We start from the raw sequence: 144179 nt of genomic DNA on the forward strand, positions 1-144179 counted from the left end.
AGTTGATCGAGTATTGATATCATTCTCGAATGATATGAGATCAGTTGATGGAGCATTTATATCATTCTTGAATGATCTCGGTCGAATGTTTTGGAGGAAGGAGGGAACGACGAGAATTGAGGCACGCCCAAATTCAGGACTTGGACCATTGGAATCTCCATCACTCCTTTTTCCTCTCGGCACGAGGACTCTTAATGGCACAAGGATTAGCGTAAAGGATCGTGAGAAGGCAGTTGACTAGCTTGGCCGATGGCATTGATGCTTTGCTTGATCATCAAGCAGGACGAGACGTAAATCTACGCCCGAAAGGGAGAAATCATGTTTTTTTTTATTAATCCAACCGTAATACAAGCAGGAACGCGACCGTCTTGATGTCTGGGATGCATACAATGAAGTAATTTACGTTAGAGTGTTATTAGGTAGGCCCACACAAATTTCTCTTTATTTTCATTAAACTGGCTCATAGAATCTAGGACTGCGGTTGACCAGTCAATTCCTCTCTGGTTCTTAATCTGACTTAGTTTATTCATCTTTCTTTATTTATTAATTACACTACTTTTACGGGGTTGTTTTCTCATATTCATAAATATACACGTTTTACATGGTTATTTTCTTATATTGATAAATACACCATTTTTAAAGTGTAATTTTCTCATATTAAATTTTTAGAAATATTAGACTCGTAATTACACTACTTTTACGGGGTTGTTTTCTCATATTCATAAATATACACGTTTTACATTGTTATTTTCTTATATTGATAAATATACCATTTCTAAAGTGTCATTTTTTAATATTAAATTATTAACAATATTATGGGGTTGGTTTCTCAGATTCATAAATATACACTTTTTACAGGGTTATTTTCTTATATTGATAAATATACCACTTTTATGTTGTCCTTTTCCCGTATTAAATTATTAGCATTATTATGGGTTGTTTTTTTAAATTCATTAAAATAGACGTTTTACAGGGTTACTTTCTTATATTGATAAATCTACCCCTTTTATAGGGTTGTTTTCTCACATTTTCTTATATTGACAAATATACCACAATTACGGGGTTATTTTCTCAGATTCATAAAGATTTATAAATTACGGGGTTGTTATCTCATATTAAAAATTTACCCCTTCTATGAGGCTATTTTTTTACACCCGCAATTACACTACTTTTACGGGGTTATTTCTCAGATTCTTATATATACACGTTTTGCGGGTTATTTTCTTTTATTGATAAATATACCATTTTTACGGGGTTGTTTTCTCATATTAAATTATTAGCACTATTATGGGGTTGTATTCTCAAATTGATAAGTATACAAGTTTTACGGAGTTATTTTCTTATATTAACAAATATACCCCTTTTACGGGGTTGTTTTCTCATACTAAGAAAAATACCAAAATTACGGGGTTATTTACTAGATTCATAAATATCACCGTATTATGGGGTTGTTCTCTAATATTTATAAATATACCCCTCTTACGGGGTTGTTTTTTCATATTAAAAAATTTACCCCTTCTACGAGGCTGTTTTCTTACACTCGCAATTACATTACTTTTACATAGTTGTTTTCTCATATTCATAAATCTACATGTTTTACAGGGTTATTTTCTCAAATTCATAAATTTACACGTTTTACGGAGTTATTTTCTTATATTGATAATTATACCCCTTTTACGGGGTCATTTTCTCATATTAAATTATTAGCACCATTATGGGGTTATTTTCTCAAATTCAAAAATATATACGTTTTAGAGGGTTATTTTCTTATATTGATAAATATACTCCTTTTTATAGGGTTGTTTTATCATTATTATAAAATTAATACATCTAAGGGATTGTTTTCTCATACTCACAAATATACCAAAATTATGTGGTTATTTACTCAGATTCATAAATATCACTGTATTACGGGATTGTTCTCTAATATTTATAAATATACCCCTCATACAGGGTTGTTTTCTCATATTAAAAAATATACCCCTCCTTCGAGGCTATTTTCTTGGACTCGCAATTACACTACTTTTACGGGGTTATTTTCTTAGATTCATAAATATACACGTTTTACATGGTTAACTTTTTATATTGATAAATATACCACCTTTAAAGTGTCGTTTTCTCATATTAAATTATTAGCAATATTATGGGGTTGGTTTCTCAAATTCATAAATATACACATTTTACGGAGTTATTTTCTTATATTGACAAATCTACCCCTTTTACGGGATTGTTTTCTCATATTATAAAATTAATCCATTTAAAGGGTTGTTTTCTCAAACTCACAAATATACCACAATTATGTGGTTATTTTCTCAAATTCATATATATCACCATATTACGGGGTTGTCTTTTAATATTTATAAATATACCCCTCTTATGTGGTTATTTTCTCATATTAAAACATTTACCCCTTGTACGAGGCTGTTTCCTTATCCTCGCAATTACACTACTTTTACGGAGTTGTTTTCTTATATTCATAAATATACATATTTTATGGGGTTATTTTCTCATATTCATAAATTTACACGTTTTACGGGGTTATTTTCTTATATTGATAAATATACCACTTTTACGGGATCATTTTCTCATATTAAATTATTAGCACTATTATAGGGCTGTGTTCTCAAATTCAAAAATATACATGTTTTAGTCAGTTATTTTCTTATATTGATAAATATCCACTTTTACGGGGTCGTTTTCTCATATTAAATTATTTAAACTATTATGGGGTTGTTTTCTCAAATTCAAAAAATATACATGTCGTCTCATCCCGAGTTAACAAGCAATGATGTAGAAAATGATATATATATGAATAGTAATTAAAGTAAATAATTAACATCTTAAATCATTTAATCAGAATTGCTTATGTAAAACTTTAGCATGACACACATGTAGCAGATATATGACTTTAACTCATAGTTCTGACGATCTCCTTGCTCTGCTCTTAAGCTTCGGGTGGAGCGGACTGAAACCATAGATTATCTATTCACGAAAATAATTTGATCAATAAAAATAAAAAATTTAATAAATAATCCTATGCTTAGACTCCTAGAATTGACTATCTAAGAATTTCGACTCGAAAATTCTACCGAAAATTTGGCAAAATCTCCCCTAAATACGGACATCTAACCCCCGTATAATGGGTCCAGGACTTGCCAGAAAACACTTCAAATATTTCAACAATTTATTTAATGGGAATTGGGATACCAAGACTTTATTATTTTTCCCTACTCCGCTACACATCACAAATCACGATTATTGGCAGACGGTCCGATAATTTATTATTTCGAAAAATAAACCTCATATAATTTTTCTAATGCTCAACACAATAATTTAATCACATAATTTTTATCAATGAACTCTTGGCTAGAGAATTACCGAGACGCTTGATCACACGGTTGACTCGCCTGCAACCGCTGGAGTCCGATCGACGATCCGAGCGCACCTACGAACTCGAGACAATGGCTGATGATAATTCCAGCTTCTGATCCTCTGATCCGACCCCTGATCATCTAGAGAAATTTACGGACAATCTTGGCCATCGATTTTCAAACGGAGTCCGATTGCCGCGAAACTAGTGTCATTGGAAAGCTTGGGCAGAGGGGAGTCTAAATATGTCCTCTGATCGGCCATCCCTCGCTGGAACTCGCTGGAAAATGCCCAAAATCCAGGCTGCCCCTACTAAATTTTCTTTGCCGGATCACGCTTTTTCGGCAATCACATGGGGAGATTATGGGCAAGGATGAAAGCTCACTGGTTGCTGGTCATTTTGAGACCGGAACCACCCAAAATGGTTGCCGGAGTCGACCTAAACGACGACGAGAAACTGCTGGCCTTTTTCGCCTATTTATCACACCACGCCGAGTTGCTGCCTTCCTCGAGCTCGGCCTACTTCGCTCGGCCGTGTCCCAGACGGACGCAACCACCGTCAGCCATGAAAGTCGACCCGAGCTCCCCCTCTTCCATCTTCTTCTTCTTCTTCCTTCTTTTCTTCTTTTCTTTTCTTTCTTTCCTTATTGACATTTAGTCCTTCAACTTTTTCTTCTTCACCATTTAGTCCATCATCTTTTTTAATTACTAACAACTTCGGCATATAAAATTTTTGTTTAATCCCCCAACTTTTATTTAGCTTTTCAATTAAACCCCTAACTACTTAATTTGGGCCAAATTAAAATTATTAAAAATAGAGATTTACTTATTTACCCTTGCTTTTATATTTAAAATTACTAAAATACCCTTACCGACACATTTAATTACAAAAATACCAATCATATAAATTTTCATTAAGACCCCATATTAATAAAATTATATTTTTAATCTTTATTCCAAAATTAATTGTCAATTTAATCCTAACACTTACTTAACTTAATTAATCAATTTGCTAACTATTTTTCAATTAAAATCAACACCATTTGCTAATTAAAATTTTATTATTCCCAAAGAAATTCTTTCTATAAAAATATTATTTACTAATTTTTTCATAACTTTCTAATATAGAATTTAATTCATATACTCATATGGGGAGAAAATTAAGTGACCAAAAATATAATTTATTTTCCAAGGAATTTACTTAATTGATTTCTTGAAAATCAAACTAATTAGATATAGAAAAATACTCTCTTATTTTTATCTAGCATTGAAATTCTAGTTTAAATCATCCCAATTAAATTAATTAAAATAAAATAATATTAAATAAAAAGCGTCATTTATTATTATTAATATTATTATTATTAAGAGAAAATTTTGGGTATTACACAAATATACTAAAATTACGGGGTTATTTTCTCAGATCCATAAATATCATCATATTACGGGGTTGTTTTCTAATATTTATAAATATACCCCTCTTACGGGGTTGATCTCTCAAATTAAAAAATTTACCCCTTCTACGGGGTTGTTTTCTAATATTTATAAATGTACCCTGCTTATGGGGTTATTTTCTCATATTAAAAAATTTACCAATTCTACGGGGTTATTTTCTTAGACTGGCAATTGCACAACTTTTACGGGGTTGTTTTCTCAAATTCATAAATACACACATTTTATGAGGTTATTTTTTTATATTGATAAATATAGCACTTTTACGGGGTCCTTTTCTCATATTAAATTATTAGCACTACTACGGGGTTGTTTTCTCATATTCATAAATATACATGTTTTACGGGGTTATTTTCTCAAATTTATAAATATATATATTTTACAGAGTTATTTTCTTATATTGACAAATATACCCCTTTTACGGGGTTGATTTCTCATATTACAAAATTAATTCATTTAAGGGGTTGTTTTATCATACTCACAAATATACTAAAATTACAGGTTATTTTCTCAGATTCATAAATATCACCGTATTACGAGCTTGTTCTATAATATTTATAAATATACCCCTCTTACAAGATTGTTTTCTCAAATTAAAAAATTTACTCCTTCTACGATGCTGTTTTTTTAGACTCGCAATTGCACTACTTTTATGGGATTGTCTTTCCATATTCATAAATATACACGTTTTATGAGGTTATTTTCTTATATTGATAAATATACCACTTTTACGGAGTTGTTTTCTCATATTAAATTATTAGCATTATTATGGGGTTGTTTCCTGAAATTGATAAATATACACGTTTTACAGAGTTATTTTCTTATATTGATAAATATACCCCTTTTACGAGATTATTTTCTCATATTATAAAATTAATGCATCTAAGGGGTTGTTTTCTCATACTCACAAATATACCACAATTATGGAGTTATTTTCTCAGATTCATAAATATCACCATATTACGGGGTTGTTTTCTAATATTTATAAATATACCCCTCTTACGGGGTTGTTTTCTCATATTAAAAAATTTACCCCTTCTACGAGGTTGTTTTCTCAAACTCAAAATTATATTTGTTTTACGGGGTTGTCTTCTCAGATTCATAAATATACACGTTTTACGAGGTTATTTTCTTATATTGATAAATATACCACTTTTACGGGGTTGTTTTCTCATATTAAATTATTAGCACTATTACGGGGTTGTTTTCTCAAAATGATAAATATACACGTTTTACGGAATTATTTTCTTATATTTACAAATATACCCCTTTTACGGGGTTGTTTTCTCATATTATAAAATTAATCCATTTAAGGGGTTATTTTCTCATACTCACAAATATACCAAAATTACGTGGTTACATTCTCAGATTCATAAATATCATCGTATTACGAGATTTTTCTCTAATATTTATAAATATACCTTACTTACGAGGTTGTCTTCTCATATTAAAAATTTTACCCTTTTTATGAGGCTGTTTTCTTAAACTTGTAATTACATTATTTTTACGCGGTTGTTTTACTAGATTCATAAATATATATATTTTACGAGGTTATTTTCTTATATTAATAAATATACCACTTTTACGGGGTTATTTTCTTATATTAAATTATGAGCAATGTTATGTGGCTGTTTTCTTAAATCAATAAATATACACGTTTTACGGGGTTATTTTCTTATATGACAAATATACCCCTTTTACAGGGTTGTTTTCTAATATTTTAAAATTAATCCATTTAAGATATTGTTTTCTCACACTCACAAATATACCAAAATTACGGGGTTATTTTCTCCGGTTGATAAATATCCCCGTATTACGGGGTTATTTTCTAATATTTGTAGATATACCCCTTCTATAAGAGTGCTTTTTTAGACTTGCAATTACACTACTTTTACGGGGTTATTTTCTCAGATTCATAAATATACATGTTTTACGTGGTTATTTTCTTATATTGATAAATATACTACTTTTACGGTGTCGTTTTCTCATATTAAATTATTAGCAGTATAATGGGGTTATTTTCTCAAATTCATAAATATACAAGTTTTACGAGGTTATTTACTTATATTGACAAATATACCCCTTTTACGGGGTTGTTTTCTTATATAAAATAAACCCGTTTAAGGGATTGTAATCTCATACTCACAAATAAACCAAAATTACAGGGTTATTTTCTAATATTTATAAATATACCCCTCTTACGGGGTTGTTTTCTCATATTAAAAATTTTATCCCTTCTACGGGGCTGTTTTCTTAGATTGGCAATTACACTACTTTTACGGGATTGTTTTCTCAGATTCATAAATACACACATTTTACAAGATTATTTTCTTATATTGATAAAAATACCATTTTTACGGGGTCGTTTTCTCATATTAAATTATTAGCACTACTACGGGGTTGTTTTCTTAGATTCATAAATACACACGTTTTATGAGGTTATTTTCTTATATTGATAAATGTACCAGTTTTACAGGGTCGTTTTCTCATATTAAATTATTAGCACTACTATGGGGTTGTTTTCTTAGATTCATAAATATACATGTTTTACGTGATTAATTTCTCAAATTTATAAATATATATATTTTACGGGGTTATTTTCTTATATTGATAAATATACTCCTTTTACGGGGTTGATTTCTCGCATTATGATATTAACCTATTTAAGAGGCTGTTTTCTCAAACTCACAAATATACCAAAATTACGTGAGTTATTTACTCAGATTCATTAATATCATTGTATTACGTTGTTTTTCTCTAATATTTATAAATATACCCCTCTTACGGGATTGTTTTCTCATATTAAAGAATTTACCTCTTTTACGAGGCTATTTTTTTAGACTCGCAATTGTACTACTTTTACGGGGTTGTCTTCCCATATTCATAGATATACACGTTTTATGGGATTATTTTCTTATATTGACAAATATACTCCTTTTACGGGGTTATTTTCTTATATTGACAAATATAACCTTTTTTACGGGGTTGTTTTCTCATATTATATAATTAACCAATTTAAGGGGTTGTTTTCTCATACTCACAAATTTACCACAGTTACGGGGTTATTGTCTCAGATTCATAAATATATACCCGTATTATGGGTTTGTTATCTCATATACGAGGCGCTTTCCTTAAACTGGCAATTACACTACTTTTACGGGGTTGTTTTTTTGAATTCATTAATATACACCTTTTACGGAGTTATTTTATTAATATTGATAAATATACCGGTTTTACCGGGCCGTTTTCTCATATTAAATTATTAGCACTATTATGAGGTTACTTTCTCAAATTCATAAATATACACGTTTTACAGAGTTATTTTCTTATATTGACAAATATACCCCCTTTACGAGGTTGTTTTCTCATATTATAAAATTAACCCATTTAAGGAGTTATTTTCTCATACTCACAAATATACCAAAATTATGGAGTTATTTTCTCCAATTGATAAATATCCTCTTATTACAATGTTGTTTCTAATATTTATAAATATAGCCCTCTTACGGGGTTGTTTTCACATATTAAAAAATTTACCACTTTTACAATGTTGTTTTCTTAGATTCGTAATTACACTATCTTTACAGCGTTGTTTTCTTAGATTTATAAATATACACGTTTTATGGGATTATTTTCTTATATTGATAAATATACTACTTTTATGGGATCGATTTTCTCATATTAAATTATTAGCACTATTATGGGGTTGTTTTCTCAAATTGATAAATATGCATGTTTTACGGAGTTATTTTCTTATGTTGACAAATATACTCTTTTACGGGGTTGTTTTCTCATATTATAAAATTAACCCATATAAGGGGTTGTTTTCCTATACTCACAAATATACCAAAATTATGGGGTTATTTTCTGAGATTCATAAAAATCACCGTAATACAGGGTTGTTCTCTAATATTTATAAATTTAGCCCTCTTACGTGGTTGTTTTCTCATATTAAAAATTTATTCCTTCTACGATGCTATTTTCTTAGACTAGCAATTACACTACTTTTACGGGTTATTTTCTCATATTCATTAATATACACCTTCTACGGAGTTATTTTATTAATATTGATAAATATACCGGTTTTACTGGGTCATTTTCTCATATTAAATTATTAGCACTATTATGGGGTTATTTTTTAAAATTCATAAATATACATGTTTTATGGGATTATTTTCTTATATTGACAAATATACTCCCTTTACGGGGTTGTTTCCTCATATTATAAAATTAACCCATTTAAGGAGTTATTTTCTCATACTCGCAAATATACCAAAATTATGGAGTTATTTTCTCCGATTGATAAGTATCCTCTTATTACGAGGTTGTTTTCTAATATTTATAAATATAGCACTCTTATGGGGTTGTTTTCTCATATTAAAAAATTTATCCCTTTTACGAGGCTGTTTTCTTAGAGCCGCAATTACACTAATTTTACAGGGTATTTTTCTCAGATTCATAAATATATACATTTTACGCGGTTGTTTTCTTATATTGATAAATATACCACTTTTACGGGGTCGTTTTCTCATATTAAATTATTAACACTATTATGGGGTTGTTTTCTCAAATTGATAAATATACATGTTTTACGAAGTTATTTTCTTATATTGACAAATATACCCATTTTATGGGGTTGTTTTCTCGTATTATAAAATAACCCATTTAAGGGGTTGTTTTCTCATACTCACAAATATACAAAAATTACAGGGTTAATTTCTCCTATCGATAAATATCCCTGCATTACGGGGTTGTTTTCTAAAATTTATAAATATACCCCTCTTACGGGATTGTTTTCTCATATTATAAAATTTACCCCTTCTACGAGGTTGTTTCCTTAGACTCGCAATTACACTACTTTTACAATGTTGTTTTCTCATATTTATAAATATACACGTTTTACGGGATTATTTTCTTATATTGATAAATATACCACTTTTATGGGGTTGTTTTCACATATTAAATTATTAGCACTATTATGGGATTGTTTTCTCAAATTGATAAATATATAAGTTTTACGGAGTTATTTTCTTATGTTGACAAATATACCCTTTTACGGAGTTATTTTCTCATATTATAAAATTAACCCATTTAAGGGGTTGTTTTCTTATACTAACAAATATAGTAAAATTATGGGGTTATTTTCTGAGATTCATAAGAATCACCATAGTACGGTGTTGTTCTCTAATATTTATAAATATAGCCCTCTTACGGAGTTGTTTTCTCATATTAAAAAATTTACCCCTTCTACGAGGTTGTTTTCTTAGACTCGCAATTAGACTACTTTTACAGGATTGTTTACTCAGATTCATAAATATATACGTTTTATGAGGTTATTTTCTTAAATTATTTGCACTATTATGGGGTTGTTCTCTTAAATTGATAAATATACACGTTTTATAGAGTTATTTTCTTATGTTGACAAATATACCCCTTTTACGGGGTTGTTTTCTCATATTATAAAATTAACCCTTTAAGGGGTTGTTTTCTCATACCCACAAATATACCAAAATTATGGGGTTATTTTCTCAGATTCATAAACATCACTGTATTACGGGGTTGTTCTCTAATATTTATAAATATACCCCTTGTACGGAGTTTTTTTTCTTATATTAAAAAATTTATCCCTTCTACGAGGCTGTTTTCTTAGACTCGCAATTACACAACTTTTACGGGGTTGTTTTCTCAGATTCATAAATATACACGCGGGGTTATTTTTTTAATTTATAAATATACCACTTCTATGAGGTCGTTTTCTCATATTAAGTTATTAGCACTATTATGGGGTTGTTTTCTCATACTCACAAAGATACCAAAATTACGAGGTTATTTTCTCATATTCATAGATATCACCATACTACGGGGTTGTTCTCTAATATTTATAAATATAGCCCTCTTACGTGGTTGTTTTCTCATATTAAAAAATTTACCCGTTCTCCGAAGCTATTTTCTTAGACTCGTGATTACACTATTTTTATGGAATTGTTTTCTTAGATTCATAAATATACACGTTTTATGGGGTTATTTTCTTATGTTGATAAATATACCACTTTTACGGTATCGTTTTCTCATATTAAATTATTAGTACTATTATGGGGTTATTTTCTCAAATTCATAAATATGCGTGTTTTACGGGGTTATTTTGTTATATTGACAAATATACTCCTTTTACGGGGATGTTTTCTCATATTATAAAATTAACCCATTTAAGGGGTTGTTTTCTCATACTCACAAATCTACCACAAATACGGTGTTATTTTCTCAGATTTATAAATATCAACGTATTATGGGGTTGTTTTCTAATATTTATAAATATACCCTGTTTTCTTAGACTGGCAATTACACTACTTTTATGGGGTTGTGTTTCTAGGTTCATAAATGTACACATTTTACGAAGTTATAATATTGATAAATATACCACTTTTATAGAGTCGTTTTCTCATATTAAATAATTAGCAATATTATTGGGTTGTTTTCTCAAATTCATAAATATATACATTTTACGGGTTATTTTCTTATATTGACAAATATAACCATTTTACTTGGTTGTTTTCTCATATTATAAAATTAACCAATTTAAGGGGTTGTTTTCTCAAAATCACAAATATACCAAAATTACGGGGTTATTTTCTCAGATTCATAAATATACTCGTATTATAGGTTTGTTATCTCATATTACAAAGTTTACCCTTCTACGAGGTTGTTTTCTTAGACTAGTGATTACACTATTTTTACGGGGTTGTTTTCTCATATTCATAAATATACACCTTTTACGGGGTTGTTTTCTTATATTGATAAATATACCACTTTTATGGGGTCGTTTTCTCATATTAAATTATTAGCACTATTGGGGTTGTTTTCTCAAATTCATAAATATACCACTTTTACGGGGTTGTTTTCTCATATAATAAAATTAATCAATTTAAGGGGTTGTTTTCTCATACTCACAAGTATACCATAATTACGGGGTTATTTTATCATATTCAAAAATATCACCGTATTACGATGTTGCTTTCTAATATTTATAAATGTACCCCTCTTACGGGGTTGTTTTCTCATATTAACAATCTTACCTCTTCTACGAGGTTATTTTCTTAGACTCGCAATTACACTACTTTTACGGGGTTTTTTTCTCAGATTGATAAATATACATGTGTTATGGGGTTATTTTCTTATATTGATAAATATATCACTTTATATTAAATTATTAGCACTATTATGGGATTGTTTTCTCAAATTCATAAATACACACATCTTACGAGGTTACTTTGTTATATTGATGAATATACCCTTGTTACGGGGTTGTTTCCTCATATTATAAAATTAACCCATTTAAAGGGTTGTTTTCTCATACTCACAAATATATCAAAATTACGGAGTTTTTTTTCTCAGATTCATAAATGTCCCCAAATTACGGGATTGTTCTCTAATATTTATAAATATACCCCTTTTACAGGGTTGTTTTCTCATATTAAAAATTTTACCCCTTCTACTAGGCTATTTTCTTAGACTCGCAATTACACTAATTTTACGGGGTTGTTTTCTTAGATTTATAAATATACATGTTTTATGGGGTTATTTTCTTATATTGATAAATATACCACTTTTATGGGGTCATTTTCTCATATTAAAATTATTAGCACTGTTATGGGATTATTTTCTCAAATTGATAAATATACACATTTTACGCGGTTATTTTCTTATATTGACAAATCTACCCCTTTTACGGGGTTGTTTTCTAATATTATAAAATTAACCCATTTAAGGAATTATTTTCTCATACTCACAAATATACCACAATTATGGTTTTATTTTCTGAGATTCATAAATATCCTCGTATTACGGGGTTATTACATGTGTCACACTCCGTCTCATATAGCCTAATGTGGACACTTTAAACTAACTAATAACAATAATACTTAGTCTAAATATTTTATAAATATCATTGTATCTGTAAAAATAATTTAAATTAATCTCTTATAGAATTTTAGAGTTGTTCATCCATTACATTTAGAAAATAGGAACTTTTAAAGTAATATGTTTTATGAATAGTGAAATATGTATGAATACTGAAATACGTATGAATAGTGAAATATGTATAAAAGCAACCAGATGATTTAGAAATTGTCATCATTAAATTAATATAAAACACATTTCCATACAGTTTTATTATATATAAATTAGCCACCATTATTTGACTTATAAACAAATTCTTTTACAAACTTACACAAATAAAACTAAGAAATAAAACACAAGGCTTCTCTGACAAGGATGTTGGCCAACCTTATTCTGATACTTTATACACACTATCTTAGCTCAATCCACCTACTATCAAGTTTTGTTATCTGAAAAGATTTTTAAAACAGAGTAAAATGAGTACAAAAAATACTTAGTGGATAGATGTGACAAGCATAAAATAATTTAACTAAATTAAATATAATAAACATCTCAAATTAAGATACTAGAGTATTTCTAATCGAATTATTATTCACTTTAAACATCAAATCCATTCTCACTTTCAACATGTTCAAAACTTAATTAATTAAAACACGTGTCTTTGTAAACATCAATACATCCTTTCATTTGTATTAACCATCCCTATAACAAGCATCATAACTCGGCTATAACATACATGCCATCACCTCTAGGCACACTTGATGGCTAACCCTTCAACTACATTAGCACGGAACGACCTTTCTCCCTTAACTATCCTTCAATCAAGTGCCCCGTTGTTATTGCGTAATAACAACCAACACAATCTCAAATGTGCATATATCACCTCAGCACGTTCATACATCTCATATAGGGTGGTAATACACAAACTAAATATCATTTTCAATAAATAATCAGTCAAAACAATGTTAACACATTTGTAGTTCAATAAGAATTCAAATAAAACCATCTCTGCCATAATCCAAGAAATGGAACCAAGTTGATCAAGAACTCAAATAAATCAACAAGTATAAAAGAATATCTCAAATCAGATTATCAAATAAAACACATAGTAATAAGTCATTTATCTTGTAAACTTGAAACCTTGAAAGCTTGAAATTTAAATATGAAATTTAAGTATCAACAAGGCTGAATGGAAACCATTCTAATACATCATTTAGGTCTATAAAAAAATATTAAAAATATCATTTTATCAATGTTATAAAATGATTTAAAAATCTTGAACATCTACTCACTAAAACAGTCTATAAATACACATAATCAATTCACCGAATTGATTAGTTTGCACCTCCACTTCCGTTGCCTTTTCCAGCACCTAAAGCATGAAATTTATTTATAAATTATCAATATAATAATTTCATATATTGATATAATCATGCAGCCCTCAAACTATATACAAATATGCAAATTAACTTAACTCTATAAGAGCTGTTTTCAGGCCTATATTAAAAAACATTTCTCTAACCTGTAGAGCAGGAATTGTAACCTTAATTTTTAACCAGACATAGATATTTGTGTCTAGTACCTTCAATAAAAATTTCACTTCAATTTCTTGACTATTAAGGGGTTAAGGATAGCTCAACATAACCAGCTTCAATAATTCTGACAGACAGAGCAATTAAAATTAGGGCCTCGATTGATCATGTTACAGATAGAATTAGCTCCAATTCTAAACTAAAAGTTATAGAAAATTCCCACAAGTTTCTTCACAAACAAACCAAACTTAATTTAGATTTTCCTATCTTAAGATATATGAAAATTATCTCGACTACATTTACTCATGAACTTTGTAAACCTGGTTCACATAATTAGAAGAGCTGCTTCCAGAGCTGACTTTGAAAAATTTCTGGGACTTATACAAAAGGCATATTGAGCTAAAATTTTAATCAGAACTATATTTATGTGTCTAGTACATGAATTAAGAATTTTACTTCCATTGGATGACCACAAGGAAATTTATAGGGGTCGAATTACAATCAGCTCAACTACTCTAACATATTAAGCAATAAAATATTTCGTCTAATTAAACTAATATAGAAGCTGAATCATATCAATCTAAACGAGGAACAGTTTTAGACAACTCTTCAAACTTTCTAGATCATCAAATAATACTCAATTTAGAGCTTTCTAGCTCAAGATATGATCAAAATAATAAGACTGAAAAACCATAATCATCAAACCCGAATTCTGAAATTTGAAAACCCTAATATAAATCAACCAAAACATTTTACTTACCAAATTAATCACCAAAGGCTTCTAAGATGAAATTAAAACTTGAAAAATGTTTTTGATCACCAATTTCACTTGCAAATCAAGCCTAAACTTAAAGGATTAAGCAGCCCCATTCAAGCTCTTTTTTTTTTCTTCTTCCTTTCTCTTCTCTTCTCTTTTCGTTTCTTTCCATACTTTTACCAAAGGTATGGTTTTATTTCTCAACACCTTGGTTTCCCTAGCAAAAATGGTAATTGGTTCTTCTTCATAATATAAATTATCCTTTAATTCTATTGGTTGGTTTTAAGTGTCCACCTCGGGCTATGTGAGACGGGGTGTGACAGTAATGGTATCAGAAAAGGACTTCTCTAGTAGATGTGTGGTTCGAGGATGAACCAGGCGGAAGCTGGTGGGCATGTGACAGCATGACCTAGAGAATCGGTCCGACGAGAGTGGGAAGTGAAGGTCAGGGTAAAAATAGGATGCTTGGACAATGAGCGGCTTCTGGCAGGCTTCCGGGATGGCAGCACTTTGAGGTACGGAGGTACATGAATGAATCGAATTGCAAATTGAAATGGGGCGGGGAATGGTTGATAACATATATGTAAAGAGTTAGAACTAATTATATGAGGCGCTTTTCGGTTGTTTGGCTGTGGAGTTATAGGAACTCCAAAGTGTTTAGTGCTTGGTTTAGAGAAATTCCAGGATGGGGGACCTCTTGGGAAGTTCTTGAACCCGCCAAAGGGACAAAACTGTGAGGCCAGTGGGGGCCAAAGCAGACAATATCTCATGTGATCTGGTTCCAGATCATTACATGTTTTCTTATATTCATAAATATACACGTTTTACGTGATTATTTTCTTATATTAATAAATATACTACTTTTATGGGATCGTTTTCTCATATTAAATTGTTAGTACTTTTACGGGGTTATTTTCTCATATTATAAAATTAATCCATTTAAGGGGTTGATTTCTCATACTCACAAGTATACCAAAATTACAGGGTTATTTTCTCAGATTCATAAATATCACCACATTACTGGGGTTGTTTTCTAATATTTATAAATATACTCCTCTTACGGGTTTATTTTCTCATATTAAAAAATTTACCCCTTCTACAAGGATGTCTTTTTAGATTCGCAATTACTCTACTTTTACGGGTTTGTTTCTTTAGATTCATAAATATACATGTATTACAGGGATATTTTCTTATATTGATAAATATACCACTTTTACGGGGTCGTTTTCTCATATTAAAATGCTAGCACTATTATGGGGTTGTTTTCTCAAACTGATAAATATACACATTTCACAGAGTTATTTTCCTATATTAACAAATATGCCCCTTTTACGGGGTTATTTTCTCATATTATAAAATTAACCCATTTAAGGGGTTGTTTTCTCATACTCACAAATATACCAAAATTACGAGGTTACTTTCTCAGATTCATAAATATCACTGTATTACAGGGTTGGTTTCTAATATTCATAAATATATCCCTCTTACGGGATTGTTTATTCATATTAAAAAATTAACCCTTCTACGAGGCTATTTTCTTAGACTCGCAATTATATTATTTTTACGGGGTTGTTTTCTCAGATTCATAAATATACACGTTTTACGGGATTATTTTCTTATATTGATAAATATACCACTTTAACGGGGTCATTTTCTCACATTAAATTATTAGCATTATTATGGGATTATTTTCTCAAATTGATAAATATACACGTTTTACAGGGCTATTTTCTTATATTGATAAACACACCCCTTTTACGGGGTTGTTTTCTCATATTATAAAATTAATCAATTTAAGGGGTTGTTTTCTCATACTCACAAATATACCAAAATTACAGGGTTATTTTCTCAGATTCATAAATATCACCTTATTACGGGGTTGTTCTCTAATATTTATAAGTATACCCCTCTTATGTGGTTGTATTCTCAAATTAAAAAATTTGGCCCTTCTACTAGGCGGCTTTCTTAGACTCACAATTACACTACTTTTACGGGGTTGTTTTCTCAAATCCATAAATATACATGTTTTACGGGGTTATTTTCTTATATTGATAAGTATACCACTTTTACGGGGTCATTTTCTCATATTAAATTATTAGCATTATTATGAGGTTGTTTTCTCAAATTCACAAATATACACATTTTACAGAGTTATTTTCTTATATTGATAAATGTACTCGTTTTACGAGGTTGTTTTCTTATATTATAAAATTAACCCATTTAAGGGGTTGTTTTTTCATACTCACAAATATACCAAAATTACGGGGTTATTTTCTCATATTCACAAATATCACCCTATTGTAGGGTTGTTCTCTAATATTTATAAATATACCCCTCTTACAGGATTGTTTTCTCATATTAAAAAATTTATCCCTTCTACGAGGCTGTTTTCTTAAACTCGCAATTACACTACTTTTACGGGATTGTTTTCTCAGATTCATAAATATATACGTTTTACGGGATTATTTTCTTATATTGATAAATATACCACTTTTACGATGTCGTTTCCTCATAAAAAATTATTAGTGGGGTTATTTTTTTCAAATTCATAAATAGACACGTTTTATGGGGTTATTTTCTTATATTGACAAATCTACTCCTTTTACGGGGTTGTTTTCTCATATTATAAAATTAACCCATTTATGTGGTTGTTGTCTCATACTCACAAATATACCACAATTACGGGCTTGTTGTGTAATATTTATAAATTTACCCCTTCTACGAGGTTGTTTTCTTAGACTTGCAATTACACTACTTTTACGGGGTTGTTTTCTCATATTCATAAATATACTTATTTTATGCGGTTATTCAAAATTACAGGGTTATTTTATCCGAGTGATAAATATTCCCGCATTACGGAGTTATTTTCTTCTATTTATAAATATACCTCTTTTACGGGGTTGTTTTCTCATACTAACAAATATACCAAAATTACGGGGTTATTTTCTCATATTCGTAAATATCACCGAATTACGGGGTTGTTCTCTAATTTTTATAAATATACCCCTCTTACAGGGTTGTTTTCTCACATTAAAAAATTTACCCCTTCTAGGAGACTGTTTTTTTTGACTCGCAATTACACTAGTTTTACAGGGTTGTTTTCTTAAATTCATAAATATACACGTTTTACGGAATTATTTTCTTATATTGATAAATATACCCCTTTACGGGGTTGTTTACTCATATTATCAAAATGAACCAATTTAAGGGGTTATTTTCTCATACTCACAAATATACTAAAATTACAGGGTTATTCTCTCAAATTCACAAATATCACCGTTCACCGTATTACGGGGTTGTTCTCTAATATTTATAAATATACCCCTCTTACGGGATTATTTTTCTCATATTAAAAAATTGACCTCTTCTACGAAGTTATTTTCTTAGACTCGCAATTACACTACTTTTGCGGACTTATTTTCTCAGATTGATAAATATACATGTTTTACGGGGTGATTTTCTTATATTGATAAACATACCATTTTTACGGGGTCGTTTTCTCGTATTAAATTATTAGCATTATTATGAAGTTATTTTCTCAAATTGATAAATATACAGGATTTACGGAATTATTTTCTTATATTGACAAATATGCTCCTTTTACGGGGTTGTTTTCTCATATTATAAAATTAATCCATTTAAGTTATTGGTTTCTCATACTCACAAATGTACTAAAATTATGAGTTATTTACTCAGATTCATAAATATCACCGTATTATGGGATTGTTCTCTAATATTTATAAATATATCCCTCTTGCGAGGTTGTTTTCTCATATTAAAAAATTTACCCCTTCTACGAGACTGTTTTCTTAGACTCGCAATTACACTAATTTTACGGGGTTGTTTTCTGAGATTCATAAATATACACTTTTTACAGGGTTATTTTCTTGTAAATATACCACTTTTACGGATTCGTTTTCCCATATTAAATTATTAGCACTATTATGGGGTTATTTTTTCTAATTGGTAAATATACATGTTTTACGAAGTTATTTTCTTATATTGATAAAAATACCCCTTTTACGGGGTTATTTTCTCATATTATCAAATGAACACATTTAAGGGATTGTTTTCTCATACTCACAAATATACTAAAATTACGGGGTTATTTTCTCAAATTGATAAATATCCCCGTATTACGGTGTTGTTTTCTAATTTTTATAAATATACCCCTCTTGCGGACATATTAAAAAATTTACCCCTTCTACGAAGCCGTTTTTCTAGACTCGCAATTATACTACTTTTACGTGGTTATTTTCACATATACATAAATATACACGTTTTACGGGATTATTTTCTTATATTGATAAATATACTACTTTTACGGGGTTATTTCTCATATTATAAAATTAATCCATTTAAGGGGTTGTTTTCTCATACTCACAAATATACCGCAATTACGGGGTTATTTTCTTAGATTCATAAATATCACCGTATTATGGGGTTGTTTGCTAATATTTATAAATATGCCCCTCTCATGGGGTTGTTATCTCATATTAAAAAATTTACTCCTTCTACGAGGATGTTTTACTGGCAATTACACTACTGTTATGGAGTTATTTTTTCATATTCATAAATATACACCATTTACGGAGTTAATACTGATAAATATACCATTTTTATGAGGTCGTTTTCTCATATTAAATTATTAGCATTATTATTGGGTTATTTTCTCAAATTCATCAATATAAACGTTTTACGGGATTATTTTCTTATAATGATAAATATACTCCTTTTACGGGATTGTTTTCTCATATTATAAAATTAACCATTTAAGGGAATGTTTTCTCATACTCACAAATATACCAAAATTACGGGGTTATTTTGTCTGATTGATAAATATCCCTGTATTATGGGGTTATTTTCTAATATTTATAAATATGCCCCTCTTACGAGTTTGTTTTCTCAAATTATAAACTTTACCCCTTCTACGAAGTTATTTTCTTAGACTGGCAATTACACTACTTTTACGAGGTTGTTTTCTCAGATTTTTAAATATACATCCTTTACGGGATTATTTTGTCATATTCATAAATATACACGTTTTACGAGGTTATTTATTTATATTGATAAATATACCACTTTTACGGAGTTTTTTTTCATATTAAATTATTAGCACTATTATGGGGTTGTTTTCTCAAATTGATAAATATACACGTTTTACGGAGTTATTTTTTGATAATGACAAATATACCCCTTTACGGGGTTGTTTACTCATATTATCAAATGAACCCGTTTAAGGGGTTATTTTCTCATACTCACAAATATACTAAAATTACGGGGTTATTTTCTCAGATTCACAAATATCACCATATTACAGGGTTGTTCTCTAATATTTATAAATATACCCCTGTTACGGGTTGTTTTCTCATATTAAAAAATTTACCTCTTCTTCGAATTCGTTCTCGCAATTACACTACTTTTACGGCGTTATTTTCTCAGATTCATAAATATATACGTTTTACGGGGTTATTTTCTTATATTGATAAATATACCACTTTTACAGGGTCGTTTTCTCATATTAAATTATTAGTACTATTATGGGGTTGTTTTCTCAAATTGATAAATATACACGTTTTACGGGGTTATTGACAAATAAACTCCTTTTATAGAGTTATTTTCTCATATTATAAAATTAACCCATTTGAGGGGTTGTTTTCTCATACTCAGAAATATGCCGCAATTACGAGGTTATCTTCTCCGATTGATAAGTATCCCCTTAATATGATGTTGTTTTCTAATATTTAGATATAGACGTCCCTTACCGCGTTATTTTCTCATATTAAAAAATTTACCCCTTCTACGAGGCTCTTTTCTTAGACTCACAATTGCACTATTTTTACGGGGTTTTTTTCTCACATTCATAATTATACATGTTTTATGGAGTTATTTTCTTATATTGAAAATATACTCCTTTTATGGGGTTGTTTTCTGATATTATAAAATTAATCCATTTAAGGGATTGTTTTCTCATACTCACAAATATACTGCAGTTAGGAGGTTATTTTCTCATATTCATAAATATTATCGTATTATGGGGTTGTTTTCTAATATTTGTAAATATACCACTCTAACGAGATTGTTATCTCATATTAAAAAATTTACCCCTTTTATGAGGCTGTTTTCTTAGACTGGCAATTAAACTATTTTTACGGGTTGTTTTCTCAAATTCATAAATATACACCTTTTACGGAGTTATTTTCTTAATATTGATAAATATACCACTTTTACAGTGTCGCGTTCTCATATTAAATTATTAGTACTATTATGGAATTATTTTTTTAAATTTATAAATATACACGTTTTACGGGATTATTTTCTTATATTGATAAATATACCCCTTTTACGGGGTTGTTTTCTCATATTATAAAATTAAGCCATTTAAGAGGTTGTTTTCTCATACTCACAAATATACCAAAATTACAGGGTTATTTTCTCCGATTGATAAATATTCTCGTACTACGGGGTTGTTTTCTAATACTTATAAATATACTCCTCTTACGGGGTTGGTTTTTCATATTAAAAAATTTACCCCTTTTACGGAGCTGTTTTCTTAGACTGACAATTACACTACTTTTATGGTTTTGTTTTCTTAGATTTATAAATATACAGATTTTACGGAGCTATTCTCTTATATTGATAAATATACCACTTTTACGGGGTCATTTTCTCATATTAAATTATTAACACTATTATGGGGTTGTTTTCATAAATTGATAAATATATACCTTTTACAGAGTTATTTTCTTATATTGAGAAATATACCCTTTTTACGGGGGTTTTTTTATATTATAAAATTAACCCATTTAAGGGGTTATTTTCTCATATTCACAAGTATACCAAAATTATGGGGTTATTTTCTCTGATTGATAAATATCTCCATATTGCAGGGTTGTTTTCTAAAATTTATAAATATACCCCTCTTACTAGGTTGTTTTCTCATATTAAAAAATTCACCTCTTCTACAAGGCTGTTTTTTTAGACTCGCAATTACACTATTTTTACGGGGTTGTTTTCTCGGATTCATAAATATACACGTTGTACAAGGTTATTTTCTTATATTGATAAATATACCACTTTTACGGGGGCGTTTTCTTATATTAAATTATTAGCACTATTATGGGGTTGGTTTCATAAATTGATAAATATACACGTTTTTTACTGAGCTATTTTTTTATATTGAGAAACGTACCCTTTTTACGGAGTTCTTTTCTTATATTATAAAATTAACCCATTGAAGGGGTTATTTTCTCATATTCACAAGTATACTAAAATTACGGGGTTATTTTCTCCGATTGATAAATATCTTCGTATTGCAGGGTTGTCTTCTAAAATTTATAAGTATACCCCTCTTACTAGGTTGTTTTCTCATATTAAAAAATTTACCCCTTCTACGAGGCTGTTTGTTTAGACTCGCAATTACACTACTATTTCGGGGTTGTTTTATCATATTCATAAATATAACGTTTTACGGTGTCATTTTCTCATATTAAATTATTGGCACTCTTATGGGGTTGTTTTCTCAAATTGATAAATATACACGTTTTATGGAGCTATTTTCTTATATTGACAAATATATCGCTTTTACGGGGATGTTTTCTCATATTATAAAATTAACCAATTTAAGGGGTTGTTTCCTCATACTCACAGATATACCACAATTACAGGGACATTTTCTGAGTTTTATAAATATATCCGAATTACGGGATTGCTTTCTAATATTTATAAATATATCTCTCTTACGAGGTTATTTTTTTATATTAAAAAATTTACCCCTTCTACGAGGCAGTTCTCTTAGACTATCACTTACACTACTTTTACGAGGTTATTTTTTCAGATTCATAAATATACACATTTTACAGAGTTATTTTCTTGTATTGATAAATATACCACTTTTATGTGGTCATTTTCTAATATTAAATTATTAGCACTATTATGTTTTGTTTTTTCAAATTTATATATATTCACGTTTTACGGGGTTGTTTTCTTATATTGACAAATATACCCCTTTAACGGGGTTATTTTCTCATATTATAAAATAAACCCATTTAAGGGGTTGTTTTCTCATACTCACAAATATACCAAAATTACGGGGTTATTTTCTCAAATTCATAAATGTCACTATATTTCGGGGTTGTTCTCTAATATTTATAAATATACCCATCTTACAGGGTTGTTTTCTTATATTAAAAAGTTTATCCCTTCTACAATACTGTTTTTTTAGACTTGCAAGTACACTACTTTTACGGAGTTGTTTTCTCATATTCATAAATATATATGCTTTACGGAATTATTTTCTTATATTGATAAATAGACCACTTTTACGAGGTCGTTTCCTCATATTAAATTATTAGCACTATTATGGGGTTGTTTCATAAATTGATAAATATACACATTTTATGGAGTTATTTTTTTATATTGACAAATATACCCCTTTTACAGGGTTGTTTTCTCATATTATAAAATTAACCCATATAAGGGGTTGTTTTCTCATACTCACAAATATACCAAAATTACAGGGTTAATTTCTCAGATTCATAAATATCACCGTATTACGGGGTGGTTATCTAATATTTATAAATATACTCCTCTTATGTGGTTATTTTCTTATATTAAAAATTTTACCTCATCTATGAGGCTGTTTTTTTAGACTCGCAATAATACAACTTTTATGGGGTTGTTTTCTCATATTCATAAATATACACGTTTTACGGGATTATTTTCTTCCATTGATAAATACACCAATTTTATAGGGTCGTTTTCTCATATTAAATTATTAGCACTATTATAGGGTTGTTTTCATAAATTGATAAATATACACGTTTTTTACTGAGCTATTTTCTTATATTGAAAAATGTACCCTTTTCACGGGGTCTTTTTTCTCATATTATAAAATTAACCCATTTAAGGATTTTTTTTTCATACTCTCAAATATACCAAATGCGGGGTAATTTTCTCCGATTGATAAATATTCTCATATTACGGGGTTGTTTTCTAATATTTATAGATATACCCTTTTTACGGGGTTATTTTTTCATATTATAAAATTAACCAATTTAAGGGGTTGTTTTCTCATACGTATAAATATACCACAATTACGGGGTTATTTTCTCAGATTCATAAATATTCCCATATTACGGGGTTGTTATCTCATATGAAAAAATTTACTCCTTCTATGAGGCTGCTCTCTTAGAGTGGCAATTACACTCCTTTTATAGGGTTCTTTTTAAATATTCATAAATATACACCTTTTACGGAGTTATTTTATTAATATTGATAAATATAACACTTTTACGAGGTCGTTTCTCATATTAAATTATTAGCACTATTATGAAATTATTTTCTCATATTAATAAATATACACGTTTTTCGGGGCTATTTTCTTATATTGACAAATATATCCCTTTAACAGAATTATTTTCTCATATTATTAAATTAACCTATTTAAAGGGTTGTTTTTTCATACTCACAAATATACAAAAATTACGGGGTTATTTTCTCATATTAAAAAATTTACTCCTTCTACGGGGCTATTTTCTTAGACTGACAATTACACTACTTTTATGGATTTGTTTTCTCATATTCATAAATATACACATTTTACGGGGTTGTTTTCTCATATTAAATTATTAGCACTCTTATAAGGTTATTTTCATAAATTGATAAATATACACGTTTTACGGAGTTATTATCTAATATTGAAAAATATACCATTTTTACGGGGTTGTTTTCTCTTATTTTAAAATTAACACTTGAAGGGGTTGTTTTCTCATACTTACAAATATACCAAAATTGCGGGGTTATTTTCTCCGATTGATAAATATCCCCGTATTGCGGATTTATTTTCTAATATTTATAAATATACCCCTTTTACTGGGTTATTTTCTCATATTAAAAAATTTACCCCTTCTACGAGGCTGTTTATTTAGACTCGCAATTACACTATTTTTACGGGGTTGTTTTCTCAAATTTATAAATATACACATTTTACGGGGTCATTTTCACATATTAAATTATTAGCACTCTTATGGGATTGTTTTCTCAAATTGATAAATATACACGTTTCATAGAGTTATTTTCTTATATTGACAAATATACCCCTTTTACGGGTTTGTTTTCTCATATTATAAAATTAATCAATTTAAGGATTTATTTTTTCATATTATAAAATTAACCAATTTCAGGGGTCATTCTTTTATACACACAAATATACCACAATTACGGGATTATTTTCTCAGATTCATAAATATTCTCGTATTATGGGGTTGTTATCTCATATTAAAAAATTTATCCCTTCTACGAGGCTGTTCTCTTAGACTGGCAAATACACTACTTTTACATGGTTATTTTTTCATACTCATAAATATACATCTTTTATGGAGTTATTTTCTTAATATTGATAAATATACCAATTTTACGGAATCGTTTTCTCATATTAAATAATTAGCACTATTATGGGGTTATTTTCTAAAATTCATAAATATACACGTTTTACGGGGCTATTTTCTTATATTGACAAATATATTCCTATTACGAAGTTGTTTTCTCATATTAGTAAATTAACTTATTTAACGGGTTATTTTTCATACTCACAAGTATACCAAAATTACGGGGTTATTTTCTCCAATTGATAAATATCCCCGCACTACAGGGTTGTTTTCTAATATTTATAAATATACTCCTCTTATGAGGTTGTTTCCTCATATTAAAAAATTTACCCCTTCTTCGGGACTGTTTTCTTAGACTCGCAATTACACTAGTTTTACGGGGTTGTTTTCTCATATTCATAAATATATACATTTTACGGGGTTATTTTTTTATATTGATAAATATACCACCTTTACGGGGTTGTTTTTTCATATTAAATTATTAGCACTATTATGGGGCTGTTTTCTCAAATTGATAAATATACACGTTTTATGGAGTTATTTTCTTATATTGACAAATATACCCTATTTACGAGGTTGTTTTCTTATATTTTCAAATTAACCTCTTCTACGAGGTTGATTTCTTAGACTCGCAATTACATACTTTTGCGGGCTTGTTTTCACATATTCATAAATATACACGTTTTACATGGTTATTTTCTTATATTGATCAATATACCACTTTCATGGTGTCGTTTTCTCATATTAAATTATTAGCAATATTATGGGATTGTGTTCTCAAATTGATAAATATACACGTTTTACGGGAATATTTTCTTATATTGACAAATCTACCCCTTTTACAGGGTTATTTTCTCATATTATAAAATTAACCAATTTAAAGGGTTGTTTTCTCATACTCACAAATATACCACAATTACAGGGTTATTTTCTCAAATTCATAATATCATCGTGTTACGGGGTTGTTTTCTCATATTATAAAATTAACCCATATAAGGGGTTGTTTTCTCATACTCACAAATATACCAAAATTACGAGGTTATTTTCTCCGATTGATAGATATCCCCGTATTACGGGGTTGTTTTCTCATATTAAAAGATTTACCCCTTTGTGGGGCTATTTTGTCCTATTAAAAGATTTACCCCTTCTGCGAGGCTGTTTTCTCAGACTCGCAATTACACAACTATTACGAGGTTGTCTTCTTAGATTCATAAATATACACATTTTACGAGATTATTTTCTTATATTTATAAATATACCACTTTTACGGGGTCATTTTCTCATATTAAATTATTAGCACTATTATGGGGTTGTTTTCTCATATTCATAAATAAATATATTTTACGGGGTTATTTCCTTGTATTGATAAATATACTACTTTTACGGGGTTATTTTTTTATACTGACAAATATACCCCTTTTGCAGGGTTGTTTTCTTATATGATAAAATTAACCCATTTAAGGGGTTGTTTTCTCGTACTCACAAATATACCAAAATTTCGGAGTCATTTTCTCTTATTGATAAATATCCCCGTATTACGGGGTTGTTTTCTAATATTTATAAATATACCCCTCTTACGAGTTGTTTTCTCATATTAAAAATTTTATCCCTTCTACGAGGCTGTTTTCTCAGACTTGCAATTACACTACTTTTACGGGGTCGTTTCCTCATATTCATTAATATACATGTTTTACAGGGCTGTTTTTTTATATTGATAAATATTTTTTACGGGGTTATTTTCTTATATTGACAAATAAACCCCTTTTATGGGGTTATTTTCTCATATTATAAAATTAACCAATTTAAGGGGTTGTTCTCTCAAAATTACGTGGTTAATTTTTTCGATTGATAAATATCCCCGTATTACGGGGTTGTTTCGCAATTAGACTACTTTTACGGGATTGTCTTCTCATATTCATAAATATACATGTTTTACGGGGTTATTTTCTTATATTTATAAATATACCACTTTTATGTGGTCATTTTCTCATATTAAATTATTAGCACTATTATGGGGTTGTTTTCTCATATTCATGAATATACACATTTTATGGGGTTATTTTCTTATAATGATAAATATACCACTTTTACGGGGTTATTTTCTTATACTGACAAATATACTCCTTTTTACGGGGTTGTTTCTTCATATTATAAAATTAACCTATTCAAGGGGTTGTTTTCTCATACTCACAAATATGCCACAATTACGGGGTTATCTTCTCAAATTCATAAATATCACTGTATTTCGGGATTATTTTCTCATATTATAAAATTAACCCATTTAAGGTGTTATTTTCTCATACTCATAAGTATACCAAAATTATGGAGTTATTTTCTCAAATTCATAAATATCACCGTATTACGGGGTTGTTCTCTAATATTTATAAATATACCCCTTTTACGTGGTTGTTTTCTCATATTAAAAAATTTACTCCTTTTACGAGGCTATTTTGTTAGACTCGTAATTACACTAGTTTTACGGGATGATTTCTCAGATTCATAAATATATACGTTTTACGATGTTATTTTCTTATATTGATAAATATACCACTTTTACAGAATCTTTTTTTCATATTAAATTATTAGCAATATTATGGGATTATTTTCTCAAATTCATAAATATACAAGATTTACATATTTATTTTCTTATATTGACAAATATACCCCTTTCACGGTGTTGTTTTCTCATATTACAAAATTAACCCATTTATGGGGTTGTTTCTCATACTCACAAATATGCCAAAATTACCGGGTTATTTTCTCCAATTGATAAATATCCCTGTATCACGAGGTTGTTTTCTAATATTTATAAATATAGCGCTCTTACTAGGTTGTTCTTTCATATTATAAAATGTACCCCTTCTACGAGGCTATTTTATTAGACTGGTAATTATGCTACTTTTATGGGGTTATTTTCTCAAATTCATAAATATACACGTTTTACGAGATTATTTTTTTATATTGATAAATATACCACTTTATGGTATCGTTTTCTCATATTAAATTATTAGCAATATTATGGGGTTGTTTTCTCGAATTCATAAATATACACGTTTTACGGAGTTATTTTCTTATATTGACAAATATACTCCTTTGACGTTGTTGTCTTCTCATATTATAAAATTAACCCATTTAAGGGGTTGTTTTCCCATATTCACAAGTATACCAAAATTATGGGGTTATTTTCTCAAATTCATAAATATCACCGTATTACGGGGTTATTCTTTAATATTTATAAATATACACCTTTTACATGGTTGTTTTCTCATATTAAAAAGTTTACCTCTTTTACGAGGCTATTTTGTTAGACTCGCAGTTACACTAGTTTTACGGGGATGATTTCTCAGATTCATAAATATACACGTTTTACGGTGTTATTTTCTTATATTGATAAATATACCACTTTTACGAGATCGTTTTCTCATATTAAATTATTAGCAATATTATGGGATTATTTTCTCAAATTCATAAATATACAAGATTTACAGAGTTACTTTCTTATATCGACAAATATACCCTTTTCACGGGGTTGTTTTCTCATATTACAAAATTAACCCATTTATGGGGTTGTTTCTCATACTCACAAATATGCCAAAATTACCGGATTATTTTCTCCGATTGATAAATATCCCTGTATCACGAGGTTGTTTTCTAATATTTATAAATATAGCGGTCTTACTGGGTTATTTTTTCATATTATAAAATGTACCCCTTCTACGAGGCTGTTTTATTAGACTGGCAATTACACTACTTTTATGGGGTTATTTTTTCAAATTCATAAATATACAAATTTTACGAGGTTATTTTCTTATATTGATAAACATACCACTTTTACGGTATCGTTTTCTCATATTAAATTATTAGCAATATTATGGGATTGTTTTCTCAAACTCATAAATATACACGTTTTACGGAGTTATTTTCTTATATTGACAAATATACTCCTTTTACGTTGTTGTTTTCTCATATTATAAAATTAACCCATTTAAGAGGTTATTTTCTCATACTCACACGTATACCAAAATTATGGGGTTATTTTCTCAAATTCATATATATCACCGTATTTCGTGGTTGTTCTCTAATATTTATAAATATACCCCTTTTACGCAGTTGTTCTCTCATATTAAAAAATTTACCCCTTTTACAAGGCTATTTTGTTAGACTCGCAGTTACACTAGTTTTACGGGGATGATTTCTCAGATTCATAAATATACACGTTTTACGGTGTTATTTTCTTATATTGATAAATATACCACTTTTACGAGATCGTTTTCTCATATTAAATTATTAGCAATATTATGGGATTATTTTCTCAAATTCATAAATATACAAGATTTATAGAGTTACTTTCTTATTTCGTCAAATATACCCTTTTCACGGGGTTGTTTTCTCATATTACAAAATTAACCCATTTATGGGGTTGTTTCTCATACTCACAAATATGCCAAAATTACCGGATTATTTTCTCCGATTGATAAATATCCCTGTATCACGAGGTTGTTTTTTAATATTTATAAATATAGCGGTCTTACTGGGTTATTTTTTCATATTATAAAATGTACCCCTTCTACGAGGCTGTTTTATTAGACTGGCAATTACACTACTTTTATGGGGTTATTTTTTCAAATTCATAAATATACAAATTTTACGAGGTTATTTTCTTATATTGATAAACATACCACTTTTACGGTATCGTTTTCTCATATTAAATTATTAGCAATATTATGGGGTTGTTTTCTCAAACTCATAAATATACACGTTTTATGGAGTTATTTTCTTATATTGACAAATATACTCCTTTTACGTTGTTGTTTTCTCATATTATAAAATTAACCCATTTAAGAGGTTATTTTCTCATACTCACAAGTATACCAAAATTATGGGGTTATTTTCTCAAATTCATAAATATCACCGTATTTCGTGGTTGTTCTCTAATATTTATAAATATACCCCTTTTACGCAGTTGTTCTCTCATATTACAAAATTTACCCCTTTTACAAGGCTATTTTGTTAGACTCGCAGTTACACTAGTTTTACGGGGATGATTTCTCAGATTCATAAATATACATGTTTTACGGTGTTATTTTCTTATATTGATAAATATACCACTTTTACGGGATCGTTTTCTCATATTAAATTATTAGCAATATTATGGGATTATTTACTCAAATTCATAAATATACAAGATTTACAGAGTTACTTTCTTATATTGACAAATATACCCCTTTCACGGGGTTGTTTTCTCATATTACAAAATTAACCCATTTATGGGATTGTTTCTCACACTCACAAATATGCCAAAATTACCGGATTATTTTCTTTGATTGATAAATATCCCTGTATCACGAGGTTGTTCTATAATATTTATAAATATAGCGCTCTTACTGGGTTATTTTTTCATATTATAAAATGTACCCCTTCTACGAGGCTGTTTTATTATACTGGCAATTACACTACTTTTACGGTGTTATTTTCTCAAATTTATAAATATACACGTTTTACGAGGTTATTTTCTTATATTGATAAATATACCACTTTTACGGTATCATTTTCTCATATTAAATTATTAGCAATATTATGGGGTTGTTTTCTCAAATTCATAAATATACACATTTTATGGTGTTATTTTCTTATATTGACAAATATACTCCTTTTACGTTGTTGTTTTCTCATATTATAAAATTAACCCATTTAAGGGGTTGTTTTCTCATACGCACAAATATACCACTATTATGAGATTATTTTACCTTATTTATAAATATCCTCATATTACGGGGTTTGTTTTCTTATATTAAAAAATTCACCTCTTTTACGAGGTTGTTTTCTTAGACTGGTAATTACACTACTTTTACGAGGTTGTTTTCTAGGTTCATAAATATACCATTTTTACGGGGTCATTTTCTCATATTAATTTATTAGCACTATTCTAGGCTTATTTTCTCAAACTCATAAATATACACATTTTGCGGAGTTATTTTCTTATATGGAAAAATATACAACTTTTATGGGATTGTTTTCTCATATTATAAACGTAATCCATATAAGGGGTAGTTTTCTCATACTCACAAATATACCAAAATTACGGGGTTATTTTCTCCGATTGATAAATATCCCTGTATTATGACGTTGTTTTCTAATATTTATAAATATACCTCTCTTACAGGGTTGTTTCACATATTAGAAAATTTATCCCTTCTACGGGGCGATTTTCTTAGACTAGCAATTATACTACTTTTACAGGGTTGTTTTCTCATATTTATAAATATACACCTTTTACGGAGTTATTTTCTTAATACTGATAAATGTACCACTTTTACAAGGTCGGTTTTTTATATTAAATTATTACCACTATTATGGGGTTATTTTCTCAAATTCATAATTTTACAAAATGATTTTTTTATGTTGACAAATATACCCCTTTTACGGGGTTGTTTTCTCATATTATAAAATTAACCCATTTAAGGTGTTGTTTTCTCATACTCACAAATACACCAAAATTACGGGGTTGTTTTGTCCGATTGATAAATATCCATGTATTACGGGGTTATTTTCTAATGTTTATAAATATACCCCTCTTACGTGGTTGTTTTTACATATTACAAATTTTACCCCTTATATGAGGTTGTTTTCTCATATTTGCAATTACACTACTTTTACGGGGTTTTCTCATATTATAAAATTAATCAATTTAAGGGGTTAATTTTATAAGCTGAGAAAATAACCGCCTAAAACATGTATATTTATGAATTTGAGAAAATAACTCCATAATAGTGCAAATGATTTAATATAAGAAAACGACCTCATAAAAGTGGTATATTTATCAATATTAAGAAAATAATTTCGTAAAAGGTGTATATTAACTCCATAAAAGGTGTATATTTATGAATCTAAAAAAATAATCCCGTAAAAATAGTGCAATTGCCAGTCTAAGAAAACAGCCTCGTAGAAGGGATAAATGATTTAATATGAGAAATAAGCCCATAATATGGGGATATTTATGAATCTGAGAAAATAACCCCGTAATTGTGGTATATATGTGAGTATGAGAAAACAACCCCTTAAATGGGTTAATTTTATAAAATGATAAAACAGCCCCATCAAATAAGTATATTTGTCAATATAAGAAAATAACCCCATAAAACGTGTATATTTATGAATTTGAGAAAATAATCCCATAATAGTGCTAACAATTTAATATGAGAAAATGCCCCTTAAAAGTGGTATATTTATCAACATAAGAAAATATCCCTATAAAACGTGTATATTTATGAATCTAAGAAAATAACCCTGTAAAAGAAGTGCAATTGCCAATCTAAGAAAACAGCCTCGTAGAAGGGGTAAATGTTTTAATATGAGTAACAACCCCGTAATACGGGACATTTATGAATCTTGGATAATAACTTTGTAATTGTGGTATATTTGTGAGTATGAGAAAACAACCCGTGAAATGGGTTATTTTTATAATATGAGAAAATAACCCGTAAAATGGGTTAATTTTATAAAAATGAGAAAACAACCTCATAAAATGGGTATATTTGTCAATATAAGAAAATAACCGTGTAAAATATGTATATTTGTGAATTTGAGAAAATAATCCCATAATATTGCTAACAATTTAATATGAGAAAATGACCTCGTAAAAGTGGTATATTTATCAATATAAGAAAATAATTCTGTAAAACGTGTATATTTATGATTCTGAGAAAACAACCTTGTAAAAGTAGTGCAATTGCCAGTCTAAGAAAACAGCCTCGTAGAAGAGGTAAATGTTTCAATATGAGAAACAACCCCGTATTACGGGGATATTTATGAATCTGAGAAATTATCCCGTAATTATGGTATATTTATGAATATGGGAAAACAACCCCTGAAATGGGTTAATTTTATAATATGAGAAAACAACCCATGTAAAAAAAGAGGGTATATTTGTGTATATTTATGAATTTGAGAAAATAATCCCAAAGTAGTACTGACAATTAAATATGAGAAAATGACCCTGTAAAAGTGGTATATTTATCAATATAAGGAAATAACCCCGTAAAACGTGTATATTTATGAATTTGAGAAAATAACCCAATAATAGTGCTAATAATTTAATATGGGAAAACGATCCCGTAAAAGTGATATATTTAGCAATATAAGAAAATAACCTTGTAGAACTTGTATATTTATAAATCTGAGAAAACAATCCCGTAAAGGTAGTGAAATTGAGAGTCTAAGAAAACAGTCTCGTAGAAGGGGTAATTTTTTTAATATGAGAAAACAACCCCATAAGAGGGGTATATTTATAAATATTAGAAAACATCACCGTAATACATTAATATTTATGAATCTCAGAAAATAACTTTCTAATTGTGGTATATTTGTGAGTATAAGAAAACAACCTCTTAAATGGGTTAATTTTATAATATGAGAAAACAACCCCGCAAAAAGGATATATTTGTCAATATAAGAAAATAGCCCCGTAAAATGTGTCTATTTATGAATTTGAAAAAAGAACCCCGTAATAGTGATAATAATTTAATATGAGAAAATGACCCCGTAAAAGTAGTATATTTAAGAAAATAACGCCGTAAAACATGTATATTTTTGAATCTGAGAAATAACCCTGTAAAAGTAGTGCAATTGCTAATCTAAGAAAACAGCCTCGTAGAAGGGGTGCAAATTTTAATATGAGAAACAACCCCGTAATACGGGGATATTTATAAATATGAGAAAATAACCCCGTAATTGTGGTATATTTGTGAGTATGAGAAAATAACCAAGGAAATGGGTTAATTTTATAATATGAGAAAACAACCCCGTAAAAGGGGTATATTTGTCAATTTAAGAAAATAACCCCCTAAAACGTCTATATTTATAAATTTGAGAAAATAACTCCATAATAGTGTAAATAATTTAATATGAGAAAACGACCCCGTAAAAATGGTATATTTATCAAAATAAGAAAATAACCCCGTAAATCGTGTATATTTATAAATCCGAAAAAATAACCCTGTAAAAGTAATGCAATTGCAGTCTAAGAAAATAGCCTCATAGAAGAGGTAAGAAATTAAATATGAGAAACAACCCCGTAATACGGGGATATTTATGAATATGAGAAAATAACCCTGTAATTATGGTATATTTGTGAATATGAGAAAACAATCCAGTAAAAGGGGTATATTTGTCAATTTAAGAAAATAACCACCTAAAATGTGTATGTTTATGAATTTGAGAAAGTAACACCATAATAGTGCAAATAATTTAATATGAGAAAACGACCCCGTAAAAATGATATATTTACTAGTATTAAGAAAATAACTCCGTAAAAGTTGTATATTTATGAATCTGAAAAAACAACCCCGTAAAAGTAGTGCAATTGCCAGTATAAGAAAACAGCCTAGTTGAAGGGGTAAGTATTTTAGTATGAGAAACAACCCCATAATGTGGAGATATTTATGAATCTGAGAAAATAACCTCATAATTGTGGTATATTTGTGAGTATGAGAAAACAACCCCTAAAATGGGTTAATTTTATAATATAAAAGGGGTATATTTGTCAATATAAGAAAATAATCCCGTAAAACGTGTATATTTATGAATTTGAAAAAATAATCCCATAATAGTGCTAACAATTTAATATGAGAAAACGACCCCGTAAAACTGGTATATCTACAAATATTAAGAAAATAACTCCGTAGAAAGTGTATATTTATGAATTTGAAACAACAACCCTGTAAAAGTAGTGTAATTGCCAGTCTAAGAGAACAGTCTCGTAGAAGGATAAAAATTTTAATATGAGAAACAAACCCATAATACGGGGATATTTATGAAAATAAGAAAATAACTCCGTAATTGTGGCATATTCGGGAGTATGAGAAAACAACCCCTAAAATGGGTTAATTTTACAATATGAGAAAATAACCCCGTAAAAGACGTATTTGTAACACCCGGAATTTTTATATATTTAATAATGAGTTTTTATTTAAGTTAATTTTAGCTTTATTTTTATTCGGTTTAATTGGAATGATTTAAATACAAATTTTGAATGTTCATGTTAGATAAATAAATGAGTTATTTTCCATATCCAATTAGTTTGATTTTTAAGAAATTATTCAAGTAAATTATTTGAGAAATGATTATATTTTAGTTATTCAAAATTTTTTTTTTTTCCAAATTCATATTTATATAAGTAAAATTATATTTTGGAATAAGGATTGAAAGTATAATGTTATTTTTATGGGGTTTTAATGGAAATTTGTGAGCTTGGTATTTTTGTAAATAAATATGTCGGTAGGGGTATTTTTGTAATTGTGTATTTTCAATAATTCGGATTTGGCCCAAATTAAATAGTTAGGGGCTTAATTGAAAGGCTAAAAAGAAGTTTGGGGGTCAAATTGGAATTCTGCGGGATGAAATTGTAAGTAACTAAGAAAGTTGAGGGACCAAATTGCAATAAGGAAAAGTTCAAGGGTCAAATGTCGATATTGAAGGGAATGGAATCGGGGAGAGAGAAGGTAGAGAGAGAGAGAGAGAGAGAGAGTGCGGTACGGAAAGAGAGAGAGGACGCAGCGCTGCGCATAGCTCCGGGCGGAGCGGCGTCAAGTGGGCCAGTGACTCCGCCAGAGCGTGGGCGGCGGAATCGCGCGGTGTGGCGGCTTCGATTGGCGGGCCGGCCTTCCGCCGATCTTGGTGGCGATCGGCCTCCCTTTGGAGAGAGCTTCCTTTTGGGCGGCAATGGCCGGTTTTGGTGGCCGGAGGAGAGAGTTCCGTGAAGTGGAGGCAACAGGGTTTTTAGGTTTTTCCGAGCTCCCGTGGAGGATGGACGATCGGAGGGCGATCCCGACTCTCCTCGGCTCAAGCTTCGCGATGGCACTGGTTTCTTGGCGATCGGGCTTCGTTTACAAATCGACTACCGTGGTCGTCCCCAAATCTCTCCTGGACGATCGAGTGTCGGATCGGAAAATCAAGGCGGGGATCGTCATCGGTAGCGTCGTTGTGAGTCCGATGGTGGATCGCCGACGGACTCCGGCCGGAGGCGAGTCGACCAAGCGACCGGCGTCTCGGTAATTTTCTTTGGCCCGTTAATTTTAGAAATTCTTGGTTTAATTGTGTCTATTGGATTATATTGAGTATTTGATGATTTTTGTGAGTCAAAAATAATTGTCTGTCAGTTTGCCTGCCTTGTATTTTGTACGTGTGGTATGAGTCGGAAATAGTGAAGTTTGGGGACCCGACTCTATTGTTTGAATTGTTAAGTATTTGAAGTATTCTTCCCGCGTGGTCTTGGACTGTTTTTACGGGGGTAATGTTCGTGTTGTAGGGGAGGTTCACTGATTTTCGGTGAGAATTCTCCAGTCGAGATTCTTAGACAGTTAGTCCTAGGAGTCTAGACCTAGGATTAATGATCGATTGTCTCAGGGTATTGATAAATTGTTTTCCGTGATTAGATGATCTGTCTGTTCGGCTCGCTCCAACCGAGGCACCGGAGCAGAGCTAGGAGGTCGCCCAATCCCTGAGTTAAAGTCATTTAATCATTGCACTATTGCTAAGTCCGATTTTAATATGCTATTTTGGAAGTTTATGTTTAACATGGTTACTAATATCTCAACGTAATTAATTTTACCGGATTATTAATTATTGAAGATAATATGAGTATTATTATAGTAATGTTATAATAATTCCAAATATCATCGATTTTCCACCGAACATACCGATGTTTTACTCTTAATTGTTAATCATTAATTTGATATGGTTGAATGACTTCATTATACAATGATATTTATTAAATGGATGATTGTGTCTTGGGAAACGTGGCTTGTAGAACATGCCGCCCGATAGGTTACATCAGATCGTAATGATCATGGACATGTAATAAGATTTTCATGGGTTTGCCCACGGTCGAGCATGGCTCTCGGGCTGATTTGTGTAAATTCACGGAGGTAAGGTCCCTGGTCGAGCATTGCTCTCCTAGGCCGGCTTATGTGGATACTTAAGTGACCAGATCGGAGGTAAGGTCCCCGGTCGAGCATTGCTCTCGGCCAGTCTTATTGGATTAAGAGAGCCGAATGGCTACTAGATTTCTTATTTGGATATTTAAGTGACCAGACCGAGGTAAGGTCCTGGTTGAGCATTGCTCTTGGGCCAAATCTTATTGGATTAAGAGAGCCGAATGGCTACTAGATTTTGGGGTTTAGGGTTCTACCGAGCCACTCGTCCCGTGAAAAGTAAATATATATTTTTATTTATTTATTTATTATGGTATTTGATTATAATGTGATTTGTATTTACGTGCATGGTTGATATTTTGATTCGAATGATTAATATTTTATGTGAAGGAAATAGTAGGGTATGATTATAGTATGGTTTGATATACTGATTTGAATAATCTATGTTTTCTGAGAAGAAGCAATAGTCCCTAGATTATTTGATTTTAACTCACTCTAGACTGGCGATCTCCATTTATGTTTTTCGGATTCGTGATCGTTAGTTCTCCCGCGACCCTTATTCAAGAATCCGACTCCTTCATCATCGGGTGATGTATTTGATTTGGTATGTAAATTGGTAAATCTTAGATTCTCCGCAGTAGTAATAGTAAATGTATCAGTTGTAAATTTTCTGAGCTTCGGGTCTCGCCTAGTTTTTCTGGTAGACCGAAGTAATTTTGTAAAGTGTAACTATTAAGATAAATTGTGGCTTTAATAATATTAATTTGAGATGAGATTTGTTTAAATCAGTGAGTGTCAGGCTTACTACGGGTTTCGGTGGCCTTAAGCCTACCCATTCCCTAGTGCCGGTCACGGGCCCACGGGTGGGGTCGTGACATTATTTTTGTCAATTTAAGAAAATAACGACCTAAAACGTGTATATTTATAAATTTGAGAAAATAACTCCATAATAGTGCAAATAATTTAATATGTGAAAACGACCCCGTAAAAGTGGTATATTTATCAATATAAGAAAATAACCCCGTAAAACATGTGTATTTATGAATCTGAAAAAATAATCCTATAAAAGTACTGCAATTGTCAGTCTAAGAAAATAGCGCCTCGTAGAAGGGGTAAAGATTTTAATATGAGAAACAACTTTGAAATATGGGGATATTTATTAATATGAGAAAATAACCTCATAATTGTGGTATATTTGTAAGTACGAGAAAACAACTCCTGAAATAGGTTAATTTTATAATATGAGAAAACAACCCCGTAAAAGGGGTATATTTGTCAATTTTAAAAAATGACCCACTAAAACGTGTATATTTATGAATTTGAGAAAATAACTCCATAATAGTGCAAATAATTTAATATGAGAAAACGACCCCGTAAAAGTTGTATATTTATCAATATTAAGAAAATAACTCTGTAAAAGTTGTATATTTATAAATCTGAAAAAACAACCCAGTAAAAGTAGTGCAATTGTCAGTCTTAGAAAAAAACCTCGTAGAAGGGGTAAATATTTTAATATGAGAAACAACCCCATAATATGAGGATATTTATGAATCTGAGAAAATAACCCCGTAATTGTGGTATATTTGTGAGTATGAGAAAATAATCCCTGAAATGGTTTAATTTTATAATATGAGAAAACAACCTCGTAAAATGGGTATATTTGTCATGATAAGAATATAACCCCGTAAAACGTATATATTTATGAATTTAAAAAAATAACCCATAATAATGCTAATAATGTAATATGAAAAAAACAACCACGTAAAGTGGTATATTTATAAATATTAAGAAAATAACTCCGTGAAAGGTGTATATTTATGAATCTGAAAAAACAACCCCGTAAAAATGGTGCAATTGCCAGTCTAAGAAAACAGCCTCGTAGAAAGGTTAAATTTTTTAATATGAGATAGCAACCCCGTAATACGGGGATATTTATGAATCTGAGAAAATAACCCCGTAATTGTGGTATAGTTGTGAGTATGAGAGAACAACCCTTGAAATGAGTTAATTTTATAATATAAGAAAATAACCCCGTAAAATGGGTGTATTTGTCAATATAAGAAAATAACCCCATAAAACATGTATATTTATGAATTTAAAAAAGTAATCCCATACTAGTGCTAACAATTTAATATGAGAAAACGACCCCTTATAAGTGGTATATTTATCAATATAAGAAAATAACCCCGTAAAACATGTGAGAAAACGACCGTAATTGTGGTATATTTGTAATTGTGGTATATTTGTAATTGTGGTATATTTGTAAGTATGAGAAAACAACCTCTTAAATGGATTAATTTTATATAATGATAAAACAACCCCGTAAAATAGGTATATTTGTCAATGTAAGAAAATAACCTCGTAAAATGTATATATTTATGAATTGGAGAAAATAATCCCATAATAGTGCTAACAATTTAATATGAGAAAACGACCCCGTAAAACTGGTATATTTATCAATATTAAGAAAATAACCCCATAAAATATGTATATTTATAAATATGAGAAAACAACCCCGTAAAAGTAGTGCAATTGCCAGTCTAAGAAAACAGCCTCGTAGAAAGGGTAAATTTTTTAATATGATATAGCAACCCCGTAATATGGGGATATTTATGAATCTGAGAAAATAATCTCGTAATTGTGGTATATTTATGAGTATGAGAAAACAACCCCTGAAAGGGGTTAATTTTATAATATGAGAAAACAACCCCGTAAAAGGGGTATATTTGTCAATATAAGAAACTAAACCCGTAAAACGTATATATTTATGAATTTGAGAAAATAACCCTATAATAGTGCTAATAATGTAATATGAAAAAAAACCCTGCAAAGTGCTATATTTATCAATATTAAGAAAATAACTCCATAAAATGTGTATATTTATGAATCTCAAAAAATAACCCCGTAAAAGTAGTGCAATTGCTAGTCTAAGAAAACAGCCTCATAGAAAGGATAAATTTTTTAATATGACATAGCAACCCCGTAATACGGGGATATTTATGAATATGAGAAAATAATCACGTAATTGTGCGTAACGAGGCAGCGGCTTTCGAAGGCTGTTCCGGCCGATCTTGGTGGCGATCGGCTCCCCTCGAAGAGAGATTTCTTTTGGCAGCAACGGCGACGCCTGTGGTGGCCGGAGATGGAAGATCCGTTAGAGAGAGAAAGTAGGGGGCAGCCGCATTTTTTGGGCATTTCCGGCGAGCTCCGGCGAGCTATGGACGATCAGAGGACGTATCCCGACTCTCCTCAGCTCAAGCTTCGAAATGGCACCGGTTTCGTGGCGATCGGACTTTGTTTGCAAATCGACGACCGAGATCGTCCGAAAATTTTCTCTAGATGATCGGGAGTCAGATTGGAAAATCAGAAGCAGGGATCATCATCAGTGCGTCGTTGTGAGTCCGATGATGTGTTCGGATCGTCGATCGGACTCTAGCGGCTGGAGGCGAGTCGACCGAGCGATCGAGCGTCTCAGTAATTTTCTCTGGCCTAAAATTTTGGAAATTCTTGGTTTAATTTTGTGTCTATTGGATTATATTGATTATTTGATGGTATTGTGAGTCAAAAATAATTGTCTGTCAGTTTGCCTACCTCGTGTTTTGTGCTGTGTAGCGGAGTCGGGAAAATAGTGAAGTTTAGGGACCCAACTCTCGTTGTTTAAATTGTCGGATATTTGAAGTGTTTTTCTGGCAGGTCGTGGACCTTACAGGGGGTAATGTCCGTGTTGTAGGGGAGGTTCTGCTAGATTTTTGGTAGAATTCTCCGTAGTCGAGATTCTTAGACAGTCAGTCCTAGGAGTCTAGACCTAGGATTAATGATCGATTGTTTCAGCGTTTTGATAAATTATTTTCCGTGACTAGATTGTCCATTTGTTCGGCTCGCTCCAACCGAGGCACCGGAGCAGAGCTAGGAGGTCGCCCAATTCTGTGAGTTAAAGTCACTTAATCGTTGCACTATTGCTAAGTTTGAATTTAAAATGCTATTTTGAAAGTTTATGCTTAATATGGTTATTAGTATCGCAACATAAATAATTTTACTGGATTATTAATTATTGAAGATAATATAAGTATTATTATAGTAATGTTATGATAATACCAAATATTATCAGTTTTCCACATGAGTTGCATGATGTCTTACTCTAAATTGTTAATCGTTATATATGGTGATTGCGATTTGGGAAATGTGGCTCGTAGAACATGCCGCCTGATGGGTTACATCAGGACCGCGTGCGCACCGGTAATGATCATGGACGGGTAATAAGATTTTTTTGAGTTCGCCCTGGTCGAGCATGGCTCTCTGGGCTGATTTGAGTAAATTGCGGTAATAAGATTATTATGAGTTTTGCCCTGGTCGAGCATGGCTCTCTGGGCTGATTTGAGTGAGATGCCGGAGTAAAGGACCCTGGTCGAGCTTTGCTCTCTAGGCGCCGGCTTATTTGAATATTAAGTGACCGGACTAGAGTAAAGGACCCTGGTCGAGCTTCGCTCTCTGGGCGCCAGTCCTATTGGAATGAGATGCCGGAGTAAAGGTCCCTGGTCGAGCATTTGCTCTCTAGGCGCCGGCATACTTGGATACTTAAGTGACCAGACTGGAGGTAAGGTCCCAGGTCGAGCATTGCTCTCTAGGCGCCAGTCTTATTGGATTAAGAGAGCCAAAATGGCTACTAGAATTTGGGGTTAGGGTTCTATTGAGCCACTAGTCCAGTAAAAATAAAAGTATATTTTTATTTATTCATTTATTTATTTATTATGGTATGATTATAATATGGGTTGTATTTACATACATGGTTGATATATTGATTCGAATGATTAATATTTTCTGTGAAGAAAGTAATAGGGTATGATTATAATATGGTTGTATTTACGTGCATGGTTGATATATTGATTCGAATGATTAATATTTTCTGTGAAGAAAGCAATAGTCTCTAGATTATTTGATTTTAACTCACTCTCGAGACTGACAGTCTCATTTTTACTGTTTTTTTTTTTCAGATTCGTGACTGTTAGTCCTCTCGCGACTCTTATTCAGTAACCCGACTCCTTCATCATCGGGTGGTGTATTCGATTTGGTATGTTAATTTGTAAAATCTTAGATTCTCCGCAGTAGTAATAGTAGATGTATCAGTTGTAAATTTTCTGAGTTTCGGGTCTCGCCAAATTCTTCTGGCAAACCGAATTAGTTATGTAAAATTTAATTGTTGAGATATTTGTGGCATTGTTACTAGTAAAATTTGAGATGAGATTTGTTTAAGTCAGTGAATGTTAGGCTTACTACGGGTTTTGGTGGCCTTACGCCTACCCATTCCTTAGTGCCGATCACGGGCCCACATACGGGGTCGTGACAAATTGAAATTCAAAAATATTTAGCAAATTGATTAATTAAATTAATTGTGTGTTAGGATTAAATTGAAAATTTATTTTGGAATAAGGATTTAAAATATAATTATATTAATATGGGGTTTTAATGAAAATTTATATGTTTGGCATTTTTGTAATTAAATATGTCGGTAATGGTATTTTGGTAATTTCACTTTTAAAAGTAAGGGTAATTAAGAAATTCTCTATTTTCAATAATTCTAATTTGGCCCAAATTAAATAGTTAGGGGCTTAATTGAAAAACTAAAGAAAAGTATAAGGGTTAATCAAAAATTTTACAGGGTGAAATTGTTAGTAATTAAAAAGTTAAAGGGCTAAATGGTAACAACGAAAGGTTTAAGGACCAAAAGTCGATGTGGAGAGGAAAAGGAAAGAAAAGAAAGAGCGGGGTCGGCGGTGTGGCCAGCCAGCGGTGTGGCTAGCGATCGCATTGTCGCTCATGAGCTCGTGGGTGTCGGTGGCAGTTAGGAACGACGACGACAGGTGCAAGGGCGAGAAAGGCAGCCGTAGCTTTCCTTGCTGCCATGCGTGGCGTTCCCAGCATTGGTAGTCGCTGTTCTTGGTGGCAAATGACTCCCCTCGACCTGAGCTTCATTTTGGCGGTGGTAGTGTCGCAAATGGTGGCCGGAGTTGGAAGTTCGCGGTGGAGAGAGAAAATGAGGGACAGCAAAAGTTTTTGGCTTTTTCGCCGAGTTCCAGCGAAGGATGGCCGATCAGAGGACATATCTGGACTCTCCTCAGCTCAAGCTTTCCAATGGCACCAATTTCATGGCGATTGGACTCCGTTTGAAAATTGACGGCCGAGATCGTCCGCAAATTTCTTCGGATGATTGGGGGTCGAATCGGAAGATCAGAAGCTGGATCATCATCGGCGCGTTGTCTCGAGTCCGTAGGCACGTTCGGATCATCGATCGGACTCCGGTGGCTGGAGGCGAGTCGATCGAGCGATCAAGCGTTTGGGTAATTCTCTAGCCCGTTGATTTTAGAATTCATTGATAAAAATTATGTGTTTAATTGTTATATTGAATATTAGAAAAGTTATGTGAGGTTTATTAGTTAAAATAAATAGTTTGTCGGACTGTTTGCCAATAATCATATTTTGTGTTGTGTGGCGAAGTCAGGAAAAAAATAATATAGTGTGGTGTGGTCCTGGACCCGTAAGACGGGGGATAGACGTCCGTATTTAGGGGAGGTTCTTGCTATTCAAATTACATTGATTTCAAGAAGTTAATTAAGGAAATTCCTTGGAAAATAAATTATATTTTTTATCACTTAATTTTCTCCCCATATGAATATATGAATTAAACTCTATATGTGGAAGTTATAAAAGAATTGGAAAATAATATTTTTATAAAAGAATTTATTGGTGGATAGCAAATTTTAGTTAGTTAATGGTGTTGATTTTAATTGGAAAATAGTTAGTAAATTGATTAATTAAGTTAATGAAGTGTTAGGATTAAATTGACAATTAATTTTGGAATAAGGATTAAAAATATAATTGTTTTAATTTGGGATTTTAAATGAAAATTTGTATGGTTGGTATCTTTGTAATTAAATATGTCGGTAAGGGCATTTTGGTAATTTTACTTTGAAAAGCAAGGGTATATAAGTAATTTTATATTTTTAATAATTGTAATTTGGCCCAAATTAAATAGTTAGGGGCTTAATTGAAAAGCTAAAGAAAAGTTGGAGGGTTCAACAAAAATTTTACAAGGCGAAATTGTTAGAAATTAAAAAAGATGAGGGACTGAATGGTGAAGAAGAAAACTTTAGGGACCAGATGTTGATAAGAGAAAGGAAAAGAAAGAAAGAAAGAAGAAAGAAAAGAAAAGAGAAGGGGATCGCGGAAGAGAAGAAGGAAGAAGGGGCGTCGGCGATAGAGGCTCGTTCGTGGTGCGGCGGCTGTGGCTAGGGGTGCATCTGTCGTCGCCGAGCTCAATGGTGCCAGTGGCTACAGCTGGAGGCGACGGTAGGCGTGGAAGCGAGAAAGGCAACCGTAGCTTCCCTTGCCGCCATGCGTGGCATTTCTAGCATCGGTAGCCACTATTTTTGGTGGCAAACGACTCCTCTCGACCTGAGCTTCATTTCGGCTGTAGTAGTGACACAAATGGTGGCCGGAGTTGGAAGTTTGCGGTGGAGAGAGAAAGTAAGGGCAGCCAGGATTTTGGACATTTTCCGGTGAGGGATGCCGATCATAGGACATATCCGGACTCCCTTCAGCTCAAGCTTTCCAATGGCATCGGTTTCGCTGCGATCGGACTCCGTTTATAAATCGACGGCTGAGATCATCCGTAAATTTCTCTGGATGATCGGGGGTCGGATCGAAAGATCGAAAGCTAGAATCGTCATTAGTGCATTGTTTTGAGTCCGTAGGTGCACTCGGATCGTCAATTGGACTCCGACGGCTGGAGGTGAGTCGACCGAGTGATCAAGCGTCTCGGTAATTCTCTAGCCCATAGATTTTAGAGTTTGTTGAGAAAATTATGTGATTCATTATTGTGTTGAGCATTAGAAAAATATTGTGAAGATTGTTAGTTAAAATAATAAATTATCAGACTGTCTGCCAATAATCGTGATTTGTGATATGTGGCGGAGTCGGAAAAAATAATAAAGTCTTGATGACCTGACCCCGTTAAATAAATTATTGGAATTTGAAGTATTTTCTGACAGGTCCTGGACCCGTTATACGAGGGGTAGATGTCCGTGTTTAGGGAGGTCTAGGGTCCCATTAAATAAATTCTTAGACAGTTAATTCGAGGAGTCTAGGCCTAGGGTTATTTATCAAATGTTTTACTTTTCTGATTGAATTGTTTCCATGATTAGATAATCCGTCAGTTCGACTCGCTCCACCCGAGGCATCAAAGCAGAGCTAGGAGATCGTCAAAACTGTGAGTTAAAGTCATATATCTGTTTACATGTGTCATGCTAAGATTTTACGTAATAGTTCTGATTAAATGATTTAATATTTTAATATTTTAATTATTTATTTAATTACTATTCATATATGTATCGTTTTATGCATCAATGCTATTGTGAATGCATGTTGACTCGGGATGAGACGGCAGTAGAACATGCCACCTGATGGGTTGCATCAGGACCGCGTGCGCACCAGTATGAATCTGAGACAGATAGTAAAAAGTAAATTTAAAAAGGTAAATTTAGGACTTGCCCTAGTTGAGTTTAACTCTCTGAGCTGAGTAGAGTGAGTTTGCTGGAGTAAAGGTCCCTAGTCGAGCATTGCTCTCTAGCCGCCGGCTTATTTGGAAATTTAAGTGACCAAACTGGATTTAAGGACCCTAGTCGAGCTTCGCTCTCTGGGCGCCAGTTTTGTTGGAACGGGAGAGTCGAAAGGCTAAGACTGATTAGTAATGGAGATTAGGGTAAGACTGATTAGTAATGGAGCAGTGGCTTATTCAGTGCTATATCACAATTCATTCATTCTCGGGCATAGCTGTTCATAGTATGTAAAATTTATTTTATAAGAAGCATGGCATGACACGTATTTTTGCATGACTTAATATTTTATTTTATTTTAAATTAAATGAATGTGTTATTGACGTGTTTGTATTTTTTTTTAGATATATGATTTTAACTCACTTTCGAGACTAACAGTCTCAATTTAACTGTTTTTCAAGTGTTGTTAATTTTTATGCAGTTCTTTTCATCTAGCAGCTCGATTCCTATATCTTCAGGTCAATGTAACTGATATTTTATTAGTATGTTGACTTTTCAAATTCTACAATCTCCGTAGTAAAAATTTTAAATTTATAATTTTATAATTTTATGTAAATTCAGGTCTTACCAAATTATGCTGGCAGACCGAATTTAATTTATAGTATCTGATTACTAAAGTTTAATTGTGGAAAAGTGCCAATGGATAGAGTCCGGATTGCATTTGTTTGAGCTAGAGAATGGTCAGGCATACAACGGGATTTGGTGGCCTTACGCCTACCCATTCCCTAATGCCGGTCACGGGCCCACAGATTAGGTCGTGACATGTATATTTATGAATCTGAGAAAACAACCCCGTAAAAGTAGTATAATTGCGAGTCTAACAAAACAGCCTCGTACAAAGGGTAAATTTTTAATATGAGAAAACAACCCCGTAAGAGGGGTATATTTATAAATATTAGAAAATAACCCCGTAATATGGAGATATTTATGAATCTCAGAAAATAACCCCGTAATTATGATATATTTGTGAGTATGAGAAAAAAACTCCTTAAATGGATTAATTTTATAATATGAGAAAACACCCACCTAAAAGGAGTATATTTGTCAATATAAAAAAACCCTGTAAAACGTGTATATTTTTTAATATGAGAAAACAATCCCATAAAAGTGCTAATAATTTAGTATGAGAAAACGACTCCGTAAAAGTGGTACATTTATCAATATAAGAAAGAAACCCCATAAAACGTGTATATTTATGAATTTGAGAAAACAACTCCGTAAAAGTAGTGTAATTACGTGTGCAAGAAAACAGCCTCGTAGAAGGGGTAAATTTTCTAATATAAGAAAACAACCCCATAAGAGGGGTATATTTATAAATATTAGAGAACAACCCCGTAATACGGTGATAATTATGAATCTCAGAAAAATAATCCCATAATTTTGGTATATTATTGAGTATGAGAAAACGACACCGTAAGAGGGGTATATTTATAAATATTAGAAAACAACCCCGTAAGACGGTGATATTTATGAATCTCAAAAAATAACCCTGTAATTTTGGTATATTTGTGAGTATGAGAAAATAACCACTTAAATGGGTTAATTTTATAACATGAGAAAACAACCCAGTAAAAAGAGTCTATTTGTCAATATAAGAAAATAACTCCATAAAACGTGTATATTTATCAATTTGAGAGAATAACTCCATAATAATAGTAATAATTTAATATGAGAAAACGACTCCGTAAAAGTGGTATATTTGTCAACATAAAAAAAAATACCGTAAAACGTGTATATTTATGAATATGGGAAGACAACCCCGTAAAAGTAGTGCAATTGCGAGTCTAAAGAAAAACCTCGTAGAAGGGGTAAATTTTTTAATATGAGAAAACAATCCCATAAGAGGGTATAAATATTAGAAAACAACCCCATAAAACGATGATATTTATGAATTTAAGAGAATAACCCCGTAATTGTGGTATATTTATTAGTATGAGAAAAGAACCCTTAAATAGATTAATTTTATAATATGAGAAAACACCACCGTAAAAGGAGTATATTTGTCAATATAAGAAAATAACCCCGTAAAATGTGTATATTTTTGAATTTGAGAAAACAACCCCATAATAGTGCTAATAATTTAATATGAGAAAATGACTCCGTAAAAGTGGTATATTTATTAACATAAGAAAATATCCTCGTAAGACGTGTATATTTATGAATATGAGAAAATGACTCCGTAAATGTAGTGTATTTGCGTGTGTAAGAACACTGTCTCGTATAAGGGGTAAATTTTTTGATATGAGAAAACAACCACATAAGAGGGGTATATTTATAAATATTAGAGAATAATTCCGTAATACGGTGATATTTATGAATCTGAGAAAATAATCCCGTAATTTTGGTATATTTGTGAGTATGAGAAAACAGCCCCTTAAATGGGTTAATTTTATAATATGAGAAAACAACCCCGTAAGAGGGGTCTATTTGTCAATATAAGAAAATAACTAATATACCATAATTACAGAGTTATTTTCTTAATATTGATAAATATACCACTTTTACGTGATCATTTTCTCATATTAAATTATTAGCAATATTATGGGGTTGTATTCTCAAACTTTTCAATATACACGTTTTACGGAGTTATTTTCTCATATTGAAAAATATATCCCTTTTACGGGATTATTTTCTCATATTATAAAATTAACCAATTTAAGGGCTTGTTTTCTCATACTAAGTAATATACCATAATTACGGGGTTATTTTCTGAGATTCATAAATATTCCCGTATTATGGGGTTGTTATCTCATATTAAAAAATTTACCCCTTTTACTATGCTGTTTTCTTACACTTGCAATTACACTACTTTTACGGGGTTGTTTTTTCATATTCATAAATATACACCTTTTATGGAGTTATTTTCTTAATATTGATTAATATACCACTTTTCTCATATTAAATTATTAGCACTATTATGGGGTTGTTTTCTCAAACTTATAAATATACACGTTTCACAGGATTATTTTCTTATATTGACAAATACACCCCTTTTACGGGGTTGTTTTCTCATAATATAAAATTAACACATTTAAAGGGCTGTTTTCTCATACTCACAAATATACTAAAATTACAAGGTTATTTTGTCTGATTGATAAATATCCCCGTATTACAGGGTTATTTTCTAATATTTACAAATATACCCATCTTAAATGGTTGTTTTCTCATATTAAAAAGTTTATCCATTCTACGAGGCTTTTTTTTAGATTTGCAATTACACTACTTTTATGGGTTATTTTCTTAGACTCATAAATATCACTATATTACGACGTTATTGTCTAATATTTATAAATATACCCCTCTTATGGGATTATTTTCTCATATTAAAAGATTTACCCCTTCTACGACGCTGTTTTCTTAGACTGGCAATTACACTACTTTTACGGAGTTATTTTCTCAGATTCATAAATATACAAATTTTACCGGATTATTTTCTTATATTAATAAATATACCACTTTTACGGGGTTGTTTTCTCATATTAAATTATTAGCACTATTATGGGGTTGTTTTCTTAAATTCATAGATATATACGTTTTACGAGGTTATTTTCTCCGATTGATAAATATCCCTGTATTACGGGGTTTTTTCTAATATTTAAAAATATATCCCTCTTACGGGGTTGTTTTCTCATATTAAAAAATTTACCCCTTATACGCGGCTGTTTTCTTAGACTCGCAATTACACTACTTTTACGGGGTTGTTCTCTCAAATTCATAAATATTAACATTTTTTTACGGGGTTATTTTCTTATATTGATAAATATACCAATTTTACGAGGTTATTTTCTCATATTAAATTATTAACAGTATTATGGGGTTGTTTTCTCAAATTCATAAATATACACGTTTTATGGGATTATTTTCTTATATTGAAAAATATAACCCTTTTACGAGATTGTTTTCTCATATTAAAAAATTTACCCCTTCTACGAGGCTGTTTTCTTAGACTCGCAATTACACTACTTTTATGGGGTTGTTTTCTCAGATTCATAAATGTACATATTTTACGGAGTTATTTTCTTATATTAATAACTATACTACTTTTATGGTGTCGTTTTCTCATATTAAATTATTAGCAATATTATGGGGTTGTTTTCTCAAATTCATAAATATACATATTTTAGGGGATATTTTCTTATATTGACAAATCTAAATTTTTACGGGGTTGTTTTCTCATATTATAAAATTAACCCATTTAAGGGGTTGTTTTCTAAATATTAGAAAACAACCCTGTAATACGAGGATATTTTATCAGTCGTAGAAATTAACCCTTTAATTTTGGTATATTTGTGAGTATGAGAAAACAATCCCTTAAATGCATTAAGTTTATAATATGAGAAAACAACCACCTAAAAGGGGTAGATTTGTGCATATAAGAAAATAACCGTGTAAAACGTGTATATTTATGAATTTGAGAAAACAACCCCATAATATTGCTAATGATTTAATATGAGAAAACAACACCATAAATGTGGTATATTTATCAATATAATAATATAAGAAAATAACCCTATAAAAGATGTATATTTATAAATATGAGAAAACAACCCTGTAAAAGTAGTGTAATTGCTTGTGTAAGAAAACAGCCTCGTAGAAGGGGTAAATTTTTTAATATGAGAAAACAACCCCATAAGAGGGGTATATTTATAAATATTAGAGAACAACCCCATAATACGGTGATATTTATGAATCTCAGAAAAATAATCCCATAACTGTGGTATATTTGTGAGTATGAGAACAACCCCGTAATACGGTGATATTTATGAATCTGAAAAAATAACCATGTAATTGTGGTATATTTATGAGTATGAGGATAACCCCGTAATACGGTGATATTTATGAACTGAGAACATAACCACGTAATTATGGTATATTTATGAGTATGAGAAAACAACCCCTTAAATAAATTAATTTTATAATATGAGTAAACAACCCCGTAAAAAGAATATATTTGTCAATATAAGAAAATAACTCCGTAAAAAGTGTGTATTTATGAATCTGAGAAAATAACACTTAAAAGTAGTATAGTTGCATGTGTAAGAAAACAACCTCGTAGAAGGGATAAATTCTTTAATATGAGAAAACAACCCTGTAAGAGGGGTATATTTATAAATATTATAGAACAACCCGGTAATACGATGATATTTGTGAATCTCTAAAAATAACCCCGTAATTTTAGTATATTTGTGAGTATGAGAAAACAACCCCGTAAAAGGGGTCTATTTGTCAATATAAGAAAATAACTCTGTAAAACATGTATATTTATCAATTTGAGAAAACAACCCCATAATAGCGCTAATAATTTAATATGAGAAAACGACTTCGTAAAGTGGTATATTTGTCAATATAAGAAATAACCCCGTAAAACATGTATATTTATGAATATAGGACGACAATCCCGTAAAAGTAGTGCGACTGCGAGTCTAAAAAAATAGCCACGTAGAAGGGGTAAATTTTTTAATATGAGAAAACAACCCCGTAAGAGAGGTATATTTACAAATATCATAAAAAAACCTCGTAATACTGTGATATTTGTGAATCTAAGAAAATAACCCCGTAATTATGGTATATTTATGAGTATGAGAAAACAATCCCTTAAATGGATTAATTTTATAATATGAGAAAACACCCCTGTAAAAGGAGTATATTTGTCCATATAAGAAGATAACCTCGTAAAATGTGTATATTTTTAAATTTGAGAAAACAACCCATAATAGTGCTAATAATTTAAATATAAGAAAATGACTCCGTAAGAGTGGTATATTTATCAATATAAGAAAATAACCCCGTAAAACGTGTATATTTATGAATCTCAGAAAACAACCCCGTAAAAGTAGTGTAATTGCGTGTGTAAGAAAATAGCCTCGTAGAAAGGGTAAATTTTTTAATATGAGAAAACAGCCCCGTAAGAGCGGTATATTTATAAATATTAGAGAACAATCTCGTAATACGATGAAATTTATGAATATCAGTAAATAACCCCGTAATTTTGGTATATTTGTGAGTATAAGAAAACAATCCCTTATATGGGTTAATTTTATAATATGAGAAAATAACCCCATAAAAGGGGTCTATTTGACAATATAAGAAAATAACTCTGTAAAATGTGTATATTTATCAATTTGAGAAAACAACACCAGAATAGTGCTAATAATTTAATATGAGAAAACGACTCTGTAAATATGGTATATTTGTCAATATAAGAAAAGAACTCCATAAAACATGTATATTTATGAATATGGGAAAACAACCCCATAAAAGCAGTGCAATTGTGAGTCTAAAAGAACAGCCTCGTAGAAGAGGTAAATTTTTTAATATGAGAAACAACCCCGTAAGATGGGTATATTTAAAAATATTAGATAACAACCCTGTAATATGGGGATATATATCAATCGGAGAAAATAACCCTTTAATTTTGGTATATTTGTGAGTATGAGAAAACAACCCCTTAAATGGGTTAATTTTATAATATTAGAAAACAACCCCATAAAAGGGGTATATTTGTCAATATAATAAAATAACCCGTAGAACGTAATGAATTTCAGAAAGTAACACCTTAATAGTGCTAATAATTTAATAAGAGAAAACGACCTCGAAAAGTAATATATTTATCAATATTAAGAAAATGACTCCGTAAAAGATGTATATTTATGAATATGAGAAAAAAAAACCCCGTAAAAGTAGTGTAATTGCTATTCTAAGAAAACAGCTTCGTAGAAGGGGTAAATTTTCTAATATAAAATAACAACCCCCTAATACGGGAATATTTATGAAGATAACCCCGTAATTGTAGTATATTTATAAGTGTGAGAATAACCCCGTAATATAGGAATATTTATGAATTTGAGAAAATAACCCCGTAATTGTGATATATTTGTGAGTATGAGAAAATAACCCCTTAAATAGGTTAATTTTATAATATGAGAAAACAACCCCATAAACGGGGTAGATTTGTTAATATAAGAAAATAACCCCGTAAAACGTGTATAGTTATGAATTTGAGAAAACAACCCCATAATATTGCTAATAATTTAATATGAGAAAATGACACCGTAAAAGTGGTATATTTATCAATATAAGAAAATAACCCCGTAAAAAGTGTATATTTATGAATTTGAGAAAACAACCCCGTAAAAGTAGTGTAATTGTATGTGTAAGAAAACAGCCTCGTAGAAGGTGTAAATATTCTAATATAAGAAAACAACCCCGTAAGAGGGGTATATTTATAAATATTAGAGAATAACCTCGTAATATGGTAATATTTATGAGTCTCAGAAAAATAACCCCATAATTTTGGTATATTAGTGAGTATGAGAAAACAACCCCTTAAATGGGTTAATTTTATAATATGAGATAACAATCCCGTAAAAGGGGTAGATTTGTCAATATAAGAAAATAACTCTGTAAAATATGTATATTTATGAATCTGAGAAAACATCCCCGTAGTGGTGATAATAATTTAATATGAGAAAATGACCCCATAAAAGTGGCATATTTTATCAATATAATAAAATACCCCGTAAAACATGTGTATTTATGAATCTGAGAGAAAAACTCAGTAAAAGTAGTGTAATTGCCATTCTAAGAAAATAGCCCCGTAGAAGGGGTAAATTTCTTTATATGAGAAATCAACCCCGTAAGAGGGGTATATTTATGAATATTAGAAAATAACCCCGTAATACGTGGATATTTATCAATATGAGAAAACAACCCCTTAAATGAATTAATTTTATAATATGAGAAAACAACCCCGTAAAATAAGTATATTTATTAACATAAGAAAAGAACCTCATAAAACATGTATATTTATGAATATAAGAAAACAATCCTGTAAAAATAGTGTAATTGCGAGTATAAAAAAAATCCTCGTAGAAGGGGTAAATTTTTTAATATGAGAAAACAATACCATAAGATATTTATAAATATTAGAGAACAACCTTGTAATAAGGTGATATTAATGAATCCGAGAAAATAACCCTGTAATATTAGTATATTTGTGAATATGAGAAAACAACCCCTTCAGATGATTAATTTTATAATATGAGAAAACAACCCCGTAAAAGGGGTTATTTGTCAATATAAGAAAACAACTTCGTAAAACATGTATATTTATCAAATTGAGAAAACAACTTCGTAAAACATGTATATTTATCAATTTGAGAAAACAACCTCATACTAGTGCTAATAATTTAATATGAGAGAACGACTCCGTGAAAGTGGTATATTTATCAATATAAGAAAATAACACCGTAAAACGTGTGTATTAATGAATCTGAGAAAACAACCCCATAAAAGTAGTGTAATTGCGAGTCTAAAAAAAAGCCTCGTAGAAGGGATAAACTTTTTTAATATAAGAAAATAAAACCGTAAGAGGGGTATATTTATAAATATTAGAAACTACACCGTAATACGGTGATATTTATGAATCTCAGAAATTAACCACGTAATTGTGGTATATTTGTCAGTATGAGAAAACAACTCGTTAAACAGGTTAATTTTATAATATGAGAAAACAACCTCGTAAAAGGAGTTTTTTTTTCAATATAAGAAAATAATCCCGTAAAACGTATATATTTATGAATCTGAGAAAACAACCCCGTAAAAGTAGTGTAATCGCCAGTCTAATAAAACAGCCCCGTAGAGGAGGTAAATTTTTTAATATGAGAAAATCACACCGTAAGAGGGGTATATTTATAGATATTAGAAAACAACCTCGTAGAAGGGGTAAACTTTTTTAATATGAGATAACAATCCTGTAATACAAGAATATTTATGAATCTTAGATAATAATCCCGTAATTTTAGTATATTTGTGAGTATGAGAAAACAACCCCTTAAATGTGTTAACTTTATAATATGAGAAAACAACCCCGTAAAAGTGGTATATTTATCAATATAATAAAATAACCCCGTAGAAGGTGTATAGTTTTAGAATTTGAGAAAACAACCCCGTAAGAGCATTGTAATTGCTAGTCTAAAAAAAGAGCCTCGTAGAAGGGGTGAATCTTTTAATATGAGAAAACAACCGCGTAAGAGAGGCATATTTATAAATATTAGAGAACAACCCCGTAATACGGTGATATTTATGAATCTAAGAAAATAATCCCATAATTTTGGTATATTTATGAGTATGAGAAAATGACCCCTTAAATGTGTTAATTTTATAATATGAGAAATCAACCCTGTAAAAGGGGTATATTTATCAATATAAGAAAATAACCGCGTAAAACGTGTATATTTATGAATTTGAGAAAATAATCCCGTAAAAGTGTTAATAATTTAATATGAGGAAAACGAGCCCGTAAAAGTAGTATATTGTTGAATATTAAGAAAATAACTCCGTAAAAGGCGTATATTTATGAATATGAGAAAACAACCCCGTAAAAGTAGTGTAATCGCCAGTCTAAGAAAACAACCACATAGAAAGGATAAATTTTTTAATATAAGATAACAACCTCGTAACATGAGAATATTTATGAATATGAGAAAATACCGTAATTATGGTATATTTGTGAGTATGAGAAAACAACCCCTTAAATGGGTTAATTTTATAATATGAAAATACAATGTCCTAAAAGGGGTAGATTTGTCAATATGAGAAAATAACCCTGTAAAACGTGTATATTTATGAATATGAAAAACAACCACATAATATTACTAATAATTTGATATGAGAGAACGACACCGTAAAATTGGTATATTTATCAATATAAGAAAATAACCCCGTAAAAAATGTATATTTATGAATCTGAGAAAACAACCCCGTAAAAGTAGTGTAATTGCGTGTGTAAGAAAATAGCCTCGTAGAATGGGTAAATTTTTTAATATGAGAAAACAACCTCGTAAGAGGGGTATATTTATAAATATTAGAGAATAACCCTGTAATATGGTGATATTTATGAATCTCAAGAAAATAACCCCGTAATTTTGGTATATTTGTGAGTATGAGAAAACAACCCCTTAAATGGGTTAATTTTATAATATGATAAAACAACCCCGTAGTAATGCTAATAATTTAATATGAGAAAAGGACCCCATAAAACTGGTATATTGATCAATAAGAAAATAATCCCGTAAAACGTGTATATTTTTGAATATGAGAAAACAACCCTGTAAAAGTAGTGTAATTTCCAGTCTAAGAAAATAGCCTCGTATAAAGGGTAAATTATTTAATATAAGATAACAACCCCATAGTACGGAAATATTTATGAATCTTAGAAAATACCCTGTAATTATAATATATTTGTGAGTATGAGAAAACAACCCCTTAAATGGATTAATTTTATAATATGAGAAAACAATCACCTAAAAGGGGTAGATTTGTCAATATAAGAAAATAACCTCGTAAAATGTGTATTTTTATAAATTTGAGAAAACAACCCCATAATATTGCTAATAATTTAATATGAGGAAACGATACCGTAAATATAGTATATTTATCAATATATAAAAATAACCCTATAAAAGGTGTATATTTATGAATCTAAGAAAACAACCCCATAAAAGTAGTGTAATTGCCATTCTAAGAAAACAGCCTCGTAGAAGCTGTAAATTTTTTAATTTGAGAAAACAACCCCGTAAGAGAAGTATATTTATAAATATTAGAGCACAATCCCGTGATACGGTGATATTTATGAATTTGAGAAAATAACTCCATAATTTTAATATATTTGTGAGTGTAAGAAAACAACCTCTTAAATAGGTTAATTTTATAATATGAGAAATCAACCCCGTAAAAGGGGTATATTTGTGTCAATTAAATGAAAATAACCCCGTAAAACGTGTATATTTATGAATTGGAGAAAATAACCCGGTAAAACATGTATATCTATAAATTTGAAAAACAACCCTGCAGTAGTGCTAATAATTTAATATGAGAAAAGGACCCCGTAAAAGTGGTAGATTTATCAATATAAGAAAATAACAACGTAAAACGTGTGTATTTATGAATCTATGAAAACAACCCCGTAAAAATAGTATAATTGCCAGTCTAAGAAAACAACCCTGTAGAAGGGGAAAGTCTTTTAATATGAAAAAACAACCCCGTAAGAGGGGTATCTTTATAAATATTAGAAAACAACCACGTAGAAGGGGTGAATTGTTTAATATGAAAAAAATAACCCCTGTAATAAAAGAATGTTTATGAATCTGAGAAAATAATCCCGTTATTTTGGTATATTTGTGAGTATGAGAAAACAACCCCTTAAATGGGTTAACTTTATAATATGAAAAACAACCCCGTAAAAGTGGTATATTTATCAATATAATAAAATAACCCCGTAGATGGTGTATATTTATGAATTTGAGAAAACAACCCCGTAAAAGCAATGTAATTCCAAGTCTAAAAAAAGAGCCTCGTAGAAGAGGTAAATTTTTTAATATGAGAAAACAACCGCGTAAGAGGGTATATTTATAAATATTAGAGAACAATCCCGTAATACGGTGATATTTATGAATTTGAGAAAATAACCCCGTAATTTTGGTATATTTGTGAGTATGAGAAAACAACTCCGTAAAAGGGGTATATTTGTTCGTATAAGAAAATAACTCTGTAAAACATGTATATTTATGAATTGGAGAAAATAAGCCTGTGAAAACATATATTTTTATGAATCTGAGAAAAGAGCCCCGTAAAAGTGATAGATTTGTCAATATAAGAAAATAACCCCGTAAATCGTGTATATTTATGAATTGGAGAAAATAACTCCGTAAAACATATATATTTATAAATATGAGAAAACAACCCCGTAGTAGTGCTAATAATTTAACATGAGAAAAGGACCCCGTAAAAGTGGTGGATTTTTCAATATAAGAAATTAACTTCGTAAAACATATGTATTTATGAATTTGAGAAAACAACCCCGTAAAAGTAGTGTAATTGCCAGTCTAAGAAAACAACCCTGTAGAAGGGGTAAATATTTTAATATGAGAAAATAACCCGTAAGAGGGGTATATTTAATAAATATTAGAAAATAACATAGTAATATGGTTATATTTATCAATCGTAGAAAATAACCTTTCAATTTTAGTATATTTGTGAGTATGAGAAAACAACCCCTTAAGTGGGTTAATTTTATAATATGAGAAAACAATCCCGTAAAAGGGGTATATTTGTCAGTATAAGAGAATAACCCCGTAAAACATGTATATTTATGAATTTGAGAAAATAACCTTGTAAAACATGTATATTTATGAATTTGAGAAAACAACGCCATAGTAGTGCTAATAATTTAATTTGAGAGAACAACCCCGTAAAAGTAGTAGATTTATCAAATATAAGAAAATAACCCCGTAAAGCGTGTATATTTACAAAAACTGAGAAAAAAACCCCGTAAAAATACTATAATTGCCAGTCTAAGGAAACAGTCCCGTAGAAGGGATAAATTTTTTAATATGAGAAAACAACCCCGTAAGAAGGGTATATTTATGAATATTAGAAAACAACCCCGTAATATGGGGATATTTATCAATCGGGTAAAATAACCCAGTAATTTTAGTATATTTGAGAGTATGAGAAAACAATCCCTGAAATGGTCTAATTTTATAATATGAGAAAATAACCCCGTAAAAGGGGTATAGTTGTCAATATAAGAAAAAACTCCATAAAACGTGTATATTTATCTATTTGAGAAAGCAACCCCATAATAGTGCTAATAATTTAATATGAGTAAACGACGCCATGAAAGTGGTATATTTATCAATATTAAGAAAATAACTCCGTAAAAGGTGTATATTTATGAATATGAGAAAACAGCTCCGTAAAAGTAGTGTAATTGCATGTGTAAGAAAAAAATCTCGTAGAAGGGGTAAATTTTTTAATATGAGAAAACAACCCCATAAGAGGGGTATATTTATAAATATTAGAGAAAAACCCTGTAATACGGTGATATTTATGAATCTCAGAAAAATAACCCCGTAATTTTGGTATATTTATGAGTATGAGAAAACAACCTCTTAAATGGGTTAATTTTATAATATGAGAAAACAATCCCAAAAAAGGGGTATATTGGTCCATATGAGAAAATAACTCCGTAAAATGTGTATATTTATGAATTTGTGAAAATAAGCCCGTAAAACATGTATATTTATGAATCTGAGAAAACAACCCCGTAGTAGTGCTAATAATTTAATATGAGACAACGACCCTGTAAAAGTGGTATGTTTATCAATATAAGAAAATAACCCCGTAAAACGTGTGTTTTTATGAATCTGAGAAAATAACTCCGTAAAAGTAGTGTAATTGCCAATCTAAGAAAATAGCCTTGTAGAAGTGGTAAATTTTTTAATATAAGATAACAACCCCGTAATACGGGAATATTTATGAATCTGAGAAAATAACCCCGTAATTGTGGTATATTTGTGAGTTTGAGAAAACAACTCCTTAAATGGAGTTAATTTTAGAATATGAGAAAACAATCCCATAAAAGGGGTATATTTGTCAATATGAGAAAATAACTTTCACGACCCCATCTGTGGGCCCGTGACCGGCACTAGGGAATGGGTAGGCGTAAGGCCACCGAATCCCGTAGTAAACCTGGCACTCACTAACTCAATTAAATCTCATATCATATGACTGATACAGTTATCTTAACAGTCAAATTTTACATAACTAATTCGGTCTGCTAGAAGAATTTGGCGAGACCCGAAACTACAGAAAATTACCACTGATACCCCTACTATTACTACTGCGGAGAATCTAAGATTTTTACAATTTGACATACCAAATCAAAATATACCACCCGATGATGAAGAAGTTGGGTTACTGTGTAAGAGTCGCGGGAAGACTAGTAGTCACGAATCTGAAAAACAGTAAATGGAGACTGTGAGTCTCGAGAGTGAGCTAAAATCATATATCTAAAACAGTTTCAAACATCTCAAAATCACATTTATTTAATTTTAAAATAAATAATAAGTCCTGCAAAAATTAAATGTGTCATGTCAAAACATATGTGTCATGCCATGCTTAAACAAAAATTATTCCACACGCAACAGGACGGAGTACTTCAAGTAGAACCCTAATCCCAACTTAACAAACCCGTAAAAGGGGTATATTTGTCAATATAAGAAAAAACTCCGTAAAACATGTATATTTATGAATTTCAGAAAATAACCCCGTAAAACATGTATATTTATGAATCTCAGAAAATAACCCCGTAAAAATAGTGTAATTGCGAGTCTAAGAAAACAGCCTCGCAGAAAGGGTTATTTTTTAATATGAGAAAACAACCACGTAAGAGGGATATATTAATAAATATTAGAAAACAACCTTGTAATACGGGGATATTTATCAATCCGAGAAAATAACCACATAATTTTGGTATATTTGTGAGTATGAGAAAACAACCCCTTAAATGTGTTAATTCTGTAATATGAGAAAATAATCCCATAAAAGGGATATATTTGTTAATATAAAAAAATAACCCTGTAAAACATGTATATTTATCAATTTTAGAAAACAATCTCATAATAGTATTAATAATTTAATATGAGAAAACAATCCCGTAAAAGTGGTATATTTATCAATATAAGAAAATAACCCCGTAAAACGTGTATGTTTATGAATATGAGAAAACAACCCCGTAAAAGTAGTGTAATTGCGAGTGTAAGAAAACAGCCTAGTAGAAGGGGTAAATTTTTTAATATGAGAAAACAACACCATAAGAGGGATATATTTAAAAATATTAGAAAATAACCCCTTAATATGGGGGTTGTTTATCAATCGGAGAAAATAACCCTGTAATTTTTGTATATTTGTGAGTATGAGAAAATAACTCCGTTAAAGGGGTATATTTGTCAATATAAGAAAATAGCTCCGTAAAACATGTATATTTATCAATTTGAGATAACAACCCCATAATAGTGCTAATAATTTAATATGAGAAACGACACTGTAAATGTGGTATACTTATCAGAATTAAGAAAATAACTCCGTAAAAGGTGTATATTTATGAATATAGGAAAACAACCCCGTAAAATGTATATATTTATGAATCTGAGAAAACAACCCCGTAAAAATAAAGTAATTGCGAGTCTAAAAAAAAGCCTCGTAGAAGTGGTAAATTTTTTAATATGACAAAACAAGCCTGTAAGAGGGGTATATTTATAAATATTAGAAAATATCCCCGTAATACGGGGATATTTACAGCCTCGGAGAAAATAACCCTTGTTTTGGTATATTTGCGAGTACGAGAAGACAATCCCTTAAATGGGTTAATTTTATAATATTAGAAAAAAACCTCATAAAAATGGTATATTTATTAATATAAGAAAATAACTCCATAAAACGTGTATATTTATAAATTTGAGAAAATAACCCCATAATAGTGCCAATAATTTAATATGAGAAAATGACCCCGTAAAAGTGATATACTTATCAATATTAAGAAAATAACTCAGTAAAAAGTGTACATTTATGAATATGAAAAAACAACACCGTAAAAGTAGTGCAATTGCGAGTCTAAGAAAACTGCCTCATAGAAGGGGTAAATTTTTTAATACAAGATAACAAATCCCATAAAATGGGAATATTTATGAATCTGAGAAAATAATCCCGTAATTATGGTATATTTGTGAGTATGAGAAAACAACCCCTTAAATGGGTTAATTTTATAATATGAGAAAACAACCCCCTAAAAGGGGTATATTTTTCAATATAAGAAAATAAGCCCGTAAAACATGCATATTTATGAATTTGAGAAAACAACCCCATAATAGTGCTGATAATTTAATATGGGAAAACGACCATATAAAAGTGGTATATTTATCAATATAAGAAAATAACCCCGTAAAAGGTGTATATTTATGAATCTCAGAAAACAACCCCGTAAAAGTAGTGTAATTGCCAGTCTAAGAAAACAGCCTCGTAGAATGGGTAAATTTTCTAATATAAGAAAACAACATCGTAAGAGGGGTATATTTATAAACATTAGAGAACAATCCCGTAATACGGTGATATTTATGAATCTGATAAAATAACTCCGTAATTTTAGTATATTTGTGAGTGTGAGAAAACAACCACTTGAAAGATGTATATTTGTCAATTTGAGAAAGCAACCCCATAATATTACTAATAATTTAACACGAGAAAATGACGCCGTAAAACTAGTATATTTATCTGTATAAGAAAATAATTCCGTAAAAAGTGTATAATTATGAATTTGAGAAAACAACCCCGTAAAAGTAGTGTAATTGCGTGTTTAAGAAAACAGCATCGTTGAAGGGGTAAATTTTTTAATATGTGAAAAAACATCGTAAGAGGGGTATATTTATAAATATCAGAGAACATCCCCGTCATACGGTGATATTTATGAATCTGAGAAAATAACTCCATAATTTTAGTATATTTGTGAGTGTGAGAAAACAACCCCTTAAATGGGTTAATTTTATAATATGAGAAGACAACCCCGTAAAAGGGGTATATTTATCAATATAAGAAAATAACCCCGTAAAAAGTGTATATTTACGAATTTGAGAAAATAACCCCGTAAAACATGTATATTTATGAATCTGAGAAAACAACCCTGTAATTATGCTAATAATTTAATATGAGAAAATGACCTCGTAAAAGTGGTAGATTTATCAATATAAGAAAATAACCCCGTAAAACATGTTTATTTATGAATCTGAGAGAACAACCCCGTAAAAGTAGTGTAATTGCCAGTCTAAGAAAACAGTCCCGTAGAAGGGATAAATTTTTTAATATGAGAAAACAACCTCGTAAGAGGGATATATTTATAAATATTAGAAAACAAACCGTAATACGGGGATATTTATCAATCGGAGAAAATAACCCTTTAAATAGGTTAATTTTATAATATTAGAAAAAAATCCCTTAAATGGGTTAATTTTATAATATTAGAAAACAACCCCGTAAAAGGGATGTATTTATCAATATAAGAAAATAACCCCATAAAACGTGTACATTTATGAATAGGAGAAAACAACCCCATTAAAGTAGTGTAATGGCGTGTCTAAGAAAAGAACCTCGTAGAAGGGGTAAATTTTTTTAATATGAGAAAAATACTCCATAAGAGAGGTACATTTATAAATATTAGAGAACAACCCCGTAATACGGTGATATTTTATGAATCTCCAAAATAGAACCCCGTAATTTTACTATATTTGTGAGTATGAGAAAAAAACCCCTTAATTGGGTTAATTTTATAATATGAGAAAACAACCCCATAAAAGGGGTATATTATCAATATAAGAAAATAACTCCGTAAAACGTGTATATTTATGAATTTGAGAAAATAACCCGTAAAAGATGTATATTTATAAATTTGAGAAAACAACCCCGTAGTAGTGCTAATAATTTAATATGAGAGAACGACCCCATAAAAGTGGTATATTTATCAATATAAGAAAATAAGCCCGTAAGAAAATATATATTTAGGAATCTGAGAAAACTTCGTAAAAGTAGTGTAATTGCTTGTGTAAGAAAACAACCTCGTAGAAGAGGTAAATTTTTTAATTTGAGAAAACAACCCCGTAAGAGAGCTATATTTATGAATATTAGTAAACAACCACGTAATATGGAGATATTTATCAATCGGAGAATATAATCCTGTAATTTTGGTAGATTTGTGAGTATGAGGAAACAACCCCTTAAATGGGTTAATTTTATAATATGAGAAAACAACCTCGTAAAAGGGGTCGATTTGTCAATATAAGAAAAAAACTTCATAGAACGTGTATATTTATCAATTTGAGAAAACAACCCTATAATAATGCTAATAATTTAATATGAGAAAACGACCCCGTAAAAGCGGTATATTTATCAATATTAGAAAATAACCCTATAAAACGTGTGTATTTATGAATCTGAGAAAACAACCCCGTAAAATTTGTGTAATTGTCAGTCTAAGAAAATAGCCCCGCAGAAGGGTAAATTTATTAATATGAGAAAATAAACCCGTAACAGGGGTATATTTATAAATATTTGAAAACAACCAAGTAATTCGGTGATATTTATGAATCTGAGAATATAACAATATAATTGTGGTATATTTGTGAGTATGAGAAAACAACCCCTTAAATGGATTAATTTTATAATATGAGAAAACAACCCCGTTAAAGTGGTATATTTATCAATATTAAAAAAATAACTCCGTAAAAGGTGTACATTTATAAATATGAGAAAACAACCTCGTAAAATAGTGTAATTGCCAGTCTAAGAAAATAACCTCGTAGAAGAGGTAAAATTTTTAATATAAGATAACAACCCTGCAATACGGGAATATTTATGAATCTGAGAAAATAACCTAGTAATTGTGGTATATTTGTGAGTATGAGAAAACAACCCCTTAAATGGGTTAATTTTATAATATGCGAAAACAACCACCTAAAAGGGGTAGATTTGTCAATATAAGAAAATAACTCCGTAAAACCTGTATATTTATTAATTTGAGAAAACAACCCTATAATATTGCTAGTATTTTAATATGAGAAAATGACACCATAAATATTGTATATTTATCAATATAAGAAAATAACCTCGTAAAACGCAAGTATTTATGAATCTGAGAAAATAACCCGTAAAAGTAATGTAATTGCTCGTCTAAGAAAACAGCCGCGCAGAAGGGGTAAATTTATAAATATTAGAAAACAACCCCGTAATACAGTGATGTTTATGAATCTGAGAAAATAACCACGTAATTGTGGTATATTTATAAGTATGAGAAAACAACCCCTTAAATGGATTAATTTTATAATATGAGAAAACAACCCCGTAAAAAGAGTATATTTATAAACATAAAGAAATAACCCCGTAAAATGTATATATATATACGAATATGAGAAAACAATCCTGTAAAAATGGTGTAATTGCGAGTCTAAAAACCAGCCTCGTAGAAGGGGTAAATTTTTTAATATGAGAAAACAATCCCTAATAGGGGTATATTTATAAATATTAGAGAACAACCCGTAATACGGTGATATTTATGAATCTGAGAAAATAACTCCGTAATTTTAGTATATTTATGAGAATAAGAAAACAACCCCTTAAATGGGTTAATTTTATAATATAGAATGAGAAAACAACCCCGTAAAAGGGGTATATTTGTCAATATAAGAAAAAATCCCGTAACACGTGTGTATTTATGAATTTCAGAAAATAACCCCGTAAAACATGTATATTTATGAATATGAGAAAATAATCCCGTAATAGTGCTAATAATTTAATATGAGAAAACGACCTTGTAAAAGTGGTAGATTTATCAATATAAGAAAATAACCTCGTAAAACATCTGTATTTATGAATCTAAGAAAATAACCCCATAAAAGTAGTGCAATTGCCAGTCTAAGAAAACAGCTCTGCAGAAGGGGTAAATTTATTAATATGAGAAAACAAACTTGTAAGAGGGGTACATTTATAAATATTAGAAAACATACGGTGATATTTATGAACTGAGCAAATAACCCCGTAATTCTGGTATATTTGTGTGTATGAGAAAACAACCTCTTAACTGGGTTAATTTTATAATATGAGAAAACAACTGCCTAAAAGGGGTAGATTTATCAATATAAGAAAATAATCCTGTAAAACGTGTATTTTTATGAATTTGAGAGAACAACCCCATAATATTGCTAATAATTTAATATGAGAAAACGACCCCGTAAAAGTGTATCTTTATCAATATTAAGAAAATAACTTTGTAAATGGTTTTATGAATATGAGAAAACAACCCCGTAAAAGTAGTGTAATTGCCAGTCTAAGAAAACAGCCTCGTAGTTGGGATAAATTTTTTAATATAACAACCCCGTAATATGGGAATATTTATGAATCTGAGAAAATAACCCTGTAATTCTGGTATATTTGTGAGTATGAGAAAACAACCTCTTAAATGGGTTAATTTTAAAATATGAGAAAATAACCGCCTAAAAGAGGTGATTTGTCAGTATAAGAAAATAATCCCGTAAAACGTGTATTTTTATGAATTTGAGAAAACAACCCCATAATATTGCTAATAATTTAATATGAGAAAAAGACCATGCCAAAGTGATATATTTATCAATATAAGAAAATAACCCCGTAAAACGTCTATTTTTATAAATTTAAGAAAACAACCCATAATAATGCTAATAATTTAATATCAGAAAATGACACTGTAAAAGTGGTATATTTATCAATATAAGAAAATAATCCCGTAAAACGTGTATATTTATGAATCTGAGAAAACAACCCGTAAAAGTAGAGTAATTGCAAGTCTAAGAAAACAGCTTCGAAGAAGGGTTAAATTTTTTAATATGAGAAAACAACCACGTAAGAGGGGTATATTTGTAAATATTAGAAAACAACTTCGTAATACGGGGATATTTATCAATCTAAGTAAATAACCCCGTATTTTGGTATATTTATGAGAATGAGAAAACAACCGCTTAAATTGGTTAATTTTATAATGTGTGAAATCAACCCCGTAAAAGGGGTATGTTTTTCAATTTAAGAAAATAATCCCGTAAAATGTGTAAATTTATGAATTTGAAAAAATAACCCTATAACATATGTATATTTATGAATCTGAGAAAACAACACCGTAAAACTAGTGTAATTGCGAGTCTAAGAAAATAAAATTGTAAAATGGGTAAATTTTCTAATATGAGAAAAAACAACTTGTAGAACCTCAGAGTAATTTTTTGGTTGAGCAAACCAAAGAGAATAATGACTTTGGGTTGTACTTCAAAATTTCCTTGCCAAGCTACATGAAAGAGATTTTCGGAAGTCCACGTATGAGGGGTATATTTATAAATATTAGAAAACAACTTCGTAATACGGGGACATTTATTAATCCGAGAAAATAACCACGTAATTGTGGTATATTTGTGAGTATTAAAAAACAACCTCTTAAATGGATTAAATTTATAATATGAGATAACCACCCCGAAAAAGGAGTATATTTGTCAATATAAGAAAATAATCCCGTAAAACGTGTTTATTTAGAAATTTAAGAAAACAACCGCATAATAGTGCTAATAATTTAATATGAGAAAACGACCCGTAAAAGTGGTATATTTATCAATATAAGAAAATAATCCCGTAAAACATGTATATTTATGAATATGAGAAAACAATCCGTAAAAGTAGAATAATTGCAAGTCTAAGAAAACAGCCACGAAGAAGGGGTAAATTTTTTAATATGAGAAAATAGCCACGTAAGAGGGGTATATTTGTAAATATTAGAAAACAACCTCGTAATACGGGTATATTTATCAATCTAAGTAAATAACCTCGTATTTTGGTATATTTGTGAGAATGAGAAGACAACCCCTTAAATTGGTTAATTTTATAATATGAGAAATCAACCCCGTAAAAGGGGTATGTTTTTCAATTTAAGAAAATAATCCCGTAAAACGTGTAAATTTATGAATTTGAGAAAATAACCCCGTAACATATGTATATTTATGAATCTGAGAAAACAACACCGTGAAACTAGTGTAATTGCGAGTCTAAGAAAACAAACTTGTAAAAGGGGTAAATTTTCTAATATGAGAAAAAACAACCACGTGTGAGGGGTATAGTTATAAATATTAGAAAACAACCTCGTAATATGGGGACATTTATTAATCTGAGAAAATAACCACGTAATTGTGGTATATTTGTGAGTATTAGAAAATAACCCCTTAAATGGATTAAATTTATAATATGAGATAACCACCCCGAAAAAGGAGTATATTTGTCAATATAAGAAAATAATCCCGTAAAACGTGTTTCTTTTTGAATTTGAGAAAACAACCCTATAATAGTGCTAATAATTTAATATGAGAAAACGACCCTATAAAAGTGGTATATTTATCAATATAAGAAAATAACCCCATAAAACGTGTATATTTATGAATTTGAGAAAACAACCCCGTAAAAGTAGTATAATTGCGAGTCTAGAAAACAGCCTCGAAAAAGTGGTAAATTTTTTAATATGAGAAAACAACAACGTAAGAGGGGTATATTTGTAAATATTAGAAAATAACCTCGTAATACGGGGATATTTATCAATCCAAGTAATTAACCCCGTATTTTGGTATATTTGTGAGTATGAGAAAATAACCCCTTAAATAGGTTAATTTTATAATATGAAAAATTAACCCCGTAAAAGGGGTATATTAGTCAATTTAAGATAATAATCCCGTAAAACGTGTAAATTTATGAATTTGAGAAAATAACCCCGTAACATATGTATATTTATAAATATGAGAAAACAATCCTGTAAACGTAGTGTAATTGCGAGTCTAAGAAAACAATCTTTTAGAATGGATAAATTTTCTAATATGAGAAAACAACCACGTAAGAGGGGTATATTTATAAATATTAGAAAACAACCCCGTAATACGAGAATATTTATTAATCCAAAAAAATAACCACGTAATTATGGTATATTTGTGAGTATTAAAAAACAACCCCTTAAATGGATTAATTTTATAATATGAGATAACCACCCCAAAAAAGGAGATTATTTGTCAATTTAAGAAAATAATCCCGTAAAACGTGTTTATTTTTAAATTTGAGAAAACAACCCCGTAACAGTGCTAATAATTTAATATGAGAAAACGACCCTGTAAAAGTGGTATATTTATCAATATAAGAAAATAACCCTGTAAAACGTGTATATTTAAGAATATGATAAAACAACCCCGTAAAATTAGTGTAATTGCGAGTCTAAGAAAACAACCTCGAAGAAGGAGTAAATTCTTTAATATGAGAAAACAACCACGTAAGAGGGGTATATCTATAAATATTAGAAAACAATCCCGTAATACGAGAATATTTATCAATCCGAGAAAATAACCACGTAATTTGATATATTTGTGAGTATGAGAAAACAACCCTTTAATTGGATTAATTTTATAATGTCAGAAAACAACCCCATAAAAGGGGTATATTGGTTAATATGAGAAATTAACCCTATAAAACGTGTATATTTATCAATTTGAGAAAACAATCCCATAATAGTGCTAATAATTTAATATGAGAAAATGACCTCGTAAAAGTGGTATATTTATCAATCCAAGAAAATAACCCCGTAAATTAGTGTAATTGCGAGTCTAAGAAAACAGCCTTGTATAAGGGGTAAATTTCTTAATATGAGAAAATAACCACGTAAGAGGGTTATATCTATAAATATTAGAAAACAACCCCGTAATACGGGGATATTTATCAATCCGAGAAAATAACCACGTAATTTTGGTATATTTGTGAGTATAAGAAAACAACCCCTTAAATGGGCTAATTTTATAATATGAGGAAATAACCCAGTAAAAGAGGTATATTTATTAATATAAGAAAATAACCCCGTAAAACATGTATATTTATCAATCTGAGAATACAATCCCATAATAGTGCTAAATTTAATTTGAGAACACGACTCCGTAAAAGTGGTATATTTATCAATCCAAGAAAATAACCCCGTAAATATAGTGTAATTGTGAATCTAAGAAAACAACCTTGTAGAAGGGTACATTTCTTAATATGAGAAAACAACCACGTAAGAGGGGTATATTTATAAATATTAGAAAATAACCCCGTAATTTGAGAATATTTATCGATCTGAGAAAATAACCACGTAATTTTGGTATATTTGTGAGTATGAGAAAACAACCCCTTAAATGGGTTAATCTTATAATATCAGAAAATAACCTTGTAAAAGGGGTATATTTATTAATATAAGAAAATAACCCCGTAAAACGTGTATATTTATCAATTTGAGAAAATAATCCCACAATAGTGCTAATAATTTAATAAGAGAAAACGACCCCGTAAAAGTAGTGTAATTGCGAGTCTAAAAAAACTGCCTTGTAGAAGGGGCAAATTTTTTAATATGAGAAGACAACCCTGTAAGAGGGGTATATTTATAAATATTACAAAAGATCCCGTAATACGGTGATATTTATGAATATGAGAAAATAACCACGTAATTGTGGTATATTTGTGAGTATGAGAAAACAACCCCTTAAATGGGTTAATTTTATAATGTAAGAAAACAACCCCATTAAAGGGGCATATTTGTTAATATAAGAAAATAACTTCATAAAACGTGTATATTTATGGATTTGAGAAAATAACCCTGTAAAACAAGTATATTTATGAATCTGAGAAAACAACCCCGTAGTAGTACTAATAATTTAATATGAGAAAAGGACCCCGTAAAAGTCGTATATTTATCAATATAAGAAAATAACTTAGTAAAACGTTTTTATTTAAGAATATGAGAAAATAACCACGTAATTGTGGTATATTTGTGAGTGTGAGAAAACAACCCCGCAAACGGAGTATATTTTTCAAAATAAGAGAATAACATCATAAAACATGTATATTTTTCATTTTGAGAAAACAACCCCGTAATAGTGCTAATAATTTAATATGAGAAAATAACCCCGTAAAAGTAGTACATTTATCAATATAAGAAAATAACCCTATAAAACATGTATATTTATGAATATGAGAAAATAACCCTGTAAAACATGTATATTTATGAATATGTGAAAACAATTCTGTAAAAGTAGTGCAATTGCGAGAATAAGAAAACAACCTCGTAGAAGGGGTAAATTTTTTAATATGAGAAAACAACCCCATAAAATGAGTATATTTGTTAATATAAGAAAATAACCCAATAAAACGTGTTTATTTTTGAATTTGAGAAAACAACCACATAATAGTGCTAATAATTTAATATGAGAAAACGACCCTCTAAAAGTGGTATATTTATCAATATAAGAAAATAACCCATAAAGCGCGTATATTTATGAATATGAGAAAACAACCCCGTAAATGTAGTGTAATTGCGCGTGTAAGAAAACATCCTCGTAGAAGGGGTAAATTTTTTAACATGAGAAAACAACCCCGTAAGAGGGGTATATTTATAAATATTAGAGAACAACCCCTTAATACGGAGATATTTATGAATCTGAATAAATAACCCCGTAATTTTGATATATTTATGAGTATGAGAAAACAACCCCTTAAATGTGTTAATTTTATAACATGAGAAAACAACCCTGTAAAAGGGGTATATTTGTTAATAATAGAAAATAACTCCATGAAACGTGTATACTTATTAATTTGAGAAAATAACCCTATAATTGTGCTAATAATTTAATATGACAAAACGACCCCGTAAAAATGGTATATTTATCAACAAAAGAAATAACTCCGTAAAAGAAAACAACCCCGTAAAAGTAGTGTAATTGTGAGTGTAAGAAAATAGCCTCATAGAAGGGGTAAATTTTTTAATATGAGAAAAAAACCACGTAAGAGGGGTATATTTATAAATAGTAGAAAACAACATCGTAATACGGGGATATTTATCCATCTAAGAAAATAATCCTGTAATTTTATTATATTTGTGAGTATAAGAAAATAACCTCTTAAATTAGTTAATTTTATAATATGAGAATACAAACCCATAAAAGAGGGATATTTGTCAATATAAGAAAAAACTCCGTAAAACATGTACATTTATGAATTTGAGAAAATAACCCCGTAAAATATGTGTATTTATGAATCTCAGAAAACAACCCCGTAAAAAAGTAGTGTAATTACGAGTCTAAGAAAACAACATCGTAGAAAGGGTTATTTTTTAATATGAGAAAACAACCACGTAAGAGGGACATATTAATAAATATTAGAAAACAACCCTGTAATACGGGGATATTTATCAATCCAAGAAAATAACTACATAATTTTGGTATATTTGTGAGTATGAGAAAACAACCCCTTAAATGTGTTAATTCTGTAATATGAGAAAACAATCTCATAAAAGGGGTATATTTGTTAATATAAGAAAATAACCCCATAAAACATGTATATTTATCAATTTTAGAAAACAATCCCATAATAGTGCTAATAATTTAATATGAGAAAACAATCCAGTAAAAGTGGTATATTTATCAATATAAGAAAATAACCCCATAAAACGTGTATGTTTATGAATATGAGAAGACAACCCCGTAAAAGTAGTGTAATTGCGATTGTAAGAAAATAGCCTAGTAGAAGGGGTAAATTTTTTAATATGAGAAAACAACACCATAAGAGGGATATATTTAAAAATATTAGAAAATAACCCTTTAATAGGGGGGGGGGTTATTTATCAATTGGAGAAAATAACCCTGTAATTTTTGTATATTTGTGAGTATGAGAAAATAACCCCGTTAAAGGGGTATATTTATCAATATAAGAAAATAGCTCCGTAAAACGTGTATATTTATCAATTTGAGATAACAACCCCATAATAGTACTAATAATTTAATATGAGAAACGACACCGTAAATGTAGTATACTTATCAATATTAAGAAAATAACTCCGTAAAAGGTGTATATTTATGAATATAGGAAAACAACCCCGTAAAAGTAGCATAATTGCCAGTGTAAGAAAAGAGCCTCGTAGAAGGGGTAAACTTTTTAATATGAGATAACAACCCCGTAATATGGGAATATTTATGAATCTGAGAAAATAACCCCATAATTGTGGTATATTTGTAAGTGTGAGAAAACAACCCCTTAAATGGGTTAATTTTATAAATGAGAAAACAACCCCGTAAAAGGGGTAGATTTTTCAATATAAGAAAATATATTTATGAATTTGAGAAAACAACCCATATTAATGCTAATAATTTAATATGAGAAAACGACAGTGTAAAAGTGGTATATTTATCAATATAAGAAAATCACCCCGTAAAACGTGTATATTTATGAATCTGAGAGAACAACCCCGTAAAAGTAATGTAAATGCGAGTCTAACAAAATAGCCTCGAAGAAGGGGTAAATTTTTTTAATATGAGAAAACAACCACGTAAGAGGGTATATTTATAAATAGTAGAAAACAACCTCGGAATATGGGGATATTTATTAATCCAAGAAAATAACCCCATAAATTTGGTATATTTATGCGTATGAGAAAACAACCCTTAAATGGGTTAATTTTAAAATATGAGAAATCAACCCTGTAAAAAGGGTATATTTGTCAATATAAGAAAATAACTCCGTAACACATGTATATTTATCAATTTAAGAAAACAAGCCCATAATAGTGCTAATAATTTAATATGAGAAAACGATCCCGTAAAAAAGGTATATATATCAATATTAAGAAAATAACTTTGTAACACTGCAAATTTATGAATATAAGAAAACAACACCGTAAAAGTAGTGTAATTGCCGGTCTAAGAGAACAGCCTCATAGAAGGTGTAAGTTTTTTAATATGAGTTAACAACTCCGTAATACGAGAATATTTATGAATCTAAGAAAATAATCCAGTAATTTTGGTATATTTGTGAGTATGAGAAAACAACCCCTTAAATTGGTTAATTTTATAATATGAGATAACAACGCCGTAAAAGGGGTATGTTTGTCAATATATAAAAATAACTCCGTAAAATGTGTATACTTATCAAGTTGAGAAAATAATCCCATAATAGTGCCAATAATTTAATATGAGAACACGACCCAGTAAAAGTGGTATATTTATCAATAAAAGAAAATAACTTCATAAAACGTGTATATTTATGAATCTGAGAAAACAACCAAGTAAAAGTAGTGTAATTGCGAGTGTAAAAAAATAGCCTTGTAGAAGGGGTAAATTTTTTAATTTGAGAAAACAGCCTCGTAAGAGGTGTATATTTATAAATATTAGAAACAACCCCATAATACGGAGATATTTATCAATCGGAGAAAATAACCCTGTAATTTTGGTTTATTTGTGAACATGTGAAAACAACCCCGTAAAAGGGGTATATTTGTCAATATAACAAAACAACTCCATAAAACGTGTATATTTATCAATTTGAGAAAACAACCCCATAATAGTGCTAATAATTTAATATGAGAAAAAGACCCCATAAAAGTGGTATGTTTATGAATATTAAGAAAATAACTTTGTAAAAGGTGTATAGTTAGGAATATGAGAAAACAACTTCGTAAAAGTAGTGTAATTGTCAGTCTAAGAAAACAGCTTCGTAGAAGCGGTATATTTTTTAATATTGAGATAATAACCCCATAATACGAGAATATTTATGAAGCTGAGAAAATAACCTCGTAATTATGGTATATCTATGAGTTTGAGAAAACAACCCCTCAAATGGGTTAATTTTATAATATGAGAACACAACCCTGTAAAAGGGGTAGATTTGTCAATATAAGAAAATAATTCAATAAAACGTGTATATTTATAAATTGAGAAAACGACCTCATAATATTGCTAATAAATTAATATGAGAAAACGGTACTATGAGAGTGATATATTTATCAATATAAGAAAATAACCCCGTAAAATGTGTATATTTATGAATCTGAGAAAAAAACTCCGTAAAAGTAGTGTAATTGCGTGTCTAAGAAAACAGCCTCGAAGGAGTAAATTTTTTCATATGAGAAAACAACCACGTAAGAGGGATTTATTTAGAAAACAACCTCGTAATAAAAGGATATTTATCAATAAAAAAATAACCCTGTAATTTTAATATATTTGTGAGTATGAGAAAACAACCCCTTAAATGGGTTGATTTAATAATATGAAAAATCAACCTCGTAAAAAGAGTATATTTGTCAATATAAAAAAATAACCGCGTAAAACGTGTATATTTATGAATTTAAGAAAATAACCCCGTAAAATATGTATATTTATGAATCTGAAAAAACAACCCCGTAAAAGTAGTGTAATTGCGAATCTAAGAAAATAGCCTTGAAGAAGAGGTAAATTTTTTAATATGAGAGAACAACCAAGTTAGAGGGGTATATTTATAAATATTAGAAAACAACCCCATAATACGGAGATATCTATCAATCTGAGAAAATAACCACGTAATTTTGGTATATTTGTGAGTATGAGTAAACAACCCCTTAAATGGGTTAATTTTATAATATGAGAAAAAAACTCCGTTAAAGGGGTATATTTGTTAATATAAGAAAATAACCCCGTAAAACATGTATACTTATCAATTGAAGAAAACAATCCCATAATAATGCTAATAATTTAATATGAGAAAATGACCCCGTAAAGTGGTATATTTATCAATATAAACAAATAACCCCGTAAAACGTGTATATTTATGAATCAAGAAAAATAACCCTATAAAAGTAATGTAATTGCTAGTGTAAGAAAACAACCTCGTAGAAGGGGTAAATTTTTTAATATGAGATAACAACCCCGTAATACCGGGATATTTATGAATCTGAGAAACTAACCCCGTAATTTTGGTATATTTGTGAGTATGAGAAAACAACCACTTAAATGGGTTAGTTTAACAATATGAGAAAACAACCCCATAAAGGGGTATATTTATCAATATAAGAAAATAACTCCGTAAAACGTGTATACTTATCAATTTGAGAAGACAATCCCATAATAGTGCCAACAATTTAATACAAGAAAACGACCCTCTAAAAGTGGTATATTTATCAATATTAAGAAAATAACTTTGTAAAAGATGTATATTTATGTATATGAGAAAATAACCCCGTAAAAGTAGTGTAATTGCCACTCTAAGGAAACAGCCTCGTAGAACGGGTAAATCTTTTAGTATGAGATATTAACTCCGTAATACAGGAATATTTATGAATCTGAGAAAATAACTCCATAATTGTGGTATATTTGTGAGTATGAGAAAACAACCCCTTAAATAGATTAATTTTATAATATGAGAACATCCTCGTAAAAGGGGTAGATTTGTCAATATAAGAAAATAACTCCGTAAAACGTATATATTTATGAATTTGAGAAAATAACCATATAATAGTGCTACTAATTTAATATGAGAAAACAACCTCGTAAAAATGGTATATTTATATTAATATAAGAAGATAACTGATGGGAATTGTAGGTTTCATCAATTAACTCCCCAATAGCAAAAATACTATGATAAGTTGAATTAGAAGAAAACTAGAAATTACCAATTTAATCCACAAATTCGGATCGTTCAAAGATTGAAGTAAGAAGATGGATGCTACTTAACCCCTTTACCAATAAGGATAAAGATACTAAGATAGACTTTGAGTTTCCTCTTATGCCACAAACAAGAAAGTTTGATAAATAACAAGAAAATAAAGATTTAGATTTTGACACCACAAGCTAGAATAAAGCTTGATAAGTCGCAAAGTTCAAGCAATAAATTAAAGACAAAATTCCTCACAATAAAACTCAAATAAAATTTCATATATCAAATTCAATCATGCTCCAAAGGAAAGAGAAAAGGACTTGTTTATATAGAGTACAAGTCCATGCACACACTACTAAAATAGACTCACACACATAGGATTACTTTTACTCTTAAATGGCCTTAGTAACCACTATCCACACTAATAGCCATTACTTGATATTGATTACCCCCATTAACTTGTATATGGTGGCTCTTAATAACCACTACCCACATTGATAGCCATTACTTGGTATTAATTACCTCATTAACTTGTATGGTGGCTACATGTAACCCTAATTGTTATTAATATGAAAATAAGTTAAATATTATTCCTTGGGCCTCCATGGATGCCTTATTGGGTTGAAGTTCTTGGGCTTTCCAAATGTCCCTAATTAAACCCAATATGGCTTGTTGAAGCTTCTTGGATTTGGACCTTGTGATTGGGCCTTCTTGTACTATTAATGGATCTTGGACTCTTTAAGCTTTGAACTTGGATTCACATCATTCCCCCTTTCTTCAAAAGGATTTGTCCACAAATTAAGCTCCATCATCTTCATCACCTACATCAAACAAAGACAAGTCACTAACATTGAAAGTAGCACTAACATTGCCATACTCACTTGGAAGTTCTAGCTTGTAGGCATTGTTGTTGATGCGTTGAAGCACTTTAAAAGGACCATCTCCTCTTGGCATAAGCTTTAATTTCCTTTGGTTAGGAAATCTTTCCTTCCTCAAGTGCACCCACACCCAATCTTCAGGCTCAAAAATGACCTGCTTCCTCCCTTTGTTGTGTTGCTTTTCATATTGGAGTGTTTTCTTCTCAATGTTTGCATGCACCTTCTCATGCAAAGTCTTGATGAATTCAGCTTTTTGTTTCCCCTCTAAATTAGCTTTGTCCAATGGCAATGGTAGCAAATCTAATGGAGTCAATGGATTGAATCCATACACAACTTCAAAGGGTGAGCAATTTGTTGAACCATGCACACTCCTATTGTAAGTAAATTCCACATGTGGCAAACATTCTTCCCAATTCTTCAGATTTCTTTGGATGAGAGCCCCCAAAAGTGTTGCAAGTGTCCTATTGACCACCTCTGTTTGTCCATCCGTTTACGGATGACAAGTTGTAGAATACAAAAGCTTTGTCCCCATCTTTCCCCAAAGAGTCTTCCAAAAGTGACTTAGGAATTTGACATCCCTATCACTCACAATGGTCCTTGGCACTCCATGCAGCCTTACAATCTCCTTAAAGAATAGATTCGCAATATGGGTTGCATCATCTGTCTTGTGACATGGAATGAAATGTGCCATTTTGCTAAACCTGTCCACAACAACAAAAATAGAATCTCTCCCTCCTTTGGACCTAGGTAATCCTAAAACAAAGTCCATAGAAATGTCTACCCAAGGTTCATTTGGTATGGGAAGAGGTGTATACAAACCATGAGGCATTGCTTTGGATTTGGCTTGTTTGCAAGTAATGCATTTCTCACAAATTCTCTCAACATCCCTTTTCATGTGTGGCCAAAAGAAATGGTCACCCAACATATCCAAAGTTTTCTTAATCCCAAAATGTCCCATTAAACCTCCACTATGTGCCTCTCTCACAAGTAACTCTCTCAAAGAACTTTGTGGCACACACAATTTGTTTTCCCGAATCTTCCTTGCAACATCATCATTTGGATGTCTTCTCCTAGCTTATCTCCTAGGATTGATTCGTTGTCCCAACAAGGTGACTTGATCATCATCCAAATCATCCTCTCCTTCACAGTCCTATTGGTCAATTGGTGGATGTCTCCTTTGTCTAGGCTCTCCATGTAATTGGTTAAGGATGCCATCATGCTTTTCTAATTTTTCATTGACTCCCGCCATCATACTAAACATTCTTTCGAATTGTTGTTGCATAGCTTGAATCACATGATCATTTGTAAAAGAACTTGTGCCTTTTGACATGATTGTAAAACCTAAAATTTTAATAAAAGAAAATAGAAAGAAACGATCTCACAACACTCCCTCACGTGTTTTCACTCAAAATTGATGTATACCACTTGTGTTTACACTCAATTTTGGCTTCTTTTTTTTTTCTAATGATCTCACACTCTTGCCTTTTACCTCTCAAATTTGCCTTTTGATTTCTTAGATGAACTAAGTTTCTCAATCAAACAAAATTTCAAGAATGTAGTAATCAATGAAAAAAAAATAAGGTAGGCTAACAAGAAAATAATAAGGTAGGCTTAAAGAAATGAACAATTTGTAGCAAATAGGCTAATAGAAATGAAAAACAAAGATAGATCATCAAAGAACACAAAGATATAGAATTATAAAGATAGATCTCAATGGAATATGAAGAGTCAATTTCTTTTTATGTAATCTGAGATCTAACACAAGAATATCAAAGATAACAATTTTTTTCTTTTAGGACGATTTTTTTTTTTTTGATATATGCAAACAAAATCTTGAGATAAGAAGAATAAAGATAAAAATAATAATAATAACAAGAACAATAGATGGCAAAAGGTGCAAAATATAAGATGAACACAAGATATTGAGAATTAAAAGATAGTATTGGATACGCAAACCTCAATCTCAAGCCAATGCTCTGATACCACTTATGATGGGAATTGTAGGTTTCATCAATTAACTCCCCAATAGCAAAAATACTATGATAAGTTGAATTAGAAGAAAACTAGAAATTACCAATTTAATCCACAAATTCGGATCGTTCAAAGATTGAAGTAAGAAGATGGATGCTACTTAACCCCTTTACCAACAAGGATAAAGATACTAAGATAGACTTTGAATTTCCTCTTATGCCACAAACAAGAAAGTTTGATAAATAACAAGAAAATAAAGATTTAGATTTTGACACCACAAGCTAGAATAAAGCTTGATAAGTCGCAAAGTTCAAGCAATAAATTAAAGACAAAATTCCTCACAATAAAACTCAAATAAAATTTCATATATCAAATTCAATCATGCTCCAAAGGAAAGAGAAAAGGACTTGTTTATATAGAGTACAAGTCCATGCACACACTACTAAAATAGACTCACACACATAGGATTACTTTTACTCTTAAATGGCCTTAGTAACCACTATCCACACTAATAGCCATTACTTGATATTGATTACCCCCATTAACTTGTATATGGTGGCTCTTAATAACCACTACCCACATTGATAGCCATTACTTGGTATTAATTACCTCATTAACTTGTATGGTGGCTACATGTAACCCTAATTGTTATTAATATGAAAATAAGTTAAATATTATTCCTTGGGCCTCCATGGATGCCTTATTGGGTTGAAGTTCTTGGGCTTTCCAAATGTCCCTAATTAAACCCAATATGGCTTGTTGAAGCTTCTCGGATTTGGACCTTGTGATTGGGCCTTCTTGTACTATTAATGGATCTTGGATCTCTTTAAGCTTTGAACTTGGATTCACATCAATAACCCCGTAAAATATGTATATTTATGAATTTGAGAAACAAACCCCGTAAAAGTAGTGTAATTGCCAGTATAAAAAATAACCTCGTAAAACGGATAAATTTTTTAATATGAGAAAACAACCCCGTAAGAGGGGTATATTTATAAATATTAGAAAACCACCACGTAATACGAGGATATTTATCAATCAGAGAAAATAATCTCATAAATTTGTTATACTTATGAGTATGAGAAAACAACCCCTTAAATGGGTTAATTTTATAATATGAGAAAACAACCCGGTAAAAGGGGGTATATTTATGAATTTAAAAAAATAACCCCAAAATAGTGCTCATAATTTAATATGAGAAAACGACACTGTAAAAGTGGTATATTTATTCCGTAAAAGGTGTATATTTATGAATCTGAAAAAATAATCCCGTAAAAGTAGTGTAATTGCCATTCTAAGTAATCAGCCTTGTAGAAGAGGTAGACTTTTTAATAAGAGATAACAATCCCGTAAGACGGGAATATTTATTAATTTGAAAAAATAACCCCGTAATTGTGGTATATTTGTGAGTATGAGAAAACAACCCCTTAAATAGGTTAATTTTATAATATAAGGAAACAACTTCGTAAAAGAGGTATATTTATCAATATAAGAAAATAACCCTGTAAAATGTGTATATTTATGAATTTGAGAAAATAACCCTAAAATAGTGCTCATAATTTAATATGAGAAAACGACTCTGAAAAAGTGCTATATTTATTAATATTTGAAAATAACCCCGTAAAATGTGTATATTTATGAATCTCAGAAAACAACCAAGTAAAAGTAGTGTAGTTGCGAGTCTAAAAAAACAGCCTCGTAGAAAGGGTAATTTTTTTATTATTAGAAAATAACACCGTAAACGGGGATATTTATCAATCAGAGAAAACAACCCCGTAAAAGCTGAATATTTGTCAATATAAGGAAATAACTCCGTAAAACGTGTATATTTATCAATTTAAGAAAACAATCCCATAATAGTGCTGTTAATTTAATATAAAAAAACAATCCCGTAAAAGAGGTATATATATCAATATTAAGAAAATAACTTTGTAAAATGTGTAAATTTATGAATATAAGAAAACAACCCCGTAAAACTAGTGTAATTGCCAGTCTAAGAAAACAGCCTCGTAGAAGGTGTAAGTTTTTTAATATGAGTTAATAACCTCATAATACGAGAATATTTATGAATATGAGTAACCCTGTAATTTTGATATATTTATGAGTATGAGAAAACAACCCCTTGAATGGGTTAATTTTACAATATGAGAAAACAACCCCGTAAAAGGGGTATATTTGTCAATATAAGGAAATAACTCCATAAAATGTGTATACTTATCAAGTTGAGAAATAATTCCATAATAGTGCCAGTAATTTAATATGAGAAAACGACCCAGTAAAAGTAGTATATTTATCAATAAAATAAAAAAATTCCGTAAAACGTGTATATTTATGAATCTAAAAAAACAACCCTGTAAAAATTGTGTAATTGCAAGTATAAGAAAACAGCCTCGTAGAAGGGGTAAATTTTTTAATGTCACAAAACATGCTCGTAAGAGGCATATATTTATACATATTAGAAAACAACCCCGTCATACGGAAAAAATAACGCTGTAATTTTGGTATCTTTGTGACCATGAGAAAACAACCCCGTAAAAGGGGTATATTTGTCAATATAACAAAATAACTCCGTAAACCGTGTATATTTATCAATTTGAGAAACAAAAACCCCATAGTGCTAATAATTTAATATGAGAAAACGACCCCAGAAAAGTGGTATGTTTATTAATATTAAGAAAATAACTTTGTAAAAGATGCACATTTACAAATATGAGAATATAACCCCGTAAAAGTAGTGTAATTGCCAGTCTAAGAAAACAGACTCGCAGAAGCGGTATATTTTTTAATATTGAGATAACAACCTCATAATACGAGAATATTTATGAATCTGAGAAAATAACCTCGTAATTGTGGTATATTTGTGAGTGTGAGAAAACAACCCCTCAAATGGGTTAATTTTATAATATGAGAAAACAACCCCGTAAAAGGGGTAGATTTGTCAATATAAGAAAATAATTCCGTAAAATGTGTATATTTATATATTTGAGAAAACAACCCCGTAATATTGCTAATAAATTAATATGAGAGAACGACACTGTGAAAGTGGTATATTTATCAATATAAGAAAATAACCCCGTAAAATGTATATATTTATGAATCTGAGAAAACAACCCCGTAAAAGTAGTGTAATTACGAGTCTAAAAAAACAGCCTTGAAGAAGGGGTAAATTTTTTAATATGAGAAAACAACCACGTAAGCGGGGTATATTTATAAATAGTAGAAAACAACCTCGTAATACGGGGATATTTATCAAACCAAGAAAATAACCCCGTAATTTTGGTATATTTGTGAGCATGAGAAAACAACCCCTTAAATGGGTTAATTTTATAATATGAGAAATCAACCCCGTAAAAGGTGTATATTTGTCAATGTAAGAAAATAATCCCGTAAAACGTCTAAATATATGAATTTGAGAAACTAATCCCATAAAACATGTATATTTATGAATCTCAGAAAAGAACCCCGTAAAAGTAATTAATTGCGAGTTTAAGAAAACAGCCTCATAGAAGAGGTAAACTTTAATATGAGAAAACAACCCTGCAAGAGGGGTATATTTATAAATATTAGAGAACAACCCCATAATACAGTGATTTTTATGAATCTGAGTAAATAATCCCATAATTTTATTATATTTATGAGTATGACAAAACAACCCCTTAAATGAATTAATTTTATAATATGAGAAAATAACCCGGTAAAAGTAGTAAATTTGTCAATATAAGATAATAACCTCGTAAGACATGTATATTTTTTAATTTAAGAAAACAACCCCATAATAATGCTAATAATTTAATATGAAAAAACGATCCCGTAAAAGTGGTATATTTATCAATATAAGAAAATAACCCTGTAAAACATGTATATTAATGAATATGAGAAAACAACCTCATAAAAGTAGTGTAATTGCGAGTGTAAGAAAACAGCCTTGTAGAAGGAGTAAATTTTTTAATATGAGAAAACAACCCCGTAAGAGGGATATATTTATAAATATTAGAAAACAACCCCGTAATACGGTGATATTTATGAATATGAGTAAATAACCCTATAATTTTTATATATTTATGAGTATGAGAAAATAACCCCTTAAATGGATTAATTTTATAATATGAGAAACTACCCGCAAAAAGAGTACATTTGTCAGTATAAGAAAATAACCCCATAAAACGTGTTTATTTTTAAATTTGAGAAAATAACCCATAATAGTGTTAATAATTTAATATGAGAAAACGATCCCATAAAAGTGGTATATTTATCAATATAAGAAAATAATCCCATAAAACGTGTATATTTATGAATTTGAAAAAAAAACCCATAAAAGGGGTATATTTGTCAATATAAGAAAATAACCTCGTAAAACATGTAAATTTATGAATTTGAGAAAATAATCCCGTAAGACATGTATATTTATGAATCTCAGAAAACAATCCTATAAAAGTAGTGTAATTGCAAGTCCAGCACAAATGGTGAGTATCAAGGTCGTATTCTCGGGAAAGGGTGAGCCTAGACCTACTGTAGCGTCTTATGTTATCTAACCTAAACAAAATCAATGAAATGTTATGCTATGATTAAATATGAACAAACAATTAATTAAATGTCAAATAATCTGAAAGGATTTAGGAAAACTCTCGAAGGAAAAAGCAAACCCTAGGGGACCTAAGCTAGTTGGATTTTAGTGAAGATAGAGATTAAATTGATTATCAACTGCAATTACCCGTGGATGAAGTCTTAATTAAATTCGGTCTCCCTCTCGAGATAACCGAATTCCTAAACCTAATAACCTAAAGTTGGAATCTCTTCCTAATGATTGATTATTCGATTAGCATTAAGGTTTAACTCGCCTCTATTAAGCTTTGTTAATTCTTAATCCGACTAGTCAATTACCTTTATCTCTAAGTGATTATTAACCAGTTCTTGCTATTCAAATTTCCAATTACTAAATGAAATTCTCAATTACATAAAGCAATCTAAATACCACAATTCACAATGTCTCATGAATAAAGTGATTTCTCATTAATAATGAAAGCAAAAAGAAACAAGCATTGATAATCAAAATCTCATAAACATTGAAATTAATCCAACATAAGAATCCCAAATGGGTTTGACAATTTAGTTACTCATACTAATAAGCAACACAAAGTAAAGAATAGATTCAGAAAAGTAAATTAAAGCCATGTACACCCTTCTTCTTCAAGTTGGATGAGAAACCCTAAATTCCCAATTTAGAATAGTAGACTCTAATTTGCTTCTTGAATGTTCCCAAATCTTGTCTTGATCTTCAATTTGATGTTAAAACAGTTGTAATCCTACCTTCAATAGATGAAATGATCTTCTAAGGTCGAGTATTGAAGTATGGAAGAAGATAGTTTAAGCTTGTATAATGGAAATCAAGTCAGAAAATCGAACCCTAATTCAGAAAATCATTTTTGCCTATATAATCCCTTCTGCACGGCCGTGGTCAAGCCGATCAAGACGGTGAGTCCGTGCCACGGACCTCCTGTTTCGATTTGTTGACTTCTTCTAGGCCTTGCCCTAGCCGATAAAAGAGGTTTCTTTTCCTGTGTAGACACCTCAAAGAACTCATATGGACACTCCTAAGCCCGAGGATGATCTCTCAAATACACATGTTGATCAGTTTTTCTTTTCTTTGCTGATTCCTTTCAATGAAATTTGCCATGTTGCACTAAGTTACTTAGGGATGTATGCATGCAGTCCAGGAACACTTTGGGTGAACACCTATCCAAACAAGTAGGGTCAATTGTTCAGCATTTAGGACGTAACATTTAGCAAAAGAAATCAAAACCGTGCCAAAATGGCACTCTTAGAGGGCAACTACTTGATGATTCAGCATGGTCGGAGTCCAGGCTGTTCTCAACCTCGGAATGCTAGTCCTTGCTCAATTTGATGGATTCTGGTCCGCAATTGCGCGTATTTCCCTCGATTATTGATAATGTCCCTCGATAATGACCTGAAATGTAAAAGGAACCAAAAGACAGGTGATTCTACCATAAAATGAGATAACTATACATAAAAATGTAAATAATTGGGCATGTAAATATGTTTAATATGATGCCTATCAAATCACCCCATACTTAAGCTTTTGCTTGTCCTCAAGCAATCAATAACTCAATACATGCACAAGCAACAATCACCCCTCAGAATCCATGCTAAAGTTCATAACTCAACCTTATTAAATATATAAAGAATGAAACTCAAGTAATTAACAACCTTATTTGTCAATTGTGTCTCTATACAACTTCTATATCAATTAGGTGACAACATCGTTGTCTAAACATACTTTATGATGTTTCAAACATTATATATATTTTACCTAATTTATGTCTCTACCTTCATATAATTATGAGTATGCCCATCTGAATTATACAAGATAGTTAAATAAGATCAATCAATTAAAAGAGAACATGCTCGAGTAATGGGTAATAAATTAACCAATGAACAAACCTCTCGTTCCTATATTAATTATGGAAGGCAATTAAATCATGTTTTTAACATGTGACTTAATATTGAATAAGGAATTTGTTTTTAAGTGGTAATAAAGGTCTCATGCTTTGGCATAAACATGCCATTATCGGATATAAGGGTTTCATGTTTTCATGGCATTATGGGATATAAGGTTTCATATTTTAGCATGATCATGCATATATCATACATCACGTATATAATATAAGCTAAGCATGACAAACTACTATGGATGATTATTAACTTTCTAAACTAGTTATCTCAAGTCATCAAAGATAACTGGATGGTCAAAATCTAAATATTGCTTGTATGATCCAAGTCTTGAAGCAATATCTCCATCATCTCCATTTGGTGCCATATCTCCATCCGGATTATAATATAAAATTCTATCTAACTATTCTAAATCTGTATAACCATTATATAAGAATTAAAGAAACCTTAAGTTGCATTCACTGGAAGTTAGATGAGAAATGAATTTTACAACTCAGAGAAATTTAGAGAAAGGCAAGGAATGCAGTTCTTATTTCAAAAAAATCAAATCAAGACATTCAACACAATCATATTGTTTTTTGTAGTTCATAACCATCATCATGCCAAACATAATCATATTATAAAAAGCACATAAAAGAATCAAGACAGCTTAATTCAGATTATTTGATCATTGGATGAAATTAGGTGTAAATAAGGCATGAAGAATTAAAATAATTAATATAATTAATATTCAAAAATAAAAATTCTTTTGAATTTAAACTGTAATTTTCAGTCAAAATAAAAATTAGGACATAAAAGTCAACCTTTGACTAAACAAACTTTACTAATCCTAGTCGTACTAGAAAATCATTATATAATCTCAGTTTTATTAAGTTGTAGAGAATTAAAATTAATTAAATGACTAATTCCCCATGGAATATCCTAACAATAATTTTATGTCCTTATAGGATATAAAGTCAAACATTAAAATATAAAATCAAATTTATATTTTAATCAAGACAAACATTCTAGTTATACTAGGATACTAAGACATAATTCTTAGGATAACATAAATTAATAAGAATCTAAATTAATTAAATTAAATTTAAAAATAAAAATTCTCCTAATTAATTATGTAATATTCGGCCAAATAAAATATTAAGACAAAAGTCAAACTATTTCTTTAACAAGATTAAGGGATCTCTTAATTATATTAATTCCAGAATTAATTGAATTCATCAAGATCCATCATCAAAAAAATTAATTGAATTCATCAAGATCCATCATAAAAAAAATTAAGTCTTTTATCAAAAAATTCGAGATAATCAAGATTCATATGGCAACCATAAGAAACAAGGCAATTATACAAGAAACAATTAAGAATTAAAGCAACCTTCAAAATTGCTTCAAGAACACATCATATGCATGATTTAGATATGATGTTCTTCCTTAAATGGCTTGACATTAGATCAAAAATTACATATGTGTCAAATTCCAACAAGTAACCTGCTATAAAGATATAGCAATTATAGACACCATATATGTCTCTAAGTGGTCGCTAAACACATATAGCGACATCATCTTGTGGTCGCAAAAATCCTAATTGCTAACAAAGATAGCAACCATAATTTGTAGTCTTTATTTTGCTACCCCACATGCGGTTGCTATTTGATCTTCAATTGGTCATTATAGTACTGACATGGGAGACCATTTAGATATCACTTACTGACCACATCGCGTAGTCTTTAAATAGCAATCACATGAGTGGTCGCTATTATCTCATTGCAGTCGCTAATAAAAAATAATGGGATACCAGAAATAAAATATAAACCACTTAGCAATTGTATCATCTAGTAGCTAAAGTTAGAGACCACCACATATGGTAGCTAAACTGGTCTTCAATTTTATTTTAGAAATTAATTTCTAAATGATATTTATTATAATTTATACAATTTTTTAAAATAGTAATAATCTATTTACGTTTAATTTTGGTATTATTATTATATTTAATTTAAAAAAAAATTAAATATAAATATAAAAATCAAAGTTTATACATAATTAAAATTATTCTATTAAAAGTAATGATAATATACAATAACATCCAAATTAAAGATGTATAACTGTCATATTATATAACATTAAATAAAATATACAAGATTATAAGAGCTCATCTCTCTCATATTATTTGATACTTGTCTAAAAAATATAGTTTAAAACACCTATAAAATATAAAACAAAAATATAATGTTTAAGTTGAAATTCAATGTCAAATTTAATAATAAACATGCATGAGTTCTAATGATTTTATAATTGTTAAATGCATTAACTGCACAAATTCTAATGATATTATAATTGTTAAATGTATTATTACTTAAAAAATTTGATAATTCTTTTAACTAAAATTGAGAACATGTTAGAATTACAAAAAAGAATTTGATTATCACAATTGAATAGAAGAACTGAAATGCCACCCGATACCAAAAAATAATATATTAGTCAACATAAGCATTGTAATGAAATATCTCTCTGCCTCATAAGCATTGGATTAGGATACAGGCGGGATATTACTCAGTTGCCAAGTAATTAGATCTAACCTAACCCAAAAAGAACTAAAAGAACAATAAAGGCAAAAATATCTCAAACAACAACATTTGATAACCTAAGAATTTAGCTTGTAGTATGATGGTTCAATGATGATGCATCTGTCAAATAACCCCATTTCACCGGTAGAATGAAAATGCCTGTGGACACATGAGAACAATTACCTGTTCGGCCCGTCTCTAGCAAGCCCAAAATCTAAGAGTTTCGGCTTAAAGTTCTAATCACATTTGAGGATTTGAAATCTCGGTACACCACGTGCGAAATTAGAATATGGAAATGAAGAGAGAGAAATAAGTAAGTGACAATAACATTTTCTTTGAAGTTTCAATGTAACAAAATTTTATATGATTTCACAAAAAGAGAAAAAAAAAAGTACAGTGGAAGGTAAAAGAACTGCAGCAAATTGACAGATATCATAACTATTTCGGGTTAATTGCACCGCTGGTACCAAACCTTCGCACTTTTTTCCAAATGGTACCAAACCTTCAATTTGTTTCTTTTTGGTACCACTCCTATTATTTCTGTATCTTTCGCCAGTACCAAAGAGGAATCCGACACTTATTTGATGATGTGGCTGCCGGATTTTGAATTCATAACACATCACTTGCCACATATGTTGCTGACTCAACAACTTAATTCCTAGTCAGCAATTAACTTAATTCCTTGCCACATCTAGTTTTTATTCCCAATTTATAACCCTAAACCCCAAATAAAAAATACTAAAACAGAAAAATTTCCAAATTATGAAACCTAGTTTTTATTATATCGATCGATTTAGTTTCTGTAATAATCGATTATGTAGCTTCCTTGTTCTTTATCATGTCGTATTGGATTACAGTGTATTTAGTGTTGGATCTATATGTGCATGGTGACTTTGTCTGTCGAACTGAAAGTGAAGCTTCGTCTCTTGAACAGAAAGGAAATCCGGGTGCAAGTTTGGTTATGCTCTATTATAGTAAGTTTTGGGGATGCTGTTTTAGCTTACATTGATATGTTTTGAGTTATTACAACTGAGCTGCTGAATGAGTACAAGAATGGATTAATTTGCTAAGCTGCAGAAAATGAAAGAAGAAAGAAGGAGCATGAAGTGCAGAATGGACCTGTCTAAGCTTGGCTGTTATGAATTGTTATTTTTAAGATATAGCTTTACTTAAAGATGTATTATGGATTCAGTAGTAGTACTTACAACTACTGTTAGTTATGTAATTTACCGATGAATGAATGAAATGATAAATGAGTATTTAGTTTTTACAGTAGTTGATTAATATTGCTTCATATGAATGTTACTGTTATTATAAATATGCACAGACATGTCCTATATAGAGCAATCCTCGCAACAGACAAATTGAGTGAAAATAATTGTACTCTGTTGATTACTTTAATGAAATGTTTAAACAAAAAGTGAATGGATGTGGAAATTCTGTCCATATGAACCCTACACCCAAGGCTGTCAAAAGCCATTATAAAAATTGAAATTCTGTCAAAGGACTATATGTTAGGTCCACACATATATTAACATATTAACAACATAACAACCAAAATAAATGTTATTTTTTAAGGTTTCCAATTGTAATTCCTTTGTTCTTTGCATTTTCTGGAGGCACCCAAGCTCTCTTCTTTGTTGAAACACTTCCATCAATCTTATGTTTTCCTTTGTCTTGTTTTGTTCTTGTGGTAACTCCTTCAGCCCCAAGATCTTTGCTCAACAACCCTGGGGGTTTGAAAGTCTTTTTTTCCTTAGCTTCAGTCCTTCCTTTCTGTGTTTTTGAAAGTCTTCCAATGGCCAGATCTAGTGGCAGCCCACTCAACAAATCATTAATGCTTTTACTCTTCTTGCTGGTAGGTTTTGAAGGTAATGTAGTAGAGTGAACTGGAGGTTTTTATGATTCTTTTGTTGATGGTGTTACATTGAATAATTGTATAATAAAGTCTCAAGTTAGCAAACAGTTGACATTACTAAATAAATATTATAAGTGACATATTACTTACCTGTGACAATGGTATTAGCGGTGACAAATTATCAAATGTTGAAGCTGTCCCTAAAGGAGCTGTGTTTGTAGGAGCTACATTATCAGGTTGGTCATCTATATTATGTGTAGCAGTAGTTGCAGCCTTTGATTCCTTTTCCTTTTCTTGTTTTTTTTCTTCCTCTTCACCTACTTGGGTATGGTAGAACCGGGTACAAAGTCAATTTGGTGCTCAATTCCACGAATGGGTGGTAACCCACTTGGAATTTCGTCGGGAAACACGTCCTCAAACTCCTACAAAAGATACTTGAAACTTAAAGGCCAAGAAACATTAAGATCGTTAGTGGTTAGAAAAATTTCTTTGTAAACAAGCACAAGTATTTGTTTTTGTGACATTAAAGCTTTTCTCACATCTCTTTCTCTTGCCACAAAGCTCACTTTTCTCTCTTTTGCACTCAACTCACCTTTTTCTTGCGCCTCACAACTCAATATATTCTTTTTGCACAAACTCTATTTCTCTCCTTTTTCCTCTCTTTTCTCACACCCCTCATGGTTTTCCACACAGCTCTCCTTTTGCTTGTGCACCTTTTCTTTTTCACGTGCACTCTCTCTCTTTCTTTCTTTTTCATTTTCATAGGCAGCAACTTTAAGTTTCATTGTACGTTGGTCTTCATTAACAATCTTTGGACTTAAAGGTGTAAGAGTATAAAGTTTGTTGTGAAGTGTAAGACAATAGCAATTTGAACGCCCCTTGTAGATGACATCTCTATCAAACAGCCATGGCCTTCCCAAAAGTAGATGACAAGCTTGCATTGGGATCACATCACACAATACTTCATTTTGGAACTTTTGCACACCAAACGCCACCCTAACTTGCTTTGTAACCTTGATACCTCCCGAATCATTCAACCATTGAAGAGTATATGGTTTTGGATATTTGGTTGTTGGAAGTTTCAATCGATCCACCATCATACTTTCCTCATCTCGAAAGCTCCTACCTCTCGATTCAGATTTGATTTTTATTAGTTCATCCATCATTTCAGCATACCTATTTTCATTATCAAGCCATTGTCGTTCAAGTTTGGAGTTTATAGCCTCCATGAATGCTCTCATATCTGGAATTCCGTGATCAGAATCTTTGGAAGAAGATTGATTAGACATGGTTTCAAGAAGATTGGTTTCTCCCTCACGTGTTTGCACTCAATCAAAGAAAGAGTTTGTCTTTATGCCCTTCAAAATTAACTCAAATTGTAAAAGTTAAAATCACAGCCAACTTAATAAAACACAATTAACAAGCTAGAACAGAAATTAATTAAGCTAAAGATGAATTAGAGAAAAAGGAGAATAAAATAATGAACTAAGAATAAGGATGGAAGTAGAAAAAATATAGAATAACAGAATGATAAAGAGGAATATAAGAAATCGAATAGGAAACAATTAAGGAAAAGTAGAATAGGAAAAGGAATTGAAAAGAGAAGGTTATGTGATATCTTCAAACCTGATTTTCTTTGGATTTTGACCTTGACCAAGTCAATCTTTTTTTTGAATCAGCTCCAAATCTTTCTTTCTATACTCTTTCTTTTCTTTTCTTTTTTTAATAACCAAACACGAAAAAAACACATAGAGCTTAATTTGATTGAAATGTCTCGAAGACTTTGATCAAGCAAATTAAAGAAAACGAAATAACAAGATAAAGATATCACAAACCAATTTATCTAGAACGTCTCGAAGACTTTAACTAAACAAAAGAGTATATGAGTAGAAGAACAACGAAGATATCAAATAGGATACGTAACCAAACCTTGTAAGCTAGCTCTGATACCAAATGATGTAAACCTTCTAAGGAAGAGAAGGATACACGCCAAGATCGATACTTATAAGGTTTGCCAAAAGATATTTGTGGAACTATCACCCTTATTTATAAAGAAATAAGATCAATAGCTATAATAGGATGAACTTAATTAATCCACCAAGATCGATACTTATAAGGTTTGCCAAAAGATATTTGTGGAACTATCACCCTTATTTACAAAGAAATAAGATCAATAGCTATAATAGGATGAACTTAATTAATCCTAGAAACTAACAAGTTAATAGAATTAAATTAAGGTAGAAGTGAAATCAAAACCTAAACAATAAGTTTTAATCTCAAGAACACTTAAAGAAACTCTTTAAGTAAAAACAAGGTTTTCTATTCAATCAAAGATATGTGTTTGCCGAATTACATAACTCTATTTATAAAGTTTAAAACATATTAATCCTAATCCTAGAATGACTAGGATATGTGGCCAAGATTCCTAAATAAATAAAACTTTGAATTAAAAGAAAAAAAAACTCCTATTTTAACTTGGACTTATTAAAAGAAAACTCCTAGTTTGACTTGGATTTTGATTTTGAATATTCAACCTTGGACTTGGGCTTTACGTTTGGGCTTGAATTCAACATAAATCAGAGTTGATCTTCATGTCTTTACGTTGGGCTTTAATCCATGAATGAAATACAATTAATCAAAGTTGAATCTTGATCTTCTAAGTCCAACTCGCTATCCTTGCTTCTTGAATGCATCTTATCTATCATGTGGACCATGAAAGAACACAAGGCAGCCTTGAATCTCTTACTTCTAGCTCGTGTGATTGGACCCTCATACTTCAATGGATCCATTCGTGGCTTGCTTGGTGGTAAAGGATCAGCCTTGATTTCATCAGTAGGTGTGGTCCTTAAGTCATCGGATGTGGCTCCCAAATTAGATGGTGTGGTTCTCAAATCAGCGAGCATGGTCCTTAAATCAACAGGCGTGGTTACTAAATCATCGGGCGTGGTTCCCAAAATCAATGAGCGTGGTTCCTAAATTGAACATGTGTATTCCTTTAATCAAAATGGGCGAAGTCCCCAATTAAAGCGGGCGAAGTCCTCAAGCACACAAGTAGGCGAAGTCCTTAGAATCCCTAGTGGAGCAAAATCCTCAAATCCCTAGTGGAGCAAAATTCTCATCCTAAGTAGGCGAAGTCCTCAACTCAAGCGGCCGTGGCCCCACATTGAATCAATAATCCAAGTTTGAGCTTACGAGGCATGGCTTCCACAGCTCACATATATCCTTTTACCGTATCCTTAATATTTATTATTTGTCTCTATTTATTTAATGCATTTGCATGCTCGTAAATCTCAACAAATTGGGGGCGGCTATCAGCACCCTTTTTTCGGACCTAGATATCGAGGAAAGAATGGAGAACTCTATGAAGAAAGTTACTCCCTTCTTGGGTCTTGGGAGGTGAAGGAAAAGCAAATTCGAGGCTAGGGTCGAGGTTAATCCTATTAGAATTACCTTTTTGAAATCAATTTATACCTAAATGTTAGAAAAATTAAGTTTAAGGGTCAAAACGATTATTTTTACAAATTCAAGGACCTAATTATAAGTTATTCATAAACTTTTCCTGTGTAGAGCCGATCGCCTGTATGTAGAGCCAATCGCTATATGTAGAGCCGATCAGCTGTACATAGAGCCCATCGACTCTACATAGTGCGATTGGGTTTTTACAATCCAACATTGTTTTTTATGACAATTTCACATCCATATACAGATTCTAGAAGGTCTCCTTAACGATAATCATTATTTTTATCAATAATCATTTGAATTTTAAAATTAAAATCTAATATTTATCAATATATTCCTAAAATCTATCGCTTTGTTTAGAGTTTCCCTTGAGACCGTACCTCTAAAAATAGAAAGAGGTGTTTAAGATTTTGAGGGGAAATCAAGAACTGGAAATTGGCAGTAAGTGAGATCGACATTTGAAGACACTAAGAAAGAAAAAACAGAGCGAATCTAAAGAGAAAAGAAAGAAAAACACTGTCGTTCTTAGTTATCATTAGAGGATCCAAGCCACTAAAGAAAGAACAGTTTTACCAAACAAGCCACTAAAGAAAGATCATTTTTAGAAACTATTTCTAAATCTACATAAGATATTTCTAAGCCAGATCCAGCACTGGGTTTCTACCCGGTCTTTGATTCGACTGTATGCTTATTGCTTAAGACTGCAGATCCAACATTCATGATGACAACCTGAGGGTTCCTTCAATCATACATGCACCATCTTCATAAAATCGGTTCTTTCATTCCTATTTTGCTTTCTTTTTAATTATTTGTGTTTAGAAACATAATTAGGATTTTGATATATGATAAGTATGATTAAGTTAGAGATTTTGATGAATATGCATGATTATTGGATTTGATTATGATAATAAGAACTTAGGATCTTGAAATATGATATTTTGCCAATTACGATTTTAGATCTAATTAGAAATATGTTATAGGATTAATATTTTCCATTATGACTAGGTAATTAAACCTATTAAACATGATTTTCTTGATTGATTTTGCCATCTGCTAGTTTACTACACTTAAGGTTTCTGTCAATTTAGGGTTTCAATTATTCAATTAACTTCTATCACTTTTATTTTTAATATTTTTATCTTATTTTTCTTTTATTCTAATCGATTTTAATGTCTATGCATGTAAAATTCGGCTCTGGGGATGCAAATTGTATTAAGGAATGATAAAAATCAGCTTGGAAACCTTAGAGCCGACCGACTCAGTGCAGAGCCAATTGGCTCTGTGTTAAGTCGATCGGTTCTACATAGAGAGCTGATGGTTTTTTATGCCTAGCTAGCATTCTTTCGATTTTTGGACGTTTTTCTGATGTATTTTGGCTTTTTTTATAATTTTTAGGTCATTTCCTTTTTGCAATTGTAGGTGTAGGTGGGTTGCAATAATGAGGTTTTACTTTATGCTTTATTTTGTTTATTTTATTTATTGTATGTTAATTAAATATGTGATCACATGATTGATTAATTAAAAATGAGCACATAGACTTAAGGTAAAAAATTGATCCAACATGAACTTGGTAGTCCAATAGCCTAATCAACTTCAACTAAGCCTAAAACCCTAAAATCTAAGTTGACTTAATGGGCTTTGGCATACTTAGTTAGGCTTTGGACATAATTAGAATTAGGATTACACTGAATAGGGCCTTTTCATAATATGTAGTCCACTAGGTCTAACTGCTGGAAATCAAAAGCATAACATTTAATTGGGTTAGACTAGGTGGGCTACATGCATAATTGGCTAGTAGATTGGGCCAACAATTCTAATACGAGCTTGGCTCAAATAAAATGGGCTAGACTTAAATGTGTTGTTTGGTATACCTGTGTATAAATTGCTTGCATTTATAGGAAATAATTTGTTGAAAAATAAAATTAAAGACTAATATACATAAATAAGGAAGTTGGTTCTAGATCCATATTTGGACTCTATAGCAAAAGCTTCCTTATGGAATATGAGAAATTCCACTCATTAGTAAAAGTTTCGCAATGATTACCCGGATGGCTATTCCCATCTTCACGCTAGTCTTAATGACTAGTTAGCATATTTGTGATTAGGTTGAAAATCCTTACAGTGTTGTTATCGCTAAAGACACTTGTAAAATCCATCATTTTGGGGATAAGAGAAGCTGATTCTGAAACCGCTGCCCACAATGATGACTCCGCTGGGGATAAGAGAAGCTGATTTCGATTGGCTCTACTCAAGGGAAGTTTAAAAAAATTTATAATTAGGTCCCTGATCTTACGAAATCCATCATTTTGACCCTCATATTTTATTCTTCTTGATAATTAACTCCAAATTGATTTCAAAAAGGTGATTTTGGTCGGATTAACCTCAGCCTAACCTCAGGTTCTTAAGAGTGGTAGGTTGGAGCATGTCGTTCTTTACCAATCTCTCGAAGATTTTAGAGAGAGGTTGCTTGAAGTTGGAGAACTTTCTCGGTTGTTGCACAGGATTCATGTCTAGGGTCTTGCTCCTTCAGCTTGGTAATTCACCCTTCCACCGGCTCTCACAATCTTTCTTTTATCATTCTCTATTTTCTCAACTTGTAGTCCATCATCATATAAGTCCATAAGGTTTTTGGGTTCAGCATTTGCAACCTTTCATCCCATACTAGAAGAACATTTCAGACCACTATACAAACTTGGTCCTTTTCAGAGGTAGGGTCCAAATCTTTGATTTCTAACATTGGTGTCAAGCCTAGTGCTCAGGCCACTCACAACTTCATTGGTGCCAATGGCAGTCTCCTTCTCAGCCTGGTCTAGCATAAACTCATCAAAGTCCTAAAAATTCTGGGGCAATCCCCTTCTAGTTGAGTCTTCAGCATTAGCATTGGTCACAGCAACAACAGTCTCAATGGTAACTATAGTCGGGTCAACAACTATAAGGGGATTAGCCGACACAATAGGAGTAGCAAGTAGGGCTTGGTTTGCAACCGTCCCAGCCAAGAGTTGCGAGAGCACTTCCTAAACCATACCATTCAAATCGTCGATGACGGCCTTCTCGAGGATCTCAACATCTTGCTCATTAGCTCTCTCGTTGGCCATCTTGTTCTTTCAAGGTGCTCTAACACAGCTCAAATTTCAGAGAAATAAGCTCTCTTTTCAATCTTCCACTATTCTACCTCTTTCAACCCATAAAAGAATCTATATGGTTAAATAAAAGGGTTAGTATAATGCATGCGATGCGTGAGGTGCATGATGCACGTGGAATGCATAAAGACAAAAAAAAGGAAAGGGTTCGCACACAATAATATACATTTCATCCTTCCAACCTTATTACTCCCACACACGGTTCATAGTAGGTCTTTACTCCCTAGGATTTGAGGTATGGGCTTCCTATTAACAGGGGGTAGTAGGCCCAATACGAATGCCATAAACTCTCAAAGCAGATGTAAAGCAGATAAGACAAAGTTTCTCAGTATAAGTATAAAAGCGTGCATATTTTGGGCCTAGGGCCTAATTCCACATTTTTGGGCCAAGGCCTTTAACATTTGTGCTTTAGACACTTCTAATGAAAAACATTTCATATAGCAAGCAAAAAGGTACCTAAGGGAGATTACTACGATCATTACCATGAGCCGAGGCTTGGGTAAGGATAAAAGGCTCCCACAAGTAAAAAGGTGTTCTTCCTTGGCTCGTTTTCTCACTAAAGAGTCCATGTGACGAAGGATATTCACTCATTATTTGTAGGTGATGGTTAGCCAGTGTCACAATAAGAGGATTCAAGTGGAACCAAAAAACTACTAATTGACGCTATCGAGGCTATAGGGACCAAAGTGCACAATATGTGAAAAATGGTGTAGTGATGCAAGAATAATATGTTAAATAATAAAATTAAAGGCAAACATATATTGGAATCAGCTTCTCTCATCCCCAATGGAGTCGCTACTGTGGGCAGCGGTTTTGGGCGAGTACCCAAGTCTCTTTAGCGACTACAACACTATAAGGCTTTTTAACCTAATTGGGAACACGCTAACTAGTCACTAAGACTAGCGTAGAGATAGGAGTCGCCATCCGGGTAATCACCGGGACACTTTTACTAATGAGTGGCGTTTCTCAGATTCCATAAGGAAGCTTATGCCATAAATCTAGAGATGGATCTGAAAGCCAACTTCCTTATTTGGGTATATTAGTCTTTGATTTTACTATTGAACAAATCATTCCCTATAAACAAAGCAGTTCATACATAGGCATACCAAATAACACACATAATTTACCTAGGTCTGGCCCATTTTATTCAAGCCCATCCCATATCATAATTGTTAAACTAACTTACTAATTAATTATGTATATAGCCCACTTAGTCCTAGCCTAATTACAAGTTATGCTTTGATTTTCACCTTTAAACCTAATGGACTACTTATTGTGACAAGGCTAGTTTTGTGTTAACCTAATTCTAATATAGCCTAATTCTAACTAAAACATGGCAAGGCCCATTAAGTCTACTTTAATTTTAGAGTTTAAGCCCAATTAATATTGATTACCCTAATGGACTACAATTTTCATTGTCGGGTCCAAATTTAACCTAGAGTCTATATGTCTATTTTTTAATTAGGCAGTCATGTTACAATTATTTATTATGCATTAAATCATGAAAAAAAATAAAGAGCAAAAATATAAACTTAAGTATTACAATCCATCCTATAACTGAAATTCCAAAAAATGTTCTAAAATCTAATACGATACAAAAAATCGATGAAAATACATTAAAAAACTCGCAAAAAGCTAAAAATCGGGGTAAAAAGGTATAGAGCCGATCAGCTTTGGGGCATATATGCTAGTTCTTTTTATTTTCTGTGTATTCCTCACGTCCCAAAGCAAATTTTAACATGCACATAAAGTAAAAATTGATTAGAATATGAGAGATATAAAATAAAACTGAAATAAAAATAGTAAATATCAATTGATTGAACTAGAAACTCTAAAAACTAATAAAAAACCCTAAAAACTGAAAACACAGTAAACAAAGATGGTAGATTAATCATATAATCCTAATAAAGTAATTTAATTACAAAATCATAATGAAAATAGAAATGTAATCATATAATCCTATGCATGTGATTAATCAAATTCAAAACCCTATTGCTAGCATTTTATCAAATTCAAAATCCTAATGTTTTTATTATCATATTCCAAAACCCAATAAATCAATAATATACAGATTCATAAGAAACCCTAATCTAATCGCGTTAATCATAAAAATAGAACAATAAAAGTAACCCTAATCATTTTTCTAAGGAAAAACATAAAAGAAATATAAAGAAGCAAGGAAACCAGTTTAAAGTGATATTGATGGAAGCATGTTAGAGAACCCTCAGCTTGTCACCGTACTTGATGGTTCTGCGAGTCTCAAGTGAGGAAGAAGCAGCTGAATCGAAGATTGGTTAGGAATCCAGTGCTGGATGTGGTATTGAAAAAGCTTATGTCAACTTCAAAAAAGGTTTCCAAAAAAGCAGTTCTTTCTTGATGACCTTCTTTTTTAGTGACTTAAACCCTTCTACCTAATGATGAGCATAAGTTTTTTCTCTCTTTTCTCAAATCGATCTTAGCTTTTGTAACTTTTAACTCTAGTTGTTCCCTCTAGTTTTTTGTTGTTCTCCCTTATTCCCTAACTCTAGATACCTCTTTCTATTTATAGAGGTAGGGTTTTTCAAAGGAAACTTTAAAGGAACTGATAACCTCAAATTATTCCAAAAAATAAGTTGATAAATATCCAATATTAATCCCTTAAAATTTGAATAAAAAATCAATGATTATCTTCAATTACATACTAGAATCTGTATCCGGATGTAAAAATGTTAAGAAAAAATGATGTCGAAGGAAATACCCTAATTGGCACTGTGAAGAGAAGATTCGCTCTACACAAGGGAAGTTTAACAAAAATTTGCAATTAAGTCCTTAATCTTGCGAAATCTATCGTTATGACCCTCAAAATTTCTTTTTCTTGATAATTAACTCCAAATTGAATTCAAAAGGTGAATTTGGTTAGATTAACCTCAGCCTTAATCTCGAATTCACCTGTGTTTCGTCTCTTGAGACTTTAGAAGGCAGTAACTTTCATCACAGGATTTTCTATAATTCCCTCGATATCTAGATTCAGAAAATGGGTGCTAACAGTTTTAAAATTATTTTTTTGTGAAAAGCTCCAAGCTTCTAAGAGCTTACCCCAAGCAGGGTAAAGCCTATAGAAGCTTAGAACACACATTTTTTTAGTATTTAATTTATATGCCTTTATATGACATATTTGTGATTAACTAAGCATATTTAGGTATTGTTTAATAGATTTTAATGTTCATTTAATATTATTACACATGTTTAGGTTGGGTTTAAGGTTAACACCTGTTTTAATGGTTGAATGTGCTTAATTAGGTTCTAAATGCATGATTAGTGAAATAGCATGACAAAATGAGTTAGTCATTTATTTTCCTATTTATGCATATTAGAATTATATGTTAAATGCCTAATGTTAATGTTTAAATAGATTAAAATGACTAATTAGGTCCCTTTTAAGCTGCAAATATAATTTGCATGCTAAACGAGTTAATGAGATGATTAAAATTATGATTAGGGCTAATGAATGGTTTTATTCTTTATTTTGTTTTTATAATAAATTGGCTCTAGATTTTTCATGATTAGCTTCCTTTTAGTATTCATTGAGTCGCTTACATGATTAATGTATTTACTTAAATTTTGATGTTTCAATTAGTTTTATGAAAAATAAACCGACTTAGTCTTTTTATAGTACATGTTTAATGGCTTATGCTTGTTCCTATCCTTTGATAATGATCATTCTTAGCCTAAATTCAATTTGAATTGATATTTTGCTTGTGTATTTGCATGATTTGTGTTTATATTAGCTAAGGTGTTAGATGATTTTCCTGTTATATTTGGTTAATCCATTTTGTATCCCCATTAGTTCCTTCTTTCCCATTCTCTATATATGTTTTGTTAATTACTTTGGCATATTTAGATTTCACCTCACATGATAAAAGCAAATTGACTTCAGGTTGATTGATCACCTCATATGCTAAACTAAAATGAATCAAATCACCAAAATGAGTCCCCTCGCCTTCCATGTTTCATTGACTTAATCAATTGAAGATAAAATGAACATGCTATCCGCATGCTTAATAAAATCGATTATATTTAGTCACTTTGGTATGTCAGATAAATCTAAGATACCAAAGTAGCTAGGAATAATGGCACTAATGTGTCTTAGGTAGATGTATGATAGGCTAGTCTTTCTTTTCCTCACCTTTGCATGTTTAAACAAGATAATAAATATCATCATAATAAAATGGGTGGCAACCAAGCTAGGTTAGGACGATTAGGGAAACCAAAAGCCTTAGAGTCTAGTAGAGGCTAGACTTTGTGTCTGAGAGTGTTGTGGTGCCTAACCCCTTCCTAACTTTCTAAACCCAAATCTCTGATTCAGGAAAAGGGAAAGTTGGGCTCTCCACAAGGAATCCGAGCCACCATCCTTCGCCTCTCTTTACTTGTCCAGTTTATTTTATGCAGGTGGCAACTCCCAGTCTTCTCTGATAATTCATGGTCACAACGATTATCATTGATCTCTTAAGACCTTTCTCGGGATGGCTAACTTTCAAATCGAGTCGAGTACGGACGAGACTTTTAACATAGTGACGTAGCCGTAATCTCTTGGGGAGGGCTTCAAAAAAGCTGCACTCACATATAGGATGGTGAATTTCATGCCATTTAGTATGAGTTACTAAGTTACTTATTACGAGTCACTTGTGAGATAGGTGGACTGAAAATGACTTGAAAAAATAACAAATCACATGCATGATTTACTTAAGTAACTAATTAATTATTAAGTTATGATAGTGTAACTAATCCTTAATCCTGAGGTGACAAAGTGGTCTAATGAATATGTTAGTTAAATTTGCTTATGCTTTATGTGACAGCCTGGCCTAGAGAGCGGTCCGACGAGGGCGAGAAGTGATCACCAAGGCAAAGAAAAGATAGGATGCTTGGACAAGGAGCGGCTTCTGGCAGGCTTCTAGGATGGCAGCACTCTGAAGTACAGGGGTACATGAATGAATCGAATTGCACATTGAAATGGGGCGGGGAATAGTTCATAACATATATGTAAAGAGTTGGAACTAATCACATGAGACGCCTTTTGATTGTTTGGCTATGGAGTTGTAGGAACTCCAAAGTTAAATGTGCTTTGTTCAGAAAAATTCCAGGATGGGGGACCTCTTGGGAAGTTCTCGAACTCGCCAAAGGGACAAAACCGTGAGGCCAGTGGAGGCTAAAGCGGACAATATCTCATGTGATCTGGTTCCGGGTCGTTATAAATGGTATCAGAGCAGGACCCCTCTAGTAGATGTGTGGTTCGAGGATGAACCAGGCGGAAGCTGGTGGGCATGTGACAGCCTGGCCTAGAGAGCGGTCCGACGAAGGTGGGAACTGATCGCCGAGGCAAAGAAAAGATAGGATGCCTGGACAAGGAGCGGCTTCTGGCAGGCTTCTAGGATGGCAGCACTCTAAGGTACGGGGGTACATGAATGAATCGAATTACACATTGAAATGGGGTGGGGAATGGTTTATAACATATATGTAAAGAGTTGGAACTAATCACATGAGATGTCTTTTGGTTGTTTGGCTGTGGAGTTGAAGGAACTCCAAAGTTAAACGTACTTGGTTTAGAGAAATTCTAAGATGGGGGACCTCCTGGGAAGTTCTCGAAACCGTGAGGCCAGTGGAGGCTAAAGCGAACAATATCTCATGTGATCTGGTTCTGGGTCGTTACACTTTAGGTATCTATTCATAACTATAATGGGTACTTACAGACAATGGCTCCAGTTGCATATAACTGGAGGCAAGTGCTCATCAACAAGGAATCCATTACAATGGAAAAAGGAGTTTGGCATTAATCATATTTAATCAAGATATATCTTGGATTTGATCATAGAATCGAGTTAGTGGATTTGACTACTCCATGATCCTCACTTGATCAAGATATTGTTCGATGGAAGGATTTAATTACACGGTAAACAAACAATAAAGGTTTCATGGATAATCAATACCTATTAAGGAAAAATTGGTTAATTATTCTCTTAGTTGATTAAAGTGTTTTAATTAATATTAAAGAGTTTAATATTAGACTTCTATTCCCAATTAATAATGAACCTAGATCAACTCAAGCACATTGATAGACTTGGCTTATACCTCGAGTAGGAACACTAGCATCTTCTGAAGTTAAAATATATAAGTCTAATTAATGATAATGTATAATATAAAGTGTTATATATTTAAGGGTCTTGACACATGTCACCATAAAAGAGTTTGTAATCACATGTATTTGTACAACAGCTTAATACGTGCCATCATAAAAGGGGTTTTATGATTACATGTGTTAAGAAGGTGGCTTGACACGTATCATTAAAAAGGATTTTATGATGACATGGATTAAGAAATAGCTGGACACATGTCATTATAGAAGAGTTTTATGATGACATGTGTTAATATTGCTTGACACATGTCATCACAAAAGAGTTTTGTAGGGACATGTGTTTGTACAAATGTGTTAAGGGTCATTATTCCTTAAAACTATATAAGAGAGTTTCTTACTCCTATTATCATTATCAACATACTTACTGTAATAACAAGGTTATCATAGTAGGAAACTTGAAAGAGAAGAAGGAGTTCTTCATCTTTAAGGATTGAGTAGCTTTGCTTAAGGTTGGTTGTGTGAGGTAATCTAGAGGATTTGCAATTGCGAATCTCTATTTGATTCTCTAATAGAGACATCATCAACAATTAAAGTTGAATTCTACTCTTCAGAGGTCGTAGTATTTTTCTTTGTCTTCTTCACATTCATAAAAGAAAAGTTATTTCCTTTCTCAACTTAAATCCTCAATTATAACTTGTAACCTAAATTTTCATGAGATGTGAAATATTTAGAGCTTCTGCTACACCCTTGTATTTCTTATTCTAACAATGGTATAAAAGCCAAACCTGTTGATAATATCAATTCTTGATAATTCAATGTGATTGGATAGAAAAGTTAATTTGATTGCATGTAGGATGATTTTGGGCTTAAGAATCCATTTGATGTGTTTCTTTAATCTATTATTATGGTTTGTAAATTTAGTTCTTTATATTAAGATTGTAAAAATTATTTTGGGACCCTTTGATTTTGTAATCTTATTTCACCTTGGTATGCCAAGGTTTATAAATTATAAATTTTTACACGGTAGAAAAATTTAAAGATTCAAGATTCAGAAGGGAACCAAATCATCTAAAATGTAATAAAATTGGATCGTCAAGATTTGATTTAGGCTTTTGGTTTTCTTGTAATTTATTATAACCCAATGTGCCAAAATTTAATTCTTGGCTCTAGAATTAAATTAGAATAGATAGCACTTCATCATCTGAGTTTATTTATCTGCTTTGATATGCATGACGTGTATGTTTAAAATAAATGTATACTAGTGAGACTTAATAAAGACTAAAATCTTCCAATTAATATTAAGTTGATAAATGGTATGATTTGGAAAATTGATTTCATAGCTCTCTGATATGTAAAATTTAAATATTTATATGGTCTTACTAATTGATCATGGACAAATTGTGAGGGTTATGAAAGATCATGTGATAAATCTATTAAATTTTATTAAGCATTTGATGTTATAAGTATAATTGTTATTAGTAGCCAACATGTCGACTCACGATGAGGTTTTAATATTGCAATTATGTTTTTTGGATAATGGGCTTGATTTAACTATGTACAATAGACTAATAATTGACTAAACGTGAGGTTCAAAGTACTAAGAGCGGAAGTATAAATGATGGATCATGCAAAAGATGTATTTAATATGAGATATTTACTTAAAAAATATTCGTAACCTAATAAATGACTAAACATGAGGGATACTAAAATTTTGTAGGAAACCAATCACTCGCTAGAAATCCACTAATGTGGATTTTCGTTTCTCACTTAGAAGTCTGAGATTCACTAAGTTAGTGAGAGGCATCATTTTGATTTAAAGACCAAAATCAAAATGTAATTACATAATGAGTCACTAATAATCTATTCTTTGCAGATTTAAAATGACCCCCTCAATCCACTTGCAAGCATAATTGATGCTAACTGGTTGACTGGATCGAATTTCATTAATTGGCATCGGAATTTGAGAATAGTTCTTAGTTTTGAGCACATTGCCTATGTCCTTGATACCAAGGTTCCCGATCCCTTTCCTGTAAGGGCATCAAAATAGGAACATGCTACACTTGAGAAGTGCTTTGATGACATGCATGTCAGGTGTTATATCCTAGCTTCCATGACTAACGAGTTGCAGAGGCAGCATGAGAGAATAATTGATGCTGCTAGCATCATTTTTCACCTTCAAGAGTTGTATGGTGAACAAAGCAGAATTGCTAGATATCATATACCGAAGCAAATATTTGGGTCTAAGAAGGTTAAGGGTGCTAATATGTCAGCACACGTACTTAACTTGATCAATTTGATTGAGTGATTTGAGGTTTTAGATTCCTTTGTATATGCATATCTATAGACCGATATGATACTATAGTCATTGCCTAAAGCCTTTTCGATGTTCATAATGAATTTTCATATGAACAAGATTGAGGGTATATTAACTAAGCTCCTTAATCTAATAGTGACAACTATGCAGGGTAAAGGTAAAGAGACTGCTCTTGTCATTGCTTCGACTAGTAAAACTAAGTCAAAAAAAGGCAAAGAGCAAATCTATAACTAAACCAACTAGTAGGGTATTCAAGACTAAAAGCAAAGGAAAGGGAAAGGAGATGTCTAAAGACAAAGGGAAGTGTTTCTTTTGTTAGAAAGAAGAACACTAGAAACGCAATTGTGTTGAGTATCTGAAATCCTTAAAAGTCAAGGAAGGTCAAGGTACTATTATCATTTGTGTTTTTGAGTCTTATTTTTCATTTGGTTCATTGTCATCTAGAGGTGTTCAATTCTAGTGCTAGTACTCACATTTGTAGTTCTATGTAGAATCTCGCAACAAGTAGGACTTGAAGAAGGACTAGATAGATAGTTTTGAAGATTAGGAATGGAGCAAGTGTTGTTGCAGCCACCATAGGAACTTTTTTTTTATTATTTTATCTATTGATGTAAATTAATATTGTAGGATTGCTTATATGTACCTAATGCATACAGAAAGATCATTAAAAAAGCTTGCTAAGTTAAAAACTCGAAAGGGCAACTTAGGCAAAAATTAAGGCAAAACGAATAAGAAGAAAAGAGATTTGGTTGCATACCTACAAGAGAATGAGGCTGTCGACAAATCATTGATGGGTTTTCTACATGTCCAACCTAATAATGGTTTCAGCCAAGATAACTAGAATTTGATTAGCCATGCACTCTAAATAATTAATAATGCATGCAATTCTAATATCTTCCTCTTTCTAGGGACAAATCAGTAAAAATTGGTCATTAGGGCAAAAGCTTAATATCCTAACCTAAATAGATGTACCCCTCTTCTTTTTTTCATAACATGTGATTAAAAAGGTGAGGATGATGTATTATCCAACAAAATGAGAAAGTACCTCAATTGTGGACATGTTGAACAACTCTACCAAGTTTTTAAGGAAAGGGTCATCTAGTTTTGGCAAGGCAATTGGATGAGTAGAACCATTGGGGCCTCCAAGAATAGCAAAAAATTCTTCAATCATCGGGAATAGCTTTTAGTCATTAAAGCAAAAGACATGATCTTTTGGGCACCAAAACTTAACAGTCGAGTGAAGAAATTTGTAGTCAAGCTTGATGTGTTGTAATGCCTTGAAGAAAGAAAGGTGGAATTTCTCAAATTTGATCCATTCATCATGAATAAGGGTTTTGAGGGCTTTAGCACTTCTTTGCGTCATGCTTTTAGGGCTATAAGGAAGCCAAATCGCGTATGAAAGATTTTAGGGGGTATCATGTATATATTGACCTAAAATCAGTGTTGGAATTGGACTTTGCAACTGTAGAGCTGATCGGCTTAGTGTACAGCTGATCAGCTATGCATAAAGCCCATCGACTGTGCATGGAGCCTATCGGCTTAACTCCACAACCGATCTATTGTGTGATGTCATCAGCCAAAAATTATGAAATTTTTAGGGATTTTAGTGCATTTTTATGTTTTGGTCTTTCACATAAGTTGTATACATGATGTTTAGCAATAAAAAAAAAGTATTGAGATACTCAAGTGGTCATAAATTTGAAATTTCATAATTGAGTTAAAGTGTGTCATACAAATCAAGTTTTATAAAAGAGTACAAAAGGCAGCTAATCTAATCAGAACTCATCAAGACTCTCTTCTGAGTCATCCAACCCCTCATCAGGGTCAGCCTACATACCCTTAATTCAAAAAGCGGACAACTGAAGCGCTAGAGTCTCAATCAAGTGCTAGTGGAAATCCATCTAGCCCTACAGACCCTCATGATCCCTCTATAATAGAGAAAACTCGAAAGTTTAGCTACTGCATTTCATGACATACATGTATACATTTTGCATTTTTATTTGTCTTTTGCTTACCCTCCATTCTTTGATGATAACAAAGAATTGTCTCCTCACAGCTATAGCAAGCTGATGTACATGCTCAAACTGATCTGTTTAAGTCTGTATAATTACATACGTATATGTATTACTAACATTTCAAGAAATTGAAGTAGTATAAAATAGAAAAAAAAAAAGAAAGAACTCATATGTGTGCAACTACCACAACTCAGAGTAAACTCCAGACTGAAGCTCGACCCCAAGGCTAGCCGATGAACTATGCTACCAGGACTCCAATAAGACACTGTAGGGTTTGGTAGATATATTATGCTCCCTATAATGACATCTAAGACACTGTGGGAGGTGCCTCTAAAGAAGCAAAAAGTGGGCCTGGGACGGCGAGTGGGCTGCCCCTCCTCCTACTTAAAAACCTAAACTGTGGGGTGCAAGAACTATAATGAAAGAATGATGATCAAACAATTGTAAAACATTAATTCAGTAAAATAACTAGGGTGATAAAATACCTTAGCAATGGTGTCGCGATCTAAAGGTACGAACCCTAGCAACTATGTCATAAAGGATGCATAATTGGTCCTCCATGACTCGATGGTGAGATCCTTAAGGTCGTCATACCCCTTGAGACTCATTGCTAGCTCCTTGTCAATAAGATCAGTCATTTAGAATATCGACAAAGGAAAGGACATAGGCACTCGCCGTCAACTGGGCCCCCTCTCCTTGCCATAAATTTGCTTGCCCAAGTACTATGCCCGACAAGCAGGGCCAGCTAAAAGTATCCTCGTGTGCTCAATCTTTGCGGCAGACAACATGTAGGGATCCTAGTGGCAGCAATACCCGAGCCAATCGCTGCAAATCTGAAAATGTAAAGGTAAGTAATCGAACTTTAACAATTATAAATTTAACTTATGTCTTTCTTTTTACCTAATCCTAGGATAGGAAGTTGATCCAGATTCAATGCAAAAGGACTTGCACCCACTCCAGTAGGACACTCCTGCTCGAGCCCCAACGACTTAGGCGAAGGAAAACTTGAGAAGTGTTGATACGCTAGGAGCCTACCAGAAGACTAAGCTCTAAAGCCAACACTTGCATTTAAGTAAAGAATGAATAATGCAAAAATAAAAGGATAAAAATATATAATAAAAAGCAAAACTTACGTGTACCATATGCTAAAAGCCACAAAACCTCTTGCTCCGACGAATCATGATGTCCATCTACTGGTATATATATATATAAGAGCAACGGAACCCCAATTGTAGGAAGAGACTTGGTCTAGATATCTTAAAGGGGCCAAGTCATGTAGGTTTAGTGAGTTCCCCAAGTCACTGAATAAAGTGGTCCCAAACAAGTAGACCATAAAGGATCGGGCCATCTGGTCAACCTCTTGTACAGAATGAGGGGTGAACCCTCTATAATGGAGAGGGATGCTCTAGTAGGCCAAGCACTGAATGTTCTTGCATGTAGGTAAAAACCATAATAGATCAATGATGAACTGATATGGAATGTCAGATCTTTAGTCATGAATCACATCATCGAAAGAAAGACGGTACTAAGAAGTCGATCCCTTTAATGACAACAAAAGAAAGCAGAGACAGTGTCAGCTCTCTGATTGGATTATGGAAAGTGTGGCCGGTATCCATCCACCTTTCAAGTAGTGCATAGACTGAGGTATAGTCAATCCTCACAGTGGTAGAAGGCAACATAGCAACAAACTGGTAGAACTCGGTGTCACCAATCCAAGCCTGGATAAAGCTTAGAAGCTCATCAAACCACTCACGGCCATTGTAGAAGTTTCCGATGAACCTAATCGACATGTTGTTGCTCTAAAAAGCACATTAATAGATGTAAATACATATACATGCATATCGAAGTCTAAAAAAATAAGTACCCTAACTATTTTTAAATTTTTCCTTGAAAAGTGGTATGGACAGTTATTTCCCAGGCCGTGCGCATCCAATCAACTTTGCAGAGTCAATCGACACTGCATAAAACTGATCAGTTGTGCCCATAGCCGATTGACTATTCAAGCTAGGGCAGTATGATTTTTCTTAATTTTTTGCATCTTTTTGGTAAATTATGTGTTTCTCCAGTGTAAAAACGATAGATAAACAGGTTTAGCGGAAGAAAATACATCGTCCATAGCCAAAAGCACCTGGTGGGTACTCAATTTGGCCAAAATGGGGATTTCCTCCCTTTTCACAAGCCCAATATCATTTTACCTCGAAATCGGTAGTGAAAATTCCTAATCTTGTGCGATTGGGGTGCGCCCTACAAATCTTGAAGATTGGCCATTTCAAGACAAATTTGACGAAATTTGGTTAAGAATTGGATAAAAAATCAAAGAATGAATGTAAGTTGGATTAGAGAGAAAGTAGGAAATAATGGATATATATATATATATATCCTAAGCAGGTGGAAATGTCATTTTGGTCCTTAATCCCTAAAATTACGTTATACTCCCCAAACAGGCAGATTACCGATTTAATCCCTAGAGAACAAAAATCAATCAAATTATATCCTGAAGTGGAATTTATCAAACCAAAATCAAATTCAGCACCTAAAAGTGGAAATCAACCCAAAATAAAAAAAATCTCAATTTCCTGAAACAAGCGTAGCCCTTCGATCAAACAGGCATAGCCCTTCAATCAAACAGGTGTAGTCATTCAATCAAATAGGTGTAGTCCTTCAATCAAATAGGTGTAGTCCTTCAATCAAACAAGCGTATTCCTTCCATCAACCAAGCGTAGCCTTTCAATCAAACAGGCATAGTCCTTCCATCAAGTAAGGGTAACCTTTCAATCCAATAGCCATAGTCATTTCAATCAAACAGGCATAGTCCTTTAATCAAATAACCACAGTCCTTCAATCAAGCAGGCGTAGCCCTTCAATCAAGTAGACATAGTCCTTCAATCAAATAGGCATAGTCCTTCAATCCGTAGTACTAAATTAAACGAACGTATCAAAGTCAGATAAAAAATTTGCACCAACTCAAGCTTGCGAAGCGTAGCTTCTACAACTCAAAATTATATTCTTTTTAACATATGCTTGATATTTATGATTTATATCGATTTATTTAAATGTGTTTGTGTTTATAAATATCGATATTATGGGGGCAAACTGTCAGCATCCATTTTTCAGATCTAGATTAGAGGGAATTATGGAAAACTCGATGATAAAAGTTACTACTCTTTTCGAATCTCAAGAGGTTGAGGATGGTCATATCCTAATTAGGATTGTGAATAATTGAACCAAAAATTATTTTTCTGAAATCAATTTGGACTAAATTGACTTGAGGGGTGAAATTATAAATTTTAGAAGTTAAGGGACTAAAGCATAAAATTCTTTAGAATATTTTGCCCTTTGAGCCAATTGGCACAGTATAGAGCTGGTCAGCTTTGTGTATAGACTATTGACTCTACATAGTCCCGATCAGTCCCAAGTTCGACATCATTTTGCATAACTTCTCAATTTAAAATGCCAAAATTAATGAAAATATATCTTCTAGAATATTTCATTGATAACAATTTAAATTTTAAAAGATATTTAATGGTTTATTCAGTGTTTATTGATAAAAACACTCCAATAAGTCCAAAATTAATTATTTTAATTATGAATATTTATCAGAAGTTGAAAACATATATCGAAAAGGCTTTCTAGGGTATACTAAATTTCTCTTATAAATAGAAAGAGAAGCCTTGAGCTTAGGGTTAGTAGTAAAGAATATTTTTTGGCAATTGACAACAGAATGACGTAACTATTAAGCAATACATCGACTCTCAAAATTCAAAACACAAACCCTAAACACTTTGGATTCCTACCCAATATTTGATTCAACCTCCTCCTCATTGCTTAAGACTCGAAGATCTGCATAATATGGTGACAACTTGAGGGTTTCAAATCACATAATCATCATATCTCTACCGCTTTTCTAATTTTCATTTTTTAAATTATTTTAACTATTAGAAACATGTTTTGGAATAACATGATTATGTTTCTTCTATGATTAGCATGCTTTGAATTAGGTATTTTTTTCTGAATGGATATGTTTATGCCTCCTAGGTATTAAATATGATAACATCATGTTCTTGGGTTTTGGAATTTAATGATCATATGAATAGTTTAATGTACTAGGTTTACTTCCTTTTGATGTTAATTCATGAATATTGGCATGATTAGATTAAGTTTGTACGATTTGCATGATTACTTAAATTTCTATAAAGTTGCCATGTTAAGTATTTGATTATTGTAAACTAACTTTTATCTATTTTGATGCATTCTTGTCTTCAATTTGGTCACACATGTTATTTTTGTGCCTTGTAGATATATTAATATTGTTTGATGTGTTTATATGCATGTATATCGAGTTTCGAGCGTTGGAGCATCAAATTAAAAAAATTGGCCATTATAGAAGTATGGAGCCGAATGGCTCTATGATGTCACCCATCGGCAATTTTCCAAATTTGTCATGTTTCTCGAAGCCATATTATTGTTTTTCACTATTTTTGGACTTAGATTAGTTTTTCTTTTAAGTTTATTAGTTGTAGGAAGGGTTGCAATAATATAGGTTTAGTTCTTTCCTTAGTTTTAATTTATTTTGGTGAATTAATGACAAATACTTGATGCTTGATTGCAAATTAAAACGAATCACCTAGACATTGGACTCTGCATCTAATTATAGTCCATTAGGTTAAATATTAGTAATTTTGGCCTAAATTAAAACCTATATAGACTTAGTGAGCTTTTCTCATGTTTAAAAGTAATTAATCAATTCACTTAAAATAGGGTAATTGAATTAGGCCTTGGCATGCAAATGGTAGTCCACTTAGTTTAAGATCTGGTAATCAAAGCATAACCTGTAATTAGGCTAGACTAGGTGGGCTTCCTTATGCAGAATTGAGTAGTAAACCTAGGCTAGCAATATAATTGAGGATTGGGCCTAATTAAAATGGGCTAGATTTAAATGGACCTTACATGCTATAGTGATTAATTATAGACTTATAAATATTGTGTTTATAGAAAATAGCCCGATAAATAATAAAATTAAAAATAAGGATACACAAATAAGGAAGTTGGCTTTTGGATCCATCTCTAGATGTGGCGAAGCTTCCTTATGGAATCTAGAACACCACTCATAGTAAAAATGTCCTGAAGAATTATTCAGGTGGCGACTCTCTTTCTTCGCATTAGTCTTTTTGACTAGTTAGCATGTTCCGAATTAGGTTGAAAACTCTTGCAGTACTGTAGTCACTAAAGATACTTGGGTGCGTGTGCAAAATTTTCGCCCATAATATGCCATCAATATGATGTGTTGGCACCCATTTTTCGAATCCAGACATCGAGGGAATTATGGAAAACCCGATGATGAAAGTTATTGCTTTTCTCGAGTCTCAAGAGGTTAAGGACGGGCGAATCTCAGTTAGGTTGAAATAATTGTAATTAATTGCTTTTCTAGAATCAATTTGGACCTAATTAGTAGAAAAAAATTAAGTTTGAGGGGTGAAAAGGTAGTGTTTGCAAGTTTAGAGACTAAAGTGTAAAAATTTCTAAACTTTTTTCTTCTTAAGCCAATCGACTTTGCTTACAGCCGAATAAGCTCTACATAGAGTCGATCGGCTAAACATAGAGTTGAATCGGCTCTTTGCATAGTCGATTGGCTTATTCAACACCATTTTACCTGTATTTTGACTTAAAATGCCATAATTGGTAAGAAGAGGCTTCCAAAAGGTTTTCAATGATAATTATTGTGATTTTAAAGATTTGATTTATTTACTGGATATTAATTTAAAATTAAATGATAAGAATATTTGACAAAGGAAAATCTTTTCTTTTGAGTTTAAAATCAATGAGAGCTTATTTGTTTCCCTATGGTTTCCTAAAATATGATGGTTATAAATAGAAAAGAATTTCCTAAGTCTAGGGTTAGCTACTCATATACTGAAAAAAACCTACGTTCATTTAAGTAAAGAAAACTTTTGGTCACTAGGAGGATGTCAGCACCTATTTTCTAGATCTAGGTATCGAGGAAAAAATGGAAAACCCTATGATGAAAGTTACTCCGTTCTAGGGTCTCAAGAGGTGAAGGATAGGCAAATCCAAGGCTAGAGTTAATGTTAATCTAGTTGGAATTGCCTTTTTGAAATCAGTTTAGACATAATTGTAAAAATAAAATTAAGTTTGAAGGTCAAAATGATAGTTTTACAAATTCAGGGACCTAATCATAATTTTCAAAGCTCCCTCTATATAGTTCGGGTACAGATTCTAGAAGTTTTTCTTGACGATAATCATTAATTCTATTGATAATTATTTAAATTTAAAAATAAAATGAGATATTTATCGATATATTCCTAAAATCTATTGCTTGCTTTAGGGTTTCCCTTGAGACCCTACCTCTATAAATAGAAAGAGGTGTTTAGGGTTTTAAAGGAGGAATCAAGAATTGAGAATTGGTAGTAAGTGAGATCGACGCTTGAGAGTCACTGAGAAAGAAAATACAAAGAGAAAAGAAAGAAAAACATTGTCATTCTTAGTTGATATTAGAGGATTCAAGCCACTTAAGAAAGAAATATTTTAGGAAACAAGTCACTGAAGAATGAAAAATTTTAGGAAACTATTTCTAAATCGACAGAAGGTTTCTCTACACCAGATCCAACACTGGATTCCTATCCGGTCTTCGACTCAACTACATCCTTATCACTTGAGACTCGCAAATCCAACATTTAGGGTGATAACATGAGGGTTCCTTCAATCATACATTCACCATCATCATAAAATTAGTTCTTTCATTCCTCTTTTTATTTTCTTTTTTATTATTTGTTTTAGAAATATGATTAGAACTTTGATATACGATCAACATAATTAGATTAGGGCTTTTGTAAATATGTATGTTAATTGGGTTTTAAATCTCATAATAAGAAATCTAGGATTTTAGAATTTAATAACTTTGCTAATTAGGGTTTTAGATCTAGTTAGAAACATGTCATGGGATTAATGCTTAGAGTTTTTTCCTCATTATGTTTAGGTAACCAAATATGTTCTGATTTGCCTTATGTTAGTTTACTGTATTTAGGTTTTTTAGCAATTTAGGGTCTTGATTGATTAATAGACTATTATTGTTCTTATTTTAATGGTTTTTCTTATGTTTTTACCCTATTTTCTTTTATTCTAATCAAATTTTACTATATGTGCATGTGAAATTCGGCTCTAGAGATGCGAAAACGGATTAACGAATCACAAAAACTAGCCTAGAAACTTTAGAGTCGATCGACTCAGTGCATTGCCAATTGGCTCTACGTTGAGCCGATCGGTTCTACATATAGAACTGAATGGTTATTCAAGCCAGGCTCCAAATCTTTGTAATTTTAATATGTTTTTTATGTATTTTGGCTTCTGTATAGTTTTTAGGTCTTTTCCTTCGTAATCGTAGTTGTAGGCTGGGTTGTAATAACTAGGTTTTACCTTCTGCTTTATTTTATTTTATTTATTGTATGGTTAATTAAATATATGATTATGTGATTGATTAAATTAAATGGGTCACATAGACTTAGACTTAAAATTGGAACCAACATGAGTCTAGTAGTCTAATAGGCTAATCAACCATTAACTAAGCCTAAAACCCTAAAATCTAAGTAGACTTAGCGAGCTTTGGCATGCTTAGTTAAGGGCTTTGACTTAATTAGAATTAGGATCATATTGAATTGGCCTTATCATAATAAGTAGTCCATCAAGTCTGAAGGCTAGAACTCTAAAGCATAACATGTAATTGGGCTAGACTATGAGAGCTTTATACATAATTGACTAGTGAATTAGGCTAACTATTCTAATATGGGCTGGGCTTAAATAAAAATGGGCTAGACTTAGGTGTATTATATGTGTTATTTGGTATGTCTGTGTGTAAATTGCTTGCATTTATAGGGAATAATTTGTTAAGCAATAAAATTAAAGACTAATATACATAAATAAGGAAGTTGGCTTCTAGATCCATCTCTAGACTCTGTGGTGTAAGCTTCCTTATGGAATCTGAGAAATGCCACTCATTAGTACAAGTGTCCTGGTGATTACCCGGGTGGCGACTCCCATTATCACGCTAGTCTTAGTGACTAGTTAGCGTGTTTCCGATTAGGTTAAAAAGCCTTATAGTGCCGTAGTTGCTAAAGACACTTGGGTGCGTGCACAGTGCGTGCCCGAGACTGCCGCCTATAGGGGCGGCTCTGCTGGGGATAAGATAAGCTGATTATTGTATATTTGTTATTAATTTTATTATTTACAGATTATTCTTGCATCACTACACTTTCACACACTATACACATTGGTCTCTATAGCCCCAATGGAGTCAGCTAGCAGTTCTTTAGTTCTACTGGAATCCTAGAATTGCGACACTGGCTACCATCACTCACAAGTAATGAGTGTATTTCCTTTGTCGTATGTACCCTTGAGTGGGGAGACAAGCCAAGGAAGAACACTTTTTGCTTGTAAGAGCCTTTTATCCTTACCTAAGACTCAGTCCATGGTAATGATTGTATTAATCTCCCCTAGGTACCCTGTTGCTTGCTGTATGAGATGTGTTTTAAGCCTAACTATTGAAAGACCTTGGCCCAAAAAAGTGGAACCAGGCTTCAGGTCCAAAATTTGCAGCCTTTTGTGCTTACACTGAGAAACATCGGTTTGTTTATTTTAAATTTACTTTGAGAGCTTATGGCATGCGCATCGGGCCTACTATCCCATGTTAATAGAAGACACAAACCAAAAATCTTAAGGAAGAAAGACTCACCACGAACCATGTGTGGGAGTAATAAGGTTGGAAGGATGAATTGTAAACTACTATGTGTATGCTAACCTCTTTTTTTTGTCCTTGTGCAAAGCACGTGCATCATGCATCTCATGCATTGCATGCATCGTACTAACCATTTCTATTTTAGCCATATAGATTTTCCTATGGGTTGGAATAGGCCAGACAGTGGGAGATTGGAAAGAGTACCCATTTCTCTAAGAATTCGAACTGTGTTAGAACACCTAGAAAGACCAAGATGCCAAGCTATTGAAGAGATGGCCAACGAAAGAGCTAATGAACAAGACATTGAGATCCTTAAGAATGTTGTCATTGATGACTTAAGGGGTGTGATTCAAGACAAGCTCCAGCAAATCTTGGCTAGGATAGCTGCAAACCAAGCCCTACCTGCTGCTCTGGTTGCACCGACTAACCCTCCTAATACTATTAACCCGGTTGTGGTTGCCACTGAGAATGATGTTGCCACTACAGCTGCCACTGCTACCATGACAATGCTGAAGACCCAGCTAGAAGAGAAGTGCCCTAAAATTTTTAGGACTTTGATGAGTTCATGTTAGACCAAGCTAAGAGGGAAACTACCCTTGCCCCCAATGAAGCTGTGAGTGGTCTGAGTGCCTAGATTGACAAGATCCAAGATATGTTGGAAATCAAAGGTTTGGATCAGGCCTATGATTTCAAAGAGTTAGTTTTAATAGGAAAAGACAAGTTTCATGTGAAGTTCAAAATGCCCGAGATGAGCAAGTTCAACAAAACTGATGACTTGAAAGTTCATTTGAAGCAGTATGTAACCATCATGGGAACTACTTAGTTGAGCAGGACCTAACCAAGAGATTGGACTTTAAAGTGATCATGCTAGAAAGGGAGATGCTACCAATAGCCAAGAGATTGGACTTTAAAGTGACTAATAACATAGTGGAGTATGCAACATGTTTATTCAAATTAGAAGTGGTTGTGGTAGCAGGAGCTAAGCATTTGATGGTCTATGGGGACTCTATGCTGGAAATCCAACAAGCTCTCGAGGAATGGGAAGTAAAATAAGAGAAGTTGAAGTCGTACATCAACTATCCCAAAACTTTAGTGTGGAACTTCTCCAAGGGTTCCTTTATACACTTGCCTCAGGATGAGAATCAGATGGCAAATGCACTAGCTACCCTGTTGTCTATGTGGGTCAATCCCTTGTAGCTTTCGATGAAGCCTTTGGTGATCGTGAAATCAGGTGCACCTTATTATTAAGGGGATCAGATAATGCTAGTTCAGATGGGACAAAAAGATAAGCCATGGTTCTATGATCTAAAGAAGTTCATAGAAAGTAAGGAGTATCTAAAAGAAGCGACAACCAAGGAAAGAAACGTGCTACAGATTCAAGCTAAAAATTACATCAGCCATGAGGCAGTCCTGTATAAAAGAATGGCATCGGGTGTATAGCTCCAATGTGTGACTAATGTAGAAGCTCAAGTAGTGATGGAGGAATGCACAAATGAGTATGCGGGCCTCATATAAGCGACATAGTTTTAACCAGGAAGATCATGCGACATGGTTATTATTAGTTAACGATGGAAAAGGATTGCATAGCGCCATTGAGGAAACGTCATGAATGCCAACTGTATAGTGACTTGAGTCACATACCACCAATCGAGTTGCACAACTTAAAATCTCCTTGGCCTTTTTCATCTTGGGGAATCGACATCATTGGAGAAATAAAGCTTCCCTCAAATGGTCATAGGTTCATAGTCATGGATTGAAGCCGAATCATTCATTAACCTAGGGGGAAAGCAAATGGCCTGATTCATGGAAAGGAACCTGATCTACAGATATGGAGTCCCACATCTTATCATGATGTATAATAGGGTACAATTCATGGGTGAGACAGCATACCTATTAGCAGAATATAAGATCGAGCATCACAGGTCTTCTCCGTATAAACCTCAAGTGAATAGAGCAGTAGAAGTAGCCAACAAGAATTTGAAGAAAATACTTCCAAAGATGGTATGGAATAATAGGGACGAGTCATTTCAATTACCCTTTGCACTTTGGGGATATCGGACAATCGAGCGAACATCGACTGAGCAAACACCATACACTATGGTTTACGAGATTGAAATGGTTTCACCAGTTGAGTTGGAATTAAAGTCTTTAACAGTTGTGTTGGATAATGAAATACCAGAATACTAGTGGGCTGAGCAAAGGTACCAATAATTGGCTTTGGTTGATGAGAAAAGGATGAAAGCCCTATACTACATACAGTTGTATCAGAAAAAGATGACTAGGGCGTTCAACAAAAAGTAAAGCTAGGAAAAATAAGAGCTGGTGATCTAGTATTGAAACATATAAGACCAACCGCATTGGACCCAAGAGGGAAGTTTAGGCCGAACTTGGAAGGCCCGTACTTGGTAAAGAAGATTTTGCCCAGAGGTGCTGCTAAAATCTCAGACCTTGAAGGGAATGAGTTCACTAAGCCAATCAATATAGATCATCTCAAAAAATACCATGTATAGTAAAAGCAAAAAGTATAATAAATAAATAAGGGATAATAGAAAAAATAGTATACCGATCGGAAAACTTGAAAAGGCTGGTTAAGAAAAAGTCAGGGCAAAAGAGAGAAAATAGTCAGCTAGAAAATCTAAAAAGATTGGCTGATGACAACAGTTATATCGTGAAAAATCAAAATGTACCCATTTGGGCTTTTACTAAATGAATAAAATTATTTAGAATTGTTATCACACATATGTATGTTTATTTACCATTTTATGCACTAACTAAAAGAAGAACAAAACTAAAAGTTCTAAGCAAAATAAATGAGAGCATATAAGGCTCCCATTGGCTGCACTCTCCTAGCCAATCACTCTGAATCTACGAGCTAGAAAAGGTAAGTAACAATATAAATAAGGCATAAATATGACTAATGAATTGTATTTACCATGTCGCAAGTCAGGCTGTTGATCCAATGTGGTGCACGTGAACTTGTGACCACTCTAGCGTGACAGTCCTGCTCGAACCCCAAAGGCTCAAGCGAGGAAAAGCCCGTGGAGTGTAGATGGGCTGTGAGACAACCAGAAGGCCGATCTCCAAGGCCCAAACTTGTAGAACAAAATGTCATCATGCATGATATCTGTATAAAAATGGAGCTGGAGAAAAAAGTCATAGCACAACTTACGTGGATCGCATCCTAAAAGCTACAAATCCTCTTACTACCGCAGACGGTGATGTCCATATGATGATATAGATACGCAAGAGCCGCACACCCCTAGTCGTAAGAAGAGACCTAGTCCAAGTCCAGTTGAAGAGCTAAATAATGAAAGTTCAATGAGTTCCCTGAGTTCCTCAACAAGATCATACTAAAAAGGTACACCAGAAAAGCTGAGGCCATCTGGTTAACTTCCTGAGCATTCTGAGGAATGAAGCCTTGTTAGTGGAGAGGTATGCACTGGTAAACAATGCATTGCGAGTTCTTGAATGTCGGCAAGAACTCGAGTAAGTCGATGATGAAGCGCTCTCGAGCATCGAAGGGCTGATGGTGGATCGCATCATCAAAGGGCACAGGCATGCTAGAGAAATTAATGCTAGTAATAGCAAAAAATGAAAGGGGAGAGAGAGTCAGCTCACCAACTGGAGTGTGGAAGGTGCGAGTCGTATCCATCCACCTCTCAAGCAAAGCATAGATTGAAGTGTGCTCGACCTCCCAGTAACCGAGGGGAGTTTGGCCATAAACTAAAGAAAGCTGATGTCCCTAATCCTGGCCTGAACTGAGCTAGGAAGCTTATTAAACCACTCGCATCCACCGTAGAAATTTCCAGCGGATCGGATCAACACCATGTCACCCTAGAAGGTAAAGAATAGGTATTTAAACATCACACACGTACAAAAGGACTTCAAAGAGGTAAGTATACATTTATCCAGTGTTATTCTTTTGCAGAAAGCCCTAAAAAACCTTTGCTGATTTGCACTATGTATAGTCGAATTGTCTCTACTAGAGCCAATCGACACTACATAGTGTGAATCGGCTCTACAGGCTAGGTTTCCTAAATTTTTCTTGATTTATTGTAATTTTTCATGTATTTCGAGCAAATAACATGCGTAGCAAGTTTCTAAGTCGTAGAAAATAAAGTTTAAGCTAAGAAATTACCTCTTTGACAGCTCAAAAAGCATGATGGTGCTCAATTTTGCTAGAAGAGGAATCTCCTCTCCTTTCAACCCCAAGGTCATTTTGGCAAAAAATCGGGGCAGAAAATTCTCAATTTGGTGCGACTGGGGTGCATCTAGAAAATCTAGAAGAAGAACTTGGCAGTTTGGGACTAATTTTGCAGAAATCGGTTAAGAATTAAGTGAGAAATTAAAGAATGAGCCAAAAAAGAGCTTTAGAGAGAAAACTAAGGAAATGGATAAGGTAAAGAAAGAAGAGTGGATATAAGCCTATATATATGTCCTAAGGAAGAGACAAAAATCTCATTTCGGTCCCTAGCCTATCAAAATTAAGTTTTAGTCCAACAAGTTGGTACAAGTTCACAAAAGATACATAGAACCCCAATTGACACCCTGAGGGGAAATTTTTAGGAAAATTACAAGGTTGGTCCTTGATCCAATAAAATTATGTTTTAGTCCTCATATGGGCCAAATGCTAGTATAGCTTCCGGAAAAAATCAAAACAAGTCAAATTGTGCCTCGAGGTGGGAATGTCAACCTAAGTACCCAAAAGTAGAAAATTACCAAATTGACCCAAAGAGGTAAACAGTTTCCTAAAATGGAAAATAGCCAAAAGGAAGTCTCTGTAATCACCAATTTAATAGGTGTAGCTCCTAATTCCATGGCCATAGATCCCAATTCTACTGGACGTAGTTCTCGAAAAGTAGGCGAAGCCCTCAATCTAAGCAGGCAAAGTACTCAAATCTAAGTAGGCGAAGTCCTCAAATCCTCAATGGAGCGAAGTCTTCAACCTAAGCAGGCGAAGTCCTCAACTCAAGCAGGCGTGGCCCCCACATAGAATCAACAATCAAAGTTTGAGCTTACGAGGTGTGGGTGACGGTACTGTAAGGCTTTTCAACCTAATCAGGAACATGCTAACTAATCACTGAGACTAGTATAGAGATGGGAGTCACCACCCGAGTAATTATCGGGACAATTTTACTAATGATTGGTGTTTCTCAGATTCCATAAGGAAGCTTATGCCACAGAGTCCAAAAATGGAATCATAGAATACACCTAAGTCTAGCACATTTTATTCATGTCCAGCCTATGTTTAAGTTGTTGATCTAGTTTACTAACCAATTATGTGTAAGGTCTACCTAGTCTAGCCCGATTACATGTTATGCTCTTTGGATTCCACCCTTTAAGCCTAGTGGACTACCTGTTATGAAAAGGCCCAGTCTTTGTGATTTCAACCATAATTAAGTTCATAACCTAACTAAAAATGCCAAAGCTTATGCCATAGAGTCCAAAAATGGATTCGGCAGCCAACTTCCTTATTTGTGTATATTAGTCTTTAATTTTATTATTTAACAAAATATTTCATATAAATGCAAACAATTTATACACAAACATACCAAAACAGCACATAATATACATAAGTCTAGCCCATTTTATTCAAGTCCAGCCCATGTTTAAGTTGTTGATCTAGTTTACTAACCAATTATGTGTAAGGTCTACCTAGTCTAGCCCGATTACATGTTATGCTCTTTGGTTTCCAGCCTTTAAGCCTAGTGGACTACATGTTATGAGAAGGCCCAGTCTTTATGATTTCAACCATAATTAAATTCATAACCTAACTAAAAATGCCAAAGCACGCTAGTCTATTTGAGTTTCAGGGTTTCAGGCCTAGTTAAGGTTGATTAACCTATTAGACTACTATATTCATGTAGGATCAGTTTTTTTAGCCCTAAGTCTATATGGCCCATTTTAATTGATCAGTCACATAATCATGTATTTAATTAACATACAATAAAAAAATGAAGCAGGAAGAAAAACCCTATTTATTACAATCCACCTACAACTATGATTGCAAAATTGGAAAGACCTAAAACTATACAGAAGCCGAGAATACATAAAAACACATAAAAAATACATAAAATTTAGTGTCTGGCTTGAACAATCGACTGACTATACATGAAGAGTCGATCGGCTCTAGGGTCTTAGGGAAGGTTTTGTTAGATTTTCCTTCAATCGCCAGTAGAATCTCGGACCCCTAGAGCCGATATCCAAATGCACAGATGTTAAAAATTAATTAGAATAAGGTGAAATAGAAAAATAAAAGCATCAAAATAAAAGTAACAATAGATTAATAGAAGGCAATCAAGATAGAAGAATTAGGTTTTAAGAGATTCAATTACTTAGTCATATTAATAAATAGATTTAAATATTAACCCTGTGACATGTTTCTAATCAAATCTAAGACCATAATTCACTAAAACTTTAAATCTTATAGATTAACAGAAAATAATCGAATTAGAAGAATCATGTCTTCACAGATATAATCACTTAATCATATTAACAGATAGATTTAAATATTAACCTTATAACATGTTTCTAATCAAATCTAAAACTCTAATTGGCAAAGCAAAACATCAGATCTAAGAAACTCAAAGTTATAAATATCATATTCAAAACCCTATTATCATGCATATTAATAAAAGGAACTAATGTAATCATATTTATTAAAGATCATTACCCTAAACATGTTTCTAAGGAAAAATACTATACAAAAACACAAAAAAGAACCAATTTTTATGATGAATACAGATGTATGGTGAAAGGAACACTGAGGTTATCACCGTGGATGTTAGATCTACGAGTCTCTGGGTCTGGCTTTGTGAAATCTTCTATCGATTGAAAAATAGTTTCATAAAAAGCTCTTTCTTAAGTGGCTTGTTTCCTAAAATGACCCTTTCTTAAGTGACCTCGATTCTCAAATGATGACTACAATCAACAATACTTTTCTTTATGTTGTCTTTTCATTTTCTCTCTTTATCTTCTTTTCTAGTGTTTCTTCTCTTTTGATTTCACTTATGATTGAATTTTAATTCTTGATTCCTCCCCAAAACCCTGAACGCCTCTTTTTATTTATAGAGGTAGGGTTTTAAGGGAAACCCTAAAGAAAGTGATAGATTTTAGCAAATATCGATAAATATCTAATTTAATTAAAATTTAAACCCGACCTTTGAGCGTTTTCACGAATCTACCCTGAAAACTTATCAATTTGGTCCACCATATTTTCGTATTGTATCATATCTACCCAGAAGCATTTTGGCGTGTGCCACTCATGACATGGCATCCACACGTGGCAAGAAATGTTTTCCTACATGTCTCAGGACTTGAAGAACCTCAAAACTCACAGTTTCTTCCTAAATTTTCCCCAATTTTTTTCTAATGCTAATTTCTAAGGGCAATTAAAACCTAGGGTCTTACAATAGAAAGGAATAGCTTTAGCTGCACCTCCAACTAGAAGACTCTCACTTGGGACAGATGCTAGCACCTCATCTTTCAAATCCTCCCTTAGTACAATATGAACCAGAAAATCAAAAATATTAGTCCTTCTAATTATCGTAGCAATATCATTCTTTTAGAGCGTCCTCCTTTTATTCTCCTCGTACGATTCCAAGACCGCATTGTTGAGTTGCTATCAAAATAAAACCCGACTCCAATCGACTCGATTAAATACACTATACCAAGAAAAACTCACATGGGTCAACACTATAATAGAACATGACTTTAATAAAACAACTTATAAGCCATTGATTTCTAGTGAAATTGAATTTACAAAAACTGAGAAAGAAGAGCCTAACTGCCATTAGCCTACAACTCCACATTCTAACCACAGTTTGCTATTTCTTTGTATTGTAACACTCTAGGTTTTAATTCCCTCTATAAACTAGAATTGGGGAAAAGATTGGGGAAAATTTGGGAAGAAATGGCGAGTTTTAAGGTTCTTCAAGTCCTTAGCCATGTAGGCAAACATTTCTTGCCACGTGTGGGTGCCATGTTATGAGTGGCATACACCAAAACGCTTGTGGGTAGATATGATACAATATGCAAATATGGTGGACCAAATTGATAAGTTTTAAAAGTGAGGGTAGATTCGCAAAAATGCTCAAAGATCGAGGTATTTGGGATCGTTTTCGCTTTAAACAATTTTCGATAAAACAATGATTATGGTCAAGGAAACCTTCTAGAATCTGTTTCTAGATGTAGAATTGTCTGATAAAATAATTTCAGAGTGCTAAAATCCAATCGGTTCTATGAAGAGCCGATGGACTCTATTAGCGGAAGTTTCAAAGTTTGTAGTTTAGTTCCTGATTTTATAAAAATCACAGTTTTAACCCTCAAACTTAATTTTTTTAACAACTAAGTCCAAATCAATTTCAAAAAGTTAATTCTTGCTAAATTAACCTCGACCCTAGCCTCGGATTCGCATGTTCTTCACCTCTTGAGACCCGAGAAGGCAGTAACTTTCATCATAGGATTTTTCATTTTTCCCTCGATATCTAAATCCAGAAAAAGGGGTGCTAACAGCTGCCCCCAATTTTTCAAAATTTTTTAGCATTCAAATGCATTAAATAAATCTAGACAAATCATACACATCAAAGATATAGCAAAAGGATATGCGACTTGTAGAAGCCACGCTTCATAAGCTCGAACTTTAATTGATCATTTAATATAGGGCCACGCTCGCTTGGGTTGAGGACTTCACCTGCTTAGAACTTCGATCCATTGGGAAATTGCCAATTTCACTCCACTAGGGGTTTGAGGACTTTACTTGCTTGGATTGAGGACTTTGCTTGCTTTGATTGAGAACTTCTCCTACTTTTTGGGAGCCACGTCCATTCAAATTAAGAACCACACCCATGGAATTGGGGGCCATGCCCGTTGAATTGATGATTGTAGAGACCTGCCTCTAGCTATTTTCCATTATGAGAAACAATTTTACACCTTCGGGTTGATTTGGTAATTTTTCACTTTTATGTACTTGGGTTGAAATTTCCTAACTAGGGGCACAATTTGACTTGTTTTGATGTTTTCTGAAAGCTATATTGACATTTGGCCCATCTAGGAACTAAAATGTAATTTTTCCAGGTTAAGGACCAAACTTGTTATTTTCTAAAAACATTTCCCTCAGAGTATCAACCAGACTTCTATCTGTCTTCTATGGATTTATACCAACTTTTGGACTAAAATTCAATTTTGACAGGTCAGGGACCTAATTGACATATTTGCCTTCTCCTTAGGACATATATATATAGGGTTATCAATTCTTCCTTCTCCTTAGCCATTTTCTTAGTTTTCTCTCTAAAGCTCCTTTTTGCTCTTTCTTTGATTTCGTACTCAATTCTCAACTGATTTCCACAAATGGCAAGTTCATCTTCTAGATTTACTCGATGCACCCCAGTTGCACCAAATTGAGAGTTTACCGCCCCAATTTTTCATCAAAATAACCTTAGGCTTATGAAAGGAGAGGAGATTCCTCTTCTAGCAAAATTGAGCACATATCACCCCTTTTGAGCTGTTGGAGAGGTAATTTCTTGACTTAAACTTCATTTTTTGCGTTTTAGAAACTTAGTATGCATATTAATTACTCAAAATACATGTGAATTTGTAGAAAAATTAAAATTGGGAACCCTATCCTATACAGCCGATCGACATTACGAAGTACCAATTTGCGCTTTGTAGTGCCGATTTGGCTCTACGCAATGCAAATGGCTATACACATGACAGACAAATGTATTTTAGGGTTTTTTCATGAAAATAACATTGGATAGACACATACTTACCTCCTTATAGTCTTTTGTATGCATGTGATACTTAAATACCTATTTTTTACCTTCCAAGGCGACGTAGTGCCGATTCGGTTCGCCATAAACTTTTATTATGCATGTGAGTGGTTTGGTAAGCTACCTAGCTCGGTTCAGGCTAGGATTGTGGACACTAGCTTTCGCCGATTCATGGCCACACTTCCCTCGATCACTGGGAGAGTCGATCACATCTCGGTCTATGCTTTGCTTCAGAGGTGGATGGATACAATGCACCCCTTCCATACTCTGTTGGTATGCTGACTTTTCTCCCTTGTATTTTCTACTATAACTTTCATCAACTCCTTTGACACGCCTGTGCCTTTCAACGACAGGATCCACTATCAATGTTTTGAGGCTCGAGAGCACTTCATCATCGATTTACTCGGTTCTCACCGACACTCAAGAATGCAAGATGCATTACTTACCAGTACATCCCTCTCCACTACTGGGCCTTCATTCCTCAGAGTGGTCGAGAAGTTGACCAGATGGCTCGGGCTTTTCTGGTGTACCTTTTTGGTATGACTCTATTCAAAAACTCCAGGAACTCGATGAACTTTTATTATTTAGCACCTCTGCGAAACCTAGACCACATCTTGACTATGACTAGAGGTCATCGGCTCTTACATACCTCTATCATCAAATGGGCGTCATCATCTGTGGTGGTAAAAGGATTTGCAGTTTCTGGCATGCGATTCACATGAGTTACTCTGACTTCTTTTCCTTTAATTTCTTTTATATAGATATTATGTGTGACGACTCCTCTTTCTTGCAAGTTTGGGCCTTGGAGGTCAGCCTTCTGGTGGGCTCATAGCCCATTTGCACTTCATGAGCCTTCCCTTGCCTGAGCCGCTAGGGCTCAAGCAAGATGGTCATATTGGAGTGGTCACAGGTTCACATTCATTGCATGTGGATCAACAGTTTGACCTGGGACATGGTAAACATAATTCATTAGTTATATTCATGTTTTATTTACATTGTTGCTTACCTTTTTTTGTTTCACAGATCCGGAGTGATTGGCGGGGGGAGCGCAACCAATGGAAGCCTTTTTATGTTGTCCATAGCTGACCTCGAGCAAAGGAGAGTGCTGTTGACACGGCCTACCTGTCTAGCTTGGTACTTTAGTGAGAGGATTTATGGTTGGAGCATGGTCCCAACAGACGTTGAGTTCCTTTATCTCATCTACTCTCCATGCTTTAGACAGCATATCTTGTTGGAGAGGAGCTGGCAGAATGCTTGAATGGGTATGATGAGCTTAAGGACCTCACCATCCGATCACGACTGACCAATTACACCTCGATCATCCCACACCTACCAGGGACTTTACCTCTCAATGGTGATGCCATTTTCCAGATTATCTTAGAATTCTCTCTTTTTATCATGAAATTCTCTTTTATTCACCTATTTATAGCTTGTCCACCAAGCCCTTGCTATTCGCGAGCCGACTAAAGCACGGTCTTCTCAACACACCCGGCCTTCCCATGTTGCTGGCTCATCCGTCAATGTGATTTTCGAGGCACTACCTACGGCTACGTCAGATGTGGTCCTGGGAGCTGTCTCATTCCCTCCTGATTCGATGGTCTTATATTGGAGTCCACTTAGTGTGATAGTGCACCATTTTGCTATGGATCAGTACTTCCCTCCGAAGTTCATACTGAGTACCTCCGAAGTTCATACTGAGTACTTACACTTATGTACACTTATTCTTTCCTTTTGTGTTTTCATCTCTTGGCTTTTTTGAAAAGGTTAGTGACATATACACAAATACAAGTTCAAAGAGACTCGTAGATCCAAAATTCACGGTGATAACTTGAGGGTTCCTTCAATCATATATTCACCATCATCATAAAATTGGTTCTTTCATTCCTCTTTTTGTTTTCTTTTTGCTTATTTGTTTATAGAAACATGATTAGAATTTTGATTTATGATTAGCATGATTACATTAGGATTTTTATGAATATGTATGTTAATCATGTTTTGAATCTGATAATAAGAAATCTGGGATTTTAGAATTTAATAACTTTGCCAATTAGGGTTTTAGATCTAATTAGAAACATGTTGTGAGATTAATGCTTAGAATTTTTTCTTATTATGTTTAGGTAATTAAATATGTTCTGATTTGCCTTCTATTAGTTTATAGTATTTAGGGTTTTCTTAACAGTTAGAGTTTTGATCGATTAATGGACGACTATTATTCTTATTTTAATGCTTTTTATATTTTTAGCCTTTTTTCTTTTATTCTAATTAAATTTTACTGTTTGTGCATGTGAAATTCGGCTCTAGGGATGCGAAAATGTACTAACGAATGATAAAAACCAACCCGGAAACCCTAGAGCTGATCGGTTGTCAAGCCAACCTCCTTTTTTGTATCTTTTATGTTTTCTTTTATGGATTTTAGCTTATGTAAGGTTTTTAGGTCTTTCCCTTTTCGCAATCTGTTAACACCCCTGTTCTGGATCTAAATATCAAGGGAAAAATAGAAAATCTTGTGATGAAAGTTACTGCTTTCTCAAGTCTCGGGAGGTGAAGGACAGACGTATCTGAGGCTAGGGTCAAGGTTAATCCAGCTGGAATTATCTTTTTAAAATCAATTTGGACCTAATTGTTAGGAAAAATTAAGTTTGAGGATCAAAATGACAGTTTTTTCAAATTTAGGGACTTATTGAACTTTTCAAGCCCCCTCTATATAGAGTAGAGCGGATTGTGATTTCGCACTCTGATGTTTTTTTTTGTGACAATTTCATGTCTCGTTAAAAATTTTAGAAGGTTTCCTTAATGATAATCATTCTTTTAATCGAGAATTATTTAAAATTTTAAAAATAAAGTGAGATATTTATCGATATTCCTAAAAATCTATCGCTTTCTTTAGAGTTTCCCTTGAGACCCTACCTCTAGAAATAGAAAGAGGTATTTAGAGTTTTAGGGGGGAATGAAGAATTGAGAATTGGCAGTAAGTGAGATCAACATTTTAGAGACACTGAAAAAGAGAAAAAGAGAGAAAATCCAAAGTGAAAAGAAAGAAAATCATTGTCGTTCTTAGTCATCCTTAAAAGATCCAAGCCATTGAAGAGAGAGCAATTTTAGGAAACAAACCACTGAAGAAAGATCATTTTTTGGAAATTGTTTTTCTTAATCGATAGAAGACTTCTCTAAGCCAGATCTAGCATTGGATTCCTACCCAGTCTTCGATTCAACTACATCCTCATCCCCTAAGAGTCACAGATCCAACATTCATGATAACAACTTGAGGGTTTCTTGGATCAATCATTCATCATCATCATGAAACCGGTTCTTTCATTCTCTTTTTTTGCTATCTTTTATTATTTGATCTTAGAAACATGATTAGGATTTTGATTTATGATCAATATGGTTAATTAGGTTTTTTTTATGAATATGCATGTTAATAGAGTTTTGAATCTGATAATAAGAACTTAGGATTTTGAAATCTGATATTTTGCGAGTTAGAATTTTAGATTTAATTAGAAATATGTTATAGGATTGATATTTAGATTTAGTTTTCCATTATTAGGTAATTAGACTTTTTGAATATGTTATAATTTGCCTTTTTGATTACAATATTTAAGATTTTTAGTGATTTAGGGTTTCGATTGTTTAATTGACTTTTGTTGCTTTTATTTTATTCTAATCGATTTTTATATCTATGCATGTGAAATTTCAGCTCTATGGATGCGATAATGTGTTAAAGAAGGACAAAAATATCTTGGGAAACTCTAGATCGATCGGCTCTACATAGAGCCAATCGGTTGTTCGTGCCCAACCCATATTTTTTTTTATTTTTGGATGTTTTCTAATGTATTTTATCTTTTGTATAGTTTTTAGGTCTTTTCCTTTTCGCAATCGTAGTCATAGGCGAGTTGTAATAATTAGATTGTATTTTTTGCTTCATTTTGTTTATTTTTATTTATTGTATGTTGATTAAATATGTGATATATGATTGATTAATTAAAATGGACCATATAGACTTAGGAGTAAAGATTGATCCAACACAAATCTGGTAGTCCAATAGGCTAATCAACTTTGACTGGGCTTAAAACCCTAAAATCTAAGTACACTTAGCGGGCTTTGGCATGTTTAGTTAGGACTTGGACTTAATTAGAATTAGGATCGCATTGAATGGGCCTCATCATAATAAGTAGTCAATTAGGTCTAAAGGCTGAAAATCTTGAGCATAACATGTAATTGGGTAAACTAAGTGGGCCATACACATAATTAACTAGTAAATTAGGCTAACTATTCTAACATGGGGTTGAATAAAAACTAGCTAGATTTAGGTGTATTATATGTGTTATCTGGTATGCATGTGTACAAATTGCTTACATTTATAGGGAATAATTTGTTAAACAATAAAATTAAGGACTAATATACACAAATAAGAAAGTTGCCTTCTGGATCCATCTATGGACTTTATGGCGTAAGCTTCGTTATGGAATCTGAGAAACACCTGATGTGCGTAAAATACACACATCTAAATGGGGTTTTTAAGATTGATTTTATGGACATTTGGATGTGAATTGGTCCCAACACTCACCCTATGCATTTGTTTGTGCGCATTAGGTCCAAAAGAAGTCAAAGGATGATAAAGGGAAGAATTGGAGCATAATTGGACGCCGAAGCTGCCGAAACAAGCTAAGTATGAGCATGAGGAAGCTGAACATGGCCGTGTTGGTTTCAATACTGGCCGTGTTCCCAACACGGGCACCAACACGGCCGTGTCAAACATCAAAGAAGAAGAAGTTTTTAGGGAGCACGGCCACAGAGAGTAACACGGCTAGGAACACTAAACCATGTTGGGAACATGGGAATCAACACAGCTGTGTTGGAGGCGACAGGGGGAATTAATTAAAAGAAAGAAGAGAGGAAAGAAAAAGGGAGAGCGAGGGAGAACGTCCTAAACCCTAACTTTTATCTTCCTAAGGGTTTTCTGAGCTGAAACCAAGGAAAAAGGAGACCTGGATCAAGGTTTCAATCGGATTCCCTTCAAAGATTGAAGATTAGGCAAGGTTCATTGATTGGTTTTCAAATCGAGCAAGAGGAACAAGGATCGATTCAAGATTGAGCAAGAGGAATTGGGGCTGTTTACTCTCATCCAAGGGTGTAATCGGGTTTCTCTACCTTTACTCTATGTTGTAATTGTATTCTTGTGTATTTTGATAATGAATATGATTAGTTAGATTGATTAAATCCATTGGGATTTCTGTACTATGTTCGCTTAGTATTATATTGTTGGATTGTTTGGGTTAGTTTTGTATTCTTCTTGCTTTTAGTATTAATAAGATAATACATTATTCATGAGACGTTGCGAATTGTGTGTTTAGATTGCTTTGTGTGATTGAGAAGTCCATTTGGCAATTGGAATTTTGAATAGCAAGAATTGGTTAATAATCACTTAGAGATAAGGATAATTAACTAGCCGGATTAAGAATTAACAAAGCTTAATAGAGGCGGATTAAAGCTTAACGCTAATTTAAGAATCAATCATTAGAAAGAGATTCCAACTTTAGGTTATTAGATTTAGGAATTCGGTTATCTCGAGAGAGAAACTGAATTCGGTTAAGAATTCATCCATAGGTAGCATAATTAGACTCACTAATCCTTTATCTTTTGTTTGATTGCCAACTAGTTTAGGTTCTCTTTGGGTTTGCTCTCTTGCCTTGCTTATTTTAGTTATCAATTACTCTTAGACTCACTAATCCTTTATCTTTTGTTTGATTGCCAACTAGTTTAGGTTCCCTTTGGGTTTGCTCTCTTGCCTTGCTTATTTTAGTTATCAATTACTCTTGCATCTCCCTTAGAACTTAGCTTGTAGCTATTAGTTAGTTTAAAAATTATTCATCATTCATTTTAGGTTAATATAACAAAGAACAAAGGAGTAACTCTGGGCTTTCACTTTCCCGAGGAATACGACCTTGATACTCGCCATTAGTGCTAGACTGCATCGATAAGTACACTGCCTTAGATTGTAGCTAACACAAGTAGCACACATCAAGTTTTTGGCACCGTTGCCGGGGAATGTTTGAAAACTAGAGTGAAATTTGCTATTTGTTAATTTAGCCATTTTTTTATTTTTATTTATATTTATTTCTGTTTTGTTTGTATATATTAATTTAGTTAAGTTTATGATTCAGATAGTGGATGATAAGGAGGTTCAATGCTAAACTCTTTGTATGACACGTTGGAAAATGGGATTAGGAACCAAGAGAATGCTAAAAATTGGGATACCCATGCATCTTTAGAAGCTCAAGTGGAATCGTTTTGCAGGGCTACCGATCAACTCTCCACTCCTATCCTTTCGTCTCAAGTTTTTTGTGAATTTTATTGTGGTTTACATTTGAGTAATGATTGTCTATTGTATAGTGATGTTGCTCATTATTCTTATAACTATGAACAGCTAAATTATACGGGAAGTTGGCCAAATGACTCGTATGGAAGCACCTACAATCAAGAGTGGAGCACTCATTCACCCATTGGATGGAGCTTAGATGGCCAAGAACCACCAGAATTTCAGTAGCCTAATCTTGCACCATCAACTCAAGGTGAAGAGTTAGTGTTAGAGGAGCTGATGATGAGGTTTATTGCAAGTCTTGAGGATATTTTCCAACAAACAAAGAGGATACTTGAAGATCAACAAGGCTCGATCAAGAACATAGAGCATCAAGTAGGCTTAATCTTTAAGTTACTAGCTGAAGAGCAATTGGGAACTCCATCAAATGCTACTGAATCTGAGGAGCATTTGAGCGCCGTCACTTTGCATTCAGGTGAGAATTTTTCTGGTTTATCTATTATGTTTGACGATGATGCTTCTATGCAGGACGACTCTTTGAACATGGAGATAGAACCAGAAAAGGAAGAGGCAAACATGATCCCTCTGAAAGATTACCAACATGAACGTATAGTGGATGATGCTAAGTTGCAGTTTGAGGAATTTTTGGTGGATTTTCCACAAGTCCCTTCGATGATGGAAGATGAGCACAAGTTATCCAATGAAGAAGTCTTGGAGGAGCTCGAGTTTCTTTTAGCAAGTGAACCAAGCCAAGGACTAGAGAAAACCATCGATGGTCCTAAAGAAATTGCCCAACCGTCGATCCTTCCAATTGTTGAAACTCCAGCTTTCAAATTGGAAGAGCCCCTAGAGCATCATGACTACGTGCAATTATACGAGGAGCGAGTTTTGCCCATCATACTGGCAGCTTGCTTGATAGTCGGGAAGAGGAAGTCGACGATTATCCCTTTAAGCGGATACTTGAAGCCATTTCCTTAGAAGAAGGATGGATGGTCATCGATCACGCCCGTTTTCTTTTCACCATGAGTCTAGCTAAGAAGACTCATCACATAAAAAAGAAGCGCTATTGGGAGGCACCCCAATTTTTATCTTTAATCTCTAATATTTTAACCTTTTGTTTTAAAACATTTTATTAGTTTTAGTTTTCATATTTTATTTAATTTTTGTTTCAGTTTGATTTTAAGTCTTTATTTTATTATTTGCAGCCACTCCTCTACCACAGACTAGCCAACGCCCTGATATACCTGCTGATGCACCTCTTTTCACTTCGGAGCTATAGTCAGGGCAGTATTAGTTCTTTCTCCTTTTGCATTTCTTATATTTTGTACACTGAGGACAATGTATCCTTCAAGTGTGGGGTGGGTGATATTTATCCCATCTTAATTATTTGTTTATTCTTTGTGCAATTTTTTGTAAAATTTTGAAAATTTTTCACTTTGTTTCGATGCTTTTACTATTGACTTGCTTTTGGATGTTTATGTCCATGTGATCGAGTAAAACCGACTGTGTTGAGTTTTGCGGAAGAATATAAGATAATCAATTTGAGTTTTGCACTAAGTTGCTTTAGTTTATTTAATTCTGTTTTGATGACTTTTGTTTGGAACCTACTCAAAAGCACACTTATGAGAAATTGAGCCTAAATTGTAAGCATACACTTTATATGCTTGTATTTATTTCTTGTTGAGAATGCCAATTACTGTCTTTACTTTTAGAACTTACTCAGTAATGCTTATGAGGGCCACAAGGAGAGTTTAACACTTTGGTATGATAGAGGCACTTAGATTTTTCATTCTAGCCAAATAGCCTTCATTCGTTTATTGATTCTATAGATAACCCCTTCTTTCACTATTTTTTTTTTATCATATTCCATTACCACTTAGTTTTATTCTACTTTGGGTTATGATTTTGCACATGCGTTGTTTTTATTAGGAATTTTTATCTTGGGAATAGCTTTGGAATCTTGTAGCAGCTTCAATCCAAAAAGAAATTCACTCTATTATGTGAATGTTCTTCCCTTATAAAAAAAAAAAAAAAAGAAAAAAAAGAAAGAAGAAAAATATATAAAAAGAAGAATAAGAGGGAAAGGTGATGAAAAGAAAGAAAGTAAGTGAGCTAAACATTTTGACTTGATTCCTATTTCCCACCTTGGATTACTATCCATTGTTTACCCCTTGTGATTATTGTGACTTGTGTGCATGTCATGTATTTCATTGCAGAACACCATAGGTTCAACATCTTATCAAATTTACCTACCCGTACCTAACCCCCATTACAACCTTTATAAAGACCTCTTGACATGGTTGTTGACTTTCCATAAGTGGTAGGAGTAGGATTTAAGAGCAAGCATATAGTAAGGCAGTAGTTGATGCATTGAGCGATTAAACACTACCCTTTAAACACTTTGAGTGACTTAGAGTGAATCTGGTGAGGAGTTGGTTCTAAATAATTTTATTGAGACAGTATTTTGCGAATTATTGGCATCTTGGTTGTGATACTTGAATTGATTGCTTCGTTTCTTTTTGTTTGACTTACGGTTATTAAGGATATGTGCAGGAGCTCTCTAGCTTGTTTGTCAGTTTAAGTATTGTTCCTTAGTGGTTTATTTTTCTTATTTTACTTTTGATTGCTTAAGGACAAGCAATGAGCTAAGTGTGAGGTTTTTTGATGTGCGTAAAATACACACATCTAAATGGGATTTCTAAAATTGATTTTATGGACATTTGGATGTGAATTCGTCCCAACACTCACCCTATGCGTCTGTTTGTGTGCATTAGGTCCAAAAGAAGTTAAAGGATGATAAAGGGAAGAATTGGAGCATAATTGGACGCTGAAGCCGAAACAAGCTAAGTACGAGCATGAGGAAGCTGAACATGGCCGTGTTGGTTTCAACACTGGCCGTGTTCCCAACACAGGCACCAACACGGCCGTGTCAAACATCAAAGAAGAAGAAGTTTTTAGGGAGCACGGCCACAGAGAGTAACACGGCCAGGAACACCAAACCGTGTTGGGAACAGGGGAATCAACACGGTCGTGTTGGAGGCGACAGGGGGAATTAATTAAAAGAAAGAAGAGAGGAAAGAAAAAGGGAGAGCGGGGGAGAACGTCCCAAACCCTAACTTTTATCTTCCTAAGGGTTTTCTGAGCTGAAACCAAGGAAAAAGGAGACTTGGATCAAGGTTTCAATCGTATTCACTTCAAGGATTGAAGATTGGGCGAGGTTCGTTGATTGGTTTTCAAATCGAGCAAGAGGAACAAGGATCGATTCAAGATTGAGCAAGAGGAATTGGGGCTGTTTACTCTCATCCAAGGGTGTAATCGGGTTTCTCTACCTTTACTCTTTGTTGTAATTGTATTCTTGTGTATTTTGATAATGAACATGATTAGCTAGATTGATTAAATCCAATAGGATTTATGTACTATGTTGGCTTAGTATTATATTGTTGGATTATTTGGGTTAGTTTTGTATTCTTCTTGCTTTCAGTATTAATAAGATAATGCATTATTCATGAGACGTTATGAATTGTGTGTTTAGATTACTTTATGTGATTGAGAAGTCCATTTGGCAATTGAAATTTTGAATAGCAAGAACTGGTTAATAATCACTTAGAGATAAGGATAATTAACTAGCCGGATTAAGAATTAACAAAGCTTGAAAGAGGCGGATTAAAGCTTAATGCTAATTTAAGAATCAATCGTTAGGACGAGATTCCAACTTTAGGTTATTAGATTTAGGAATTCGGTTATCTCGAGAGAAGCCGAATTGATTAAAAGTCATCCACGGGTAGCATAATTAGACTCACCAATCCTTTATTTTTTGTTTGATTGCCAACTAGGTTAGGTTCCCTTTGGGTTTGCTCTCTTGCCTTGCTTATTTTAGTTATCAATTACTCTTGCATCTCCCTTAGAACTTAGCTTGTAGCTATTAGTTAGTTTAGAAATTATTCATCATTCATTTTAGGTTAATACAACAAAGAACAAAGGAGTAACTCTAGGTTTTCACTTTCCCGAGGAAGACGACCTTGATACTCACCATTAGTGCTAGACTGCATCGATAGGTACACTGCCTTAGTTTGTTGCTACCTGATGTGTGCTACTCGTGTTAGCTACAATCTAAGGCAGTGTACTTATCGATGCAGTCTAGCACTAATGGCGAGTATCAAGGTCGTATTCCTCGGCAGCCAGTTACTCCTTTGTTCTTTGTTATATTAACCTAAAATGGATGATGAATAAATTCTAAACTAACTATTAACTACAAGCTAAGTTCTAAGGGAGATGCATGAGTAATTGATAAGTGAAATAATCAAGACAAGAAGACAAACCCAAAGGGAATCTAAACTAGTTGGCAATCAAACAAAAGACAAAGGATCGGTGAGTCTAATTATGCTGTCGATTGATTCTTAAATTAGCATTGTTAATTCTTAATCCGGCTAATTAATTATCCTTATCTCTAAGCGATTATTAACCAGCTCTTGTTATTCAAAATTCCAATTGCCAAACGGATTTCTCAATCTCATAAAGCAATCTAAACATCACAATTCACAACGTCTCATGAATAATGCATAATCTTATTCATACCGAAAACAAGAAGAATACAAAACCAACTCAACAATCCAACAATATAATATCAAGCCAACATAGTAAAGAAATCCCAATGGATTAAATCAATCTAGCTAATCATGTTCATGTTTAATACAATCTAGGAAATCAATCACAATGAAAGAATAATGAAAATAAAACATGTACACCCTTTTCTCTCGAATTGGATGAGCGGCTCCAAATCCGGATCTACACTTTGATTAATCTCCCAAACGCCTCTTGAATTGCTTCCACTACTGTTTTGCACTCGGAACCTTGCGATTCCGGGATTCTTACTCCCCACAACTCTCTCTTGCACTCAATACTGTGCAAAAATTGAACCAGCCGCTAGGGCTCTATGTCACTTCTTCCCCTTTTTTCTCTAAGAAAAATGAATTTTTCTTATATATTTAACTCGTACGGTAGTGGTCCGGGCCGTCTTTGGTCGGCTGACGAGTCCATGCCGTCTTTGGCTGTGGATCTCACCAACTAGGGTTTCACCATGACCGTGTTGCTCCCCGTGCTGGCCACCACGGGCCGTGCTGCAGGCTGTGGGGGCTATGGAAACCGTGCCCAAACTATTATTTTGAAGACCAAGTTTTGATGGTTGGTCACGGCCAGAGTCTAGGCCGTGATGGTCAGTACGGCCTTGACTCAGGCCGTGCTCAATGTGTGCAACGCGGGCTCTTATCCGATCTTGATGAATTCTCGTCCGTTTCCACACGTATTGATCTATAATTGCTTAAACACCGATGATGGTCCTATAAATGTTCCTGAAATGCAAAAGAACACAAAACACGGGTGATCTGGGAATAAAAGCACAATAATTGCTAAGAACATACGCAATAATATGCAAGCAAATATGTGTAAAACTATGTTCATCAAATTACCCCACACTTAAGCTATTGCTTGTCCTCAAGCAATTAACAACTCAACCCATAAAACTACAATTAGCAATTCCTTTCAGTTTATGCCCCTAGTCCACAACAGAGAGTATTCAACACATCTCAAAGGTTACTCAATCATAAATCAAATTACAAATCATTAACAAAGAATGGAAATAATATTAATGCATGAGTAACTTAAATGATAACTCAACACAAACATCATGAACCAATGCCTCACAGGGATCACTCAAGTCACTCAAAGTGTATATTAGGTGAATAACAAATCCCTTAAAGCAAATGCACAAGACCCGCTCACCATAAGCTTGCTCATAAATCATATCTTCGCTACTGTGAATAAGTAAATACCAGAATCAAAGGGTCTTTACCAAGGTTGTAATAGGCTAGGGCAAAGGTACGGAGATTTGGATAGAAGTATGAAAATGCTGGAATTCGTGCGATAAACAATAGTATATGCTCAAAGGATTAAATGCCTAAGATCATAAAAAGAATCATTCACTAAAATCCCTACTTCATAGAATAACGCTCGCAAATGCTCTAAATCCAATAAAAAGATAAATAATTAAAGAGATTTGTTTATTATATATATTTTTTTCTTCTTCTTCCTTTTTTTTTCTTTTTTTTCAAAAGAAATGAACTAGCAGCTTATTAGCGACCGCTGCATACAACTCGAATAAACATAAAGAATATCAAATACAAATTGGATCAAAGGGAGCATTTAAAATATCAAAAAGATTTAGTGAATTTACCAACATAGCAACTAGCATTTTAATCCCACATAAAGTTGAACATATCACATAAAGAAATTCCAGCATAAGGGTAAAGGAAAGATAAATGTAAAGAATGGTATAATTGAAGTGTATAGGTGTAGATTATGAAGAAAAGGTTAAGGCTCAAAAACTGGCTAACTAATGGAAACATAAGGTGATAGGCTTTTGGTCAAATGTGGTGAATCCTAAATCGCCCAAATCATCTCATGGTATTCACAATATTCATGTAACTTCAACACGCATTACAAAGAAAGTTCTAGAAGCAAAGTTAAGTACAATGCACAGTCAAACAAGAAATATAAAGAGCATAAGTATAATGAATGCTCAACTAGCTCAAAATATCACTTTCAGGTGTGGTATTAGGTGCAGTTGGTTCGCAACATCATTAATTGAATCATTACTTAAGAAACACATGCATATGATATTATCAACGTTCTAAGTTAAAATTCGATAATTCAAAAAATAATTAAATAACATCGGTTTAACCCGGTAGGGTTGATGTGTAAAACACCATAAATTATTTTCTAAGGACAATGAACAGCAAAGAAAAGTAACTACAATTCTATAAATCAAGTCATCAATCAGCTCAAAAATAGCATACTCAAGTGCATAAAAACACGGTGTCCTAACATCCCCTAAAAATACACAACACCTAGCCATAGCAATTTCAGATATATTAAAAATCCATATGAGAGATTAAGGTTTATCCATAAGCACCCCACACTTGAAGAACACAATGTCCTCAGTGTAAAATGTTATGGATACCCCGCATGGAATGCTCAACTAAGAGAACAAAGGCAATACAATCCAAGTGCATGACATGTATGAAAAATAAAGTAAATAAATGCAGAAAAATAAAAAGATCTAGGGGACTACCCTGATCATCCATCGAGGTTGATATTGTGGAAATTCAGTGCCTCCTCAGTAGAATCTGAAAATAATAAAATAAAGAAATAAAATTAAAACTGAAAATATGAAAACTAAAACTAATAAAATGTTTCAAAACAAAAGGTTAAAATATTAAAGATTAAAGATAAAGTTTGGGGTGCCTCCCAAAAGCGCTTCTTTTTTATGTGATGAGTCTTCTTAGCTGGACTCATGGTGAAAGGCAAATGGGCATGATCGACGACCATCCATCCTTCTTCCAAGCAAATGTCTTCAAGTATCCGCTTAGAGGGATAATCGTCAATTTCCTCTTCCCGACTATCAAGCAAGCTGCCAATATGATGGGCAAGACTCGCTCCTCGTATAATTGGACGTAGTCATGATGCTCTAGGGGCTCTTCCAATTTGAAAGCTGGAGTTTCAACAATTGGAAGGATCGATGGTTGGGCAATCTCTTCAGGAGTGTTGATGGTTTTCTTCAGTCCCTGGCTTGGTTCACTTGCTAGGAGAAACTCGAGCTCCTCCAAGACTTCTTCATTGGACAACTCGTGCTCATCTTCCATCATCGAGGGGACTTGTGGACAATCTACCAACAATTCCTCTAACTGCAACTCAGCATCATCAACTGTACATTCCTGTTGATAGTCTTTCAGAGGAATTATGTTCGCCTCTTCCTTTTCTGGTTCCATCTCCACGTTCAAGAAATCGTCCTGCACATAAGCATCATCATCAAACATAATAGATAAACCAGAAAAATTCTCACTGGGCATAAGTAGCGGCACTCAAATGTTCCTCGGATTCAATAGCGTTTGATAGAGTTCTCGATTGCTCTTCAGCTAGTAACTTGAAGATTAAGCCTACTTGATGCTCTATGTTATTAATCGAGGCTTGTTGATCTTCAAGTATCCTCTCTGTTTGTTGGAATCAATCATCAAGACTTGTAATGAACCTCATCATCAGCTCGTCCGACACTAACTCTTCATCTTGAGTTGAAGGTGCAAGAGTAGGTCAGTTCTTCGAGATTCGGTGGTTCGGGCCATCTAAGCTCCATCCATAGGGTGAATGAGTACTCCACTCTTGATTATAGGTGCTTCCATACGAGTCACTTGGCCAATTGCCCGTATAATTCACCTGTTCACAGTTATAAGAATAAGGAGTAAAATCACTGCACAATGGACAATCATTACACACATGTAAACCACAACAAAATTCACAAAAGACTTGAGATGAAAGGATAGGAGAAGAGAGTTGATCGGTAGCCCTGCAAAACGATTCTACTCGAGCATCTAAAGATGCACGGGCATCCCAATTTTTAGCACTCTCTTAGTTCCTATTCTCATTTTCCAATGCGTCATACAAAGATTTTGAGTTTAGCATTGAACCTCCTTATCATTCACTATATGAATCATAAACTTAAGTTAAATAAATATGTACAAATAAAATAAAATAAATAAACAAATAAAAATAAAAATCATAAAATAATAAGAAAGAAAAAAAAATGGCTAAATTAACAAATAGCAAATTTCACTCTAGTTTTCAAACAATTCCCCGGCAACGGCGCCAAAAACTTGATGTGTGCTACTCGTGTTAGCTACAATCTAAGGCAGTGTACCTATCGATGCAGTCTAGCACTAATGGCAAGTATCAAGGTCGTATTCCTCCGGAAAGCGAAAGCCCAGAGTTACTCCTTTGTTCTTTGTTATATTAACCTAAAATGGATGATGAATAAATTCTAAACTAACTATTAACTACAAGCTAAGTTCTAAGGGAGATGCAAGAGTAATTGATAAGTGAAATAATCAAGACAAGAAGACAAACCCAAAGGGAATCTAAACTAGTTGGCAATCAAACAAAAGATAAAGGATCGGTGAGTCTAATTATGCTACCCGTGGACGAATTCTAAACCGAATTCAGTTTCTCTCTCGAGATAACCGAATTCCTAAACCTAATAACCTAAAGTTGGAATCTCTTTCTAACGATTGATTCTTAAATTAGCATTAAGCTTTAATCCGCCTCTATTAAGCTTTGTTAATTCTTAATCCGGCTAATAAATTATCCTTATCTCTAAGCGATTATTAACCAGTTCTTGTTATTCAAAATTCCAATTTCCAAACGGATTTCTCAATCTCATAAAGCAATCTAAACATCACAATTCACAACGTCTCATGAATAATGCATAATCTTATTCATACTGAAAACAAGAAGAATACAAAACCAACTCGAACAATCCAACAATATAATATCAAGCCAACATAGTAAAGAAATCCCAATGGATCTACACTTTGATTAATCTCCCAAACTGCCTCTTGAATTGCTTCCACTACTATTTTGCACTCGGAACCTTGCGATTCCGGGATTCTTACTCCCCGTAACTCTCTCTTGCACTCAATACTGTGCAAAAATCGAACCAGCCGCCAGGGCTCTATGTCACTTCTTCCCCTTTTTTCTCTAAGAAAAATGAATTTTTCTTATATATTTAACTCGACGGCCGTAGTGGTCCGGTAGTCTTGTATGGATCTCACCAACTAGGGTTTCACCATGACCGTAGTGTTGCTCCCGTCTTTGGCCACCACGGGGCGTCTTTCGCGAGCCGTGGGGGCTACGGAAACCGTGCCCAAACTATTATTTTGAAGACCAAGTTTTGATAGTTGGTCACGGCCAGAGTCTAAGCCGTGATGGTCAGCACGGCCAGAGTCTAGGCCGTGATGGTCAGCACGGCCTTGACTCAGGCCGTGCTCAATGTGTGCAACGCGGGCTCTTGTCCGGTCTTGATGAATTCTCTTCCGTTTCCGCACGTATTGATCTATAATTTCTTAAACACCGATGATGGTCCTATAAATGTTCCTGAAATGCAAAAGAACACAAAACACGGGTGATCTGGGAATAAAAGCACAATAATTGCTAAGAACATACGCAATAATATGCAACTCCCATCTTTGCACTAGTCTTAATGACTAGTCAGCATGTTCCCAATTAGGTTGAAAAGCCTTAGTGTCATAGTCGCTAAAGACACTTGGGTGCGCGCTCGAAACTGCCACCCACATAATCATAGTTGTAGGCCGGGTTGTAATAATTACATTTTTACCTTCTACTTTACTTTATTTTGATTATTACATTGTTAATTAAATATATGATTATGTGAATTATTAATTAAAATGGACCACATAGACTTAGGCTTAAAACTAGACCCAACATGAATCTGGTAGTCTAATAGGCTAATCAACCATTAACTAGGCCTAAAACCTTAAAATCTAAGTAGACTTAGTGGGCTTTCGCATGCTTAGTTGAGGGCTTGGACTTATTTGGAATTAGGATCACACTGAATGGGTCTCATCATAATAAGTAGTCCATTAGATCTAAAGGCTGAAAATCTAGAGTATAACATGCAATTAGGGTAGGCCAGGAGGGCTGTATACATAATTGACTAGTTATTGTTAGGCTTGAATAAAAATGGGCAAGACTTAGGTGTATTATGTGTGTTATTTGGTATGCCTGTATATAAATTTCTTGTATTTATAGGGAATAATTTGTTAAAACAATAAAATTAAATACTAATATACATAAATAAGGAAGCTGGCTTCCAGATCCATCTCCAGACTCTATGGTGTAAGCTTCCTTATGGAATCTGGGAAATGCCACTCATTAGTAAAAGGGTCCCAATGATTACTTGGGTGCCGACTCCCATCTCCATACTAGTCTCAATGACTAGTTAGCGTGTGCCCAATTAGGTCGAAAAGCCTTACAGTGCCATAGTCACTAAAGATACTTGGTTGCGCGCCCGAAACCGCAACCACAAAGGGTAAGTCAATAAGAAAGAACTAGAGATAAGGAAAGCTTTTCTTAGAATGACAGAAGTTTCTTTTTCAAACCTAACGAACACTAGATTCTGATCCTGTAATACCCAGAATTTTTCTTTAATAAAGATAATATTAATAATGATTAATAAATGAGTTGTTATTTAAATTAATTTTATTTTATTTTTATTTGGTTTAATTGAAATGATTTAAATGCAATTTTGAATTTTAATGCTAGACAAATAAACGAGTTATTTTCTATATGCAATTAGTTTGATTTTGAAGAAATTAATTAAGTAAATTATTTGAAAAATAAATTATATTTTGGTTATTCAAATTTTCCCCAAATGTATATATAATATATATAAATATAATTATATATTGGAAAATTATGGAATAATTTGAAAAGGATGTTTTTATAAATTTTTTTTTGGAGAAATGGTATTTTAATTAGCTAATGGTATTAAATTTTAAGTTGGAAAATAGTTAGCAAATTGATTAATTAACTTAATTGTATGTTAGGACTAAATTGGAAATTTACTTTGGAATGAGGATTAAAAGTATAATTTTATTATTATGGGGTTTAATGAAAATTTGTATGTTTGGTATTTTTATAAATAAATAGGTCAGCAAGGGTATATATGTAATTGTGTATTTTTAATAATTCTAATTTGGCCCAAATTAAATAGTTCGGGCTTAATTGAAAGGCTAAAGAAAAGTTTAGGGGTTAATTGGAATTTTTGCGGGAAGAAATTGATAGTAATTAAAAAAGTTGAGGGACCAAAAGGTAAGAAAGAAAAATACAGGGACCTAATGTCGATATTGGAAGGAAAGAAAGAAGAAAAGAAAGAAATCGGGGAGAGGAGAGAGAGGAGAAGGGAAGAAGAGAAGGCCGGCGTGTGTCCGTGGTCATCACCTGTTGGCAAGGTGGCTTCGATGTGTGGCAGCAACACTAGAGGAATCGCGAAGGCGGCGGCTTCGGGCGCCATTCAGTATTTCGGTGGCCTTATCGGCTGATCTCGGTTGCGATCGACTCCCCTCGACAAGAGCTTCCTTTTGGCGGCAGCGCGACGTGAATGGTGGCCGGAGAAGGAAGTTCGCGGTGGAGAGAGAAAGTGGGTGGCAGCCGTGTTTTTTGGCTTTTTCGCCGAGCTCTGGCCAGCTTTGGATGATCGGAGGACGTATCCCAACTCTCCTAAGCTCAAGCTTCGCAATGGCATGGGTTTCGTGGCGGTCGGACTCCGTTTGCAAATCAACGATCGAGATCATCCGCAAATCTCTCCGGATGATCGGGGGTGAGATCGGAAAATCAAAAGCGAGGATCGTCATCGGCGCATCGTTTCGAGTCCGATGGTGTGTTCGGATTGTCGATCGGACTGCAGCGGCTGGAGGCGAGTCGACCGAGCGATCAAGCGTCTCGGTGATTTTCTCTAGCCCGTTAATTTTAGAATTCTTTGGTAAATTATATGTTTATTGAATTGTGTTGTGTATTAGAAAATATTTGTGAGTTAAATAATTGTTTGTCGGACTGCCTGCCATAGTCGTGAATTGTGTGCTGTGTGGGGGAGTCAGGAAAAATAGTGAAGTCTTGGGGACCCGACTCCCGTTGTATTGAATTGTTAACTATTTGAAGTGTTTTTCTGGCAGGTCCTGGACCCATTTTACGGGGGGTAAAATGTCCGTATTTTAGGGGAGGTTCTGCCGGAATTTCGGTAGAATTTACCCGAGTCAAGATTCTTAGATAGTCAGTCCTAGGAATCTAGACCTAGGGTTAATGGTCAATTGTTTCAGCGTTTTGATAAATTATTTTCTGTGATTAGATAATCCGTATGTTCGGCTCGCTCCACCCGAGGCATCAGA

This window comes from Ricinus communis, chromosome 4 (genome assembly GCF_019578655.1).
Source record: "Ricinus communis isolate WT05 ecotype wild-type chromosome 4, ASM1957865v1, whole genome shotgun sequence".
In the NCBI taxonomy this organism is placed as follows: domain Eukaryota; kingdom Viridiplantae; phylum Streptophyta; class Magnoliopsida; order Malpighiales; family Euphorbiaceae; genus Ricinus; species Ricinus communis.